This window comes from Barbus barbus, assembly GCF_936440315.1.
Source record: "Barbus barbus genome assembly, chromosome: 44".
Classification (NCBI taxonomy): Eukaryota; Metazoa; Chordata; class Actinopteri; order Cypriniformes; family Cyprinidae; genus Barbus; species Barbus barbus.
This window is the reverse complement of record NC_136722.1, coordinates 18,647,239-18,790,135: the sequence shown is the minus strand read 5'-3', so window position 1 is coordinate 18,790,135 and position 142,897 is coordinate 18,647,239. Positions and strand designations below refer to the sequence as shown.

Here is a 142,897-nt window from a genome sequence, read left to right as displayed (position 1 = left end):
ACTGCTATTGAAGCCATGTTTAGAACAATGCTAAAAATGCTTATGGGAAAAGAGTGAAGAATGGATCATATGTTCCGTCTGTCTCTCTCAGTCAGAATATGGAGATCAGTGCTGATTAAAATCAAGAGACTGGTGAGGAAAGTGTGACCCTTGCTGTATGTGTGTGTGTGTGTGTGTGTACGTTAATGTATACAAGTGTATACTGGATATATTTGAGATGTCTTGAGTTTGCTTCCCAACAATGTTCATTACTGTGAGTATTTCTGTTATTCAGGACACCTGGATCTTTAAAATTACCAATAAAAAGATATTCCCATTTTTAAAACACGGTCAGTTTGGTCATTTTTACTTAAATGTGCTGTTGTGTTAAATGTTTTTTTCTTTCCTCTAAAGTAGTTACTCCAGTCTTCAGTGTCACATGTTCCTTCTGAAATCATTTGCTGATTTGCTGCTTATAAAACTAATTCTAATAATAACAGTGTTTATTTTTTTGTGGAGACCTTGACCATTTTCCAGGTCCACGCCTTTTTTCAGGATTCTTTGATGAATAGAAAGTTCAAAAGACCAACATTGATTTGAAATAGAAATCTTTTGTCATTTTTGATCAGGTTAATGCATCCTTGCGGATTAAAATTTATTAAAAAAAAAAAAAAACATTACACCAAGTATTTGAATGGTAGTCTATTATACTGGTAGTGTAAATATAAGTAGTGTGCACACAAGGTTTATGAACCATGTTGTTCAGGTCATTTTTATTGCATTGTAGTATACCTTGATGTTTTGGGATTGTGTGGATAATATTGTGCTCTAATATTTACGGTAACATTTGAATTCTGGATGGTATAACATTATATAATTGCATTCACTTACGACTCTGTTTACAACCTGAACACACTCTGAAATTCAGCCTTTAAAACACTTTAATCTCAGGAAACCCAACAGCTCTGTGTGAAAGTGTTGGAACAATCACAGGTTTCCTCCCCATGTCTTACAGAACAGTGTTTCTGTTGTTTGAGTTAATCAGCAGCTCTCTCCTGAGTGTTAATTATCTTTTAGAGGGTGTGTGTGTGTGTGTGTGTTCAGTCTCCCAGGAACAGTCTCGATGTTATGACATTTCCTGTGGAGAACAATTGTCATTACTTTTTGCCTGACTCGACAGTTTTCAATGACAAAAAATAAGAATCTCAAAAGAGTTATTCAAAATATCTATATTCATTAAGTGTCATATTTCAATACAGCAGTCTTACCAGGTCAATAAGAATGTGTTGTGATTATATTACAATTGTACCTTTTTAAAAAATGGTCTTTTTCTCAGGTGGCCAAACCTGTGCGTCTTTCTTCACCTCTACGTCACAGTTTGTGTTCCCCTGAGAATGGAGCTGAAATCATCTGCTGTTCCTCTGAGAGCTTCATCTGAGACGCTGATGACACTGCTCTGTATGGAGGCAATTTAATGCCATATATATTTGCAAGAGAATTGAAGCATTGCAAAAGAAAAAGAAAATATTGAGAAAATATTGAGAAAAATAAATGTGCTTTTTTAAACAAAAATAATTGCAAAAGAAAATTAAGTATTGCGAGAAAAAAGTTTTGCAAACAAAAATAAAGAATAGCCAAATATAAATGAAACAGAGCAAAAGCAATGATTTTGCAATGCATATTTTCCATGGCCATATCTACTAATTTACTTTCTTTTCTTTTGCAATGCTTCAATTCTCTTGCAAATATATATATGGCATTAAATTGACTCCATAGCTCTGCTGTAACCACAGAGATCCAGCCCAGCAAAAGCTCAGGGATGGCCACTTATCTCACTTGTTTTTATTGTTCTTTGTGAGACCGGTGGGATTGGTTTTTGTGTTGTGTTCGAAACTAAAGGCCAACATGGACTTCAGAGGTTTACAAGGAACACAATGTTGCATCACACCATAAAGTTTCATCACTCTCTTGAATATGTCCAATAAAAGGGCAGTCAGTTTTGAATGCGAAATATGAAGAAAAATATACAATCAACATTTAGTATAGTAATATAAATGGTCACTTGGAAGAAGCTAGTCCACTCAGGCAGATGTTAACATGGATGTGACAACGTTTGTCTTCAAAAATCATGAACGAAACTATCCTACATATGCATGAATTAAAAAAGAAATACGATCCAGACTACATTAAATTATTAGAGGTTTGTTACTTAATTGGGTCACCACTTCAGAGCCAACATAACATTCTTGAATACTGACAAAAAACTACAGTGTGGTACCATTAAACAAACATCTTAATGACAGCAGATCTCAGGATATTAAAATAAATAAATGAATAATTGCTGGAGCTGTGGCACAGTGTTCACAACACACACTTTCCACTGTGCTCATGGGTACACAGGTGTGAATCTGGCCTACGTCACGTCCCAAAACCATTCCTCAACTGCCTGGACAAGAAAAAAACAAACAAACAAAAAAGGCTGAAGCTACAGCACCAATTAAAAGTCATGAAGCTTTTAATAATAATAATAAATACTTTTATTCAGCAAGAATGCATTAAATTGATCAAAGTGACTGTAGAGACTTTCACAATTTTAGAAAAATAAAACTTTCTTTTTCAAATGCATGCTGTTTTTTATTATTATTATTTTAGTTTACTGAATATTTTACTTTCATTTAAAGAATCTTTCAAATGATTTCTGAAGGATCATGTGACACTAACGGCTGGAGTAATATTCAGCTTTGCCATCATAGGAATACATTTTAAAATATATTAAAACAGAAAATAGTTATTGTACGTAGTAATTTTACAATATTCATATTTTATCATATAAAGGCAGCCATGGTGAGCATAAGAGAGACTTCTTTCAAAAAGATTAAATATTAAACCTTACCAGTCCCAAACATTCAAATGGTTGTGTGTTTGCTATTTCATATTACAATTACACTTGCTCTCCATTGTTCAAGCTCTAGCTTTCTGTCAATAGTGATCAGTCAGATAAAGCAATGGTGATCAGGGACTAGTAGTCAAGTGGAGCGCGGGGACTGATATTAAAGTGAATGTAAGGGTGTACAGTCTTCACACTGGAAGGAATATGGCAGCAGTGTGTATTTTAGCTCTTTAAATCACATTTGCCTTGTTTTCCTTATCATAAGTGTGTCAGCTGCACCCCACAAAAGATTGAATTTTCTCACACACAGCTTTTGATTCAGCTTGAAAACTACTACAGAACATAAGACTACAGATCATATCACTTCTCTCCATCCAACACAACCAACCAAAATCTGATTTAAGCCATTAGTTAAATTGAATCATATATTTAGGCTTGAGTGGTTCTGCATGTTCTGCACACCTACCTATAATCAATTCAAGTCAAGGAAATGTACTAAAGCTGAAAAGTGGACTGCTACATGGCCTAACCATCAGACCCACCAGCGATTATTCATTTCATTTCAAGCCAACCTGGAAAAAAGCCATGCTCTTCATGGACACCAGAGAGCACTAGAGGACTAATAATGCCATTGATCTAATGCAAGTTGGGTTGGTTGTAATTGTTTTTTCTATTTAATGTAACTATTTTATCTGTGCAGATATGTTTGTGTTCATACAACATCTGTATGTATCGGTTTATGTCAGTCTGTATATATATTTGAGTCTGAAAGCATCCAAACTCCCATGCTATCAGAGTATTTACTGAACTTACTTCTCGACTGTTGATTCTTCAGGTCTGCAGGTGTGTACTTTCCAATTGTTTTTCCATACTATATCCACCATCTTGGCATTGTCCACTGATCTGGATGTTCTTTGGCCTGTAACATACAACATAAAACCAAAGCACACTTATTCAAATGCAGGGGGGGTGTATGGATTTGTGTGATGTGAAAATGAAGACTGACTTTCTGGTGTGAAATTAATTTAGCCTTCATGGCCACAAGACTCTAAATGGACATTTACATCAGATGAGTTCAATTCCTGCTCAAATAATGACAATTATCTGTGCTTGTAAGTGCTGAATGTCCATAAGATGGAGCTGTGGGTTTAGTTTTGTCACATGCTGCTTGTCCTTTTGTTTGTGATTCATTTTCAGCAGTGGAGGGTGTTTAACAGGATGGCAACCATCACAGAGATACACAATGAGACAAGAAATTATTAAAAATTTATTTTTTCATTTTATTTATTTATTTTCTTTGTGTCACAGTTCATCATTGACCTTGGTTACCAAGAACAGTAACTTTTGATTAAAAACATATTTAAAACTTTAAAAGTCAATATTTCAAATACTTTTTTTTTTTTGGCCTTAAAAATATTTCAGATTTAATAAATAAATAAATAAAGCAATCTTGGAACATAAAAGTGTCCAAACATTGGTGTCAGATGCCACTTTCAAAGAATGCCCTTGAATGACGAAATGCTTTTTGTCTGCTTTGAGTTTTCACGTGCTGAAACATCTGCCATTTTAAAGCAAAGGCATTTAGTGAGGTATTAAAATGTGTCATGATGATCCATTCGAATGAATCGAAAGCGTCGTTTACGATTAAATGATTCACTGCAATGAATCGGACTTGCTACATAATAATAATAATAAGGTGAGGAAGCACACCGACTCACTAGAATCAATCACTTTCCAACAGGACATTAGCTAGAGTAGTGTTTGTTCAAAGTTGACTGAGATAAATATGTGGAAACTATCCAAAGTTCTGCTAATTTGAAAGCTATGAAAACTGTATCCCGTATTCATCCTTTGTGCCTTCCTAAGATGTAATTTTATTACCCTGATTTTTTATTTATTTATTTATTTTATTTTTTTGTGACTCTGGCAATAATTCTGTGTATTCTTGTATATATATTTTTTTCTTTTACTTTGTCTTTGTGTATAATTGTAATTGTATTGCCTTAAAGGGGTCATACATGCTCTTTTACAAAAGTCTTGATTTTGTTTTGGTGGTGTACTAGAACGTGCTCTAATGCTATTTTTCACATAATTCACATTATTACAACCTTTCTCCCCAGCCTGACACAAACGACTCGATTAGTTCAGGGTTTGATGAAGGCCCGCCTTCCGAAAAACGAAATGTGTTGTGATTGGTTAGCTGGTCCTCACTGCAGAACACAAGATCCAGGGGGTGGGGCTGGATCCACATCTAGGGGGTGGAGATTGGTAGGTTAATAAATGTCCGATCATTAAATCGTTATTTAAAACTACAAAAAGGAGACAACAACGGAACAGGAGAGGATGGCATTTTTTCAATCTCCACAAGGACGTGTACCACGACAGATCAATATTGTTTGTCGCGGACAACTACTGATTTGTAATGCTATGTACTATAATAAATGATAACACACTTGTTCTTTGCTTTGTTTTATTTTAAATAAGGTGTAACATTAAACTATATTACAGTGCTCATAAACGCACACAAAACTCAAATACATACGGAGGGAGGGGTTCTAGCAGACCAATCACAGCGCTTGCGTTCCGCGTAGGCTACGGCGTATACCTGTGCGTCTATACGTAGGCTACGGCGTATACCTGTGCGTCTATACGTAGGCTACGGCGTATACCTGTGCGTCTATACGTAGGCTACGGCGTAGGTTCGACACAGAAATATAAATTGGGCTTTAAGGCCTTTCCACACTGAGCACGAAAAAGCGAAACGAATTTGGGACACGATGTCACGCTGAAATAAAACAACAGATTCCTATGGATGCTTCCACACAGATGGCGAACATTCACGAATGTTTTTTTTTCGTCCAGTCCGACGAATCTTTTCAGTTTCACAAAGCGAAAACACGGGCCGTCCAATAAGATTTGAGCTAGGAGTATCCTGGATAAGAGAGTGGATGCTGAGTTCTTGTTATCGTTGGTATTTGAGAACAGATTTATTCTCACATGTTCTTCATACAGAATAATATTTCTAATAATTCTCCACCGAATCATATGATCTGTAGAGCACCGTCCGTTTTCTTCCACGTGCGCGAGTGTTATGAGTCAGAGCGCGTTCACTCTCTAGTCTAGATCTTCCGTATTTAAAAAAAAAAAAGAATAATAATCATCGAGTGAAACATTTTTTCTACACATGAAATATGAAAGCAAATAGACATGATTATGACAAAATATTTTCTGTATGTGGTTTGAAGGCAGCTCTTTTTTTATGGCAATAAAGGATGTTTATGACTAATATTAGCAGTGTAGCGTTTGCTTATTATTATAGAATAATAATCAACTATAAATCACAATCGGAAGTTATTACAAGCACTCAGTGATGGTTTAAAGTGGGTAAGCAAATATACATTAATAATTAAATACATTTTCAAGAGTAGCTTGATGCTAATTGTACTTTTAATTATATTTTAGGATGTAGCCTATTCTTGTAAGCATTATAGATAGCTTGTGTTTCTGGTGTAGAACCAAACTTTGTTTATCTTAGTTTAGATGTTAAATCCATATATATATGCGATACATATCTGAGGAAAAACATTGTTGTTCGGCGCCACCTAGCGTGCAGGCGTGAATTAGCAGAAGGCGAATATTCGTTTCGCGCTCGGTGTGAAAGCAACATTCGCGGACGATTCGCCTCGCTTTTTCGCATCGCGCTCAGTGTGGAAAGGCCTTTACGGCGTTTCAGTATTGCCCTGCCCCTTGCCAAAACAGCAAGTTCGTCAATATTTCTATTATCAATTTAGACCTCGAGAATTTTGAATAAGAGGATCGCGCAGAACCTTTGCACGCACAGATATTGCAAGACATATTAAAGTTGTAATGTTATTGTTGTTGTTGTTTTTTTGGCTAAATCACGTTTTAGATAGGATGTCAACAACAGCTTAAAAATAACTGCATTGTACAGATAAGTGCAACGGTAATATGTATAATGTTTATTGTTCTTTAATTCTAACATTATAACATGAATTGCACTGAAACTGTTATACAGTTGAATTTATTTATACCATAGTCCGGCATATTTGTGGCGGCATATATATGCAAATTAATTCTCTGCCAGCAGGAGGTGCTGTTGGAGCGGAAGAGAGCGAGGTTTCCCTGGTAACGCTGCACACAAAACAGAGCTCCGCTCACAAACGCTGCTTTGTCAGACATTATATGCAAGATGAAATGAAAATGACATCCAAAATTTTTTGAAAACAGTTGATTTCCATCAGAAATACAGTGATATATAAACACCCGCACTGGGTTTCGATTTTGAAATGTGCAGAGCTCAACCAAGCGTTCTCCCCACCCACCAACTATTCAGATTTCTGATGTCACAAATACAGGAAAACAACTTTGTAGTCCAAATGAGCCGTTCGCTGTAGTTCTTGAAAAGGGATTTTTAAAAAAACTAAATATCTCCTTTTGGAGTGGACTTTGAGATTTGTAACCTTGTAGATCGTTTTATGCCCAAACATACACACTACACACTGACTAAAATTCAAAAAATGAAAACGCATAATAGGACCCCTTTAAGATTTTAATGTTTGTACTGTTTAATAATAAAAAATAGCTAGAGTAGCGTTCAAGATGAAACGATACATTCTAGTTAATCATTTCATACTGAACTCTACTCTAGCTACTGTTTTTTTTTTTATCTTTTATTCTAAACACATGAGTGTAAACATTTATTCAAACAACAACCACATGAATTATGAATTCCTCAGTGGGCAGTGCCCATGAATACTATCACATTTCAGTGTGTAAATGTCTTCACACTTGCACACACAGACTGATTCCACTGACCTCATCTCCAAACACCATCTGGGTGAACGAGAGCTTCTCAAATCCCAAACTTTAATGGTTTTTCAGCCAGAACGACTGGGTTACTTCCAAGCCATGTAACACACACTTCTTGGATCTTCCCTGCGACTTAGGCATGACAGGGTGATCTTTCCTCGCTACACAGAATGTAGCTTTTGTTCATTAAACTGTGGCGATATATGCAAAAACATAATTTAAGTTACAGCATTAATTCCTATTAAAATATGTCTCTAATTATCATATATAGCCTAATTGTATGGTTATTTTTATTTTATAAATAGTGTCCCTTAAATAGCTTTCTGATGTCACATGTAGTGTAGCTAACTACTTTTTCAAATGAGTAAGTTGTTTTTTAAATGATGTAGCCTACCTGTATAAGCGATATAGCTTTCCCAAAACTATTATATACGGTGCTTGTTAATTGCTAAAACTTCATGAATATTACATAATGAAACATGAATAACATTTTATACACCTAAATTAGCAAGGCTGAAGATGATATTAGCAAGGCCGGTAGATGATCAGCAAACACCTGCCACTGTGCGTTTTCCCATGAGCAAATAAATACCCAGTCCAACAGCAAAAATGACTGCCGCTACCAAAAATCCACACTATTGTTGTACACCTGCAAATGAATGTTGATCTCACAGCTTATTCACAAATGAGACTCCAGGATTCAAGAGCTAGTGAAAGAGGATGACAGGAGAAAGATACTGATACACATACAGTATCTTTCCTCAACAACTCCACTATTTCTTGTCTCTGTATGTAAACCTGCTGTGCTAATGACTCCTGCTGAAACTAATGAAGAATAAGACACAGAAAGATTGATCAGCACTGATTGTGCTTATCAAACACTATTGGATTAATGTGGTCCATTCAGCTGCCCACATCTGCGATATGCAGGCCCACTTACTTACAAGGAATTTCAGGACATAATACATCCATTTTGACAAACCTTTCCATATGCACATTGGATAGTGATTTAAATATCATATTGCCACATCAGGTGACTGATAATGCTTTTATGTAAATGTTAACAAGCATGAAACATGCGGTCAGCATGAGTGCAATTAACATAAGAGTAAAAACATTTTATGAAGAAAATATGAGTGACATTTACATGCAAAAAGCTATTACCATGAAGCAAGAGTGTTACATGTGGTTTCCAAGGTGTTAGTTCATGGTTCAAGTGTTTTTAGCATTTGATATGAGGTTTCTGTGGTGTTACTTACTGGCAGAAGTCTGAAGTGAAATATTATGGCCCTTAGGCCCCATATACACAAAACCAAGAATACATAATTAAGCTGGAGCCCATGTTAACAATTCAAGTTCTATCATAGAATACTACCATAAACATGTGACAGGATAATAGTGCCAAAACATTGGAAAAATCCTTCTTTTGGCCTAGGCTGGCAGTGGCTGATATATTCTGGTCAAATGTGTAATAGTGCTATAAGAGCTCGCTTCAGCACTTACCTCTGAATTCAGACCTGCATTACTCACATTTCAATTACAGATCACATTACTCCCATCATACCTCTCTAGAATACCAATTCATGGGATGATTACCTTTCTTCCTCCCTATCATCTGGAGAAAAATGAGACTTTCAGACTGAACAGCTACTCGTGGAGTTTCTTGTCTCCTGAGTGTTGAATGGTTTAGCATTTAGATAGCAGCCATGAAAGAAATTAAATATGAGAGAGAGAGAGAATGTATGTGCTGAATTAGAACAAGAACTGAATTACAATGAAACCCACAAAATAAGATTAATGTAAAATTATGTAACTTTACAATATCAAGAACAGGATTATGGGTTTTTGTGCAGAGATAAAAACATACCTTTGAACTTGGTCAGTCTGTTGAAGGTAATTGGATCTATGGACCTATATATAAAAAATTATAAAAATGTCAATAAAAATTATATATATTTATTTATTTATGTGTTTGTGAGTTTGTGACCCTGGACCACAAAACCAGTCTTAAATCGCTGGGGTATATTTGTAGCAATAGCCAAAAATACATTGTATCGGTCAAAATTATAGATTTTTCTTTTATGCCAAAAATCATTAGGATATTAAGTAAAGATCATGTTCCATGAAGATATTTAGTGAATTTCCTACCATAAATTTATCAAAACTTAATTTGTGATCACTAAAAACTTAATTTAGACAACTGTAAAGGCAATTTTCTCAGTAATTAGTTTATTTTTGCACCCTCAGATTTCAGATTTTCAAATAGTTGCATCTCAGCCAAATATTGTCCTATCCTAACAAACCATACATCAATGGAAAGCTTATTTATTCAGCTTTCAGATGATGTGGAAATCTCAATTTCGAAAAATTTACACATGTTTTGGGGTCCATGGTCACACACACACACATATATATATAATGTATATTGAATATATATCTATTTTTGATCAAATATATGCAGCCTTGGTGAGCAAACTTTTCAAATTCCCAAATTTGTTCATTTTAAATATGCTTGCATAAAGTCAATCTTTAAGTCACCTTTATTTAATTATATAGCGTTATTAACGATACAGATTGTGTCAAAGCACCTTTACAATATCAAATAGGAAAATAGTGTGTCAATAATGCAAAAGGACATTAGTAAACACTCAATTTTCAGTTAAAGGCAGTTCATCACTGAAATCAGTGAGGTCATCATCCAGCTCATTTCACTTTAAATAGTAATCAAGTCGACAATATCCCTGGAAATTAAGTGTGCCCAACTAAGCAAGCCAGAGGCGACAGCGGCAAGGAACCAAAACTCCATCGGTGACAGAATGGAGAAAAAAACCTTGGGAGAAACCAGGCTCAGTCAGGGGACCAGTTCTCCTCTGGCCAAACGAACCAGCAGTTTGTTCCATGCTGCAGCAAAGTCAGATTGTGCAGAGGACTCATCTGTTTCCAGTGGAATTTAAGTTTTTTAAAGACATTCCTCTGCATCAAAAAATTCACAGCATTACAAGAGAAATATAAGTGAGTGACAACGAGAAACATGGCATTTCAAAGAGTTTCTCCTAGAAATTAAGGAACAAAATAACAGACGTTCCTGAAGATGACTGTTACTGAATAAAGGGTGAAGGAGGGTGTGCAGGGTGTCAGGAGTGTCGTCTATGCTGCATGCTGATGTTGGTGGTAGGTCAGAAAATGAGCGTTCATTGTGTGTGTGTGTGTGTGTGTGTGTGTGTGTGAAAACAGCAGGTGGGTTCATGTTGAGGTCAGGGTCAGCTCACTGTCTCTCAACGGAGAGCTTAAGTTTGCCTTTGGGGACTGAACAAATCTCTCCCGCACCCCCTTTACATTTTACATAACTCATTCATTCTGACGTGAAATGCCCTTCTGTGAGACACTGAAAGCATCTGACACTCTGCTACAGGTGTGGACTTTGTCCGTTTGTGACATGCATTATTATATTTCAGTAAGAATTACTAAGACATAGTTACTTAATCAGTAAATAATCATGAAATTCAGGAAAGGACAAAAATCTTTAAACAAATATGAACAAACTACATTTGTTTGGTTTCTTCAAAGCCAATGGAGTCCTGTTGAATCTGTGTTATCTGTGTCTTTGCATGTTTTCACAAGGTTTTAAAATTGTACTTTGGACCAGTGGGGAATATTTGACCGTCATATCACCTCTGTGGTGAATTATTTACTTAATCTCGCTTCACACCAAATTCTGCACTGCTTACAGATAGAGAAAGAACTTTTCTTCTTTTCAGTCTTTCTTTTTGCTGCATGTTGCTGTGTACGTTTCTCTCTCATTCTGACATTGATGGTGCTGTCTTTCTTTTGTTTTATGCACACGTGGTGTAGAATGTTATGGTAGGATTTGATCAATCTTAGTTCACATATCCATCCCATTTGCTTTTCTCCCTAAAGTATTTGTTTCTTATAGCTTGGTTGCTCTATTAGAAACAAAAAACAAGTAAATAACTCAGCACAACTGAAATTAGAAGAATAAAAAATCTAGTTCGTCTTAAATCCAATTACATCATAAAGAAGTCAGGTTTTCCTTTAGGATTGGTAATAATGTCAAGAATGTTAATAAATGTCTACCATTACATTTTTGAAAGTCAGAAAGGTTTTTTTTATTTTATTTTATTAATTGATTTATTTGGAGACTGGCACTTACAGAGCCCATGCAATATTTGATGGAAATGTTTTATTTATCACAACAAGTTAAGTTTTGAATAAAGTTTCCAAAAGTCGAGTTTTCACAACAACATTGAAGTACCATTTTTGGTTCCCCAAAGAACCTTTTAGTGAACATTTCTTAAAAGAAACATTATTGTCTTAGCGTGAAGGACATTTTAATAATCTGAAGGACCTATTTCCACTATAAATAACCTTTTGTGCAGTGGAAAGGTTCTGTGGACATTAAAGGTTCTTAATGGTGCCATTAATGCCAGTAAAGAACCTGTAGGTTGAGTGTAGGTTGTCAATATAACATTGCAATTCAGAATTACATGCAGTGATGTATGCCTTCATTGAATTAACCTACTAAATGTTCATTACAGAAAAATATGCACCCTGTAAGGCACAAAGTAGATGTTCACTTTCAAATAGAAATCGCCTCCAATCTCAAAACTACTCATTAGACACCCGCCTCCTCTCAAAAGGCATCTGTACATAACCACATCATCAAAACCCCCTGTAGATCAAATCAAAAAACCCTAAACATTTTCCACTACATCCAACATTTCGAACTCTTTAGTTGTTATTGTTGTCAATCCGTCCTTGCCTTTCACATGATGAATGTCAAAACTGTTCCCTGCAGCAGCAAATTCCATCTTATCTGTCTGTATTGCACATTGTGTATAAGAAAACTATGGGACTGGTTTGTAAGTACTATAATCCATGCAGGATGAAAGGTCAAAGCCCAATTTTCCATGGTGGACTATTACTGTTGTGTAGAATTACACTTCTTTGAATATAATATATAACTACTTTTCCATACCAGCAGAATCTGTCTGCAAGAGATAACAGCACCTACAATGAAATAAACTGACAGGGTGATGATGGAACAATGAATAAACACATGACTAGAAGGTGGACAGTTGCTGGGATTGCTGATTTAATGATTGTCTTGGACAATAATAATAGCATTCATAAAAATACATAATTTGAAAACTAAACCATCATCCCTTTTATAATCGTTCAGTGCACTCTTAAAAATAAAGGCATTGATGGTTCTACGGATCTATAGAACCTTTTCATTGTACAAGGTTCTTTATTGGGGGAAAAGGTTATTTAGATTATTGAAATATTCTTCACACTAAGAGAAAAAAAAAATTCTAAGAACTGTCTAAGAACTAATTTTTAAGAACTGTTAACAGAAATGTTCTACTGTATGCGGAACCCAAAATGGTTCTAATACATTGCTACAAAAAAAATCCTCAGACATTTTAATCATGTTAGTGATATAGATTATGAATTTATTCTGAAATGTTCTGAAAAGAAGTTGGAAGGAAATAAAGGATAAAATGGAAGATTTATAACCACATTATTGAAACAATGAACTGATACTCTAATGGTTATTTTAGAAAACCACATGTGCTGTTTTAAGGCATGGGCGTGTGCCAACTTTCCTACAAGATGGAATTTCAGCAGCAAGTGGCAATTGTCTTTGTTCAGTCATGATCTGACAAGCCCCCATGAAAATGGTTTTAAATTACAACATACACGAATAACCTGCGAAAAAGAGGTGAACTGGATGACAGCAATTTTATCAGCATGTTTCCTTCTCTGCGGTTCTTCACAGAGACCTTATTGCTCTGAAGAACATGTGGCAGAGAGAGTGGACTCGGCAGGCGGCCCCATCTGAGAGGAGGACGGGTGGCAGGGATGCCCATCCACTGAGATGAAAGCCACTGCTTTAGTAATTAAACTTTGCAGGTTCCAATTCGGTCTCAGTGACGCCACGTCAATTACCCACAGCTCTTCCAACCACCTGCCGTCTTCTATCCACAAATTGCTTATAATTAATGCAATTTTCTTCATCGGGCACAATAAGGGTTGAGCTGAGGAAGCCTCACATCATTATCTCATGCTCAGAGAATTCAGTGGATTTAGGTAACATGCCCTTTGTGACTTGATTTGCTATTCAGTCCTGCTGTGTTACCTACATGCTGAACAAAAGTAATTTAATCAGTCGAACACATATTTGTTTGATCGTTTTTTCAGCTCTTTGTTGTTAGACGCTGACCTAAAGCCTGTATTGATTTGGAAGCTGATGTTTATTATGCCACATTGTCTAATGGGCATCACAGCTGTTTCGCGTCTTGCGTTTAGAATTATATGTTAAACACACTGATCACAAGCTTATTGATCTTGTTTGATTAGTTTGCCCAACAAAGCACAACAAAAGGTACTTGCACGTGGCGTTATATTTAAATGAGCAGTATTGGAATTACAACACCAGGCGAACAGCTTGAGTTTTTCTGTGCTTAGGATGACCTATGACCCAGGCCTTGCGTTGCTGTGTTTCAATGGACTAACATTTGCATAAGTTACATATGTCCGTTACAGTCCATTGGTCTCATTGCTCATCAACCTTGGGTCAGTCAAACAGTAAAACAGAAGGAACAAATTTCTGTAGCTGGAAAGGTAGAGAGCATAGCACTAGCGAAACAAGGTCATGATTTGATTCCAAGGTAACGCATGACTTGATAAAATGAACTGAATGCATTGTAAGTCACTTTGGATAGAAGGCTTTGCCAAATACACTTAACACATTTACATTTAAAAGTTTGCAAGGATGCATCATTAAATTAATCAAAAGTGATATGTTTTTATATATATATATATATATATATATATATATATATATATATATATATATATATATATATATATATATATATATATATATAAAAATGCAATAAAATATTTTTATTTTAAAACAAATATTGTTCTTTTGAACTTTCCATTAATCAGAAAACCTTAAAACAATCTCGGGGTTTCCACTAAATTAAGTGGCACTACTGTTTTCAACCCTGATAATAATAATAAATATTTCTTGAGCAACAAAACCAACATATAAAAACAATTTCTGAAGGTTCATGTGACACAGAAGACTGGAGTAATAGATTCTGAAAATTCAGCTTTGCCATCACAGAAATTCATTACATTTTACAATATATTAAAATATAAAACAGTTCTTTTAATTTTGAATAATATTTCACAATATTAATGTTTTTACTGTATATTTAATCAAATAAATGCAGCCTTAGTGAGCACAAAAGACATAAAACACACTAAAACTTTTGAAAGGTAGCACATATAAATAAATAAATAACCAAAACAGCAAAACAAACATGGGGGTTACACAAGGCTCTGTTTTCGGGCCTTTGAAATTGCTGTTTAGCAGGGGCTTTTTTCTTATTCACAGCATAAACAAATGATTATGCTAATATGCTAACTGCAGAGACAGTATGAATTGAGACTTAATCAGTGAGGGTGTTTTCACAAACTGCCTCTCTTAGATCCGCAGAGACAATGGGCACAATTACCAGACTGAGTTGGAGGATTCCCTCTAAGTTGTCTCAGATGACAAATCAGGTTTAGACATACTCCACAGGGCCAGACATAAAGCACTTCATCATGCCAAGAATTAGAGAACATAACAAGAAGAAAAAACGGAGAGTGAGAGGATAATAACATATTCAAAATCAAACATGAAGAGAGCTGTTAAAATGTTTTAGTGCAGGCTACACTATCCGTATAATAATGTGTAAAAAAGTCACACAAAGCAACATTATTCTTCCAAGTTGTAAGCTCTCATTTTATACATCAAAAAAGAACAAATAGAGAATCTAATAGCTTGTAATACCCTTTCTAGACTTACTAATATCTTGGATTTAGACGTGAAAGTAGCACCGGTTGGTTATGAATGAGCAGACTAATGTTTAATATTGCTGTAATGGTGATTGAATAAAGTATTCCAGATACCCACGTAAATAAATAACATACATCTCTCCATCCACATTTATTTTTCTAATTTTCCCTTACCCCAAACATGTACCCACTTTTTCCTTTTAAACATATCCTCATTCACATTCATGGCGTTACAGCAACCGATAACTATCTGTAGCGATGTCGGATGGAAAAGTATTGCATTAACAGGTTTATAAATGCAGCCCTGAATTACATTTCTATGCTTATTTCTCAATGAGAGAAAATGATTACACACTTGATGAAATCATCAAGGTATCAAGGGATGAGAATGTAATTTCGGAAGGGGTAAATGTCTGGCATTATCCAAGCTTATCTAAAGTGTTCATCTACACAGAGGGAATAGAAGTGCTTCTAAAACAGAAAGCCAATATTGACATTTTCAAGGGAAAACACTGATGGTTGTCCAGGTGTTTGATTTATGCTTGACTTGCCTCTGATCAATGTGAGATGTCCCCTGTGTCTCGGTGCTTTGATTCCTCTCATACTCCATTGTGGCTTCCAGCACCACAAATACCGTTTTAGAGCCTCTGCATTTACTGTGTTTTCCGAAACAGAGCATTTTATATTTATGTTCTTGCCTGTTGTTTTGAATTCTGTTTACACAGAACACTTTCTTACATAAAAAAAACACAAGACGCCACACAGCAGAATGGACGAATCAATGCGTTTATTTAAATGAACAAACAAAAGAACACTGATATACTAGTGAGACACCAAACAATGATAAGTATTTTGCCAACCAGCATCCAGCATATTGTTCCAAATCTTTTCAAAAGGGAACCCTTAAGTGAATGAAATTCCATGCTCAAAGTGGGCAAATAATTATAAAGTATATATAATTGCTAATTTTTAAGTTTAACAATGGTCACTAAAATAAATAAACCTAAAGGTGAAACTAATCAAAACTATATACAGTTCCCTCCAAAAGTATTGGAACAGTAAAGACAAAATTGCTCTGTTGGCTGTGGAGTCAAGACATTTACAAATATGATTAAAAGATGAATATGAGACAAAAATACAGAACGTCACATTTTATTATTAGCCGTTTCAACACATACATGTTTTACCAAATCATTGATGTGAGCATGTATTGGGATGCATACAACTGTCCCAAGTATTGGGACAGTTGAACATAAGGCAGATATAAAAGATTAAAAGCTATTATTTAGTTGCAGATCCCTTGCGCACAATCACAGCAGTGAGTCTGTGTCCATATAGACATCACCAGACTCTTGGTCTCATCCTTTGAAATGCTTTTCCCAGCCTTTAATGCAGCCAATCCCAATTGTTGCTTGTTTTGGGGAGTTTCTGTCTTTACTCTCCTCTTCAGCTGGTGAAATTCATGTTCAATCGGACTTAAATCTGGAGATTGACTTGGGCAATCTAAGACTTTCCATTTCTTTGCCCTTATAAATTCCTTGACTGAACTGGCAGGGTGTTTTGGGTCATTGTCCTGATGCAATATGAAGCACTTCCCAATGAATCTGGTGGCATTTTCTTGAATATTAGTAGGCAAGATGGTGTTGTACCCTTCCAAATTCATTCTGCTACTGTCATCATACATTAAGTCATCAGTAAAGTTGAGAAGGCCTGTTCCAGAGGCAGCCATGCATGCTCATGTCATGACACCACCTCCACCATGCTTTACAGATGAGGCTGTATGCTTGGGATTATTTGCTGTTCCCTTTTTTTCTCCACATTTTTGCTTTCCCATCACTTAGATAAAGGTTCATCTTTGTCTCTTCGGTCCATAAACACAGTTTCAAAACTCTTCTGGCTCACCTTTGTTCTTTTTTGCAAACTCTAATCTTGCCTTTCTATTTTTGGTGCTGGTCAGAGGTTTGCATCTTGCTGTGTAGCATCTGTAATTCTGTGTCAAAGTCTCCTGAGGACAGTAGATTGTCAGAGCATCACCCCAGCTTTCTGGAAGTTGTTGGTGATTTTACAGACACGTCTTTTAGGGTTCATTTTCACAGCTTTTATGATTTGTCTGTCATCAACTACTGTTGTTTTCTCAGCCGATCAGGTCGTTGTTGGTTGCTGGTGTCGCTGGTGGTTTCCAAACTCTTGATTTCTCCATGCCCTTTGTTTTTGCTAGAGCTATAATTGACTTCCTCTTTTCTTTTAGCATCCAAATTGCTTGCTTTTCTCTCAAAGTCAGCTCCCTCGTCTTCATCCTGGTTTGTGTGTCATCATCGATTGCAGGATTCAGAATACAGAAATAATGGATATAACTGATACGACACATTTCCTGCTTTTAATATCTGAAGAATTAATGCAACAGGACACAGCTGATCACTTGGAAAGACCTGTGAGGCAACGGTTCCAATACTTATGCTCACATCAGATAGAGGGATAAAACTCTAAAAGTGCTGATCTTCTTAGCTGGTAAAACATGTATGTGTTGAATATCACACAATAATAAAATGTGACATTCTGTATTTTTGTCTCATATTCATCTTTTAATCATATTTGTAAATGTCTTGACTCCACAGCCAACAGAGCAATTTTGTCTTTACTGTTCCAATACTTTTGGAGGGAACTGTAAATATATATGTGTGTATATGTATATATATTGCTATTTTGTACGTTGCCTATTTGTATATTTGTGTATTATTCTTTTATTATCTGTTTCCTTTCCTGTTGCTGTCAGGATACACAAATTAAATAAAAGCATGAATAAAACTATTAAAAATGACAGCAACCCTATCCTGCATATCTTAGAAACATGCTAATAACAAGTACCCAAAAATGCATAGCACACATGCGCACACACACACACAAAATTGGTAAATTACTTACTGTATTGTATTATTTTTTTTATACTTTTCAGCTTTAAAATGACAGTAAGTTATGATTATATTTTACAACTTGACTCATTACAACATTTGATTAAAAAAACGCATCTGAAAATGCATACTTGATAGACATTTATTCATTAAGTGTACTAGCAACATAATATTGTGAAAAAAGCTTATTCAAAATTATTCTTTTTTTATTTTTAATTACATCTTTTCAAATTATACTGTTTTGTATTTTTATTTAATACTTTTTAGTTTTAAATAAAGTAATGTTTAACACTATATTTAAAACCTTGATTCAGTCGGATTCAGATTTTGACTGAAAATGCTTCTGTGAATTGTGAACATGATGAGGCAAACATTTGATTCGCATATACTTTCTAAATAATAAATGTCTCAAAGATATTTGCATGTTTCAGAGAAGTATTGCAGATGAACAATATAAAATGACATCTTACTAATAAAAACTCACATCACACATGGTCTATCAGACTGAGCAACATAAAATTTTTCTGTCAGTGTTTTAAGATTACCTGTTTATGAAAGGTGCATGTTGCTATACGATATGGCAAAATTGAGATGCATTATAAGGCAACATAATTTTGGACTGCCACTTTCATGTTGGAAGCGTGCTTGAATGCCTAAAAATGCAGTTTGGAACAAAAAGATTTTATTTTGTACAATGAACATTAGAATTCCCAAGCAAACAAAGGATCAATTTTAAAACAAATCCACAGCTTCTAAGCTTATAGCTGGAACATATTTTGGAGAATATTGTGTTCTGTCTACAGCCAAGGCTTGATGAAATAGCAGGACAACAGTCTGATGAGGTTCCTCCCACAGGTTTCCACCTGCTCCCTGAGAATGCTTTTATCCGCCCGTGCACCGGTGGTCTGACAGGGACAGAAAGCACTTCGGCAGTCCGCCTGGGAGGCTGATGAAAAGGTTTGTAAGATAAGGCAGCGGAATAATATTTGATGCGCTAGTGACAGCCCATGGTCTGTCCTTGTGAGATTTCAAGGTGATTTCTTCAAATGAGGACTGACCGAGGATTTCTCCATCTTGAAAAATCTTGGAGACCAAGCCCACATGGCTGTCGGTTAGCCAGTTAACCAAACGCCTGACACCTACTTGAAATGTATGAATACAAATTGTCCGTCCTTCCTGTTTTATTGCGTCATGTATACAAATAACATTTGCATACACATGACAAAGTTGCTGACTGACTCATGTATCTACAGGTGGTGATGGATCAGTCTGTCTGCAGTAATGCTGTGCATCCATCGAGGACAGATACAGCAGTCTGAGACAGCAGATGTAATCAGATACCTTCCATGTGCACTGACGGCCTGAATAAGCAGAATGGATCTGCTCCAAATGGAAAGCACAGCGATAGAATAAACCTGCATGGCCTGCGCCCATCAGATCCAGAGCAAGGACATTCGTTCGATAAGGCCTGGACATAGCCTGGCAAGGTCTACAAAATGTGTCCTTCGGAGATGGACCCGAGAGAGAGAGACAGAGAGAGACAGACAGAGACAGACAGAGAGAGAGAGACAGAGAGAGAGAGACAGAGAGAGAGAGACAGAGAGAGAGAGACAGAGAGAGAGAGACAGACAGACAGACAGACAGACAGACAGACAGACAGACAGACAGATAGAATAACAAAACGTCCATTTCATTTTCTGTGGTTTAGCATTAGTGCAAGGTCAAACAAGTGTGAAAAAAGTAAAATCACATTTGAACTTAAGATTTCGTCTCTAGCTAACGAGTTTAATATAAACAGATCTGTGTGTGAAGCCCTGAGCTCTGTGCTGGTCCAGGCCGAAAGCCTCCCGTATCGCCCCTCTAATTGTGGTCAGTTTTTTATAATCACATTTAATGGTCTGTAGAAAGAGTGTTGTCACTGATCCTTCTCAGACCGCCCTTTTCTCATTAAAGCAGACAGCGAAAGAATACCCAAGTCTCTCCTCTTCTCTAACACACTCTGCCAACAGCTAATTTTAGCAGAATGTTATTGAATCCTGTCATTCAAGTTCTGTGTTTGTTTTTAGAACTATATTGCCATCAATACTGCTGACACAATGATGTTATATTATCATTGAAGTAACAAAATTGCTCTAGACCTTATCATGTTTAGAATCTAAACAAGAGGACACATGTCTTGAGGATCAGACTAATTGTGAATAGCAGATGCTGAAACTGTGATTTATTGCCAACCGTGGACAAATGCAACCGCCATAACCATGGCTATTGCAGATTTTATGGAAGACACAAAACATGTTCTGTACGTTTATATGGATCTTGTAACAACACATTCACCTTATGAACATTTATTATTCACCCAGAAGCAATATTCTGATTTTACATGCTCACATTTGCCAGTTGAATAAAATAGACTGGGGCTAGTTGTCACATCTTTTTGACATTGAAATCTGTATGCACCTAGTTTTATACTCATAAGTTAATACTTATTAATACTTAATAAATTAATACTTTCCAAAACTATAACTACTTTTCAAGAAACAAATCATGTGACACTGAAGACTGGAGTAATGGCTATTGGATATTCAGCTTTGCCATTGCAGGAACAAATTTACATTTTAAAATATATTAAAACTAAAAACAGTTATTTTCAATAATAATAATAATATATTATAATATTAATATTATAGTTTTAGTTCATTATAACCCTGATTTTAGGCTTTCCAGTGTCCAGTGATATATATAACAAAATATATAAAAATATGAAAGCTAAATTAATAACAATTAAAATTATAAGGAATTTGAGACTTTTATCCATTATTATTATATTTTTTAGAGTATACATAAAAAAAAAAAAATCATTTTAAAGTTTAAGCAATCACTGACAATCAAACCCATGACCTTGTTTTATTTTTATTTTTTTATTTATTTCTCTCTCTCTCTCTATATATATATATATATATATATATATATATAAAAAACTCTGACATGCCTCCATTACAATTTAAAAAGACATGCAATTGCATAACTGGACATTTGACTTGAAACAACTCAGAATTACTGAAAAAAAGCCCTTAACAATGCAACAACTAGCCCCAGTTATCATCTTTTAGCTCAATATCTTTAGCATCAAGGTCATGGGTTTAACATATAATGAATCAAACTCATTTCACCCTGTGCAACTAATTGAGGGATGTCTGCCAACTTGCTGTGGTGTCTAACTAATACTCAGACCATCATGTTCGTTTTTAAAGACACATTAGCTCAAATGGACCTTTTTTTATGGGTAATTGCTTTCTGGAGATCTCCGCAGGCCGATCCTCTAAATACCCTCACACTTTCATCCATCACATATCGCAGTCAAGATCCTAGTTTATTATTCCCCATTTTCTAATTTTCCCTGCACCTGAGGGGTTAATCTCTTTCCGTATCCTAATGGAATCCTAACAATTACACACCCGGACCCCCCACCAGCACCCACCTCTGTGTTTAACACTTCATGGCTTCAAGGTGACTGTTGATTATTTTCTGTATTTTCCCCCTTCAAGCCTTTTCTTTTATGTGTGCGTCAAGGCGAGGAGAGAAAAGTGTCTATCACGCGAAATCAGTTTTCCTCCTCCCAGCTCGCGGGTCAGCAGTCCCACCGGAGTGGGCATATTACATAAATTAAGTTTAAGCTCAATTTTCTTTGCCCTACAAAGAATAGGTCACCTTGAACAAATTCAGCTCAAACTAGCATGCAAGCTAATAATCGGCGTGTCTTACCAAGAAAAATGGAACGGCAGTAAACTCGACTTTATCTATTTCGCCACCGGCCATAATTCCTCAGCCAGGGTTTACCACCCGAGGTCCTGTCTGACATTATCTTCGTTTTATGATGACTGAGTATTCAGCTGGTGAGCTACACCAATGTAGGAAGGATGAGATTTCCAGATGTGTCATATATTTGTGCTGTTTTCTCATGGGTCTTGGAAACCTGAGACCGTCTCATTAATTTTGGAAATACTAAATAAATCAGCTGGGCAGCCTGGAAGATGCAGAAGGGGACAGAGAAATCCAACTGACCTTTATAGTCACCATGCTTCACTGCAGTGAATGACTTGTGACATTAATCTGCCGAAAGTCTGCTAGGAAAAAATTGGATGAGGTAAATCATTAAAAGCTTATGGTGATTGATTTCTGAAGGGGCTTAACTCTGACTCGTCACACTAGTAGAGCATCATTGCCTTGGTAAACACGTTAAAAAGAGAGAGAGAAAAGAGAGAGAGAGAGAGTGAGATGGACGACAGGAAGAGATGACAGCTTGTGTATGCATCCCTCTCAAATCAAATCAACGTGCTAGAACTTAATAAAATGTATTATATATACTGTGTATATACACTGCTATTCAAAAATTTGAGTCACTAAGTTTTTTTCTATTTAAAAAGTAGTAGTTAATACTTTTTACAACAAGGATGCATTAAATTGATCAAAAGTAACATTTAATGTTACAAAAGATTTCTATTACAAATAAATACTGTTTTTTTTTTTCATCAAAAATCCTGAAATCTGTTTTCTACATTGTTGATAATAAATGTTTCTTAAATATAAAATCAGCATATTAGAATGATTTCTGAAGGATCATGTGACACTGAAGACTGGAGTAATGGCATGCTGATAATTTAGCTTTGCCGTCATAGAAATATATAACATTTTAAAATAGATTAAAAACAGAAAACAGCTATTTTACATTTTAATAATATTTAACATTAAGTAAATGCAGATTTGCTCAGCAATACATGTACACACACACACACACACACATATTTGTGCACTTTTGTCTTTGCGTGTCCCATAATTCTTGCAGCACAGGTAAGATTACTCTCTCTCAATAAAGTGAACATCCCTACTTTATTACATTCACCCTCAAAAGGCAAACGGTCTGCCATACACCTGAAGCGAGACTGAAAATTTATGAGAAAAATATTATTTATTTGTTTTGATAGATAACTATAATTGAAGGACGAGTACAATAAACCTGATACGGCCACAAACAAACACAAACAAAACCAAGACAATAATATCACAAAGCAGCGACTAAATCCCCGCTGCCGTTCAGAATGCTCAGACAATGACATTTCAGAAGTGCTGTCAGTGGATTCAGAAGAACAGATATTGGATTTTACGGCACTTACAAGAGGACGGTTATGTTTATGATTTCCATAAATATTTCTCAAAGGGGTCGCTGTCATATCAAATAAGGTGAAATTTTCCTCTCATGCCTTAAAACTGGACCTGCCTCTGGCCAGCGCATATGGAACTCCACAAGCTTTCATCGACAAGTTATTTGTCCGTACTGACAGTGAAAATGCTTCAGGGCGCATCACAGTCGCAGCTAATCAGAGCATAGTTGATTGATTAATTTGAGCCAATGAGATTTCATTGTGAGTGGGGCTAACGCTATAAATAGAAACCAAGTGACAGTCAACAAACTGAACTTTGTTCTGTACATGATGTGTTCTTTTGAGAATTACTCCAGTCTTCAGTGTCACATAATCCTTCAGAATTCATTCTAATATGCTGATTTGATATTCAAGAAACATTTCTTATTATCAACGTGTCTTGGTATACTGTTGTGAATGCGTGTCAAAGACTGACACGGAGGAGAAGAAATTGTTGAATAAAATAGTTATTTTTGTTTTCTTTGCGCACAAAAATATTCTTGTAGCTTCATAAAACGGTTGGTGGTACGGTTGAACCACTGATGTCACATGGACTGTCTATGCAGGCTCAGAAAGCTCTCGGATTTCATCAAAAATATCTTAATTTGTGTTCCGAAGATGAACAAAGGTCTTACGGGTTCTATTTTATCCTCCAACTGTTGCTCTACCAAGACAGTTGTTGACACGCAAGAAAAAAAATGACTGTGGAAAAAGACTATGCAAATGCTCGTTAAAGTGGCCCATACAACACTGAGAAAGCGAGCCTTTCTCTCTCCCTTACATAATGGGGTTTTGTTTTCAAATGAATTAGTATATTTGAATGAATCTTTTTAGGTTAATGAACTGTTTGAAAAAAAATGAACTGTTAACTGTTTTTGTGCACTTCAATGCACTATGAGCCATATAATTAATTCAGTGAACCGATCTGAACAAAACTCCAACATCTCATTTATGAACAAACTGGGAAATACTGAATCTCATTCATTAATAATTGCATGGATTATTACTTGTCATGAAAAAAATCTGCCTAATTTACAACACATATGCACATGAATTTGATCTTAACCTCGTAACCACTGTTTATGATAAAACAGATGGAATATACGTATAAAATATCATCTTAAATATTATCAGGAGTATGTGATTTTTGCATGTGTTTGGTTTCAGTTTTTCATTCATTTAGAACTGGTTTTTGTATGAAAGTTATTGACGAACCATGATTTGCTTATGATCATATTCATATGCAGATCTCACTCACAAATTCATGCGTACACACACTTAGTGAATGAGACGCGTTGTTTGTGAGCAAACGGAATTAAGGATATCTAGGATATCTAATTTGTGAATGAATCAGACGAATCAGGCATCTTGTTCATGAACGAACATCTGCACAAATCTTATGCAGCCTCAGAGCATTCACACAGAAAAACACCAGTTCTAGTGCACCGAACATCCATAGTACATCTGTATCGACCTGTAAAGATCTGATATTTGACGGACAGGTAAAGCTGTAAACAAGCTTGATATTTACTCATGATTTATTCTCCAGTGCCGATACCAACAGCTTGTGATTTTTAGCAAGCCACCAGTCGACTTTGACACAATCGTTGCCTTGCACCTAGACAGACCCCAGATCATGAAAGCACTGTGCCATGTCATATCTGCAGCAAAGGCAGCCACACACGCACAGCCGCATGCATCAGTGGCGTATGAGAGGGGTGTTTAAAATGCAAACTTTAAAAAGGGCAGCACAGTAAATATCCTCTGCGGAGCGCTGATAAGGTCAACTGTCAGTCTTCAGGCACCATGAGGCAGAGAATGTGAAAATGGGACAATTCATATCCCCTCTTTAAGCTGTCATAGCAGGGCTTGTCATGCATGCCATTACATGGGGCCGGACTGTAACAAGCTCCCTGGGATGTAAAAAGATATGCACATAATAAAAGCGCCCTTGCCAGTCTGCCAGTGATTGACTGTGAGTGCAGCCGTGGGCGACACCGGGCTGTGCCCACCTATGGCTTGTGAATAGTTTTTCTATTTATAAAGATATGGAGCCTGCTGTTTTATGGGTGTGTAGTCTAGGAGAGATGAGATTTAGGGCAGGATAGCACACAAACACTCTTAAGAATGTCTTGCAGGAGCCGTGAGAGAGGGTTTGATCCGCAGAGGGAGAAGGGTCAAGTTCTCTCTTGAAAAGTTTCCCTTCTTTTGCCCTTTTAAACCAACACTCTCTGGATGTGCTGTAAACATGCATTGTTAGAGAGCATTTGAGCTCTGGAAAGTGAAGATGCTTGTGTGATTTAGCAGCTAGATTTCCTCCAAGTTCTTCCTTAAAAAGTATCTGCTGTTTTGCCCCTTTTGTCCTTCCCTGACGCGGGGCCCGGTGCGAGGTTAGGCATATTGTTTAACAAATTGATATCCTAGCAGCTAACCCTTTTGAAAATTAACCATGGTTTTACTAATAAGACAAAAAGGGGGAGGAGTCGTGGCCGTAATCCAAAGGTTGCGGGTTCGAGTCTCGGGCCGGCAGGGATTGTAGGTGGGGGGAGTGAATAACCAGCACTCTCTCCACCCTCAATACCCCAACTGAGGTGCCCTTGAGCAAAGCACCGAACCCCCAACTGCTCCCTGGGTGCCGAAGCATAAATGGCTGCCCACTGCTCTGGGTGTGTGTTCATGGTGTGTGTGTTCACTGCTGTGTGTGTGCACTTGGATGGGTTAAATACAGAGCACGAATTATGGTTATACAAATGGTAATCAATCTGCCAAAAAACAACATAAACATAGTTACTATGCTTTTACTCAAATAAAACCATGGTTAATTTTTGTAATGGGATCTTCATGTTTGCTGTCAAATATTCATTTTGGATTGACCTATTTTTAGAGTTTACATTAAAAAAAAAAAAGTTTATAGGAAAAGTCACAGACAATTTTGCAACAGTTGGATTCATACTTCTCATTTATTATGTGGTATCCGCAAACAGAGATTAACTGTCGCACCGAAATTCAATGACATCAAGGCTGTGATTTGATTGGTTATACGTACAAGGCACATGTGATTAATTTTGGCGTTTACACTTTTTCTAGTCTCGCGTAGCCAGACCTTCAGACTGACGGCTGAATTTCTGGAATGTATGGTAGCTTTCATTAGCCAAGGCCCGCCCATGAGGCCGTTTGACTGACATGTCAAACAACCAATCACAGTTCGTTTCGTTCAGCATCATGTTTCGGGGCGTGGAAATATCGAACCAAATAACAGACTCTTGGATGTATTTTAAAGATTCTATACAACAAACTAAATATTTCACATCCTTTTGAAAATCCAGCGTTTATTCGATCCTGATAAGCGTTTGTCGTCACAGTTGTAAACACAACGGATTTCTTCTTTGGTGAGGGGGTTTGGCGTCACGGAATCTTTGTTTCCCGGCGGAACGTTAAAGAACGCGACACACACGTCTCCCTGGAAATCCTGTATAATTCAACCAATCCGACGACGACTTCGACACTCCTGAAGTGTTTCCAGATAAGTGTGCCATATGCATCAAACGTTTAGCCAACGTCCCGTGGGCGTGACGTCTAAGGCTGAGACTACACTTTTTCCAGTGGTAGATTTTCGGGCTCTGGTGTCTCCCAATAATAAGACCATCTCTGGTTCAAGCTCTGAAAAGTGAAAATGCTAGTCTGATTTAGCTGCTAGGTTTCCTCAGTTTCCCTAGTTCGTCCTTGAAAAGTTCAATTTCATTGCCCTTTTACACACCCGCTCTTGATGTGTGCTGTAAACATGTATTGTTAGAGAGTGTTCGACCTCTGAAAATTTATCCTAGTCTGATTTAGCTGCTACGTTTCCTCAGACCATGCCTGCTGAAGCTAATCTGTCCACCGGTGTAGTCTCAGAAAAAAAGCTGTCACTGGGGTGGTACCAAAAGCTAAAAAGTGCTTTTGTCTTTGTACCTTATTTACCCCTAAATGGTGCATTTAGGTACCACTTAAAGGTACATATTAGTAGACCTACCAGTATATTAGTATCAGCCTTTCTTCTTTCAAATTTCAAGTTTAATTCAACATGCTACTTGCTGTTTCTTTGTAATTATTTTTAAATTTGCTATCAAAATCTGAGTGAAAATTGTTTCCTTTTTAATGGTCACAGAGTGATTACTTCTTGAAAGAAGTAACTATACAGACAGTATGCAATTTAGGACACATCCCTTGCCTTTTTTCAGTGCAGTATGCATTGGAAGATCATTGAATGGTTGAAAAGTTCAAAAGTTTAGCTGGTTATGGTCTCTGTAACTCACCCTTTTGGTAAATTCTGGAAGTACAGACTCTAAAAAACATCATTCATTTTACATCTTGATGGGTATAAACTAGGGCTGGACCAGAATATTCGTTTGGAGGGATGGCATTCGATTTTTCATTTTGAGATTCGAATATTCGAAAAAAATAAAAATAATAATTAACACGTGACATCGATCCCTGCGAAACGGTTCTCATTCGCGCTTTAATGACTAGCCCTTGCAGCAACGCCAACATCGTGATTAAAGAGAAGAAGGACCTGGTCTACATTGAGGTTAGACTAATATTTTATATTAAATTATTAGTAAATAATTTAAATGTAATTTAATATGATGATTTTGCTACACTACTTCATCTCGTGCACAATGCATAATTTGACTAAGAAAATGCTAATTAATAGGTTGTCCGCCTGGCTGAACATCTGCACCAGCAACAGACCGATCGGAATGTGGAAGAGCTGTCTGCAAGCCATAGAGAAGAGGAGACTGCGGCGCCACCACCAAAAAAAACAAAAAAAAAACATCAGGAGATTTTAATGCTGATGGAGTCCGATGACGAAGAGGAAGGAGAACATGGAGACGGCGCAAAAAAAAGAGATGGAGCAATATTTAAAAGACGCTACAAAAGTAGGCTACAGTCGGGCCCGCTTGCATGGTGGAAGCAAAATAGTGACCGCTACCCTAAACTGGCATTTGCAGCCAAACACCTCCTTTGCGTTCCGGCCACTTCAACTCCGTCAGAGTGCATTTTTTCAAAAGCTGGCTACATCGTTAACAAGACCCGAAGTTCGCTTTTGCCCGAAAATGTAGACAAGCTCATCTTTCTTGCACACAACTTGAAAAGAGTGTAGCTAAATAGGTAGCTTTTCTAGCTTCAGCTTGCTACCTGATTTTATTTATTTGAAAGTTTGATTTGTAAAATTGTTCGTTTATTGAAATGTGAACTAACGTTAGCTTATTTTATTTAGCCCATTACATTTTGTTTTATTGTATAAGGGATTTTTTTATTTTATTTAAACACTAAATAATGCTACCTTGTCATTTATTTATTACAGTTTGTTGAACTTTGTTAATTTATTTGTTGTTCTTTTATTTAACTAGCATACCTTTTATGGTGTCGGTGTTACTCTGCTGCTAATTTCTGATTTAAGAGTGATTTTGTTGGAAAAATGTTAGGCTACCTTATTTTAAAAAATGTGCTGCTAATATCCGATTTGGGAGTGATTTATTTAAGAGTTTTACTTTGTAAAGACTATTTTGTTTATTTTATTTAGACTATTAAAATGTTTTTATTCTATAAGGGAATTCATTTAATTTTATTTAAACTGTTTGTTAATTAAAATGTGTGATTTTATTGAAAGTATGCTGCTGCCGTGTCTTTATTTATTACAATTCGTTGAACTTTGTTAATTCATTTTTCGTTCTTTTATTTAAATAGCCTACCCTTTACGGCGCCTTACTGTGCTGCTAATTTGGGAGTTATTTGTTTGTTTGATAAATGTTGGGCTATACCTTATTTAAAGTATTGCTCTAACAGACCTGTTATTGTTTTGTATTATAGTGCAGTGTTCGTTCTTAAATAATATAAACCCTGCCCGGGCCGCATGTAGCGACCGGCTTTCGGCTTGTGCTGTTCTGTCATTTATTAAAGTTTTATTCATTCTGAAAGTGTCGCGACTTGCCTGTATCCATATTACACAAAAATGCGACTTTGCACTCCCTTGCGTCCCCAGCTGTTGGATGAACGGTTCTCGACATAAAAATGCAACAGACAGACACACACAGAGAGATTCCTGCCTTTATTAGAGATAAGAATATATTCAGCCCCCTCCCACCGAAGCTTCGAATATTCGATGTTGATCACTACCGAATACTCGAAGCTCAAAAAATGGTATTCGGACCAGCCCTAGTATAAACAGAATATTCTGAATATGCTTTATTGTTTGGAATAGCATGGACTGATGAACTGTGCACAATAAGACGAGGGACATTAGTTAAAGTAAATAGGGTCAATTTTGATTTGACAGTGTCTTTAACTCTGAACTTTTATCCAAGGGTACAGTATCAGATTCTCAATTATTATGCAGAGGCACAGTCTGTTAATTCCTCTGTAATGTGAAAACAGCTCCTGTGTGGCATCAGACCCCATATATTTCATTAAACTCTCATCAGACTTTAAACACAAGCTTGAATCGCAAGGCGCCGCAGTCTAATTCTGCCCCCCTCCTGTCTCCACTGTCTACACTCACTGTCACTGATATTAAACAAATATTTTCACTCTGGTGGGGGGAAATCTAGCAGCAGCAGGCAGAATTCAATGAGGCTGTGTGTTGGAACAATGAAAGCTGAAAGAAGGGAAATTTGTTTTTAAGGGGTAAAAACAAGGCAGAGTGAATTGGCTTCCAAGGATGTACACTGTAAAAATGACTTTTGTAAGATTATTGGAATATGTTTTAAAAGAAAATACTATTTCAGTCTTTACACTTCAAAATTTCACATTTTGGCAATGGCAATGTGTTAACTGACGTTTCTTTGTAATCATTTATGAAATTTACTTTTTTTCAGTTTAACCCAGTGAACCTTAATTGGATCAGTTGTAAATGTGCTTACTCTTTTTTTTTTTTTTTTTTTTTTTTTTTGCAAGCAGATATACTGTGTATTAGTGCTGCCAATCAATATAAATTTAAGTAATAACATGATATGCAAATTAATTAATCAAATTAATAATGCATAAATCAATATTTGCTTAAAAAAGCCACGAAGTGAAGATTATTCAAAGACATTTTATTAATGTGGCAGATAAAAGCATTGAATAGAAAATGCAGTTTTGCAGTATTAGTTTTGTAATATATATTTGAATAATTATAAGTTATTTGAAAAGAAATTATTTACAGACAATGTAATTTTACAGTATTATTAATACTGGTTATAATTATTTAAATTAAAATATATTTTAAAATAAATTTATTGTAAACACATTATAATTTTACAAATTACCACATTAAATTGGCAACTCTAAATATGTATCTGCAACTTTGTTGATGCCAAAGACTGTAATTGAATCCAGCAAGGATTCAGTCCCCTCAGACCTTCCCTCCAGCAGTCTTCCTCACGCTGTGCATCACAAGCAGATGATTGCGGCCCATCTTTGTCATTTGTTTAAGCCTCATAATGAATTCTCGGATGGAAGAGACACAAATGATGATAAATTCCTGCCTCTGACTTTGTGGTAATGCCGTATTTACCAGAAGTCAATCAATTTGCCATAGCAGCGCGTCGCGAAGGGAATGCATTGTGGAAGAGGGAGCAGAAATGGAGATTGATTCTTACAGGGTGACGCTCTCTCAATCACCCAGCTTTTGCAGATACTGACTAAAGGATGATGGATGATGGCTGGCCAGTGTGTCCAGTTAAGGCTAAAGAAGCACACCTGTTCTAGTTTTAATCCCTCCTATCCAAGGAAATTGATTGTGAGGTTTTCCGTTTATCCTAGTAGAGGCCATGAGCACAAATGGGCTGAACCTCAAAAACGTGGTTAGCCTCCGTCCTCAATATGTCCTATAACTAGGATTTCTGACCTTTTGTCGTAGAGAAATGAAACGGCAATTCTAGCATTTGTATGGCAGGTTTATCATTAGATAATTTGTTTTCTACAATTGCCTTGCAAATGTTTGATAAACAGATTTTTTATATATCATGCAATTGCAACTTGGCTTATTGATGCATTTTATTTACTTAATAAAATCCAATGTTTCTCATTATATAATTAAAATTCACTGTGGATGTCGTGATAAATCAAAGTTGTAGATTTTTGCACAAGATTCCAATTCCGACTTCCTGAGTTTAATACAACGCATCACAATAACACATCTAAATGAAGCCGTTTTAGCATGACCTTTAACTCCTTATTAAAGCCTACTATTAACTTATAATAACTTAAATATCCTATAAATTATCTGCATGTGGGAGTCCTTTCAAATCAACTTAAGACTATTATGTCTACACAAAAGATATTTTGAAGAAAAATGGGGTACAAACAACAATGAAAGGCATATGGGTTTGGAAAGACATGGACATGAAGGTGAAAAAAAAGATGACAATTTTCTTAATTTTTTTGGGGAACTATCCCTTTAAGTCAAAATTAATCTGAAATATCACATGGCAGAGAAAGGCAGACTCTAATGAGGGAAAATATGATCAATATTTCCGACCTCGTGGCCTGGCGTCAAATCTGAAAGGTCAGAGATCAAGTTGGCTTGAGTTCTCTCGTTAAGATCTCATTAACACTTTAAGTGGAGCATCATTGTCTTGTGTCTCTCTATTTCTTTAAGGTTAATTGAGTGAGGGCATGTCCTGTCACTGAGCTCAACATTAATATATTCTTTTCTTAACACCGCAAATCTCTTGAGGGAACATGCTGGCGCCTCCAGCACACATTTTAATTATATTAGAAAAACTGTGATTGATGCTTCTTTTTTTTAATCGAGACCCACGTCGAGACTCAGTGTCAACATTCATTAAGTAGGCTTGCATTTCAGTGAGCAAATATTTAACCTGGGCTACATTTTCATTATTAACTGATTCTGCCAGATCTTATTAGACATACCGTCTTGTTATTTCTCTTTTCCATTCTCCTCTTCCTTAAATTTGAATGTTTTCAGGAGACTGAAGCATCTACCTCTCCAAGTTCTTTAGTTACACAGGCTGGATTTGTGGTCTAGTCCTGCCATTAACTCCAGCAGAAACAGAGGAAGCCTAAGGCGTCGCAGATGCGTTATAAGCGACTGCAGAGCGGCAGAGCACTGTCAGAGTCCACCCAGCCCGCAGGTGCATATCCACATCCACAGACATTCAGCTGCCAGAGAGTGCTGTCATTATGAGAGAGAAAAAGAAAGCAAGAGAAACAGACAAAGAGACAGATGGAGAGAAGCAGAATGAAGAAAGAGGAGATGCGTAAAAAAAGAGACAGAGAGAAAGAGTTCTACTGTATGTTGAGAATGGAACTGCATACTACACTTGTGAAACAGTAAGCAATACGGAATGATAATTCTCAAATGCATAATTCTCAGAAATCATATATATATATATTTTTTTTTTGTTACACCACCAATTGAGCTATTTTAACAAATATACACGGACATTTAGAAATAATTTAAAATAAAAAAAGAATGTGTGCATTTCTTAAGATGAAAAATGTATATGTATTTATTATATTAACAAATGTTACAATATTAAAAACTTGTTTTTTTTCCCCTCTCAATTTATTTTTCTTTCTTTTCTTTTTTTTTTAGTGGACCCCAGTAAGAGTTGCAAAGCTGTACATTAAAACAGCTGGTATTTATGTATTTATTTATAGGCATATTCTTGTATATATGTGGATATGAGAGCATATTGAGATTATTGGTATATGCATTAAAAATAATAAACACTGTTTGCATTATAAATTCAAGTTTGTGTAAAAATATAATTTAATTTAATTTAATTAAATACTATGTCAAGTTAGAGATACAGAGCGAACAGAAACAGTATTGCGAGCAATGTGTTATGTAGTATAATGCACATTTTGGCTATTTACTTTATGCATACAAAATAAAAAATAAAAAAGGCATACTGTGCTCCGGAAACATATTATGTTCTGCAGAAATGGTAAGAGTAGCATGTTATTTCCAGTATAGCCAAGACAGGTTTTTATTATTCTATGAACAGACTTTGCTCACTCCATTTCTAAATTAAACATAGGATATTGTGTTTTCTCACAGACTTGACAAATGAAATACAAATCGTTACCAGATATGTCAGTCTGATGCAATTTTATGCAATGTGTGTAAGGATGTGTGTGTACTCAGCAGACGTGGAGAGCTTTTTATGTCACCTGTGAGGACAACGAGTTCGAAGCGCACGGTTTGAAGAAAAAAATATTGGTTTTAATCCCCACGATTTGACGGACACTGCAAGAGAAAGGCAAAGAACACCACTGTATACAAAACACACTATCATAAATCACAAAGTCTCAGGGTGCTTTTTCAGCTAATCCTAGCTTATTCTCACATTTGTATTCCCCAGCAGTCAAGCAAACTGAATTTATTCGATTGCTTCTCGCCATACATGGACTTGTTACGGATTGAAAAATGAGAGACTTGGGTGTCTTTGTTGTAACCATGGTAACATATCCACATCTATGCTGTTAATGTTTAGACGCTCTTCTTGTGCTTGTTACAGTAAAATACAGATAACCATGTTCATCTCTTCACACTAATACTGTATTTCTTCATTTTCGACTCACAAAATGGTATTTGCTGATTTTATTCTACTAACAAAAGATTATAATATCTTTTATCATGACTGCTACTTCAACTCTAATGCTTGAATACAAAATCATTTATCCCCAAATCACATTTTCAGAGTCATCTTACGTTTGTAGGTAACAAAGTACATTTTTAGTCCACAACATAATAAATATTAGTACTCACCTTTCCAAAACCAATGAGCTGGTTAACTAGATATCATTTCAAGTCATCGCAGGCATAATCCTAATGTGAAGACTGTTCCAAGCATATATTTGATCCATCCATTGAGGGTAAAGCAATCCCAGAATGCTCTGCAACAAGGTGGAAAAGTAACATTTTAAATATAGGCTCAAAAATATATTTGTATTTCAAGAGAACAAAGTATCTGTAAATTAGCTGAATCAGACACGGAAAGATTCCAGCAACAAACAATATTTGGCTGTCCACACCTCACACGACACAACAACGCAATGCGACAAAATCACTCAAATATCACAGCCATTCAGAAGCACACTGCACTCCCATCGAAGTCGATAAGTTTATAATCGAATTCATAAATATTAAACCTTTTTAACTTTATTAAAAGTACCTACTGAAGGACTGATACCACCTTATTATGGAATACACTTGTTGGTTCGCATTGAGTTCACAGTTTTAATGTAGCCTATATGTTTGCTTTAATTTATTTTAAGATCTAAAGCAAACTATCTTTTTCACATTTCTAGGTTTTTCAGCAGAAGTCGTCATAGTTGGGTTAATTTTGAGAGCAGTGAATGGGAGAGTAACAAAAATATTTTTTGTATTCCCATTTGCTCAAATAGCAAAAGAAAAACTCTATGATAGTGTGTTTATGACTTTCAAAAAAAAAGGGAAAAATTTGAGAGAAACTGCTAACGGCAGTCAGAAGAGAGATTGATGTCAAATGTACCGTCCTCATAGACGCTGCATTAGAAACACCCTTGCATTAGCATTAAATGGTTTTATTTTTTTACCAATTATAGTGTTATAAATGTACCTACATTTAAAAAAAAAAATAAAAATAAAAAAATCTAAATATAAAAGACTTTTGAGGATTTACAATGCTGATAACCGTTGAAACGCCTCATCACAGTCTTGTGAAAAGGGTCCATTGTTATTTTAAGTATGGCTATAAAGGTCACACAAAATGATATTTAAACTCATATTAGACACTTTTGACTTTGCATAAAGCACATAATCCGTACCAAAGATTATCATTGTCATAGCTTGTGTACTGTTTTTCCTGCCGCAACGTCACAGAAAAATAGAAACGCTTTTTAAAATAGAAACTTTGCGTGTCGCTATCTCAGCTGGTTAGGACAAAACCTTCGATTAACGTGGAAAATGTGTGGTTAGGACACGGTGTTACACAAAAAAATACTATTTTTCTCATTGGTTATGTGTAGTATGTATTTTTTGTGTTTGTATTGTTGTTAGCTTAGCAACATATAAAGTCGTGACGTATTGTCAAGTATGGTGACCCATACTCGAAATTGGTGCTCTGCCTTTAACCCATCCAAGTGCACACACACAGCAGTGAGTAGTGAACAAATCCACACACACACACACACACACACCGTGAACACACACCCGGAGCAGTGGGCAGCCATGCTGCGGCGCCCGGGGAGCAGTTGGGGGTTCGGTGCCTTGCTCAAGGGCACCTCAGTCGTGGTATTGAGGGTGGAGAGAACGCTGGACGTTCCCTCCCCCCACCTACAATTCCTGCCGGCCGGGGGCTCGAACTCGCAACCTTTCGATTACGAGTCCGACTCTCTAACCATTAGGCCACGACTTCCCCGCTAACATTGCTAACATGCTAACATTGCTCTGGATTTCAGCCTCTGGGCGATCAGATTAGTTTTTGATTTATTAATGTTAGCATACTACGCATAGTTATACATCATACATTAATTTTGAAGCATCTGCATTTTGTTAAAAATGCTAACAAGTTGGTCTACAACTACAACAAGGATAAGTTTACATGCTTGGCCAATTAGCAGGTTGCTAAGCTAACGACAAGTCATAGATATGCCTATACTGTTTCTGTGGGTGCTATATGTAAACCGTCCGCCATATTGCAATGGTCAAAGCCGGTCTGTTCCCAATTGAGAGTAAGTGGACTATGTGCCTGTAACAATAGTTATGTATGAATATAGGCTAGGCTATATCTGCAATAGACTTCAGCAGATGATTTTGTGAAACTAACACACAACAACATGGTGTTAGCTAACATGGCATTAATAAGTTAGCATAGTTTACCTGTAATATTAAGTTAATATAAAAACACAAACCAACACATTCTCACCTGTGAAAGGTTATCCCTTTTCTTTTGATTCTTTAAATGTGTTACTTGTTGATCATTCCAAGATGTCAGATATGTCAACATGTCTGGACTGAAGTAATCTAATGTGGGAGCTATACATATACTATGGTTATAAGGGATTAGGATGCTATCTTACAAGATTGATAACTATACTCTAGGTTTTGGATCAGAGATATTGACTCTAGCTTCTGGTTTCATTCGGCAGCATTAATTAAACACTGTGCTGTAATCAAATGAAAGGTAGATTCATTGGCTGCAGAACAGCATGACACTGTTGGCTGGTCTCCATAACTGTCTGCCCTTGAAGCAACTTCAAAGAGGATAAATAGCCCAAAAAACTTTAATTACATTCAACTAAACTAGGTTAGAAACAGATGCTTGGATTTCTAAAGGCTGGCCATGAGAGTAATAAAAATAATGCAATATTCTCCAAGAAAAAAACCTGGCTATACTTTGACATTTGAAAACATTAGTGCTTTTATGCTGATGTCATTACACTGTTGATTAAGATGTTTCATATGTTTGATGTCTTTCAAACATACAGTACACACACCCACACACACATTATTTCTATTCCATTCACAACTACAACAAAACCTGAATGAATCTTTGCTTGAGTTGCTTGGTCTCTAAATTCAGCTATTTATTCATTCCAAGCCAGGAAGGAAAAATAGCTGAATTTGGAGATCAAGCTGTAATGAAACAGCTGCGAGAAGCTTAAACCCGAAGCGGTTTTTAAGGTGCCGAAACCCTTGCTGCCATTCAGCGAAGCCCCTCCAGATGGTGGCCCACTGTTTGAGCAGGACATGATGGGAATAGCAAAGACCTCTGCTCTGTTTGTTTTCAGTTAGTATGGATCTCACGAGCATCTCCTGGAAGAGGTAGAAGGGAAGGGAGAGAGACAAGCGTCTGACAGTTTGTTTACCCGTGTGTTTATTCACTATCGCTCTGGGGAGTCTAGGTTTAGAAACCGTTTTCTGGTGGCAGATGTTCAATGTTTTTCATGGAACTGACCTTTCGTTCCTGCAATTTCTGAATTCGTAATGCTTTAAATGAAACTTAAAGCATTTTATTGCATGAAAGTAATGTCCAACCTTTTCTGTACCCCTTAAACATTAAATGCTTTATGTATACATGTGGTTTAATATTTTGCAATTAAATTCATGTGGCTTCTGCAGAAAAATAGTAAACTGTTTATATTAAAATTTATATATAGTAGCCAACATTTGAAGTGGATCAAACAAGAACGCATTTTGGTTTTAGGACAACTTTGATGAAAGGTTTTGATCCACTTCATATTTTTGAATAGTATTTATATGTATATGTGTGTGTACGTGTGTGTGTATATATTTCAGACCTGCAAACTCATCAGAGAAAAAAAGGTGACAGTGTTGGGGGGGGGGGGGGGGGGGGGGGGGGGGGGGGGGGATCTTGCACGTTCGCCAGATTCTAAATAGACATTGTTTACAAGTAATGCGGCGCATCCAATGCAACAGGACGTCAAATTGCTTTGTTACACTGTATTACTCTCGCATCAGCTGTTGTCTAAATAGTCACATCTACCCACATTAACACATCAAAAACGCTTTAAAAGTAGGGCTACATCCAGCTGACTTGAATGACTGCTAGGCACACGACAACCTCCATAACGTGTCGTTAATCAGGGTAGCTCAGAATTGGAGTAGTAGCCAGAACTCAGGGCAGAGCACCTGGCTTAAGTTAGGGGCTAATGATAAGGTTGCAACCTAAGTTGGCTATCTGAAATACTATATACTTACGTAGCAAGCTAAATGGTTAACTTTAGTTAGCAAGACGGTCAGACAATGCAGGAATTAACATTACAACTAGCTAACAATGTTAGATGGCTAGAAAATTTGCTATCTTGCTAACGGAAATTCCAGCATTGGATCCGCTTGTATTGCTTGCTATTAAGCATTTTGCTCGAAGCATAGACTAACGTTAACTGTATGAAAAAAAAAAACGCTAACTTTGCTGACTTATTTGACTTAAGCAAACAAATATCTGTTGTTTAGCTCCAAAAAGACTGATTTACCTTGAATTCAATTTCCATCAGAGTTTCCACATTAGGTCAGGTGTCTCTTGACAGGCGCGAACACAGATGGCAGTGTGTTTCAAGATCCTGAACCAAGCGCTGAGATTCCGATTGGTCCAGAAAAAATGTCATTTATAAGAATTGTCCAATAATGGCCTACATGGCACGCAAGCCCACCCCCACCTCCCTCTCTTGACAGGCGCGAGCTCAGTAGAGATTCCGATCGGCCCAGATGTCAATTAACGCAAGACCCCCCCCTCTCCCTAAAAAAACCTCTCCGGTTCTACACGATTCACGCGAATGACCCAATTGACAATAAAAGCGACAAGTTTGCAGGTATGATATTTACATATTTTATACACACATACACACACAATTTTAAGTAAAACAATTCTTAATATTTTAAGAAATTCTGATGTTTCAATACTTTTTACTTGAAAAAGACAAAACATGCTTATATACAGTATATGGTTTTATATTTTGCAATTAAATTCATGTGGCATTTGCAAAAAAACTTCTCAAAATTAACTTTTCTGAGCTTTTTTGGTAACCAATAATTTGACACCGAAAAATGATCAAAGAATGTCAATTTTATACAGAGTGAAATGTGTAAAGCAAGTCTGCAGTGAATTATAATAGATTATTTTGCATTTTCTTATTTGACATTATTTGCTATATTTTAAATCTTAAAGGTGTGATGTAATCAGCAGTTAAGTTAATAACTTTCAGTTTGCTTCATGTCATTTTTTTATAATTTTTCTAAAAAATAAAATGTGTGTTAAGTGTGTAGATAGATAGACAGATAGATAGATGAGATATGATAAAAGATGACAACAAAGGGTTAAAAATATTAACATATTTACTGGACGCAATGTTTAAAATGCATACAATTCAACAAGAGTTTTATGAAATAATAACCAAACCGGTACACAAATGATCACATTGTTGAAAAATTCGAAACAAAAGATACACAGAAAATTAGAGGTAACATCTTCAGGTACTGACTGAGGACATGGTTTGCTAAAGTCAATGACTAAGTGACCCTTCATGGCCTTATCCGATCATGTATCCATTACTGACCTCCTACAAGCCAGAGAGGCTTTTTACACTCAGGGCTGAAATACTCCAGTTTAGAAGTGGGTGGCAAAGTGCATCACATGTGTACACTTCAACGCAAGTACACCAGATATGATTGAATTATGTAATGCACAGTGCGGTGACCCGTACAACAAAACAACAGTCCTGATTGGTACCGTGAGTTACAGAGGCCGACTGCAAAACCATCCAACAATTTTGTAATACTGAATCTTTTGGCCACAAGAGAGTGGCCTCCTACAGTTTAATTCATGACATCTAGACACATCATTAATATTTTTCAAACAGCGCTACACGTCTCGACCGCTGAGTGACATTTATTTATTCTCCTGTCTCACTGCTCATCCTGGCTGATATTCAAACCTGGCAATCAAACTTTAAGTTGTGTGTTCACTATCTTTGCTAAAAATGTCTATCTCAGGTCCTGATGCAATGTGCAGGTAACCCAGTAACAGGTAGTGTGGACTGTGTAAACTGCCAGACCAAAGTATGCATGATATGTCTGTGTATAATAACAGTGCTTCAACAAAATGAAACACAAACAACTGCATTTATTATTTCTAAAAAGCAAAAGGAATGTCAAAAATGCTTCAAGATCATTTTTACTGCATTGAACAGAGTTTGTGTGCATGTTTGTATCAATAGTGGGCTATAAGCTAAAAAATATGAAAAATTAGAACTTTGAAATCACTCCAAGAATTCAAAGTTTATTGTTTTGTGTTGGAAGATGCTTTTTGCAATGCCTCATTAAATTATTTGCTGTTATTGTTGCCGCATGGGAAATTACAAATCAGAATAGGCACATATGTTTCAGTAATTTGACAATTAGGAATTGCTCCTAATTAAGAATTACTAAAAGGAGAGAGCAGATGTGCCCATTATTACAATTATAACCTTGACTTTCATCAATAAATATGCAGAAGAAATAAACATTCTTCATTATGGTTTCAATTAAATGCAACTCAGTGAGTCGAAGGAACACTTTCCCACAAGAGGTCACAGAATGAGAGGATAACACTGTTTTTGTTTCTTCTGCATCACTTAGAAAATGTCTGCCAACATTATAAATAACGTACATAATTGTGCTTATTAAATCAATACTGTTTCACCTACATGGTTTGCATCTGCACTGCAAAAAAAAAAAAAAAAAAAAAACACATACTTGGTGGAGTCTTGTTTTCCAATAAAATGTTTTTATAAGCATCATTAATGCAAGATAAACTGATATACTATTGTTCAAAAGTTTGGGGTCGATCATATTTTTTTGTGTTTTTAAAAAAAAAAAAACTTTTGCTCACCAAGGCTACATTTATTGGATCAAAAATACAGTAAAAATTGAAAATATTGTGAAATATTATTAGAATTTATTATAACCATTTCTTTTTGCGTATATTTTAAAATGTCATTTATTCCTGTGATGGCAAAGCTGAATTTTCAACATTTCTCCAGTGCCACATGAACCTTCAGAAATCAGTCTAATATGCTGATTTGTGCTTAAATAACAATTCTTTATATTATCAGTGCTGGAAACAGTTGTGCTGCTTAATATTTTTGTGGAAACGGTGATTTCTTCCATTAATAAAAATGTCAAAAGAACAGCATTTTTCAGAGGAAAAAAGATAAAAAATTAAAAGTCTTTATGGTCACTTTTGACTAATTTTATACATCCTTGCTGAATAAAAGTATACATTTGGTCTCAAACTTTTGAACAGTAGTGTAAATATTGTTTTTCAGAGAATTCCAATTTTTGTCCTAAATTGACAACCTTATTTTTTTATAAAACCCACTAAATTTTCTTCAGAGCAGAAAAATAATTTTAAGGAAAACAATTCTTAAAATCTTAAGCAATTCGGATGTTTAGATATTTTTACTGGAAAACAAGACAAAACATAGAAAGTGTTTTATACTGTATAATGACAAAACATAAATAAGAACGATGAAACCAAAAAAGTCATCGAACAGGAAGTGTATCCATAAATGACAGAACCGAGTTGGCAGTTCTGTCTGATCTGCAACCATCTCGACTAGTGTATCAGTGACTAACAACAATCCTGAGAATGCTTAGCTTTCCCCAACACCTTAAAGCTAAACTATCCATTACATTCTACAGCCTCACAATCCTCATCTGTCCAAAGCTAAAGCTGAAGGTTAAAATAAGAGTTACCACCTTGCCTTAATTTACAACTGACAAAAACCTTCAAAACAGTCATTACTGTACAAATACAATAACCAACACTGTACAATGTCTCAAGTTCTACTGCAATACAATCGTTTCTTCATCAATCACACATTTCCAAGCGCAGAACAAAGCACTGCCAAGAAACATGGGGCGAGAAAGCAGAAAATGGAGGATGAAGCTATTTTTAAAGCACCAGCATCTGTTGCGGACACCTTTTTACATGGGATTGTGAACATGTTGCATCAAATAACATGGAAATTGTATGCTAAAATGTTTAAGCTCATCCATTTTGTTATCATATGGAAATGTAATCTGAAGGCACCAAGCACTTGGTAACCATAAGACATCTATGCTAAATGGGGTCCAACACAAACACAGGTTCAACAGTCCACCCTAGTGCAGCTCCATCAACACCAGCATGATTTAGGAATAAAGTCTCGCTCATAAAATGCTCAACACATATCCTTCCTCCTTCCAAAAAAGATGCACACGTTTGTGATGAAACGCACGTAATGAGGCGAAATACTTTAAATACGCAAATAAACGCTGCGGCTCCACATCAACGTGTTGAAAAAGACGACCGAAAGTTGCTGCCAGTGTGAAGGAAGGACGACATCTGCCCTCTTCGTGACATCGTCACGATGTCCAGTCTCTATTTGTGAAGCAACAATTACTTTTCATTCCTTAAATGTCTCTCGTTTCTCTGTTGCTGCACATCGGATGTCAGAACTTGTCAAAAGTGACAAGCGTGGGCTCTCCGAACTCTAGAATCTCCACGGTGGAACTGACATATTCCAAAGACGCTGCCGAGGGATTTGACGGGAGCAGTCCGGAGTGGCATTTGGGGTCAAGGGGCGGCCCTATGTAGCGTTTAAATGTGTGCGTATATGCGAAAGAGAGATCAGTGCTTCATTGCTTTCTAAAGGCGAGTCTGAAGGTTTCTAAACTATTTCCACATACACAAGTTTGCAAGGTCATCTCGCTGAAGGCTTCCTCACCCTCACAGTTCACATTAAGCATCTTATTGAAGAAAATCATACTAGTATCGCTCGCAAAACAGTTTCACAAAGATTCACAAGACACAATCGGTGTTTCTTCTCAAGGTCTTTCTTCTGTTCAATGAGGAGTGAAGCGTGATGTTCACAGTGCTGTGATGTCACATGGTGTTGATTCTTGTCCTTCCTTCACTTGGATGTATAGATATCCAAGTTCACAATCTCGGACATCCGCAGCAATCTACTGCCTTTCTGGATGCTGATCACAAAGGGGAAGGTACCGGCCCGTTCTCCTGTAGGGCTGATGAACTTCAGTGCTGGTAGTGAGATAAAACAGAGTCATTTTGCAGCAAGACGCTTCCATGTGGCAAGAACGCTCCCAATCTCCTCATCAGGGGAAGCGGAACAGGTTTGAGGGCGTTGAGGTGAGGCGCTATACCTGAACCTGAGTCCCATGGTGTGCCTGAAGACACTGGATACTAGACAAGATCTTTTTCTGATGGCCTGCGAGTGCTACACCCATCTTATCCAGTTCACTGTGAGAGAAGCGAAAGAGATGGAAGAAAATGCTTTAGCAAAGTGTTATGTTTGCAATGGCATACTACTCATACTGTTTTTGCAGTATTCAGTGTGTTAACCATGTACATTGTCCAGATTTTTAGAGCACACGTTATCAAAGAATGCAATGCATTCCATTATTAGACACTATCTGTGACCATGGACCGCAAAACCAATCATAAGGGTCCATTTTCTGAAATTGAGATTTATACATCATCTGAAAGCTGTATAAATAAGCTTTCCATTGATGTATGGTTTGTTAGGATAGGACAATATTTGGCTCAGGTCATGTGACATTTAAGCATACTGTTGCATACTAATGCCTGTGGAATATTGTACTCCCATAATGCAATGAGAAATGCATATGAAACCTTGCAAAATAATCTTTGCACACATTTGGATGAAAATGCAGAACAATCATGTTTATTAGGATAACTGGATGCTATTTTCTGCCAAGTAATGAGGTCACGTTGTTTACACCATTTAACACTGTATATTATATATGGCTTTGCATACTTAAAAAAAAAAATACTACGCAGTAAACACTTCAAGTATTCAGTTTCCAACATATATGATATGATATGTTTGGAATGCCACTACTTTTGCAGCTTTATACAGTGCACAATTTGTAAATTCTCAATTTGATTCTTAGTATGCAGTGAGAGAATATCCCATTGAGAACACAGTCAAGTGTCTCTTGAAATGCAACAAAAGATTTTATACTAACATAAATTAGTGTAGCTTTTATTTACCTGGCGCTGACATACAGAACTGAGTCCAGGGTGACGTAGCCAGCACTGGAGAAGTGTTCCTTGTACTGACCCATTTTAATCAAGTCCAGCCAGTCTTCCACCGTACTGACCCCTGCCTCAGGAGTCACTGGGTCCTCCCTATGGTTGGAGGAGGAAGTGCAGTCAGAATAATGGTCTTATATTACCATGTAATTTCAGAATTTCCATGAAGAAAGCATTCGGCATTGGTCTGTGAGGATGTCAAATGTATGTATCCATTTAAAGTTGTGTTTTTGGTCAAATTCCATTTAGATTTATGCTGTTTTCTCAAATACACTTTCAACGTAAGTGTTTCATTGATGTGAGCATTTATGAACACAGTTTATAAGGGTAAGAAACTATTTTTCATGCAATCGTGTGTTTGTGTCATTTTATCAAAGCTTAATTGTCCATTGTCTGGACATGTTAGGCTTTCCAGATCCAGAAGGGAGGCAGATTGCACCAAATCGTGTCTCTGTCACTCTCTCCTTCTCTGTAGCATAGCCTCCACTATAACACACAATCCTGAGCAATTTAGATCTAAACCTATTTTATTTAACAGCAAGAGCACGAGGCAGAGTTTTCCCAGTGGTTTGTGAGAAAATTCAGTTTGCACATTCTGCTTTAATTGTGACAAGCACTGGCTAAACAATCCAGTGCCCATCTGCCTTTTATTTGGCAACCTTCAAAATGCAGCAGAGGGATAGACAGGCAATCAGATTTCAGCCAAGACCACCACAAACCCCCCTCCTGATCGAGAGAAACATGCACTGGAAGTAAGAAGTTCGTACTGACGTACATCTGGCTTCAATCTAGATTAGCCGGATATCTGTTTCATTTATTTTGAATTTATTGGATTACTGCGAAAAACACCTCAGATTTTGTCACACATCTGAGAAACATCATAACGCTCTTCATGAGCTATATATTGCAAACCGCCACACACATCCCAGCGGATCACCTCTATTGAATTCAGATCTAATCCGCAGAGGGCATTTGGCTCACCAGAATGCAGTGTTGGCCAGCTGCTTCAGGCTGCTTGGATTCCGGATCAGCTTGTCCAGAGTGTTGACAATCTGCCCAAATTTCGGCCGATCGCTGCGGTTCTTTTCCCAGCAGTCTAACATGAGCTGGTGAAGCACCACCGGACAGTCCATTGGAGCCGGTAGCCTGTAGCCTTCATCTACAGCTTTTATCACCTGGAGGGATAAGGATTCCAGATAAAAAATCATACATTAGCAGCGTATACGCTTCATGAATATTGAGCAGATTTATTCCTTGCTTAATGCATTTAGCTTTTGTTTGGCGTTGACAATGAGAATGAGATTTCGGGTGAGACTGTCTTTGTTAGCGCAAGTGGAGAGCTGTTTAATTTAGTCCCTTTTATGAAATGATACCGCCGTAAGGGAAAGAATAAACTAGCTTGATGCAAACATTCGTATTATCTTAACTCTTGCCTGGAAAACTGTAACCGTTGAAACGCTCCATTGCCTGTTACCATGGCAAAGAAAAGAAGACAGATGGATTTTGTGGTTTACGCCTTGAATGGAACTTTCGAATTCCGCTCCCTCAACACAATAAAAGTGCATCCGCTAACAAGCATGCAAGCGTTTTTCATGCTCCACTTTAACATGTCGAGTATACAGGCTCGAATCATTCCCAAATGTCTCAATCTCTTTCCCGAGCAGCCTCTTTCCAAATCCCGAGCAAAGATCTCTTCCCAAGGTGAAAATAAATAAATGAAAATGGTTTCTGGTGTGGAAAGTCTGCCAAGAACTCACTGACACAGATTCAAATTCCCTCTTTTAAAGTAGCCTGTGAATTGAAATCTGGAAATGTTCAGCCTCCAGATACATTTAATCTTTTTACCTTTATAATCCTGGGAGTTTTATTTTTTTTTTTAATTCCAGTCCCACTGAAGTGTTCTGGCAGAGGACTTTTATTACAAAATCGATAGGGATTCTCAAGTTTAAAAAAAATGAAGAGGCGCAATTAACAGAGTTGTTACAGTTAACTAAAACTATTAATTGAAAATAAATCACTAAATAGTCTTGCAACAGTTTATCTCACCGAGTTGTTGCTTTCACACAAACCAGTGAGATCACTGAGGTCGGAGCATCAAAAAATGCTATCCATTCCTATGTCCAGACTGAAACATCGTGGTGATCGAGCTTTTGCTGTTGCCGGGCCAACTCTCTGGAGCAATCTCCCTGTAGCTATCCGAACAGCACCTTATTTATATACTTTTAAATCTATGCTTAACTCTTTTTTTATTTGAAAACTGTATGATGGGTTAAAAAACTTTTTATTGTGCCGTGGTTTTTGTATAGTGTTTATATTTTGATTGCTGTTGTGTTTTCAATTTCCTGAACAGCACTTTGGTCAACCTTTTGGTTGTTTTAAAATGTGCTTTATAAATAAAGAAAAGAAGAAAGAAAATAAAGCCTAAATAAAAGAAAATCTAAATATTAGATGAAAACATCTAAAAATATGTAAACGAAATAAAATAAAGCTGACATAAAAATAAAGCTAAATAGAGCTATTATTTTAAAAAACAAATAAACTTAAAAAAACCACAAAAAAAACAAATGAAAACTGAAGCTACTCAAATAAAAAATAATACTATAATAATATATACACATTAAAATAACACTAATGGTTATAGCTCACAAAATTAATTCTTAAAACTTCCAGCTATTTCTATTTACTGTGAGAGATTTTTCCAGTGCATCTATGGTCTCATTTAATTTCAGAATTTACTCACGTCCTGATTGGACATTTCCCAGTACGGTCGTTCCCCATAGGATATCACCTCCCACATGACAATGCCGTAGCTCCACACATCACTGGCTGATGTGAACTTCCTGTAGGTGATGGCTTCAGGGGCTGTCCATCGAATGGGAATCTTACCCCCCTGAAAAACAGCACAAAATCAGTGGTTACAGGAATTAAGCTACTTTATTATCACAAGTTGTGGAATAGTTTAATAGAAAGCTATTTTTGAAATGTAGGCTGTAGCTACTTACACTAAAGGGGAGCTTTTAGCTTAGCTTAGCTAACTGGGAGCTTAGCTAGCTACATTTTTTTGAGTACCCTGTCCAAAAATGGTGATTAGCGGTAAGCGGTTTTTATCAAAATGTCACAAAGGGCATCAGAGAATACATATGGAACATTAATGTTTGGACAACTAAGGAGGAGACAAGCCACTTGTTGAAACATAACTAGGCATAACTGAAACACTCAACATGGCGGCTGTGGTAAAGGAAGTCCTTCCTTTCAATTAAAAAAGTAATTGCCTGGTATTTTTTGCTCTAGAATGCTGCTCCAACCTTATTTTTAATTTTTTAATACTCATCTTCCAGCAAAACTATGTACAAATGCATTCACAGGCAGAGAAAGGCACACACCCACACTGAGTTGATGTTAAGCCATCCATTAGTCTGGATAGTTGTTATGACAGTCCTGCGTGACCTCATTTCCAGACTACAGGTCAGAAAGAATATATCTCGCTGTGTCTGATTTTATTTCTTCGCAATCAAATCATATTTCTTTTAAACAAAGAGCTGAACCAGTTTAACATACCTCAACAAAACTGTTGCATAGTAAATCTAGTTAAAATGAGACTGGAGAGCAGAAGCATGATCTCTCACCCGTGTAGTGTATGCCGCCTCGGGATCGTCCTCTAACACACGCGACAGCCCGAAGTCGGACACTTTACACACAAGGTTTCCATTCACCAGAATGTTCCGTGCCGCCAAATCCCGGTGCACATAGTTCATCTCTGAGAGGTACTGCATCCCCGCAGCTATCCCACGCATCATTCCCACCAGCTGAATCACTGTGAACTGCCCATCGTGTTTCTGCACAAAATGAAGAGTTCTCATGTCAAATTCTCATCCCTGTGGTCTTATTTCCAACCTTGTTCAACCTCTTTGGATTCTGGCACAGTCGGTCATGTTTGAATGTGTCTCATGAGTAATTCATAATTCATTGGCTCCCTAATTAATAGTGTTGCTCATATGTTACAGGGCATGAGCCATTAACTGCAAATCACTGCATAATCATTCAGTCTTTTATGCAAGCAATGGCAACTAAGTATGGCAACTAACCAAATTATGATGTTTCATTATAGCCTCTGGCAAGAAAACATAAATGTTTTGATTGTTAACTACGGTTGCATGGTAATATTGGAATAATAATGGGATGATGGTTTGTTAGTGCAGGGGTTTTCAATTAATACGTCTGTATGTATGTATGTGTATGTACAGTATGTGTATGTATGTATGTATGTATGTATGAATGAATGAAATATATATGTACAGTCATGGACAAAAATATCAGCACCCTTGGTAAATATGATCAAAGGAGGCTGTGAAAATTTATCTGCATTGTTAATCCTTTTGATCTTTTATAAAAAAAAAAAAAAAAAAAAAATCACAATTTTAATCTTTCATTGGATAATAAGAATTTAAAATGGGGGAAAATATCATTATGAAATAAATGTTTTGTATATAATATTTATAACACCACTCTTACAATTTTTCTCACTCAGTACAATATCCTCTATGCAGTATTTGTCATCAAAAAGCTAGTGTCTCCATAAAGTTTCTAAACTAGCTTGACCAGCAAGTCAACCAACGTTATCAGAAAGACCATGCTGCATGTCGACTATCTCCACCAGATATGATTTGCTCGAGAACATAATGATTCAAACCAGCATAAACCATGGTGGTCTAAGCTGGGAAACAAAACACAAGCTGAGGGACACAAAGAAAAACCAAGCAGAGAGAGGTGTGAACACGCGAGTTGTCAAACCCAATCTGGAAGAGCCGGACGACTGCTTTGTGTTCCTGTGATATTTCACAGCATTCCCTTTGGTGCAAATTGGCCTCCATCATTTGCAGCAAAATAGATCACGCTCACCTTCAAATAAGTATCCAGAGATCCATTTTCCATGTACTCTGTCACTATCATCACAGGCTTACCTAAGGGACAGAGAAAGAGGAGACAAAACGGAAAGTGTGAAATATTGTGGAAAATAGAGAAAGAGAGAGAGCAGAAGCAAGAGAAAGATGTTACATTTTTTTTCACAGGCGAATAAGAAAAGATGCAGCGGAGAGGCAGGAAGAGGCTGGCGCTTTTGTGTCCTATATTTAATTCATTTCCAAGATGACAAGAGAAAAACATGCAGATAAAGAGAGCGGACACCTCCCCCACTCCCAGTGACTTCACAGCCCCTCGTTCCTGCTTTCGTTCGCCTCTACCTGCTGCCTGTTACTCATAGTGACAGCCCCTAATCAAAGCTCTCAATAACAGTCAGGCAGATAATTAGAGCGAGCTGTCCACTGAGAATATCTCTGTCCAGAAATACCTAAAATGGTAATGAGTTCCTTTTGGAGGGAGGATGATGAAGGGGGATACAAGTGAGGGGGGAGGTTTTTAGGAGGTGTGGTGATTAATTGCCCTGTGGGTGGTGGTGGGGGGGTTGAGGGGTTTGAAGATGAAGGGGTGTAAAGATCTGCTAATGGGAAAAGTGTTCACCTCTTCGCTGTGTTGCAGACACAGCTGCAAGAGACTCATATGGGGAGATTGCACCTGCGTTGCTGAAAGTGATTAAAAATTCTCCCTTGATTCCACCCAAATAACACGCTGTCAGTCAGAGAGACCCCCCTTCTCACAGGGAAGAGTACATGCTAATCCATCCTGATTATCAGAGATGCTTGATGGATGTAACGCACGGCAGAAACTTTCACCTCGGGACACCAGACGCACGTCAGCATGAGATGCCGTTTAGCCCTAGAGATGTTTTCTATTTTTGTGAGCAGCCCTTTATGTTGTGCCTAGCCTTACAGGTTTTAGGTTTGAACCCTGCAAGGTGATCCTTGAGGTATCACCATTGTGACACTGAAGAAACAACATAACCACAGTTTGATAGGGACTGTTTATGTAAATTATTAGTGTCATTTTTATTTATTTACATATTTTTCCATTTTTTAAATAAAATAAAGTAAAATTGAAAAATTGAAAAAACAAGGCTGGCCCAGGTTTATCAGAGAAAACAAACAAATAAACAAAAAATTATAATATGAACATTTATTTCCATTTGACTATTTGATTAGTGAGGTCAAACAGTGATGTTTTATTATTTATTTTATTATTATTATTATTATTATATTGTTCCTGTAAATGAATTGTTTTTTTATTTTTAGATTAATATCATAGGAATTAAATTAAATGAAAAAAATAAAAATAAATAAATAAATACAAAATAACAGAAAATAGACTGGTCCAGTTAATGTGCATTTAAAATAGAAAAACTGAAAAAGTGATGTTTTTTTCGTATTTACTGTATGTTATATATGCAATATATATGAATAAATAATATATTTTCCCTGTAAATTAAGAGTTTTTTGTTTTCATTCATTTCATTTTTAGATTAAAATAATTAAACTAAATGGAATGAAAATCTATGAAAAAAAATCAAGAAAATAAACGCATGCATTTTATAGAAATAAACAAACAAATAAAGCATGAACAATGTTTCCAATTTACTAATTGATTAGTCAGACCATGTGATTTTTTTCTTTTTGTTATTTATTTTATATATTATAATAAACATGTTGATACTTTGTTACATTGTGCTTTAGCTGTTAAATAGTTTGCATGGTAAAACCTTGAAAATGCCTCTGCATTGTGACTTTTGCACACCTCTCGCTGCAATACAAGTAAAAGAAAATGTGAGCAGAAGACCTTGAGGACAAAGATAAAAAGACATCTGCCCTGTCAATTTCAACACACAATTTAAGCCTGCAGACTGGAGATTTGCAGGTGAGGCTACAAGCGAAGAGTCAATGGTTTCATTATGGTTTTGTAATCTCTACTTACGCAAAGCACAAAGAAATAGAAACCAATTGAATCCAACAAAACCCCATTCAGCCCTAACAAGCTATTTATAGCACCAAGCCCTAAGATGTTGCCAATTGTGGTTTCAGATGAATGGGGGTTGCACTATGTCCTAGCTGTCACTGTAAGTAAAATCACAAATGTATCGGTCACACTCTTTATATAATCGAAACCACACGACAAGCGTGGCGAAGGATATCTGAAAGGATCGCGCATGAGCTTATCAACATGGGACAAATTACTTTGACAATGAGCTAGCTGGATAATGTGGCCTCCTTGCCTCAACCTACAAACCTCTGGCCACCAGAACTGAAATATAAAGCGCATTCAAACATAAAGCGCAACATCTTCCTGACATTAACGTTGTTTGCATTATCAGATCAAACTGACATGCATTTCCCTACTCTAGCTCATGGCTGATGGTTCTACTGATAGGTACGTTAATGCAATTACCTAGCTACTTCTCCACGCATGCACATTTAAGGGTGATTGATGCTGCAGCAGTTTTAGAAGTGCTTCAAATAGACAGTATTCACACACACACGCTCAAACATCCACTGTGTCCCGTGGTGAGCCAATATACTCTAAATGTCTAAGCATTGTGGAAAGGTCGTAATTATGGTTATCACAGGAGCAAGGAATTTGTACATGTATTTAAGGGAACCTGAAAAAGGTTATATACATTAAAAGACCTGCAAATTCAGTATGTAGTCTATACATCATCTGTAATCACATGCTTAGAAGGCATTTGATAAGAGGAACGCTTAAAATAAAATAAAATACTGACTGGTTCAAGCATGCAGTTTTTTTTTTAAAGAAAACCATTCAGGATAAAATAACATTTTCAAAAATAAAATATATTTTAAAAAGTAAGATTTTAAAAATAATTTAAAAAAATAAATAAAATATATATTTTTTAATAAAATAAAATAAAATTTTTAAAATAAAATTTAAAATAAAATAAAATATAAAATAAAATATTGGCTTGTCCAGTTAATATGCATGCATTTTCAAGAGAAAAGTGTTCCGAAAAAGATAATTTGCCATGAAAGACCTGTAACTTCAGTATGTACTCCATAAATCATCTGTAATCAGTAAAAAAAAACAAAAAATAAATAAAAAAAATAAATGAATAAATAAAAGGTCTGTTGTGCTGCTGAGAGGTTTGCGTTTGTAGCTCCGCTTTTTTATTGAATCTTTACCTTACTTTCACTCTCTGTTGTTTAAAGTGATAATGTATAACTTAATTCCCACCATATTTCTGTTATTATCTATCAAACTAATCTAACTAATTTGATTGTTCGCTTTTTAAAGCTGGTTAGCTTGTTACTCGCGGTTCCATTCACGTTTCTATTCGCGCCTATTATTGTTTTCTTTTTTCTCGCTCCGTTTTCATTTCTCTCTCGCTCCGTTTTTCACGAGTTCATCAAATAACAGTGGTAAGTTAAGTTGGTATCATTCATCAGTCACGGTGAGTAATGGCTTCTTCTCCTGCTATTGTTGTTTGCACTTCATGTCACATGTATAGTTTATCTCTCTCTGTCGGCGATGAGGGATTCACATGTGATAAATGCAGGGAAATAGTTAGGCTGACAGAGAAGGTTTCAGAATTAAAGAAACGTATCCAAACTTTAGTTCAGGACAGTAAGAATGTGAGGGCTGTAGGTACTGCTTTGGATGCGACTAGCTCAGGGAGTCCTGTACATTGTTCGGCTCCGGTTGAGCCCGTGCAGCAGGGCAGCTGGGTGACCCTAGTCGCGGGTCAAAACACCGCTCTTCCATTCCAATCAGAACATCAAACAGGTTCTCCCCACACAGACGCACCCGCTGAGAAACCTGATGAAAGTGCTCTAGATATTGGCGATTCTATTGTACGGAACGCAAAAATAGAGACACCAGCCACCATAGTCCAATGTTTACCGGGAGCCAGAGCGCCTGACATCTTGGCAAATTTAAAAGTGCTGGCTAATGCTAAACATAAATTCAGTAAGATTGTTATCCACGTCGGCGCTAATGATGTTCGACTTCGCCAGTCGGAGATCACTAAAAATAATGTTAAAAAGGTGTGTGAACTTGCAAGTACGATGTCAGACACTGTAATATGCTCTGGCCCCCTCCCTGCTTACCGTGGCGATGAGATTCATAGCAGACTGTCGTCACTCAATGGCTGGATGTCTAAGTGGTACCCGCAGAATTGCATAGACTTTATAGACAATTGGACGAGTTTTTGGGGCAGACCTGACCTGTTGAAAAGAGATGGTCTTCATCCCTCTTGGGTGGTGCCGCTCTTCTCTCTAGAAATATGGCACATAGTCTTAGAGTTCGTACTTGACTAACTGGGGCCCAGGTCAGGAAGCAGATAGACTGGCTAAACTGACCGTCTGCTAGCCGCCTCACGTCACAGAAGTCAGTTAATTCTCAGCACATAGAGACTCCTTCACCCAGATATCACACCATAGAGACTGTGTCTGTTCCCCGAACTAGAAAATACAGAAAACGTCCAAACCAAATTAAGAGCAACAATTTAATTGCTGTTCAACAAATAAAAAATGTTTACAATACAGAGAAACAATTGATAAAGCTTTGCTTACTGAATATCAGGTCCCTTTCTACAAAAGCACTTTTTGTAAATTATTTAATCAATGATGATAATCTAGATTTGCTCTGTTTGACAGAAACATGGCTAAAACCAGATTAATACATTACTTTAAATGACTCTACCCCCCCAAGATTACTGCTATAAAAATGAGCCACTTCCGAAAGGTAAAGGGGGAGGTGTTGCTACAATTTATAGCAATATTCTCAGTATTTCTCGGAGGGCAGGCTTTAAGTATAACTCGTTTGAAGTTTTGGTGCTGCGTATAACATTATCTAGAGAAACGTGTTAGTGATAAATGTCCTGTGATGTTTGTACTGGCTATACAGGCCACCAGTGCACCATACAGACTTTATTAAAGAATTTGCTGATTTTCTATCTGAGTTAGTACTGGCTGCAGATAAAGTCTTAATTGTTGGCGATTTTAATATCCATGTCGATAATGAAAAAGATGCATTAGGATCAGCATTCATAGACATTCTGAACTCTATTGGAGTTAGACAACACGTTTCCGGACCTACTCATTGTCGAAATCATACTCTAGATTTAATACTGTCACATGGAATTGATGTTAGTGGTGTTGAAATTCTGCAGCAAAGTGATGATATCTCAGATCATTATCTAGTCTTGTGTAAATCCCATATAGCTAAAACTGTAAATTCTACTCCTTGTTACAAGTATGGTAGAACCATCACCTCTACCACAAAAGACTGCTTTGTAAGTAATCTTCCTGATTTATCTCAATTCCTCAACATATCCAACAGCACAGAAAAACTTGATGATGTAACAGAAACCATGGACTCTCTCTTTTCTAGCACTTTAGATACAGTTGCTCCTTTACGCTTAAGGAAGATCAAAGAAAACAGTCCGACTCCGTGGTATATTGAGCACACTCGCACCTTAAAGAGAGCAGCCCGGAAAATGGAGCGCAGATGGAGGAAAACAAAACTAGAGGTATTTCGTATAGCCTGGCGGGAAAATACCCTATCCTACAGAAAAGCATTAAAACTGCTAGATCTGATTACTTTTCATCTCTTCTAGAAGAAAACAAACATAACCCCCGGTATTTATTCAATAGTCACTAAATTAACGAAAAAAAGCATCAACAGGTGTTGGCATTTCCCAAAAGCACAGCAGTAATGACTTTATGAACTACTTTACTTCCAAGATCGATTCTATCAGAGATAAAATTGTAACCATGCAGCCGTCAGCTACAATATCGCATCATATAGTGCACTATAGATCCCCTGAGGAACAATTTCACTCATTCTCTACTATAGGAGAGGAAGAATTGTATAAATTTGTTAAATCATCTAAACCAACAACATGTATGTTAGACCTTATTCCATCTAAACTACTAAAAGAGCTGCTTCCAGAAGTCATAGATCCTCATTTGGCTATTATTAATTCCTCACTGTCATTAGGATATGTCCCCAAAACCTTCAAATTGGTTGTTATTAAGCCTCTCATTAAAAAACCACAACTTGACCCCAAAGATTTAGTTAATTACAGACCGATCTCAAATCTCCCTTTTCTGTCAAAGATACTAGAAAAGGTAGTATCCTCACAATTATATTCCTTCTTAGAGAAAAATAGTATTTGTGAGGAATTCCAGTCAGGATCCAGACCGTATCATAGTACTGAGACTGCTCTCATTAGAGTTACAAATGACCTGCTTCTATCATCTGATTGTGGTTGTATCTCTTTATTAGTTCTACTTGGTCTTAGCACTGCGTTCGACCACAACATTCTTTTAAATAGACTAGAACACTTTGTTGGCATTAGTGGAAGTGCATTAGCATGGTACAAATCGTGCTTATCTGAACGCCATCAGTTCGTAGCAGTGAATGAAGAGGTATCATATTGATCACAAGTGCAGTACGGAGTACCTCAGGGCTCAGTACTAGGGCCGTTACTTTTCCCGCTTTACATGTTACCCTAGGGAGATATTATCAGGAGACATGGTGTTAGCTTTCACTGTTATGCTGATGAAACTCAGCTCTATATTTCTTCGCGGCCCAGTGAAACACACCAAATTGAGAAACTAACGGAATGCATAGTCGATATAAAAAAACTGGATGACGAGTAACTACTTACTGCTAAATTCTGAAAAAATAGAGGTGTTAATTATCAGACCTAAAAAGCCCACATGTAATAACCTAGAACACCATCTAACACTTGACAGCTGCTCTGTCAATTCTTCTTCATTAGTTAGGAACCTAGGCGTGCTGTTTGATAGCAATCTTTAATTTGAAAGCCATGTTTCTAGCATCTGTAAAACTGCGTTTTTCCATCTCAAAAACATATCTAAATTGCGACCTATGCTCTCAACGACAAATGCAGAAATACTAATTCATGCGTTTATGACCTCAAGGTTAGACTATTGCTTTAATACGCTTGATCAACAAATGACAGTTGTTCCAAAATGCAGCAGCTAGAGTCCTTACTAGAACCAGGAAGTACGACCATATTAGCCCGGTTCTGTCAACAGTGCATTGGCTCCCCATCAAACATCGTATAGATTTTAAAATCTTGTTAATTACTTATTAATGAATGGCCTAGCGCTTCAGTACTTGAGTGAGCTCTTATCATATTATAGTCCTCCACATCTGCTGCGTTCTCAAAACTCTGGTCATTTGATAATACCTAGAATATCAAAATCGACTACGGGCGGCAGATCCTTTTCCTATTTAGCACCCAAACTCTGGAACAATCTACCTAATACTGTTCGGGAGGCAGACACACTCTGTCAGTTTAAATCTAGATTAAAGAACTGATAAAATGTAAAAACTAACTTGAATGCAATGTAAGTCGCTTTGGATAAAAGCATCTGCTAAATGCATAAATGTAAATGTAAAGACACATTTCTTTAACCTGGTTTACACATAACACACTAATACACTTCTATTATTCAAATCCGTTAAAGGATTGTTAGGCTGCATTAATTATATCAACCGGAACCGGGAACACTCCCCCATAACACATGATGTACTCATTACATCATAAGAAGAATGGCATCTACGCTAATATTTGTCTGTTTCTATTCGGTTTCTCAGTCCGTGTCTGGATCAGATGGTGGATCGGCGCCGGGAGATGATGTATGTGGCCCTGATCGTCGGCGGAGGCCGATCACCTGGATGAGCCCCGGGGACATATCCACAGTCACCGTAGCCACCCGAACCAGTCCGTATCCAGCCCAGATGGTCACATCCAGTCCATATCCAGATCAGATGGCGGATCAGCACCCAGAGATGACCTCTACAGCCCTGAACGTCAGCGGAGACCAGGACACCCAGATGAGAGCCAGAGACAGATCCCCAGTGAGGACTCCGCCACTTAGACAGCTATCGGGAAAGACCACTGCAACCAGTTGAGCTGCAGTTGGAATTGAACTGCTGGTTCGTTTGGCCAGAGGAGAACTGGCCCCCCGACTGAGCCTGGTTTCTCCCAAGGTTTTTTTCTCCATTCTGTCACTGATGGAGTTTTGGTTCCTTGCCACTGTCGCCTCTGGCTTGCTTAGTTGGGGACACTTCATTTCCAGCGATATCGTCGACCTGATTGCAAAGACACTATTTAAACTGAACTAAGCTGGATGATGACATCACTGAATTCAATAATGAAATGCCTTTAACTGAAAATCTTTTTTTTTTTATCTTTTCATTTTACATTATTGACACACTATTTTCCTTTTTTGATATTGTGCAGTTGCTTTGACACAATTTACATTGTTAAAAGCGCTATATAAATAAAGGTGACTTGACTTGACTAATCACATGCTTTGGTGGCATTTAATGAAATTACAGCAATTTAACATAATACAAAATAAAATACAATTTAAAAAATAAAATAAAAAAATATTTGCTGGTACAATTTATATGCATGTATTTTTAGAGAAAAGTATTCTGAAAAAGGTAATTTGCCATTAAAGACCTGCAACTCCAGTATGTACTCTCTATGTACATCATCTGTAATCACATGCTTTGGAGGCATTTGATGAAAATGACAGCAATTTATCATGAAATATCAGAGGACAAAGGAATTTTTAGGGCTCAAAATAAGTTAAGCTCTAGTTTAAAAGCACACATTACTCTGAACAAAGCAATACTTTCAATGATTTAGAAATTACATCCTCTTATCTATTGTTCCTGCTGTTGATGACACAAAGAATTTTTTTTCTTGAGGACTCTGGAATGAATGAGCTGGAATGAACCTGAAAATACAGCCACGGATGGCAAATGTTATCAGATAGCAGACTGGAGTCCGCTAATCTGATGGTTAGACGCACAATGGGTTTATAATAGAGACGATGACAGCTCTGTGTTTTTGCAAAGATGGGGGATAAAGAACTGAATAGGGCATTAAGGTCTATTCTGATTCCATTCTCTGAGCTGCTGACACATTTGCATTACAAAAAGCTCAATCACGGTCTAATTTTTTCCGTCTGAGGTGGTAATGATAGAGCGCCTCTTTCAAAGCTGTGTTATGTGACAGATGCTTTTCATATTACAGCGCAAAAATCTTTGTCTTTCTCGCCGGCGCTCCATCAGGCAGCATAAACACTCTTCAGCCTTTTTAATGCATCTCTACTCGGCTACATCAGTGCTGTGATTAGTCTGTGCGTACGAGGAGGGGGCTGGATTGACAGCTGCTTCTGTAATGCAGTGCAAGGGGTCGCTGACCTCTCCTATCCCTATCCCCTGCACCATCAGGCTGATCTGTGACCTGTGAAATTACTCAGGCTATCACATCTCACCCAATCAGCGGCGGATGAGGACACGTTTGCAAACCGACACACACACACACACGCGTGTTATATTACCTGCCAGAAAGAGCAGTATGGAAGATACGTATTATGATAGTTTCACTGAGTCTTATTCACAAATAATTACATACAGTTGTTACGTACAGATATTTCTTCAAAATATAATCTTTTATGTCCCGCAAAAGATTGAAACGACGTGAGGGTGCGTAAATGAAAACAGAATGTTCATTTTAGAGTGAACTATTCCTTTAATGTTTTTATTATTATTATTATTATTATTACATATTTATTTTTTATTAATATTATATTTTTTTAATTAAATAATACTTTAAATAAGAAACCAAAACTGCCAGCAGGTGGCGGTAAATGTCTTTATGAGTAAGGCATTGAGTCATTCATTCATTCGATTCCTACAAACAGCTGATTCATTCAGTAATTAAGTATATGGCTCTCTTTTAGGGCTGAACGATTAATTACATTTGCGATAATATCGCAATATGAAAAAACTTGATTTTTCAACCGCAGAGGCTGCGATTACACGTGACACACGAGAGTAAAGAGGTGTGTTCGACTTGAAGATCGATCGGTGTATGACATCAAAGTACGGCGAGAGAAAGCATAAGGAGACGTCCGCTCTCTTATAGCTCTCGCGGTACTTTGACGACACACACCGATCGGTCTAGCAGTGCTGCTTCAAGTCGAACACATCTAAGCAGTCTTCAGAGGAAGCATCAAGTTGGCAAGCTACAGTGTTGCCATATTAAATCGCAATTGCAATATATATAAAAAAAAAATAAAAAAAATCGCATTAGATTATTTTCCAAAATCGTTCAACTCTACTCTTTTTATGAATGGGCCATTGAATCACTGGTTCACACGATTTGTTCAAAACGCAGATTCATTCAGAAACGAAACCACTATGATGCTCGGAGACACACAGCGGTTCTGCTATTACTTTATAGAAAATATTTTCGTTGGCAAAATTAAGCAAAAACAGACAATATTATATTAAGTTATTCTGAACTGTTGTATAAAAATCACATTTTTATTTCATTAGGGCCGTCAACGTTAACGCATGCGATTAATCAAAAAATTTTAATGCGCTAATATTTTTTTTACGCAAATCAATTGTTTGATAAGTTTTGAACCCAACTTCTTGCAGTCATCGCAGCGCGGAAGGTTATCTATCATTGTGTGATAAGGGTACAGCGAACCAGTGTTGCCAGGGTCTCGGTTTTCCCGCACAGTTGTTGGGCTATTTTGAAAATGCAGTTGCGGGAAAAATTACAGAGCTGTGGGTTGCGTTTTTTTGGGCTACTTTTATAATGTACTGTGGCCGCCCAAAGTATATATAGACAAATAAAAATGAAAATAGATCCTTTTACTAATGTGAATTATACTTGGATTGCATACCTGGAAACTTAAGAATGGAAAGGTGGTTGTAACATCACAAACAACCTGAGTTTCAGCCAGAGCATACAACACAGCAGAAATAAACATGACAACAGCCACTATAGATTATATAAGATAGTAAACACACAATTACGATAGGATATGGTTTGAATGTGATTTTCTTGAGATTTGGATATGTTCATAATAACGAATGTGTACATCTGAAATGCTAATTTGTACAGCAATAAAAAAGCCTATAATTTGCATATTTTGACAACAGTAAACAACCAAATTCCACATGTGATCGCAAAAGGAAGTTATTACAAACACTCGATGGTGGTTTAAAGTGAGTTTTGAGTAAAAGTGCACTATTAATCTCATAAATTGTCTTATGTAGCATGATGCTAATGTTAGCTCTAATGCACCTGCAGAACAGGTCCAATTCTTCTTCATAATGCCTTTTGTCATAATACTTCACGTAAGGTCGCAAGAAAATGTTTTGTTGTATTTATTTAAAAATACTTTTGATAATAGTTGGGTAAATGTATAGGCCTACTGGGACTGAAGCGATGTGGCTTGGTAAACGTTTTATTGCCAGTATAAAGACTGATAATGGCTGAATTAAAACAAAAGAATAATGATAAAAGAATAATAAGGATTATGTCTCATTCTAGGCGGAGGTGTGAAAGGTTCTGTTTCCTTAAACTCGTTTGTCATGCATTTCTTTATTTTAACACATTTACAGGTAAATCCTAGCATTTTAAATTTGCAATTAATCATGATTAATCACAGTCCATGTTTTTTTTTTAATAAATTCATGTTGCCATAAGGGCACACAGGAAGTATTTGCACATTTGGACAATCCAAGCCTATAATAATGAAAGCCTTTCACTGACATATTTGTTGAATCAAGCCTTTCATAACCTCATAATTATGTTGTAACAGCACAGAATTAAAAAAGCTAAATTACTCTACTTTTATTTAATAAGAGAGGAAAAGCTGTACCGCCAACATTAATAATAACTATTTGAACTGAATCAAACTGAAGGCCACATTAGCATTTTGCAAAAGTAAGAGGAACTGGGAGGAAATGTTGAGAGGATTCATGTTAATAATTCTGACACTAAATATTCATGATCCCTCCCAAAACTCACATCCAATTATATGTTTGTATTATCGATATTCATGCAGCTGGCATGAATATGGATGGTCCTTTTGTTATAGAGCCTGTCAGTCTAATCCACAGAGACTTGAAGGAGGAAAAAATCATAAAGAGAGATCAGTAGAGGGAATTACCACCCAATAGTGACCAAAACACCTGTTGCAAGATACTGCTTTTTATAAACGCAGACAATGGAAATTGAAACGCACACAATAAATTGGCAAATTCAGGTTCAGAAACTCTATTCTAAATCACAGCCAATATTAACATCCTCATCAGCGAGCAGGCAGCGCACATCAATTTCAGATTCTCAGGAGTGGCAGTACAAGCAATCAGAAGTAATATAGACCTAATATGCATTTATATAATGCAAAGTCAAACAAAACAGTGGTTTCTTAAATTAATTTTTTATACAAACAATTTAAGTTAATTCTTGCCATGATGATGTGTTATCTTTCTGAAGACATTATCTTATCAGCTAGAGTGATAAGTCAAAGTGATAAAAACAAATTCAAACGCATACGGTCATAGCACATTTGTATTCTAAAGTAGAAGTAGGGCATAAAATCACTGATATAAATATTGTCATACATATTTATTCGAATGAATATTCATGAACCGTGCTACTTGGTATTTGTTGAAGATAAGATTGTAAGGTCAATTATCTCTGTGTGGAAAACACAGGGGGTACAAACTATTTCCAGCAATATACTTTATCTGCAAATGTGTTACGGATGTAAATGCTCACATCTGGTGACGACTCCCTCCAGTCGAATAATGTTGGGATGGTCAAACTGGCCCATAATGCTGGCCTCACTCAGAAAGTCACGTCTCTGCTGCTCTGAATATCCAGCTTTCAGACTCTTGATGGCCACCTGGATCTCCCTCTTACTGGGCAGCCTCAGACGGCCACTGCAGACCTCTCCAAACTCACCTGGTAGTCAAACAAGAGCCTGTCAACTAATTGAATTTATCTTCAATCCCTTATTTCATTGCATTACAATCCCCTGGTGAGCTGTTCATGTGGTTTACACAAGTAGGGCATGATTGAGTCAATTTATTTTGACTTACCAGCCCCAATAACTCTCTCAATCCGTATGTTGGAAACTTCGATCTCTTTGGCGAAGTCTCGCACCGCCTGGTTGGGGTCCTCATATGTGTGTGGGTGAATGTACGTGCGGGTTTCGGGAAGTTTGACTGCAATTCAAGAACACGGTAGGAGTGGGGATAATGATTGGGTTATTTTACCGTGACTTTAGTTACATAGACTGAACCATCCATTTTACTAAAAGAAGGGGAGTGCTGCATTTTCAGCCTCATTAAACATTGTCTTTGGCAGGCAGGAAAAGTGTCATTAGAGAAAACACACATTAGGCAACTAGAGCGATCAGAGACATCATTTATCAGCAAATGCATCAGAGGCTCTGTTCACAAACTGACAATTTGCTGGAAAAACATGCATTTTCTTTATTCATCCATCCAGCCAGGCCGAATTATGTTCACCGTCTGACTGGCCAGAAAAAATACAATCCTGATTTGATGGCATATATCAAACTATGTTCTTTGAAAGCACTATATTAGACATCTTAAAGTTTTGCTCAATATTTTGCTGATTACTCTTAAAAGATTTGAGTTATTTTCCGAGAACAAAAAACCTGTGTGCATTACCTCGTCCATGCTGAAACTGCATTTTCTCTTCCTCAGGGTCTTGCTTTGCTTTAATATATCCACAGCGCCTGAAACAATAGAATAAGCACAATTAAAAGACAGACACAATGAAATACATACTTTCTCTCACACTAAATCAACCAGCCAATCCCCCAAGACTAAGAAAATGTTGATGACCTGGTCACATATATAATATATAATTTACAGTGTAGTTAAACCATAATGTGTCTTTAGAGTCCAGTTTTCCCACCTGGTAAAGGATTTCACTGCTTTAATCCGCTCTTTAGCACCAGGAAAATGCAATCCTGTCACCTCTGACTTTATCATTAACTACATCATTCCTCTCACAGTGGGATCATGAATAAGGAAAAGCCCCAGATAATGAATATTCCAATACACTGGGGAGGAAAGGTGGCCAACGTAGGACTGATAATTATGTTCATTATTCATTTAATCCTCTTAGTGACACACACTCACACATTCCCTTTTCCTGTAATGTCTTTAACAAGAACGAATTGCCAAAAATGTAATGTCCCAGGCTGACAAGCCATAATAATTATAAAGCATGCTAAAATGTGGAGAATGGCTGCAGAATATCTACAGACTGGCACGTTTGATGGGGACCAGGTGGAAAAATCCATCCTGAATGGGTTTCTAGAGGACACTGGCTCAATAATATGGGTGAATATCCACTTATGAATAGAAACGCAGAATGGAGCCTCTATTGTGCTATAGCGGATGACAAAATGCAAGGCATTTCCTCTAACTGCAGGTAAAGAAAGCTAAGAGGTCCACAGTGGAGAGAGAGTGTTATGAGTCAAAAACCTTTGGGGGAATTCACACTGGACTAATTTTTGCATTCAAAACCAGCTAGACTGCAAAAGAATGGAGCAGATTGCAGCGGTCATGAGGTACATTTTTTTTTTTTTAAAGATAATGTTTTTAAACTGACATACCTTTTAAAAAAATACGAGTAGAGAGATACCACGCAATATACAAAAAGGCCTGTTGGACGATGGTGTACACAGATAACCAAAATAAAAACTGTACATACTGGGTAAAAACTGTAGAAATCCTATAATTCATGGATGAGTGCCATACAGAACTGAAATAACTATGCTTCCTTAATTCCAGTTCAAATACTGAACTTGAAATGAGGGATGCAGAAATGCTATTTAAATTTTGCTTTTATGAAATGATAGACAGAATTGCAATTTAACTTGGATTTAAGAAAGCAGATATTTAGAATGACAGAGCGATAGCACAAGAGACAAAAGAATGATAGACAGACAGAACAATAGAATGGTAGAATGACACATTAAATGGTAAAACAGCAGATAAAACAACACAACAATAGATAGAAAGACAGAACGAAACAACGACAGATAGAACAATAGATAAAACATCAGACAGAATGTGAGAGAGAATGATAGTGACAAAAGGATGGAGCGACAGATACGATAGAATGATATTTAGATTGACAGAACAATATTTAGAACTATAGATACTGTATATTGAGCGATAGAACAATAGAATGGCAGGTAGAATTATAGAACACCAGAAATGTTAGAACAAAACGACAGAACAACAGACAGAAGGATAGAGCGACAGACAGAACGATAGAATGATCTCTAGATCGACAGAACTTTATCTAGATTGACAGCAATATCTAGACTGATTTCACTATATCTACATTGATAGATGTATCGAGTGATAGAATGAGAGATAGAATTATAGAACGATAGATAGATTGACAATGACATACAATCATAGATAGAATGACAGATTGAATGATGGAATGACAGAAAGAAGGTTAGAGCGACAGACAGAATGAAATCTAAATTAACAGAATGATATCTAGATTGATAGAACAATATCTAGAACACTAGATATATCAAGCAATAGAACAATTTATAGAACCTATCGAGCAACTGCTAGAACGACAAATGGATAGATGGACAGATTCAATTCAAAATGACACTCAAGAACTCTGAATTATGCACTGCAATCAGTCCACGATGACAGAGAAATTGCCAAAACTCTGCAATCAAACCACTCCTGTAGCAGCTGTGGAAACGATCATGCATAAGGGTTACCAGTATTTTGATTCTGGTATTGATTTTATACACAGTTAACAATGCTAATCAATACAGGATACAGAGTCCCCTTCATTCAAGAGCCAGAGCATGCTCAGCTGCTCCAGAGCAGTCGAAGCATCAGGGCCCGAGGCCGGGGTTGGGGCGAGAGCAGACCTAGGGGTCTATTACATAATGGGAAGACTGCTGGGTTCATTCATACCCCCTCTAATCTGGTCTGTTGCATCTCCCTACGGAGCAGCGGGGGGTAAATCTTTCCCTTTCAGCTGTTGTACAGCCCCGTCTGGTGGGGGGTTCAGAGGTACATGCGTGTCGTTTCCTTTCTGCTGCTTTTAATGAGCCTGGGGGTCTCAAGAGAGACCCCACCTGTTCATCAGCCACACATACACATGCACCCCCCTAAATAAATGCTCGGGGGCCTAGTGTGCATCTGTGTGCAGGTGCAACCCCCCAACTCCTCCGATCTTCAACCATCCCATGTGTGAAACACAGTCTATTAAGTGGAACATGCATGCACAGGGGGCGCAGGGCTGGAGGGGTTCACAGAGGTGGGCCGCCCAATTGAAGCATGTGGTAATCAGGGAGAGTAAATCGACTCCTAAACCGACCCCGCTTGCTCTCTAACCTGCCCTGTCGTCCCTCGAGGTCCCGCAGACGGATCCCTCCCCCTTGCACCTGCCTCAGCGCCACTCAACACGCTGATGAAACACTTCCCGTGCCGCAGCAGGAGATCTGGGAGCTTCTAAAGTGAAGCGTGATCCCACCCTTCAACCTTCCTGTCACTCATTTGAATGCAATACGCACACTGCGGAGCTATTTGCATGTTCTGTTATAACGGCTGATAAAACAAAAAAACATGACAGACTATCGTCTAGGACTCTGCAATGAACACATTTTTCAACTCAGACGCATTCCTCAAATCCCTTTTGTGCGGTGATAAAGACGTTTCTCAGCCCTACACCGCTGGAAGCCCTTTTGTCTTTGACCCAGTTTCTTTTTCCCTTCTTCTTCCTCTCTTTTGTCTTTCTCCCGCTCTCACAGTGTGAAGCTTGTATTTGCAGGTGACAGTGCAGTGGTGCAGCTTTGTATCTGCTGACAGGGCTCATATCTTTCTCTGTGCCTTTGAGAAAGGGACATCGAGTGTCATGGTGCAAAAGCAGAGACACTCTTAAACTGTCTGGCCGGCTTGAGGGAACGGCTTGAGTGAGAGCTGACTCAGAGTTTGCCATAAGCATTTAGAGAAAGATATAATGGAGGATTGAGGAAACAGACTTATTTAGTGCTTGTCAAGACATTATGATTGCTCACACAAACCTTAAGTATTAAATGTTGGCATGTTACTCATCCTATAGTGTCTATTAATGATAACTCAAATTGCGCAGTCTGTTAAGTGGTGTGCTAGTACTTTTCTAAGTGATCAGCATATAATAAAAAGGTGAATAATAAAACAGGTAAAAACTATAACATTAGGTTAATTCTGAGTAAACTACTCAAAATAACCACATACCTGTAGCAATGCCCCAGAAACCACCCCAAAATCACCCTAGAAACTGCTTTTTTTTTTAAAAAAAAAACAGTAACATGTTACAAGCCACTGAGAACACTTAAGCAGTAATTGTACTTGTTTACATTCTGAAATGTACGCAAATACATATTCTACAGGATTTGGATATATAATTTAGGTTTAGTCAGACTGTTTTTCTTTTTTATTAAGAGTATGAGTAAAGAAGAGTATCATAAAATATCTGAATGAAATAGAGGTTCACCCAAAAATGAAATATTCACCCTCCACTTGTTCCAAACCTCTATGAGTTTCTTTCTTCTGCTGAACACTAAAGAAGATATTATGAAGAATGTTGGTAACCACTGATGGTAGCCATTGACTTTCATAGCAGTCTTCCTACAGTCAACTGAATGGATACCATCATTCTTCAAAATATCTTCTTTTGTGATCAGCTTGACAAATTGAGGGAGATTAAATTATGAACTATCCATTTGATAAATATATTTAAAAATATTTTTGAACATACTTTTGATTACTTATTTTCTATGGATGCACTCTCAGGAAAAAAAGGCAAAAAAATCCATGTTTAGGAGAACAATTGCACGTTTAGTGGTGCAAAGCTGTGAAAAGGCGTAAATACTCTCAACAGGACATATTTGTACCTTATTTACCCCTAAAAAATTTTAGGCCAAAAATTTACCCCGAATTCCGGAAATGTTGGGACGTTTTTTTTTTTTATTTATTATTTGACAAAAAAGGAAAACTAAAAGACTTTCAAATCACATGAGCCAATATTTTATTTACAATAGAACATAGAGAGCATAACAAATGTTTAAACGGATAAATTTTACACTTTTATCCACCAAATGAGCTCATTTCAAATTTGATGCCTGCTACTAGGTCTAAAAAAAAAAGCTGGCACCATTGTCGCCAATTGAGCTATTTTGTAGCTAGATTTAGCGACTTCCCCACCACCCCTTTTGAGACTTTTTTCAAAAGTTTAGGGATAAATATAGCAACTTCTTGGACAAACCTTATCCAAGTTCTTATCTTGCCCACTGATCTCTATTCATCTTTATATAAATCAGTGAATTTGGCATTATGATGTCATCTAGTGACATTTAGCTACCAGTTTTAGCTACTTTCAATTGAAAGCAGTTGGGAACACTGGTTGGCACGGGGGCAACAAAAAAAAAAGCAAGACATTTTTAAAAGATTCAGCTGGGAGAACGTCTAGCAACTAATTAAGTTAATTGACATCAGGTCTGTAACATAAAAGGGATGTCTTAGAGAGGAAGAGTCTCTCAGAAGTAAAGATGGGCTGAGACTCTCCAATCTAAAAAGAGTGTGTAAAAAGAATGTGGAATACTTTAAAAACAACGTTCCTCAAAGTCAAATTGCAAAGGCTTTGAAAATCTCATCATTTACAGTGCATGACATCATCAAAAGTTTCAGAGAAACTGGAGAAATCTCTGTGCATAAGGGACAAGGCCGAAGACGTTTGTTGGATGCCCGTGGTCTTCGGGCCCTCAGACAACACTGCATCACTCATCTGCATGATTCTGTCATTAACGTTACTAAATGGGCCCAGGAATACTTCAAGAAACCACTATCGGTAAACACAATCCGCCGTGCAGATGTCAACTAAATCTCTATCGTGCAAAAGGAATCCATATGTGAACATGGTCAGAAGCGCCGTTGTGTCCTGTGGGCCAAGGCTCATTTAAAATGGACTGTTTCAAAGTGGAAAAGTGTTCTATGGTCAGACGAGTCCAAATTTGACATTCTTGTTGGAAATCACGGACGCCATGTCCTCCGGGCTAAAGAGGATGGAGACCTTCCAGCGTGTCATCAGCGTTCAGTTCCAAAGCCAGAATCTCTGATGGTATGGGAGTGCATACAGTATGGGCAGCTTGCACGTTTTGGAAGACACTATGAATGCTGAAAGGTATATAAAGGTTTTAGAGCAACATATGCTCCCCTCCAGACGACGTGTATTTCAGCAGGACAATGCAAAACCACATACTGCATCTATTACAACAGCATGGCTTTGTAGTAGAAGAGTCTGGGTACTGAATTGGCCTGCCTGTAGTCCAGATCTTTCACCTATAAAGAACATTTGGTGCATCATTAAATGAAAAAAAATATGTCAAAGCCCACCACAAACTCTTCGGCAGCTGGAAACCTTTATTAGGCAAGAATAGGGCCAAATTCCAACATCAAAACTCAAGAAACTCATAACCTCGATGCCCAGATGTCTCTAAACATGCCCCCGTCCCAACTATTTTGAGACCTGTAGCAGGCATCAAATTTGAAATGAGCTAATTTTGTGCATAAAATTGTAAAATTTCTGTTTTAACATTTGTAATGTTATCCATGTTCTATTGTGAATAAAATATTGGCTCATGGGATTTGAAAGTCTTTTAGTTTTAATTTTATTCAAATTTAAAAAAGGTCCCAACATTTCCAGAATTCGGGTTGTACTTTAAGAGTACATATTACTACTCTAAGGTACTATCAATGCACCTTTTAGGTGTAGATAAGATTCAATGTTGTCTCTTTAAGGATACTGCCCCAGTGACAAGCTGTTCCGACAGTGTATCACATGCAAGCTTTTTTTTTTGCTGTAATAGATTTTTGAGCCTATATGCACATAAATAATGTGGCTATATAAACTAGATCCCATCAGACAAAGAACCAAGTGGTTTCCTCGAACAGCCTCAGCATGAGATGATGTGCTACGAGCATAAAACACTGTCGTTTTAATGTGGTAACTCTGTCCTCTGACCCTCAAACTAGTTCATTACATAATGATACTCCAGTTCATTGAGCTAATGAGGTAAAGCAGCTTCCAGCTGGGTCTCGAGATCTGTTCAGCATGTAGCAGACGGCAGGCCAGCTCCGGCTTTCACCTGCTACAAGGACATGCCAAGCCACTGGAATGGTCAATACATCCCAGTAGGGTGGCATGAACAACAGAACAAAATTCAACTGATGTCCTTGCATGTTGCCACATGTCTGATCTCCTAAAGGACAGTGTTAATTTGGAATAGTTCACTGAAGCATGTATTTTATATGGAAAAATCTGTAAAGAAAGAGTCAACACATCCTTCAGCCATAACTTTTGCTGGTCAATATCATGGATTATTAATGATTTCTCTCCAGATGTTTGATGTTTTGCAAGCTTTTTCAGAGAAGCACAAGGACGTATTGACACATCTGATGAAAACAAACCGAACAGACCAAAATAAATCATTACATCTGCTATATTTTTATAAGCATATCTGAAAGGTCATAGTATACTCTTATGATTTAAAATGCAAATATTGCTATAGAAAACAGAACTAAAACCAATGATAAAACGTGGATAAATTACCTTTTATAATTGCTGTAAATAATAAATTTTGATTCAAACTTTATCCGAAAATACAGAAAGTAATTCCAAATTGTTTGTAATATTTTCTAAAATCAAACATAATTACCAGAGGAATATTGGCAAAATTATGGAAGCTCATTTCCACCACTAAAAAAAAAAAAAAAAAAAAGGCAAATTTTTCATCTCACAATTCTGACTTTTTTCTCAGAATTTATTAAATAGAATTATATCTTAAATAGATATAAACTCGCAATTGCCGGTTGTAAAGTCAGAATTGCGAGCTATAAAGTCAGAAGCCAGAATAAACGCGCAATTCTGACTTATCTTGCAATTTTGACTTCATCACTTGCAATTGCTAGTTTATATCTCACAATTCTGAGAAAAAGTCAGAATTGAAAAAGTCAGAAAAAAAAGAAAATTGTGAGACGCAAACTCAGAATTGCAAGAGATAAAAAGTCGCAATTACCTTTTTTTTTTTTTTTATTCAGTGGTGGAAACCAGCTTCCATACAAGATGGAATCAGATTTTTTTTTTGCAACTAGAAATTTACAATGTGGTCCCTAGAGACATTTCTGTAAACCTTTCCTCCTACCTTAGGATAAAAAATAGATTTACAATCAGGCTAATTACAATAAGAGGAAATGATTGTGTGTTTGGAGGAAATGGACACTCATAAATTCTAAGCTCCTCTGACAAGTGTTTTAAAAACACAGTTGAGAAGGGTTCATTACGCTAATTGAAATCGAGCTGATTAATGGTGCATCCTTGTCTCATCTCCAGCTATTGCACACGCATCCAACATATCATCCACTTATATATTCCGGAATGTTCTGCTGACGCATCCAGACACATCTACAGCTGGCCTGCAATCAAACGCATGGAAATGAAAAAACTAAGTAAAGCTGCGTGCTGAGAGTGAGCTAGTCATGATGTGCTCAGAGGCTACACAGCCAGCAATTTCTACTTGGAAAGGCACTGGAATAGCCAGACGGAAGTGTTTGAAAAAAGAAAAGAAAACAAAAAAAAAACCTGTTTAACAACTGAACACGCTCATGCAACCATTTCGGAATGGCATAGTAATTCCATTTTGTGTGGATACTTGAATGTGTTGTTATATTTCTATGTTAAACGCATACAAATGGACTGACTAAACAGTCATGGTACGGTATCAAACCCAAGGGCAAGATACAGGTAATGTCTGCACTAAATCAACCGAACAAGATCCAAAGCATGTTCTACACTAGAACTGAATAACAAAACACATTTACAAGCTACATTCACTCACGTTGGTAGATTGTGAAAAAAAATCTACTCCCCTTAAATGACATCAGTTACACAATACTGTGGGTTTTCACAACAAAGAGAGAAATGTGGCACTGAAATCTCTCAGTTTATGATTGTGTATGTCTGTTTTCAGCTGCTATATCACAATAGTTTTAAAATGATTTCAGACACCAAACTGTTTTTTTTACTCGTTGTTTATGTGCTGCTCTCAAGTAAAAACCAGCATAAACAGCAACTGGTGCACCATTTTTGTGTTTAAATGATGTTTGCAGTGTAAACTGGATAATTTTGTGTTTGTACAATCTGATTGAATTGAATCATTCACTAATTTTCAAAGAGTCTCACAGAAAATTCAACCATCAGAGAGCAGCTGTTATATGGCATGTACTTATTTTATTATGCAATGTATCATTTTTTTCCCCTCCTTGCATGATTTAGCACACTTCAAATCTGCCAAACCTTGATGTGATTGAGTAAGACAGGCATGGGGAAAAAGCAGAAAAGGTTACTCGCATAACACAAACACATAACCACTAATCAGAAATGCAATAACCCCAATAATGTAATATTAACCGACAATTCATTTATCACTCAGGCAGAAATCAGCCATGTGGCTTATATATTTCATCATTAAACTGTAATAATTCCATCCAACATGAGCATTAGCGAATGGTTTGGAGGCCGTCCAACTGGAGGTAAAGGGAATTGTTTTAATATCAGAAGCTTGAAGTCTTCAACTCGTTTTCATGGCTGGCAAACAATGCTCCTCAGACTTGATAATGTACACGTCTTTGGTTAGTAGGCACCTGCTAGACGTACTGCGGCATCTGTCATTGTACTGAAATGTTCCAGACACATCACAAGGATCTTTAAAGTCTTTAAAGTGTGTCCTTCATTTTTAATTGCTTTTCTGGATATAAGCAGAAAATAGGGGGGAAGTGAAAGACAAACGAAGACCATCTGCCAGCATCATCACAGCCAATCAAAGCAGTTTTTTCCTCATCAAGTACCAGAATGGTGGCCAACTCCAAATCACTGGGAGCCCAAATCAGTGCAAAAACAAAGTTGAACACACTAAACATGCCTGAACTCTTCATATTTCTCTGACCAACCTCAACTCTGGTGTGCAAACAGAAGACACACATGGCCCATTGCTATTGACCAATGCATTTCCATAATTTGTTCCAGTTCTTCGTTATTACTATTAGGGATGCTCTGATCGATCGGCCGGAGATAGTCACACTTTATTACTCGATCGGTACTCATACATTTGGCCGATCTCACGAAACGATCACAATTTGATGACGTCAACGCGTGAGACGTATATGATGCATGGGGACATATGCTGCAGTCATCGCCGGTGTGGAAATGCTATGACGTTTCGACAAACAATGAAAAATTTGTTCTATGTTGTGTATGTTTTGCATGATGATATGATGAATGGTTGGTTCATTTTTTAACAGTGACCTTAGAGCTGATCTGCGCATGCACACATCTGCGGAGCACGGCTCCACGGGCACAGAAATTTTATTTCTTTTGAGAACTTTTAGGTATTCATATCACAAATCATATCACATTTAAAATTCCTTGACATTTCCAGGTTTTCCAAGAAACCCTGACTGATCACAAATCTTAAATTCTGCTGTATAAATTATTAAAAAAAAAAAAAAAAATCTCTTCAGATCTCCCATGACCTTGCTCAAGTTAAGCAATCGAAAGCCTAACATCTTGCTTATGATTCCCACTTGAGTTAAACTTTGCAAAAAAACTAATGTATGTTTTCAACTCAGCGAGAGAATCAGAAATCAATGACCTCAAACTGTCAATAATGGAAAGGCCTTGCTCTCTCAAAGCTCAGCTGAGGTTCTGAAAGCAGTAAAAGAACCGAGGGTACTGTGAACTGAATACCTTGTTAAGTCCAGTATATATAGCTCAGTATAATCAATGCCAAGGGACTGAATGCAATTACAGAGTTTAGCTTCACTCACCATTACGATTCATTGGCCTCCACACCACACTAGAAACACGTCATTCGAGATCAGCATCAAAACTGTTTTTATTGCTTCCATGAGGGTCTTCCCACAAGCAGTCACACATGCATGGGGATGGGGGTGGTGGAAACCATGAATAAGAGGTGGCAGCACCAAGGTTTTGGCTTGCAGGCTTAAACTTGGCCGACATAACACATCCTACGGGACCTTTCTGTCACAGTGCATTATGGGCTACAAATTGCAAAGCAGACGGAAATCTCATTCTGTGTTACAACATACTGGATCATATAGCATCCAACAGTCGAAAAATCCCTAGTAAATCAGCCTTTGAAATAGGAATGCGAGTGCTGGTCAATACTAAAATAAAAAGCTGTAACGATTACTTTCTGTAATATTGCTAGGAGAAATTAAATTGGGTAGCTGCACATTGCTTTACACGTAGCTGCACATTGGTAGCTGCACATTGTTTTATTAGATTTTTTTATATGAGAAATGTACACACACACACACACACACACACACATGTATATATGTATATGTATACACATACATATATAAAATTTATAATTTATATTTTTAGATATAAATTTAGATTTATAATTACATTTTTATATATTTATTTATAATAAAATTACAGTTTACTGAAACCCAATTTTGAATATAACAATCTAAGGAAGACCAAAAGGGCACACAGCTACACAAAGATCAGCTCGTGACTCATTCTGGCCATTTCAAGTCATTGAGAGCGGTTTATTTTTTGCTTTCTGTTCCTCGTCTCTTCAGATCCCCCTCTCCTTTCATTTCCATTTCATTAGCTCCCTCATTCTCAGCCGTACAGCGCGTCTACTCTTGCTTTTCTCCCTTATGTCGGTCTCTTCAATTGTTCTCTCAAGTGTTTGCTTTCATCTCTACAGATCACACTATGCAATCAGAGGGCTAAACAATTTTGTGTCCTTTTGATTTTGTGTAAATGCACACATGCACACAATCAAAGGCATACACACACTGACAGATGCACAACAACATCTCATTTGCTCAATTCTGTCTATTTATATTTACCCTTCTTCGCTGATTAAATGAAACATGGTTTCTTTATGCTTCGTATGGATTTGTTGACGGTTAAACAACCCAGATTAGCACTGATTCATCAAAGTCTGTCAGTGTAGAAGTTGCCAATTAACTGCTTTTACATCATACAGAAGGATGCATGGTTGGGGTCAGGATATGTTTAAAGAATAAGGCATGGTCTGAAGCTATAAGATGAGAGAGCGTAGAGAAGAATAGTAAATTACTCTTACCGTCCACTCACAACAAAACAGGCCACTAGCAAGACCAGAAGCACTGCACCGCCTGCCACAGAGATGGCCAGTATGGTTTGCTGATTGGGATCTCCAACCGCAAGCATATCTAATAGAAAGAGAGAGAAACCAACATTAAAGCAGCTTCAGTGGTTCCTGCATTTGTGAAAATTTACCACAGTTCTGGCATATTCAATAGTTTAGATTCATTATTTTTGGTTAAATTTCTATGAATGCATAAAAAATAAAAAAACTTAATGACTATAATTCATGATTATAATTTGACTATATTTTTAGTAAACAAACAAAGGGATGTATAATAAGCTGAATTTTTCCAGATAATATTTCAATAAAAAGATTTAAGAAAGCGGCTCTCTAATTATGCGCACAGAATGGTGGCATGTACCATATGGTACACAAACTATGAGACAAACACAGCAGGGCATCTGCCTACTCTCGGCTGAAGCTACTCACACTTCAGAGGAACACTGACAGAAAATCTACATGTTCAGACTTCAAACACCGCAGCAAGAGAGCAAACTGCAGCGCGTGAGGAGCTTCCTCTATCTCAGGGGACTAATTGAACGTGTTCACATGTATGAATATTTCACAGCCTCTTTCAATGCGTGCAGCGGATCGGAAATTCAATCAGAGCCGTGTGATGGAGAAATACACGCGTGTGACAGGTTACAGTTTGGCCGAAACTAATGTCCTTGAAAATATGAAGATATTCAGCTGTGAATAAGAAATCAGGGCTTTGGTGGCACTTACACAGTCAGAAATTATAGAGGGATCTACAAAATATAGGACATCGTAAATGAGTTTCAAATAAAGAATAAAACTTAACCATGTTAAAATTGTAATGCATGCCTTATTACAATTTTCTGTAATTTTAGAGTCTTATTACACTAATGAAGCATCAGCAATATAATAAAAAAGCAAATATTCAATAAATAATTATATTTTTGATAATAATCACAATATACAAATCATACATGATGTGGCTCATTAGCCTAACCGTGAGCTGGCAATATAGCACAATAGAGTTCAATTGAAGTGCCTTATTGAGAATTCTTAAGCACACAAAATTTCATTAGAATGTTATTTTGAAGCAAATTCATTAAACAATATCTTTTTGCTATTGGATATAGTCTGACATGTAAGCAATTTCAGCAGTGATATGATGAACAAGTGTTTTATGTAATGAAATTATATTGTGCAATTGGCACATAAGGTATCGACCAATCAACATCCAGGAGCAGAACCATTAATTTTAAAGTGGCAAATTTAGGGTCAGATTTCATAGTCTGAGAACACTGTGGCCAATCACTATGAAAGTAAAGGAGGTCTGCTCTGCTGGAAGCAAGGAATCCTACACAGGTAGAACATTTCTGGACGCTTTATGAAGGTGCATGAAGGATGGTTTTCCGCGCACCTTCATGGCTCGTTTCCAACTCAATTTCTCCCCTGTAGTTTCCATAGCCTCCATCTGTACGGGCTCGAATCCGGAAGATGTATGTGGTCCCCGGCTTGAGTCCATCCACCGTCATACTGTTGGATTTGGTCTTCAGCACAGTGTAGTTCTGATCCTGCTGGTTCTATAGTAGAAAAGAATGGAATAATAAGTGAACAAGGCTGCTTTCAATGAAGACGGATGTCTCGATCCCTCACAATGATACCTGAATCCCTTCCTGTCCTGCAAACCCCAGGAGTCTAGATGAACTTTGTCAAATCATCCATAATGCATTGACTCGCATTCACAGAAAAAACGAAATACAAGAAAAAGCATGCAGATTGGATTCAAATCAGTCGATTGCCAATTAGAAATTAGCTCAAATGGAATTTAGAGCTCATTCAAGCACCTCCTGCCAATGACTAACACAATGCTTTTCACATAGATGGATTGGACTGAAAAGAAACAGCAGATTTCTGCTTTTTTTTTTTAAGGGCCTAACAGCTTTTCGGCTTCCAGTAACTGGAATTTATCCAGATAAATGACATCAATCCTATTGACTTGGATCTGTCGCCTCATTGTCCAATTCTAATTGTCTAATCCTAAGGAGAATTCCGTACAGTGTGCTTGTGTTAATATTTCACAGCTTATCGATATCCATTCATCTTCTTTCATGTAAGCCCTTCGCTAAAGTGGCACGTGGCAGCTCGCTTAGGGAAATCTAACGTTCCAGACAGGAACGCCACGCCCTGCGAGAGAGGGATGGCCATATTTCCTGTGGTGCTATTAAATCTAAGATGGGCCAAACAGGCGGCATCAAACGGATCGCGGACACAGTGGCAGCCAAGCCTGTCCATCTGTGCGCTCCATCTAAAAGCCACATAGCCAATAATCACCTGAATAAATCATAATAATTACCCATCACCCTGTTTTCATGCCACACAGCCAAGTACAGTGGTACAGGAGGGATCTAAACAACTGACTGCATGAAATCACTTACCCTGTGTATAGAAATGTCACTGCAGAAAGCAGTTCACACCAGATATACATCTGTACCATATCAGTAATTGAATTATATTGGAGATATATTTAATTGTGCATGCTTATTTCTGCTATTATTAAAATTACATTACATTTGTGTTCATCTAACGATCAAGTTTGAGTTAATCTTAACAGTGTTATACATTATCTCGTAATTAATATGTATTTTTTCATATGGCACATTATAACATTGTGATGCCTTACCTGTAGTATATAGATTTTTTATTTTATTTTTAATTACTTCGACACAATTGTACAGAATAGTATTTTAATAGAATACATTTTTTAATATATATTTAATATTAAAATGGAATTCTAATATATATTTATTGGTTATAAGGCATAAAATGAGTATGTGCCAGTGAAGAAAAAAAAGGGGGAGGAAAACACTATTTTAATGAAGTAGAATTTTAATATATATTTATTTTTTCATTTAATATTGTAATGGAATTTTAATTAATATTTATTGGTTATATGAATGAGTATCTACCAGTGAAGAAAAAATAGGGAAAATCTGGAATACCAAATTTTCCAAATACAATTTTAATATACAGTTCATGTGTTTAATATTAAAATTCTATTGTAACATGTATTTATCAGTTACAGGCCATAAAAAATTACTAAAGTATGTCACATTATTTACTATTCAGACTCAATTCCCAACAATACTGCACACTTTATATGACATTACATTCTTAATATGTCTCAGATGAAGACGCAGGCCTGGAGCCAGACATCCCTGTGCCCCCCCCCCTCCAGACAGAGGGGGATGGCCGGACATTAGTTTAGCATGTATAGTCTAACTCATAGTGTAAAATAGTCAAACTGATTGCATTTAGTTGGAAAAATTGCCCATAACTCCTGGTCTAGGATCTGTTTTCTTCGTAATAATAGCATAACAAAATTGATTTGGCAAACAATCCAGTGTCTCTGTCCTTCTGCTTTGGAAAGCATCAAATGATTTTACAATGCATTTTCGCAAGGGTGAGCAAAGTAGCCAATCACAGACATGATTGTTGATATCTACAACGCAATGGCCAATCAGAGGTGTTTAGGTTGGAATCCACGCACTCACCGCTTTTTGTCCAGTGTTGAGTTCAATCATGCTCGTAACATAAAAAAAAAAACGTTTCATTGTGTGGTCTCATTGTGTGGTTAAAACGGAACTTTGTGAGATTGTGATGAATGAGTGACTTTAGTAAGTAATGAATGAGTAAATTTAAAGGGAGCGCTCTCTGCATGCTGCATACGATAATATATTCAGAATTTAAATAAAACTTGTGTTTTTCATGCTTGACAAGTGGCCACGTACGACACAGAGATAGCTACTACACTATATAGAAAAAGATAATAAAAAGATAATAGCCTAATTTCAGAAGTACCAAGTGATGCGATTCTGCAACCGAGCCTCCAAACGCAGAATAAGGAAAGGAAACGGTTATTAATTATTTGCATTGGCTGCCATGCCCATGCCAAATCATGCACCTGCTTGCTTTTCTGTTAAGTGTTTTTGTGAACGTATACAGTATTCTTTAATAACAAATAATTGTAACATTTTACAATAAGGTTCCAATAGTTAATGTTAGTTAAAGGAGACATATTATGCCCCTTTTTGCAATATGCAATATAAGTCTCTGGTGTCCCCAGAATGTGTCTGTGAAGTTTCAGCTCAAAATACCCCACAGCTTATTATATCATTTTGAAAATGCCAGTTTTAAGTGGAAGCAGAAACACTCAGATTTTCGTGCCTGTTTCTTTAAATCCAAATGAGCTGCTGCTCCCGCCCCCTTTCCAGAATAGAGCTGCGCCATTTCAGCTCGTACCTGCTAAAAACATCTGTTTTGGTTCTGATTATCATGTTTATCGCGCTGAAATCATGCGTTTTAAACCATATTAGTTTAAACTTCGGATATACGGTTTTCTGAGCGCACACATCCCAAGCACATGGACAGAAATGGCATGTGAGTAAACTAAGTTCTCATTCACACACAAGTTTACGTTAAATACACACACGAGTTTCAAAAACTGTCAGTTATGTCTGTGAAGGTAAACAGCTGGGAAATAAATCGCATTATTTTAGATCTGTGTGGCAGCAGCATACAGTAAATAAATCAATAAATCCACTGCTCTGTTGTCTCCTCTGAGGCTGGGACTAAATAGTGTTCTGTGCTGGTCTGTGCAGCCAAAGGCAGAACAGTTAGCATGTTTTGCTCAAACTTTCACCATGGCATTAGAACTGGTACACCGTGACCGCTGTCGCTTGTGAAATCAAAATGATGGCGCCGTGGGTGGAAACTTACAGATTTAGGGGCGGTAATATTATAATGAAATCCCTTTGCCACGTCACCAAGGGAGCAAAATCAGACGTTTGCAGAAAAAGGCTTACTAAACCAAAGTTACTTTTTCACGTTTCCTTGGTTGGTAGATGCACTGGGGACCTGATTATAGCACTTAAAACCTGGAAAAGTCAGGTTTTCATGATATGTCACCTTTAATGTATTACAGTGTTTGTAAAGTGTTACATAAATAATGTATTTTAAGTGTTCACTTAAAACTAACCGCACCCCACCCCAAGTGCGTCCTGGAGCCGGGCCTGTGAAGACGTCAGAAAAACTACTTGAAATCCGATTTGATAATTTAGAATGAGAATCTTATTTTAATCAGATTTCAAACCACACATGGACAAGGTTTTAATCGGATTTCAAACATAATCTGGATTTGTAAATATATCAGATTTCATGTGTTTTTCTCTGTTCAGCCTAAAAAACGAAACGGGTTTGAGTTGGATGAAGTAAAAATTGGATTTTTACTGTCCTTCTGAACAAAGCCTCTGTAATTTGTTTCTGGACAATAATGTCATCAAGTCTAAAATGTGACAACCTCAAAGGTTCTGGCAGACAGGAGATCCATGAATTGGGACCGAATGAAGCATGTCTGTGTTAACATTACAGTCTCTCCCCAGGGTACGATACAAGTGAGATGCCATATGTCCAATCAGTGCAAGGAGGACTCACACAGGGCCAAAAGGTCACGAAGATCAGCGTAAGCCAAAGAAAAGACCAAAGCGTCTAACCTTTTCATAATAGGTGACTTCATATTCCACCACGGTCCCGTCAGAAGGTTCTGGACCCTGCCATGCCAGCGTTACACTGTCGGTGCCCTTCCTTTCCTTTAAGATGACGCTCACTGAAAAAGAAAGAGAGAGAGATGAACTGAGATTGATTACCATGTAAAAGAGGAAGATTAATTACACTTCTAATTAAAGAGTATTAGAGGGCTGGCGGAGCGCGTCTTGTCTTTTTCGGGAGTGATAAATTATTCTGTGTGTGTAGGGAGTCATTTTCACCCCGTACTACATTGCTGGCACACAGCCAGAGCACCTCAGCCCTTCTATTCATACAACAGCAGAGTTCACGAGCCGCCCTGAGCAGAAAGAGAGAGAGACAGAGGTGCTAATGATGGTGTCAGATTGTGAGTACAAACGAGGGCCTCCGTTTTGGGCCCCGGCAGCTAGTGATGAATGAAGGAGCTGACGTTTCGATCTTTAATGAGCTGTGCAAGCCTTAACTCTGTGTACTCTGATCTGCTGTGCGGCTCTGACACAGTGACACCGCTAACTGCCGTACGCACACAAACACTCTTAAAGTGATAAACAAACAGCTACGCTGATATCTCAGCATGTGTTCAGTTCACAGATAAGGAACAGACATGCTGCAGTTCAGAGTAATGAAAAGAGAAGGGTCTCAAAATATCACAGGAAAAGATGTAGGAGGTGAGTTAAACACTTAAACACAGTACAATAATGAATTTATATATAGCCAACATGATCTGACCATTATGTGAACATTGCAATCTAAATACAAATATGGTCAGTAATAATAATAATAATAAATTGATAAAGCTTTTTGCCTTTTACCCTCATACCATAACTTTTGGGGTCATTTTCATGTTTTTTAAAGAAATCCCTTCAAGACTGCATTTATTTGATCAAAACAGTAATATTGTAAAATATTACTACAAATTAAAACAATAGTTTTCAATTTTAATATATTTTAAAATGTAATTCATTCCTGTGATGACAAAGCGGAATTTTTAGTAGTCTTCAATGTCACATGATCCATCAGAAATCATTCTAATATGCTAATTTGGTCCTCAAGATTTCTTTTAATTATCATTGTGAAAAACAGCTGTGCTGCTTAATATTTTTGTGGAAACCGATGCATTTTCAGCATTGTTTAATGAAAAGACAGTTCAAAAGAACAGGATTTATTTTCAACAGATTTTTTTGTCTTTGCTGTAATTTTTGAACTATTTATTGAATATCTGCTGAATAAAATAATTTTTAAAATGTAAAAAATATCAAACTGATCCCAAAATCTAAAACATTAAAGGGATAGTTCACCCAAAAATGAAAATTGTGTCATCATTTACTCACCCTCAAGTAGTTCCAAACCTGTATGTCTTTGTTCTGATGAACACAAAGGAAGATATTCTGAAGAATGTGGGAAACAGAGCAGTTCTGGGGGCACCATTGACTTCCATAGTATTTTTTTTCCTACTAATGAAGTCAGCCTGGCTATAAAGTTTCTTCAAAATATCTTCCTTTGTGTTCGGCAGAACAAAGACATTCATACAGGTTAAGAACTACTTGAGGGTGAGTAAATGATGACATTTTTGGGTGAACTATCCCTTTAAATGTAAATAGAGCAAATTTCATATATTTTTTTAATTAATCCTCTCCATTTCGATTTCATGTTGTCTTTAACACAAAGGATCAATGTAAATACTTTCTGTGTCATCTAACTTGCATTATACATTCATATGTTGCATTAAAACGCTTTGCATTCAGTTCTTATGAAGTAATCAATCTGTCAGGTTTATTTGATGTATTCATCACTTTGTCACCTCAGAATTTGCATTTATAAATATTCTGTTTGCCATCTCTCGCACACCTGCCGATGAAAGACGTGCGCCGAAACATCAGTCAATATCCGAATCATGCAAAACATGCAAATACAAGCACTACATCATCCCAGAAGTCTCCTCTCGGATTGTCTCTTGAATATTTCAAGCAGTGTGGACCAGAGGCCAAGCACTCGAAATATAAGCCAATCGGAGTTACATATACCTCGATCAGTCCCCGCCCACTAGTGGCGTTTCCACGGTTACAGGCATGTCAGCTCTCATAAGAGCAAAGGGCTGTTGATCTGGGCATCCTGGGTAACTCTCCTCTCAGGCTTCTCATTACGCTGCCTCTCGCTCCTGCCTGTCTCACTCTCGCTCTTGTTCTCTGACGGGCTGAATCATACTTAACCACAGGATCAGGAGAGCTTGTCCCTCTTCTCGACCAATGACAGGCTTCGAGGTACTCACAGAGTGTGGGTTTAAAGGTCAGGAGAGACATAAGAGGACCCACTGAAGCACAGCGCACCCGTGTAAAATTCAAAAGCAGGAGACAGAAATTGTGACTAAAGCTTCAAAGATTTAAGAGCACAAGCAGAAATATGTGTAATTGAGGATGTTTAAAGCTTTCAAAGGATAACAAATACTACATATCCCTGACCCTCCTGACAGCCAATTACAAAATATACCTGCGTCACCTATCATGCCTATTTTTTTTGTATGAATCAAATGAAAAGGCCCAAAAAAAGGAAAAAATATATACTGTATGTTCTTGTAAAATGTTCATAATATTTAGAACAAAGGGTTTCAGACTTTTGATGCCAAGGTCCTTCATATATAACCATCACCTTACAAGATACCCCTTCATAGGAAATGAAGACAGCTTTATATTTTCATGTATAAAGGGCTCAATTATACTGTATATGAAAATATTAAATGTGATATTGCCATATAAATAATTATATTTCTAATTACATTTACATTTAATGATTTATTAAAATATTACTTTATATATTTATAAACAATTACATTATTATATGTATATCGTACAGTTTATTATATATTATATTGTTGATATTATATACCAATTTTAAATGTAATATAATATATTTAGAGAAATATTTATATATTTATATATAAATAAGTGTATTAGTTAAAATGTATTTATTAATGCAAGATTAGTTTCGAGATTTGGCTTTTATTTTTAATCTTAAAACTCAGTGGTCAACGTTATAAAATAATTGCAATAATTTCTAAAAAAAATAAATAATAGTAATTCAACTGAAAGTGTCTGCTATTGCATAAATGTAATAAAAATAAATAAATGTTAGTTGAAGAAATTTATTTATTCAAACAAAAAGAGATTTGGTTAATATTTCTTAATTTCTTGAAACTCAATGGTCAACAACAGAATAAAATGAATCTGCAATTAACCTGATTTCTAAAATTAAAGGTGGGGTATGTATTTTTTCAAAAATGCTTTAGAAAACGAGTCGGGCCGAGTACCAAAACAAACTTGTAGCCAATAAGCAGTAAGGGGTGTGTCTACTCATGATGCAGAGGAGAGAGTGCTCATCAGTGCACATGACGGACATTAGCCGAGCCGAACGACGACAGAAAGATAGAGATGGAGAATAAAAAACAAATGAGGAAAACGTCTGCGGAACAAAAGAAGGCTTACACCGTGTTTACACCGGACGCGACAGTTGTCTTGTTGCGGTCTGTCTACACTGGATGCAACAAAGTGATCATTGAAAATCATTTGAAATGTGTGTCAATATGTCATAAATAGAACACAGCAGCAGTTTTCTGTCAGGGATTTGTCGTGTTGCGGCATGGCATCCAGTGTGGACAGCATCACTGATTATAATGAGTTCTATAGTACTTTGTCACGCCTAATAAGTCTTGTCTACTAATAAGCAGAAAAATCATTTAATGGAGAAACACATCTCACATCTCTGTGTGACATCTCACCTGTCTGACTGGTGGTGACGTTGACGGACACTAGTTGACGTGGACTGGGGCTGAGATCTGACACTCCGTTCAGGGCTTCAATGTTGAAGGTGTAATTGGTGTGAGGCTGCAGTTCTGTGACCAGAACTCTGGGGTGTGTCAAGCCAAACTGCCTGGGGTTGAAATGTGGACCACTGCCACAGGGAACGCACTTTTCACTGTCTCCTGCAGCCCCTGCTTCTCCAGAGCACTTCCTGCAGTGGACACTGTAGGTGACATCTCCACGTCCGCCACTTTCACGAGGAGGACTCCACTCTAGAGTGACTGCAGTCTCGTTCACCATGGAAATAGGATTACCGGGTGCCGACGGTGGTCCTGATGAGCATACACATAAGTAAAGCACATCAGTTGTGCACTTAACCAAATAAAATCATCAAAACACAATAATGAACTGGATGTTTCAATGCTTTATTTTTATTAATATTTAGGAAGCCACAGCTTACTTGTGCATGCCATAGAGCGAGGGTCCGATTCGGCTCTGTAGAAGCCTCTCTCACACACACACTCAGAGGCCTTGTCCTGGTGGGAGTAGCTGTGTGGGGGGCACTTCACGCAGTACGCATCCATAGCAGAGGCCTTGTAGAAGCCTGACCGACATGCTATCGAATAAGAAGGGGAAAAAATTTGATTGTATTCATATTCAGAAATATTACTATTACAATAAATTACATAAATTATATATAATATTTAATAGTATAGATAATAAATTTAAAATATTAAAAGATAGATACATCTTCATTCTGTTTCAAAAGTTTTCACCCCCTGGCTCTTAATGCATGGTTTTTCCTTCTGGAGCATCAATGAGTGTTTGAACATTCTGTGATAGTTGCATATGTGTCCCTCAGTTGTCCTCAGTGTGAAAAGATGGATCTCAAAACAATACAGTCATTGTTGGAAAGGGTTCAAATACACAAAAATTATGGAAAACCAAAGAATTTCTGGGACCTCAAGGATTTTTCTGAAGAACAGCAGGCAGTTTAACTATTCAGGACAAACAAGGGACTCATAAACAACGATCACTAAACAAAAAAACACAGCTGTGGATCATTCAGGTAAGAATACGGTATTAAGAATCAAGGGGATGTAAACTTTTGAACGGGGTCATTTTTTATAAATTCAACTATTATTTTCTCTTGTGGACTATATGTAAACATCTTTTATGTGATATATCTTATTCAGGTTAGTACTAAAACAATAACATCCCTCTTATTTTGGTAAAATAATTAACTACTGTATTTGCAGATTCTGCAAGGTGTATGTAAACTTTTGACTTCAACTGTATATACACTTATACATAAAAACATATACACACACACACACGTAATTGTTTTACTATTTCTTATAATAAGAAATGTATTGTAATTATATTTCTGATATATTTTTATATAAACTAAAAAAATCCTTCAAATAAATCACTTAAATTATTACTTGAGAAAAAATATAAAAAAACACATCAAATTAGATATATATATGTATAATAACTATCCTTCCATCCAACCATTTCCTAGTCTTTATCAATTAAAATTGAGGTAATACATACAGAGATTCTTAAAGTCACAGTAGCAAACACAGCCTGTTGTGTGCTAATAATACAAGCAAGTGAAAAAAGTAAATCTACATTATGACTGATCTTGAAGCAAGAAGCCTTACGCTTGACTTCCATTAGTCAGCAAGTGTAGGTTAGAAGTTATTTATTTTTATATATAAATGGGGAAAAAATAAAGAAGCAATGTGAAAAGAGGAGTTTTGTGATTTTTTCTGAGGGAGGTTTCCTCCCAGCTCTCGTCACCTTCTCCAGCGGGGCATAACTAACACCTGCAGCATTAGCCTGACTGGAGGCACGTGGCAGCTGTGTTTTCTGTATGTGTATGGGGCCTGGGTTAAGTTGGAGCTGAGTGAGTGTGATCGGTGTGTGTGCATGCATTAGAGCACTTTCCCTCAGGGACGCCGTGCCAGACTCCCATGATGCCCCTGAACTAAAAGCAAACCCTATATTTCTGCAAACACATCCCAAACATGTCAGTTCTTATCAGCCACAGCACAATGCCTCCAACATATTTCCCTTTTCAGGAGAAGGTTTTCAAAGCGACTAATACTGAACTTTGGACCGTGCTAATGGAGTGTAGAGTGACGACAGCTTTGAGAAGCAGTTAGAGGTGGATATAGTTTTGAGAGGTGTTGCTTGTAAATTTAACAACGTTGAGTCAGGGCCGGCTCCAGGCATGGGCAGGGGTGGGCTAAGCCCACCCAAATGACTGTCTTGCCCACCCAAATGACTGTCTTGCCCACCCAATCAGAATTAGATAAGATTGCGTCAATTTTTTTATGCAGAGATTAAAACCAATCTGAAGTGGACTGACGCCGTAGGCTGGTGCCTCCATGTCCTGCAGAGCGTGCTTTAGCTTCCACTCTCCGCACAAACTTAGGTATAGGCTAGCGCACATTATTATTATAGCGCAGGTTTAACGTTTAAACATTGTTATATACTTGAACTGTTTTAGTATATCTATAGATTTTATTTTAGGCAAGTCATGATGATATGAGAAGGCTAAAATGATCAAACATAGGTTATGATCAGCTCATGCAGCTGGCCGCTTGGTCGTTACTTAAAAAAAACTAAAACTTATAGGCTATTTAATGAATAAAAATGCTCCAAACATTTTTCTAAATTAACTTAAAACAAAATATAATAATTTTGCCATTACACACAAAACTGAACTATTTTAATAGCCGAAACAGTAGTATAAACTAAACTGTTTTAGCAGAAGGGGGGAAAAAAGACGGGCTCAGGTCGGAAATTCTGATAAGCTGTCGGATGTGGGCCGGGCTAGGGCCTGAGCGTCTCGGGCCAGGGCCGGGCTAGGGCCTAAATTTTAGGCCCGTGCAGGACTCTAGTCTAGTAGCCGTTTCAACACGTGTTTTACCAAATAAAATGAACAGCACTTTTAGAGTTCATCCCACTCATTGATGTGAGCATAAGTATTGGGACAGTTGAACATAAGGCAGATATAAAAGATTAAAAGCTATTATTTAGTTGCAGATCCCTTGTGCACAATCACAGCAGTGAGTCTGTGACCCATAGACATCACCAGACTCTTGGTCTCATCCTTTGAAATGCTTTTCCCAGCCTTTAATGCAGCCAATTCCAATTGTTGCTTGTTTTGGGGAGTTTCTGCCTTTACTCTCCTCTTCAGCTGGTGAAATTCATGTCCAATCAGATTTAAATCTGGAGATTGACTTGGGCAATCTAAGACTTTCCAATTCTTTGCCTTATAAATTCCTTGACTGAACTGGCAGGGTGTTTTGGGTCATTGTCCTGATGCAATATGAAGCACTTCCCAATGAATCTGGTGGCATTTTCTTGAACATTGGTAGGCAAGATGGTTTTGTACCCTTCCAAATTCATTCTGCTACTGTCATCATATTTTAAGTCATCAGTAAAGTTGAGAGGGCCTGTTCCAGAGACAGCCATGCATGCTCATGCCATGACACCACCTCCACCATGCTTTACAGATGAGGCTGTATGCTTGGGATCATTGCGGTTCCCTTTTTTTTTGTTTCACATTTTTGCTTTCCCATCACTTAGATAAAGGTTCATCTTTGTCTCATTGGTCCATAAACACAGTTTCAAAACTCTTCTGGCTCACCTTTGTGCTTTTTTGCAAACTCTAATCTTGCCTTTCTATTTTTGGTGCTGGTCAGAGGTTTGCATCTTGCTGTGTAGCATCTGTAATTCTGTGTCAAAGTCTCCTGAGGACAGTAGATTGTCAGAGCATCACCCCAGCTTTCTGGAAGTTGTTGGTGATTTTACAGACACGTCTTTTAGGGTTCATTTTCACAGCTTTTATGATTTGTCTGTCATCAACTACTGTTGTTTTCTCAGCCGATCAGGTCGTTGTTGGTTGCTGGTGTCGCTGGTGGTTTCCAAACTCTTGATTTCTCCATGCCCTTTGTTTTTGCTATAGCTCTAATTGACTTCCTCTCTTCTTTTAGCATCCAAATTGCTTGCTTTTCTCTCAAAGTCAGCTCCCTCATCTTCATCCTGGTTTATGTGTGTCATCATTGAATGCAAGATTCAGAATACAGAAATAATGGATATAACTGATACGACACATCCCCTGCTGTTAATATCTGAAGAATTAATGCAACAGGACACAGCTGATCACTTAGAAAGACCTGTGAGGCAACTGTTTCAATACTTATGCTCACATCAGATAGAGGGATGAAACTCTAAAAGTGCTGAACTTCTTAGCTGGTAAAACATATACGTGTTGAATCACCCAATAATAAAATGACATTCTGTAGTTTTGTCTCATATTCATCTTTTAATCATATTTGTAAATGTCTTGACTCCACAATGCTGTTCAATACAGGGGCCAGAAAAATCCCATTAATAATCAGTAGCAGTTGAATAAGAATTACATTGCACACTGTAGAATTTGCACTCACATTCTTGACCTCAATCCATTAACTGACACTCTAATTTACCAACATATTACCATTAATTAACAGCCGGAGATGTTTCATAATTAATAAGACAGCTGTCCCTCTTAATTAATTAATCAACATCTTTCAGTTCCTCACCAACCAATCAACAGCAGTTTATTGCTGGTATGAAGCGTGAAAAGGTCAAGTCAGTCAAAACATGAGCAGATGTGTCTTTTAATGGGAGATTAAAAATCATGTAAAATGCCATATTCTTACTGGCCAGTCCAGTTTATTTTTATTTAATATTAAGTAGTTTATTTTTTGGCCTAAAAATTATTTAAGGTAGACTTTCTTCATGAATGACAAAGATTTCTCCATCTATCTCAATCTAAAGCCACTGACACAACCACACACACTCGGCAACATACACACACACACACAGAGTGAGAAAACATGAAACCGATAATGCTTTAGTAAAGATAAGACCCTCTCAGCGGGAGATCTTTCTGAGAGATTAAAGGAACAAGAATTTGCTCTAAATGCCTTTACTTCAATCTGCCGAGAGGCAATCAGGACCAGCAGAATTAATACTGCTGTTAACAGGAAAACCGCCTATTTTTTCATTCTACCACACAGTGTGAAATTACTAAATCTATCCTTTCTCAGTGTCACGCTGACTGTATTTTGTTATCTAGCCATGCTCTCCTTATATTTACGGAAATGTCATAATCCACATGACCACAAATATACAAAAAAACATTGTTTTTTAAAGCCAGAGCTCAATGTGCTACATTTTCTGTATACACAGATGTGGAAATACTCAAAAAAGCCCTTTTCCCAAATGTCTACACTGCTGTGCTAACTAAAGCTTTATGCTAACAGGCTTACTGAATTCTGGCACAAATCCGGGAGTATTCACTGACCTAAATAATTCTGAGTTAAAACATAGTTTTCAGGCTTATGAGGTGAGATTCTGCTGCATGGGGTGTAAAAACAAAGCTAAGACCTGAAGAACATGTGATTGTTTCTTCATCACCTCTGGTGGTCAGCGTGAGGTAAGAGGTGTAAAGTCTCCATGGTGGTTTGGAACGAGGCCTGAAACAAAACAGCATGTGTATATTATGGTTTGGCACCCTCTCTGTGTTTAGTTCCAAACCAGAAAGCCCTTGGAAAGCCCAGCCTTTTGTGGAACCCAACCGGTCTAGTGTGTCAAAGCCAGCGCAATAGCAACAAGGCAGATTTCCACTACGCCAATTAAACTTTGTTAAAGGATATGGAAAGCTGTGAAGGACAGATCCAGGAGAAGCAATTTGCCCCTAAGTAGAGAGCAGCAAAGCTCTAGATTAATTGGTCTGTCTAAGATCATCAGAGCTTGAAAACATCCTCCAGCAAGGTGAGTCCACCATAATGAAATCTTAATTTAGGCAAACAAAATGAGCATGAACATGGTTTATGCGGGTTTGGTGCTGGTATAGCCCAAGCTATTAATCAATTACACTCATTTTCTATAAATTTATTCAAAGCATTAAAAATGCAGTTCATGCCCTGAATACAGCTCTTTTATGATAAACATGTTTCTAATATATAAAAAAAAATTAGAAAAATTTCTTCACTTTTTATTAATATTTTAAAAACTTTTATCCACCAAAATCAAAAAGTTACGAATTTTACATTGAGCAACAAAATGTCAACACTAATTATTGATAGGAGAGGAAAATAATCGATGTAAAACAGAAAATACTGAGATTGTACTTCTGCTCATGAGCAGAAGACAGAAAATTGGAACATCTCAGAGAGATTTCAGATGGCTTCCTTATCAAATATTTACATTGGTGTGATTGGTGTCCCCTTGGCTCAAGATAATCAATAGCTTTTATATATGATACCTTCAGACAAAAAGACAGAAAGAGCAGCACCATCATGGGAATTAAGTAAGAGAAAGAAAGCAAGAGAAAAATGAACAGTGGAGCACTTGTGTTTTTTTTCTTCCTATGAGGATGAGAGACATGTTTGGAGAGTGTGTTTAATGCCTGGACCATGGGGACGAATAGTTGCTATTAGTGTATTTCTCATTCTGTCTGCAGCCTCTGGTTCATATTGAATGAAGCAGATCAATAGACATCTCCATCACATGGATCAGGGCACCACATTGCTTTTGTTAAAAAAAAAAAACTGAATAAAAATAAACTGAAATAAATACTAAAACAGATGGAAAAACTAAATTAAAGCTTAAAAAACATTTATTTAAAGACTACCTAAAATAAAGTAAATTTGGTTGCCCTAAAATATTAAAAATAAAAAAATAAAATGGGGGGGGGGGGTTGAATCTGAGACCAAATTTAGGCTAAATCAAACTTAATCTATTAATGTGTTCAAAATACCATGATATTACAATCTAATAACATGGCATCACCACAGTACTTTTTGTAAGGATAGACAATACAGTTTTACAAATAAAATAAAATAAAGTAAAAAAAAATATTGAAAAAAAGAACATGACATCCATTCCTAGTCAATCCAGTTAGGCGACTATTTACACCAGTCTTCAATGAAGATGAAGGGAGTTTTACTCAGATATGACAGACAGATGGGGGGGAGAGTGAGACGGTAAGAGTGACATCCCTGCTTCCAGCGCTTCAGGTGCCCTTTTCAATTTAACAGCATTGTGGACCTACTCAGAAAAGCAGAACAGCGTAGCAAAGGTAGGGTCAGTGGAAAGGTGACCGCAGGGTCCCGTACCCACAGAAACCGCACATTTATTACTTAGGGAGAGAGGCTTACGTACTAGTTTCCATGGCAACATAATTCCAAAACGTTCCCTTCATTGAGTGTGAATCAAGACTTAAATAGTAGAACTCCAGGGCGATTGAAGAGTGAAATTTTATCCACACGTAGCAAAGGATTCGTACAAACTAAAGCAAAGACAAGTGCTTGGAAACGTTAGCATCTCAAACACTTTCAAAGGACTTTAAATAGCCAACCTTCAGAGGCATGTTTCATGTGCTTGGCCTTCAAACGGACAAACATGGGCTCCTCTAGACTAGCTCACATTAGTATTTAAGTATAATCATACGGCATTCTCTTTTATGCATCCAACATGAAATTTGATGGCTGACCAAAAAGGCGCTAAGAAAGCGTTGGCGTTAGTGATCAGTGAAGCTCCGTTTCTTACATCTAGACTTTGATGTTTGCTCACCTTGACTCACTGATGCCAAACAGCCAAAATGCATCAATATCAAAGCGCCACTTTCCATGCTAATCGAGGCTAACAGTTAGCCTCTAGGGTATTTCAGCATATTTGTCTATGGATATCCATGTTTGCATTTCTGTTGGTAAGCAAATGACCTGCTGAGCCCTTTGACATACAAGACTAAACAAGGTTCTTCACATTAGCAGAACTTGATCTCACCTACAGGAATGGAAGTGTTCTGGTGATTATAGTGCTGTATTGATTTAGCGTCCGGTTGCACAGCAGAGAATTTTTAAAGTCTTTTCAGCCATTTTTACCCTGGCCATTAGGCAATGTAGCATTGATTTTTGGAGAAGGAAAAAAATCCAACCTATCCAGGCTGATGACTGGAGAATGGTAGAGCCAGACTTTCCTCAAAGCTCACCCGCTAGGAACACAGCTAAAAGGTAATTCGCAATATTCACACAGAACCAGCCTGTTCTGAGCCAAAACCACATCTTTAACCCTTTAAACAGGAAGATTATGGAGGGAGTTGATCCCAGAAGCAACTGAGGATATCAGACCTTCTCAGAGATCAAACTCTTTAGCTTCTCCAATAACCATGGTTGCACAAATGGCTTAAAGTCACATAACACGGCTTCTATCTGGCCTTCAACAACCAAAATACCTGTCCAATTACCTCAGAGGTGTCAAGAGAGGGTTTAAGCATCTCCACTGCTGGATTTCTCCTTTGTCTCAATCAGCTCTCAATCTCCCTGAAGTGCCCTTTCTTTCCAAAGGCTATTTCCCGCTTTCCATCCATCATGCACAGCGTGACAGAGCCAATCTCCCAGGCTTTGCTGGTACGCCTAGCTGGAACATCCTATCAACCTAGTGGCATATAATGTTCACTTGAGCCAAAGACAAAACGTCTACTTAATCCCGTGAAATAACTGGTAGAAGCAAGGTGGACAACTTTATCATGATCCAGAAGCAGAGTTCAATTTTCCATTAACCATCAATTCCACCTACAGCAGATTTTCCAACTATAAGAAGAATCACACACACACAATAAAACCACTTGCGAATGATATAATTGCCAAGATTATGAATAAACGTCCAATAAACACTTACAAAACAACTAGATTTTTGAGAATGTGAGAGGTACTTCTTCGCATTACTGTAGCTATATATAGTTGCTAGGGTGCTTTGGTTGGTTGCTAGGTGGCTGCTTACTTACCCAAGTCAAATCTGCTCTATTTGGCCCCCAGAAATGGCTTCTTCATCGGCACATATAGCTACGCAATGCTCAACAGGAGTCCCGAGTTCAAATCCCGACTCAAGGACTTTTACCGATTTCACCCCCCCTTCTCTCTCCCACTTCGCTTCCTGTCAGCTCTGATCTGTCCTATCATAATAAAGCTTAAAAAAAAAAAAAAAAAAAAAAAAAAAAAAAAGATATGGTTTCTTCAGTGTAAGTCTATGGGATTTTTGTTCACTTGTTTTAATAAATAATAAATAAAATATAATAAATAAACATTATTATAATAATAAACATTATTATAATAAAATGCTAAGATAAATAAATAAAAATAAATGTAAAAAAAAAATCTAAATATATGAAAAGAAAATATAAAATAAAAAAAATTATCAAAACAACAATAACTGTAGTGCTTTCTAAGGAGCTAATGCACAACTTTTTTTAATCTTAGAAATGAATCAGTACTTGGGGAACAACATATTGGAGGTGGTTTGCATCCAGTCCGTTCCACTCAATCTTACAGCATGCTCAATACTTCAGTTTTACAGACTTTGTAATCAGTGGGGCTGAAATGAAAAGCAAGTGTATTTGGAGACCGGCGGTCTTGCTGTTATTTCAGTGGGGTGAGCTACAGAGCGGGTGCAGGGGGAGCCTCTGACCGCAGCTCTTGGGTGGAGAGCTATAAAAAATTGATTATCCATACATGTGAGAAAAGTAGCAATAAAAACAAATTCTTCTCCGCTTACCCGTGCCTTTTTTCTTGCTGTCTGTGCAAGCGTACAAAGCTACAGCCTCACTATATCAATTTAAAATCACAGGAATATAAAACAAAACTACTTCAAGCTGAGTTTCCAAAGCAATGCATTATTTCTGAACACAGAACAGCCATTAAAATAGCTGCTGAAGTCTCCCTCGTACTACTGTTTTCTTTTAACATTCTGTGTCATGAAAATCAAAAAGAATTATTCATATTGATCCATTTAATAACCCTCCCACTGTCTAGAATTTTGCTTGAGAAAATTCTTGTCCTCTATAATCGTAGAGATTTGCATGGGAGAATGCGAGGTTGTACAGGTCTGTAATCACAAAACATAGACCAGGTCTTTAAACCAGTCAGTGCCAGACTCCGAATCAGCGCTGGAAACTGGCTCCTCTTAAAAGACAGTCTCTCGTTTTATTGATAGTGGCTCCATTTCATTACACATGTGCAAATGCTATTGGATATTTAATTCCAGTCTCTCCTGTGGCTCCGCCTGTTTCATAAATGTAGGAACTTTTAATGATCAAGACATGAGTGGCTAACAGAGTGGCTTACGGTGAAGTTTTTGTCTCTTAAAATGAAAGTACAACCCCTCTTAACTCCAAAATTGAATGCATTTTTGGGTGAAAAGGAATGGTCCACAAGGGGGGAAAATGTAGAAAAGCCATTTAATGTCCTTCAATAGCTTGTGTGGCCTAAGGCAGAAAATTGTAAAAAAAAAAAAAAAGGGATATTTGAATAAAGATTACAAAGATAATTTTTTTAATTTGGATTAATGTGCACTGATGAATCATGGACAATAAGACTTGGAAAAAGCAATCAAGTAAATAGGGTCCATACGGATTCATGTTGACTTTAAATAAAGGAGCCTGTGCCAACCAGCAGACTGTTTCTCCTGGTCGTAAGGCCCTCTTGTCATCTGCAGCCCACCAGATGAATTATTAAAAGAGTTTGGAAAAAATAATACAAGATGACTGCTGGTTGCACGTGTCGGTGCCTCCACGTGTCGCCTTCCTCCCCAACACACACTGAAAAAATATATCTGAGTGCCATTAAGAGACAGAACAGAACAGGTGTAGAAACAAATCCCAACGCCACTGTGAGGCAACATTAGAAAAGAACATAACACTGGTAAACCCTGTAGTGAGAAGTGTAAACTGTCCATGCTCAACATAAACAGCAACTAAGATGTCCATTTCCCCATTATGGGTTTTTTAATGGTTAATTTGACTAAACTTTGTGAAAATCGCAATCCTAAATTAGTGTCATAGTGTGAATTTCTCTATAAAAATCATTACAAAGTTAATATTTTAAATAGGAATAATAGGCCTATTGTGACTTTTAAACTGCGGGTGATTGGGAGGTATGAGGAAGAAATGTCTAGTTTCCTTTTCAGTAAAGAAAAACTGTGAAGCCAGACTGTCAGTTTTACAGACTGTGAAATACAACTTCTACTAAACGCATGCAAAAACATTCATAAATTTATCCTGTAGACAGAAAAGGAACATTCAACGATGTGCTAAACTCCCTAGATGAAATTTTAGAGTTCTGTAAGCTGTCAATGTCCCTGTATAATTGATGGCGCTCCAAGTCTTTGATGCTTTGGCTGTGGAGACTCTACTCTGCGTTTGTCTTTCCTACAGGGGTCCACACCCAAGACCCAGCAGCCAGACGAAAAAACCCACCAGCTACATCTGGTAGCCATCCTGACATTCTCCAGCAGAGCTCACAACGGTCTCGGTTTAACTGCTTTCTGAGAAAGAAATGCACAAATCTCAAAGCTCCACAGCCCTTAAACCTATGAAGACACCATCACTTCTTTTCCCAACAGCGTTTGATTTGGGCATCATTTATATTTTACTCTGCCCAGATCTCAGCATGCCAGCAATCTGAAACTTGAACATGTTCTACAGTTTCCTTAGAGACAACTGCACGCGAAAGAAAACAAGTATCATGAATCATCTGTGTTATGACAGTTGGACCATGAGCCTAAATTACAGATTGGCACTTTGCCATCCACTGACAGGTTATTCCATGTTGTTTACTATCGGCTACTAAAGTGCTATTGATCTGAACAGCAGCTGGAGGTACGGAAATGGGTAGATGACATGTAGTTGACAGTATGATAGAGGGCTGAGACAGCTAGACATTTTAGTCGGCAACAGATTAACTAGATGCCACTAATAAAAACAGCATAAATATTTATTATTTTTACACAGTTCAAAGTAATGGTTAAACTAAAATGAAATATGGTTCTGCATAGTCATTAAAATAAATTAATTAATAATACAAATTATTATAAATAAATATTTTTACATTAAAAAAATATTTTGTGAAGGTTTAATTTTATATGCAGGCACAGTTTAGATTTGTCCACAAAACTAATTTCAAGCATTTAAGCATTTGGTTTTAAAGATCATGAGAAATATCAATTCAGTCGAGTGCATCCAAACTGGCTGGCAATGTAGCTACACATGAGCATCTTTTTCTTCTTTAAAAATTAGTTCCAGAAATAATATTATTATCAAGGGTAAATGAAATGGCTATTGCAGATGTCTTAAGCTGTCTTCGCCAATAAAAGCTTCTCCGTTGGAAGAAAAACGTGCACTCGATGCAGCTCATACACACACTTCCAAATGAGCAGCTAGCAATATGCTATGCAGAGAGCTCAAAAGCATATGGGGGAAGAAAACAGCTTAGGTCACTGAGTTGGGCTAAAGGAGGGACCCAAGCTACTTCTAGAACATTGTAAAAGTCAAATAAAAAATATTTTTCTTCATATAGCCTAATTTTAAAAATGTAATTTCTGGACCCAGAAAAATCATGAAAATTACTAAAATCTTATTTTAAATTTTAAAAAGAATATTTTGTGTTTAAAAAATATTTTTTAAGTTATGCTAAGTTCTAAAATATATCATTAGGTAGAAATTATGAGTGAAAAAATATTTTAAAAAATCCTTGAACTGTCATGGGGCTTGCAAATATTACTGTGGATAGCCAAAAAGGTAGAGAACCACTGCTCTATACGGTCCTGTCCATAAAAGGCAAAACGACTCAAATTTCCCCATTTCCTAATACCCATTCACCCTTTAGCCAACAAAAGCTGCAGAGAAGGTTTATGCGGGTGAGCTGAATGACGACTGTGTCCGTGGTACAAAATAACTAGCCGAAGATAAACTCCTGTAATTCCAGCGTCATGATGTCACCCAGCTGGCGAGCATCACGTGGTGAGGATTACAGATGTGGAAATCGAACTAAACGTCTAAGTACGTGATTACTAGAGCCCCTATAAAAAGACGAACAGCAGCAGTGTGAGGAAATCTCAGGTCTCTTAACAGTGTTAACCTTTCCAATCTACACTCCAAAATTTGGTCTTGGAGCACACACACACGCTCATCTCCTAAAGCCGCCTGCACTGTGAATCTCCATTGGTGTGCTGACAATCCCATGACCCAGTTTCTCAGCTCAAATCCTATGGAGGAAGACACTCCAGAGCTCCTCACAGCAAGATTACGGTCACAAAGAGCTCATTTCTGCCGCTCCTGCCCTGATGAAAAACACTCCATTCAGCCACAACCGTGTGAACTTAGCGTTGTAGAAAATACCCCTCGGGAGACAGAAGAGAGTGCCCATCTCCAGCTGGCATGCTAACAGTTGGGGGGCCATCGGGTCAGACCTCATGCCAGACCCAAACTCAGAAGCTGGTGTGCACCACCAATCCACTCAAAGACCATTTACATCCAACAAAAGAGCTTGATTGTACACCGAAGTGCTCTATGCTGAGAGATACGGTAAGAATGAACAGCCCCGGTGAAAGCACTTACAAGTGGGTTTTTTTTTTTTTTTTTTTTTTAAATCAGAGTTTACAACATACTTTCACAAACTAAAAGGTTAAGAGAGGATATGAAGAATGAAACGAAAGAGAGGGAAAAAAAAAAAAAGGATGAATCTACGGAAGGCAGGAGAAAGTGTTAAACCAGAATGGATGGGAAGGGGTTTCTATTGGAGAGCGTTCGAGAGCAGCCACAATAAGACGAAAAGAAAAGAATGGAAGAGATAAATATAAGAGGCAGTTCACTGAGCCGAGGTTGTGGGAGAAGACGTATCTAAACAGTAGCCGTCTCCCTCTATTTTTCACTGTCTTTCTATACGGCCATGTGGGTCGACATTGAGTGGTAAGTGGGCTAGACTGAGGCGCTATTGGAAAATTTAGAAAGAATCCGCGAGACAAAAAGAACCAACAAAGAGAGAAAGGTAGGGGGGGGAAAAAAATGAAGAAAAGGTAGAAAGAATGGGAAAGAGAAATGTTTGTTAAACACCAGCCCAAATTTAGATGTAATACTGTCCTTCTACTAATGCTGTTTTCAGTGAATATAAAAGCCCTCGCAGCATGAAAAGTGGAGAAAGCCAGCGTCAGCAAGCACTTCCAGAATCCACAGCGAGAGCACAAGGTGAAAACAGACCACAAGCTCTTTCACTTTCAGTCATTTCGCATGACATTGCCCTGTTTCTGAAGGAGATGTTGGAGCCAGAAAGAAATGAATGTTTTGTCAGCTGACCGGACTTGTATGAATTAACCAATTACTTATTGCAGTTGGAGTAGATCTTTTATTTTGAGGTTATTTTTGAGTTACAGCCCAGTCTCGATCACTCACGGTAATGAATGGTTGCAAAATTCTCCCCTTTTTCCATTGGTGCTGAATGTTTTTTGCGGCACTGAGCTGAATCTACTGTGCCACAGCAAATGATATTACTGAGGGAGTTTAAAAAGATGAAGTTATCTGAATAGAAAGTATCGAGTTAAACTGAGTACTATGACAATATAAAGAAACTGCATGTATTTTTCTAATGTGATGTCTTCACAGGCTGCATGCAAAAACCAAAAATACAATTATCTGATTAAGACAGTTTATAGACTCTCAAAACTGTAGTTTTGCGTATTTTAGTCCAGTAGCTTTGAGATAATCTGTATGCCAGTATAAATTATCTTTTTGCATGTATACACTTTTAAAATGTTTTTCTCTGCTTGGAAAACTATCACACGTGATGTAAGCTAAACATTATTAGCTAATTTTGAAAAAAGGCCCTTGGATATATCAAGCCCTTACTTTCTGTTTCTCTCTTTCCCACCACTATCTCAACCACACACAGTCAAGAAGGGTTTTCAAACCTGACCTGCGCCTATCGCTAACAGCCCAATTAACAGATACAATCATTGACATGAGCTGTAAGACTCTATCAGCCGTGATGCAAACCAAAGACCACTGAACTGGTTGTGATGAATATCCCACTCCCATCTCTCCAGTCTACTTCCTAGTCATGCCACTCAAATGTTCCCTGTACAAACCCCCTCCTTCCTGATCTACACTTCCACCCACAAGAAAACAGTCCAGAATGGCTGAATGAATATTTAAAAGCTGCAGCCTTCTCAGTCCTGGGGTGGCATATGAGCAAATTCCACGAACAGAGGCTGAGGGGCGACAGGGCTTTGAAAAAGCAAAGGCGGAGAGAGAAACAAAAACAAAGTAATAATAATAATTACAGTGCAACCCTCATCTTGGCAAAAAAGCAAGCTACATTAATGAAGCCATTAGCACCTTCTGAGATGAAAAGAACAGTGAAGACCTGAGTTTAAACCCTTTACCATGCACATGCGATAAAGTTTGCGGTCTACCTTTCTCAGGGGGATAACTTAATTTGTGAGGTTTTACCTAGCATTTTCTCTTTTTAATGGATCTTTTATTTGGAAGTATAAAAGATGCCAAAGTGCAAAACACTCCCTGCTTCATTAAACAATAATTGTAGCAAAAAAATAACTACAGAGCAATAAGATGTGAATCAAATGCCACTTCTGGACTGTTCTATATTGATCTATCCATATAGGCTACATATCTATTCATCTACCTGCTTGTCTATATCTATAGCTGAACTATATCTACCCATCTATCTATCTATCTATCTAGCCATGTCATGTCTATCTATCTCACTCTATCCATCATTATAGATCTATCCATCCAATCATTAGATTGTTTTATGGGGGAGTCATGGCCTAATGGTTAGAGAGTCGGACTCGTAACCTAAAGGTTGCGAGTTAGAGTCTCAGGTCCAGCAGGAGTTGTAGGAGGGGGGAGTGAATGTAGAGCGCTCTCTCCACCCTCAATACCACGATTTGAGCAAGGCACCGAACCCCCAACTGCTCCCCGGGCGCCGCAGCATAAATGGCTGCCCACTGCTCTGAGTGTGTGTGTGTTCACTGCTGTGTGTGTGCACTTTGGATGGGTTAAATGCATAGCACAAATTCCAAGTATGGGTCACCATACTTGGCCACATGTCACGTCACTTTCACTTACCCATCTATCTAGCCATCTACCCATCAATCTACCTGTCTGCCAACCCATCCATTTTCTTCCCATCTACCTATCTAGCCACCTACTCATCCACTTACCTACCCATCCACTTACCTACCCATCCTTATCTATTGTTCAACTATAGAATCTGGTGATGCATTTACATTTTAATAATCTAACAATAATCCATCTTAATCTCTTCCATCCAATCATTAGATTGTTTTTAAGAAATCTTGAACTTTGTCTTTGAGTCAAAACCTTTAACCCTATTTGCTACAGTTTCTAACTGCGTAACCTCAAGTTTCTGTTACGCAACAAATAGTGTAATGCTAACACAAGTGGAAAGAACCTATAAAGAAGCTGTGGATTTGGACACTTTTGCCATGTAAAACCACTATTTTGGTCGCACTATTAATGTCAAAGAGTAATACTAATAATACTTACGTTGGCAGTGTCCATCTACCTCCTCAAAGCCTGGCCGGCACACACAGCGACCGATGGGCACAAGCCAACCTCCATCAGCACTGCAAAACATCCGTGGTGCCTCGAGCTCTTCCGCATCCTCCACACAAGTGCCGCGCACTTCCACCAGCGCTGAATCGCCACCCGTCACCGTATCCGGGAACCGGGCCAGATTGAGCACCGCCAGAGGACAGCGCTTATAAAAGACTCTCACCGACACCAGAGCAATGCAAGCACCCAGGTCTTGAAACGCCAGGTACAAACCCCTCTTACTGAGACCACTGATGTCTCGCACTTCTGTATTCAACTTCATGACACGATCCCCAACGTCCGTCTGCGTAAAGCTCTCATCGGCCGCTATAGTGTCAATCTTGACATATTGGCTTTCTCGAATGTGGCGCAAAGGTGCAGCGACAGCGTTGTTGGATTCATGGTAGTACACGTTAAACGTCTCCTTACAGGTTCCAGGGACTCCCGGAAGGCTGTTGCAGTCACGCAGAGTGAATTTGATCTCCATGTAGACGCGTTGAGCACCTTCTCGCTGGATCAGTCCAGTGCGCAACCAGTTGTTCTGATTGGCTTCCATTACATTGCACACCTGGTACGTCCTCATAGGAATGTTCCTCTCGTCCATAACACTGATCTCCTCCCACTGACAAACAAACAAAAAGTCGATCAGTACAATGAGAAATACATCCCTCGATGCTTTGGTAATTGCTCTCTGTACTTTGGTTCTGAACTTTCTAAGCTCTTACAGTGGTTTCTAAAAGATTTTGACAGACGCATGATGGGCACTTTACGAGAAAAGGCTTCATTTAACTGTCATCAAGAGGAAAGTGCATCTGACAGGCAATCAGCTCAAAGTTATGAACTGAAAAGTCTCAGTTGTTTTGCTCACGCATAAATCAGCTCATTGTTGATGCAAAGAAAATTGTATAATTGTGCTCTGGAAACTTCAATTGTTAAAACGTAAAAGGCAAAAACCATGAAAAATAATTTGGTTTGTTGGTTTGGCATTGACGTCAGTAAGTCTGTGGGTTAAAAATAAAGTACAAAAAGTAGCAACATAAATCTTTCAAATCTTTAATTTCAGAAGTGTAGTACGCATACTGCCGAACATGCCAAACCTTGAATGTTTCCCCTGCTTTATAAACACTACACAAAAACATGAGATTTTTCTTTACAGGCACTAGTGAATCTAAGCGTAACTACTTGTGCCAAGACCACTATTACAATCCATCATCATCTTGTGAAAATGGATTTGAATGAATGAAACGTAAGCGTGGGATGAGAACCAACTCCCACAGAGACAGAGAATCGTTACTCAGCGGGTTGGCAAGGTTGTTCGAAATGAGACTTTCCTACGACCCCCCACAGGAAACCCTGAAGACTCGCAGCCTGTATGTTCACAGAGGGGAGCTGTGAGCATTATTAGGGTTAGAAAGATCAAGTAAAGATCAAGCACTACACTTTAAATCTCGGTTGTAACAGCACTGGCTGGGGATGAAGTAACAGTTAAATATCTGGCCTAGTAATTATAGAGAATTGAGAATCAGAATTGACAATGCTTTTTAAATTCCAATTCAATTAATTCATTTAAATTTGAATGTACAGAAAGTAAAATTAAAATATAACTGAACTTTCAAGGAAACTGTGAATTAAAAAATATATATTTGCAAAGGCCTTACAGATAACTAGATACACATCCAAAACGCTAGAAAACACTATTTAGTTTCCCAGAGTGCATTGTCTAGGTTGAATTAATGTGAACTGTTATTCTGTAAATTCCTCTTATTGGATGTTGAAACTTTAAAAATGCTTAAATATCCTTTTGTAAGGAAAGAATTTGCACTTATCCCAAAACCTGTGACAGTGGCTTCCATATCGAACTGCTTTCTGATAAAATCTTTGGCAAAGGTACTGTGAGAAATGCCCAGGGCAACTTTCACAAGCACAGAGATCTTAATCATTGTTTTTTTGAGTTGATTGATGTATTTCGGCTGTGCAGACTTTCACAGGTACTTACCCCCTCTGGTGGATACGCTTCCCAACCCAGATCACCTGGGGCGGACATAGAGTCGAGTAGAGTAACTGTAAAAGAATGAAAAGGACAGAGATATAGAGTTAATCAAAGCCACAGTGCTAGCAGAGAACATCCTATTTTTATCGTTCGTTCAAATTTTTCATAAACAACAATGGTGTTTTTACACAGCATGATGTCATGTAAAGCATGAATCATTCAAGGCTACAGTCTTTCTGAATAAAATAGACAACAGAGCTCTAGAAATGTCAGAATCACTTGTAACAGCCTAATCAACACTTTGCATTCGAGGTTATTCATTCCAGTTTTATTTAAAAGGTACATGACATATACAGTGGATTTATTTTATCATTCTAAACCTCAACAACCTCTACAACCAGGCACAATAATCTAAAGCCAGATGGGGTTAGATTCAGTCGTGACCATTACAAAACATGTGATTCGCAACTACTCATGCAGTCTTTTTGAAATCTGTTCTCACATCAATATTTTCAGAGGTTGATGGTGCTATTTATAACAGTCTTTCAATCTCCCAATGGTCGGAGCCCTGAACTTCCCACTTTGAGCCCCGTTCCAAACCAATTACATCCCTGGCAACCAGGATGATTAATTCTTAATCACATCCAAACCTCAGATGTTCCTCCTCTTTCACGCTGAACATCAACCTCTCCCTCTCCTGGCACATGTGCGTGCCCTTTTGTGACGATTTCAAAAAAAAGGAAAATGGGAAAATCAAAGAGCATCTGGGTCCAAATTCTAATTAAAACTGACTGCCAATGGGTTTGTGTGACATGCAAACAGTGTGCATTTTTAAATCGCGCTTTGATGATTGGTTGATGTGGAAACATGGATTATGTTTGGTTTTATGGGTCATATACAGAGCAATTGGGTAAATTTGATGACTTGACACTCAAAGAGAAAACCATATGTAGAGTCAAAGCAGGATATTGCTTCTTAACCGAATACAGATTACGATGCCATTAACCACTGGTGCTCGTGTGGCTGTTTTTTGATGAGGGGGTAAAACCAGACATGCCAATATATCAGTCCAAACGATCTGGAAATCATTCTGCTCAGGCTTTCAAAGACCCATTTAATAAAACAAACAAATGAATACAGCCAAAGGCCTCGCACAGGCCATTAATACAAACAGCAGGTAACATTTAACTCGCAGCAAGGCAAAATTTGTTCCACCTGAGACATCAGTTGTGGCTCAGCAAGCATTTTTTAAACAACTGCTATACAGTCCCTGATGAAAAGACTGGCGTGTTTTAAGAAGGTTACTTAAATCACAAACAACTAACGTGCTCAAACTTCTTAACAAGCAAGACTAGCAAGCAAGTCTATGTTGACACTCTGAACAATACTATTTCAACCAGTAAGACCACATGGTCAACCAGTTGCACCTGCAAGATCAGGTGCAACCAACATTACTGACAATGTTTTACAAGTAAACATAATTGCTAAGCTGGTCTTTCAGCAAGACAAGTACCAAACAGGGACTAAACCAGCATGAACATTATCAGATCTTAGCAGTAAGGAGGCCAGGCTAGATCAATGTTTACTTGCTCTGTTGGGAAAGCAGCTCAGATTTTCAATGGCACAAAAATTAAACCTTGATTTCTAAATTTAAAATGTATAATTTATATTTGCATGTATACTTTTAAATAAAAATTGTAAATTTACTATTTAATGTAAAATTGTTTTAAAATATTATTTTACCATTTTCACATAATTTTCTTATTTTTCTGATAAATAACTGTTGCTGGAAATTATATTACTATAATTATCATAGGAAATTCCAAGAAAGCCACAAATTCACAAACACTTTTGCTAGAAAAATAATGGCATACATGGCAAAACATGATTGGTTTGTAATTTTTGAACCATTCTTTAAGACATTGCAATTTCAACAAAACCCATCTATGTTAATATTACCTAACTAGCCTTAACAAGCTGACAAGCTTATGCAACCAAATGTCACAGAAACTCAAATGTTTAAGAAGTCTAGTTCTCTCTCCAAATTCCTAGTTCAAACACATAGAAAGCCTTTCAATTTTTTGCCATCCAAACGGTGAAAGATCCCTTTATTCTACCTGTCAAAGAAAAAGAGAAGTGAGTTTTCACAAAGCTGATGTTTCTACGGTCTTTAAGGAAGAATATAATCAGGCTCAACAAAAGACATGACAAGATTTCTTAACTAAAATCCATTTAGGTAACATAGAATTCAAAGAAAATCTACAGAAATCACTGTAAATTCACTTTTCTGTCACTATTACAAGGCCAGGGTCATAACCTTTATAGACAATGCAGGTGAAGCATCCACTCTAATAGTGGTTGTATATAGCCAATTAAATTTAACCCCCATTATCCCAAATATGGTTACAGTCTTGTACAGGACCAGGTCAATACATGTGATGTTTACTAAAACAGCTGGTTAGAGTAGAGGATGGGGGCTTTTCTTCATCATTAGCTCCCAGTCGTGCAACTGTGGATGTGGCAAATGCTGGAATCCCTCGGGGCAGCTGAAAGATCTCGCCACCTAAGGCCAATAGATGAGATTAACCATAAAACACTGGGAAGAGTGCAGTGGTCAGCAATCACCTCCAATGTAAACCGGGGAGCAAAACATTAAAAATGGAAAAAGGAGAAGGGTAGGTCAAGAAAGAGAGAGGGAAAGGATAGATAAGCAGCTGGATATATATCCTCAGGGAACCAAAAAGGACAATAGGGTCACACTCGCTCATGCATAGCCACTGTCAGGTTCTTCTCAAGTATCCTTCACTTACGAGGTAGATCAATCTACGAGGAAACTATTCTTAACTCTGAACATGTATTCTGACAAGATTCGGGACTATTCGGCATTAAAAAAAAGTTTTAAATCTACTTGATTTGCATACATAAAACATGGTATTTATAACTAAGAAGAGTATTCTCGTTAGTTTAATCTATTTCGAGGTGAAGTGTGTAATCTCTTTTCTCATCATATAATGATAACATTTTACTAAAAGTTTTTTTCCCCTTCTATCATTGGTCAGACAAATACATACCCCATACATACCCCACACCATTGTTGAATCTGTTGCTATGCCAGGCTGATCAGGATTCTTAAACAAACAAAACAATGTTCTCGACAGAGCTGTCAAAAGGAACACGGAAGTAAGCCTATGGATGAGACTTCCGGTTCATTAGCCGCTATAGGTAAATAGCGAGGAGAATAACAACACTCAGTAAACGGTAAAACTGTTTGCACTACAAACCAGAATGATTATAATTAAGATAATACATTAAAATAATATGATGACACACAAATTTTTCAATAACAAGCAGCAAAAACACTGTTTTGTCCAGCTAAAATTAGCTGGATGAAGTTGAGACTGGAAGCTAGACGCATGGAATTTACAAATGGCCACACCCATTTTTACAGCAATAAAAAGGTGGATATGAAAAGAGTAGTATGTCCAAAATCTCAGAATTCACAAAACATGTATGTGGAAAAAAAAAACCCGGGTGAACTACTACTTCTGCTGAGATTCCTTAGTGTGCATCTGATGGACACTTTAATATCCCACGAGAATATGGGAGAGGAACTGTGAATGTCATTATAGTGACACGACTGATGCCGTAAGTCACATTACAATGAAAACATGGAGAATGTAGTCAAATTTCAGTTATACAACATACAGTACTTTATGACCATGAAGTAGGTTCTACATCAAATGTAGACAGCACGTGATTTCCGACACAGCTATAGTGGTTTCTCTATATACTAGTTTTCTCTGAATATTAAGACAGAAAAGTATTTTAACACCAGCAAAAAAACTACGCATTTCACCTTTAAGTCTCATAAGTCTTCCACATTTGTAAAAATTCTTGTATGGTTTGAAAAAAAGTCCTCTGGGGTTACTGAAGCACAAAACACAAAGCCTGCAAAGACTGATATGTCGGTTTCCAGAGCATCCACTCCAAGCACGGGAAGCATATCTATTGTAAGAGATTGCTATCGTACAGCCGTCTCGGCAGAAGTGGTGGGGTGTATTTGAAATGCAGTCAGCAGTTCCTGTCAGTCACTGCTGGTGGGGAGTCAGAGGTCTGCTCTACTGGGAGGTGGTAAAAGAGCCTCTATTCTGCCTCAACAGACTGATGAGACCTGCCACAGAGATCCAGCCTGTCCGGCAGAACCATCACACTCATCTGACTCAATGGCCAAAAGAACAGCCATCCAGTTACAGCTTGACACCCATGACAAACCTGTTTAACACGTATGAATGAAGATGTTCTTGTATTTTTGAAGCAGACACATTTATGTGCATACAAACACTTATTTGGATGGGTCCAAATACGACAGAGTTTTTTTTTATGCTACCTTCACGTGCTATCAGAATTATCGTAAATTCGAGTTTCCTAGTTGGAAATTGAATGCAAATGGCCTCTCAAGTTATATTTACAACTGGGAAACTGTAAGATCATTTTGATACCAGTGTTTCTAAGTTGGACAGGCCATAACTTCAAACACGGCAGAGGAAGAAATACTGCTGTAGTGACTTTAGTATAGTGAATTTTTTTTTTCTCCACCAAATCTACACTGGTTTCTCACCTTTTTTTATATTTACCTATATAAACAACCATTTGATGCACATTGTGTGTAGGCAGCAAAAGCAGCATTTATTTGACAGAAACTACAGAATCATCAGCAAGCTGACTAACTAGCACAGTGAATTTATATAACGGTTAATGTTTACTTAATAGTTAATGTTGTAGTGCAATAGTTAATGTTAATTTGTCTAACAAATAGGACACTACTTTTTATTTAAAATCCATTGGATATTTACTACAAATTTTCAATACATTTTGGCTTTAATAAGATTTCCTCAACAAAATAGCAAGAATGAACCTGATGTCCTTCATGATTCCTTTTATTTCCACACTTGAACATGACAAACTTGTAATTGAGAAGAGCAAAGTCGAATATTTTCAATAGCACAGAAAGGCAGCATTAATTTTGTCTTTACTGGGAAATATTCAATTACAACAAATAGAAGATACGTCGTCAAACTCCTGTCACATTTGGTCTCATTTTTTTTATTTTAACCTCATTTCCCTTCTTGATGGTTTTTGTTTTTGTACATTTCCTGATTAGAATAAACATTTTGCTGACAGAATGTCATAATCTACAGATCATGATCTTCACACTGAAGCCATAGGAACCGTGCCAAGCTCCAGACCACAGCATGAGATAGATAAGACTCAACCAAGACAGAAATCACCACACAATCACCGTTATCACTCAGACAAATACCAGACAACTACAGAATCATATTGCCAAACAGGCTTTGCCGAGATAAAGTGTGCTCCACCCACTCAATGAAGGAAGAATGGACACTCACAGTAGGAAGCATCAAGTAAAAAGGAAGGAAATATCCATGTACTGATAAATTATTATCTAAATGCATCACATGAAGTGCCTAAGAGCTACTAAGAGTATACATTTATATTTTAGCTTTTTTCGACAGGAAGCACATCAGCATGTGAATTACAATGAACACAAGGGGTATTTCACAACCTAATAACGTGTGTAATGTGTGTCAGGCACGACTGACTGGCCATGCCAAGGTCTGTTTAATGATGAGAGGTGTAAACAGGCTGCTGCCAGACATGGCATGAAATGGTGACCTGTGTGTTAGTTAGTGGAAGACAGCAGGGAAGACACTCTTGGGATGCCTCATTAGAAGCAGACACAGCTCGGACCACACCTGCCGCATCGATGAGTCTGGGTGTGTGTGTGGAGATGCACAACAGCGATAAAACTGCACCCGTGCTGGACATGACATCCCGAGAGGGCATGAAATAGGTTACGACAACACAACAGCACAAGTCATAATTAGAGAGATTAAACTGGGCTGCACCAGAAGACGATGACATCATCTTTGAGCTTGTGGTTCATAAAGGCTCTTTATAATTAAGGCTGATTAGTTTCTCAGCACACCACATATGAGTAAGATGCTCGCTGGAGCTGAAACATACAGTTTGTCTATCAAAATTTTTTTTTTAAATAAACAGCGGTTCAAGTTATATGCACCAAAGTTTAATACTAGGGTTTAGTTTTTGGTTCAATTCCCAAATGAGCAAATTTCATAAAACAAATGTAATCTATTTTAACATACTTATTTAACTTCAATCAAAAGAAAAAAGCATGTTGTAATACGCATGAAACAGCCATTTTCAAATTCGGAATGAGTCTCTAAGCAATTAAGCCTTGCATTAACAAAATGCAGGGGTCCAATCCAATAAAACCTCCCAGGAATCATAGCGCACGAGCTTCAAATCCCCAGGAGAGCAGGCCATCAGTAATAAGCGTAGTGCTGTTAATGAGATACGCACAACAGAATTCACACCGTCTCAGACATTAGAAAACATTAATGTTGAGTATTAGGTACAGAGAGTAGAGAGCATGTTATTGAAGGTGAAGGAGTGGGCCTCACAATAACTACAGATCAAAGCTGTTGGTGGCTAAAAGGGTTTCATCCACGTGAGCATACATGAACACATAAAGGATCTGTTTTAATCAAGTCTCGTTACCTTACCAGAACCGAAATATCATTAATGCAAAAACGCTAAGCCCTCAGACAAAAGTTCAGCTGATAAAACACAATGGCCTTTGACCCTTGATGGAAAGGTGGGATGTAAATTGATCTTCTCCCTCTGAGTGACAAGGGAAAGGTACAAATCTGATTGAAATTTAACATGGAATCAGATTCTAGAGAATCTGATCAATGACTCAGTTCTTTTAATGAAAGTCAGTAGGGTCCAGTTGGGGGTTTTGGGCTCCTATGACTTTCATTGCAAAGGGAAGCAGTTAAAACATTTTTCAAAACATCCTCTTTTATGTTCCACAAAGGAAAAAGATATACAGGTTTGGAACGACATAAAAAGGAGTAAATAATGACAGGATTTTGTACATAACTAAACTGAGGAAGATTATATTAAGATCACATTTCTACTTTCCATCAGCTCAGCTATGAACACAGTGAGATGTAATGAGACACTGATATGCTCAAGTAAAGGTAACTAGGGCAATAATGAATTGTCTCATTCAGGGGATTCACATGGTGTTTCACCCAATGGAACGCAGCCAGCTTTCCGGCCACGATCCAAAGCACTCATGTGCCTCTATCCTGAAATGCCACAGGCATCGAGACTCATTCTACTGCATGAGCTGTCTGATCCGCAGGAGTCTGGATGCAGCCTGGAGCGATAAGGTCTAAAGTGTGCCATTCAGAGCAGCAGGAGAGAGAAAAAGTAATAGCTCTCATGTTAATGATTTTGACTCATAGTTATATATATAAAATCAACTCTGGGAATTTGAGTTGACTCATTCAACTGAAATCAATCAACCTAGGCTCACTGGAAATAACTCTACTATACAATTCACTGCCGTTTCGAGCTGAAATGAACACTGGAGACAGTGAAACAGCAACCATTTTGGTTGAAACATCCTTTTCACCTGGGCAGATTATTGAATAATAGAATAGAATTCTTTTCAGGCAGTTGTGGTCGCACCGCGACAGCGTTCGTGTCCGTTGTAGACATTACTATCCATCACAGTGCTGCCAAGTCCGCAGTTTTCCCGTGGAATTGTGCAACTTTACCACTCCTGCTGTGGGTTGTTTTTCATGTCCGCGGGTTGAAGCAACTCCAATAACATGCATTTTAGCCCCCAGAACGCGGCTTTTACTGGGGGACCCCCTCGAAACACAGTTAGTTTTGGGCTATTTTTGAGTAGCAACTGGGCGGGATTTGTGAAAACCTGGCAACCCTTTCCATCAAGCAGGTAACGTTATTATTGCTAGCATAATGACTCGTCGAAAAAATACATTGGCATAATCTGAATTAAAGAGAAGATAATCACTTCATTCGATGTTTAAGTGAATAAAATAGCCTTGACAGCCTTACTTACTGGAATTCTACAACTATTGAGTATTGACTTTGTTCTCTCTCACCAGACTTGTGTGTGTAGGTGATGTATAAGAGGAAAATCACACATTTGGACCAAAGCACTGTGAGCCAAGGGAGTGGGAGACTCCAAATGTTTCTAAACTTAAAATGTATTTTGCCCCGTTTGTGTTGTTTTACTACTTACACAATTATTTGAAGTATAAAACAATGTTATTTATAATACACAGCGTGGTTTTTAATAATATTTTTAGGGGGGGTCAACCCTCAGTTGGAATCAATATCGCTTGTCTCTGAGCTTAATATCAGTAAATACATCTGTTGGACATCAGACTGGTCCATTAAAAGTCATATGACCATGCAAAATTTGATTTTGTAATGCTAGATCCAAGTTTCCAACCCAGTTTCTTAAACCAAAATGTTCAATAATGAACTGCATGGCAGTTACAGAACAGCAGCACTGTCACGACTAATTAAGATCTGTAAATGTATCTTAAGTAAAGTAAAAAAACAGTCGAGCACTTGAACTATTCATGTATAAAACCTTCTTTCTACCAACTAGAAGGGGGAAAATAACCAATACCATCAGAAAACAAAAAGAAGGCCACAGGTTAGACTAATCAACAGACTTCCTCAGACAACCTGCAAACAAGAGAGATGCAAATTCAGGCTTCTCTCTAAGTCAGTAGTTAAGAGATGGTGAGAGGGAAAGTGAAAGAACGAGAGCAAAACAGAGCCTCAGAGCACAGCTGAATTGAACATAAAAAGTGTGTTTTCTCATGCTAATTTCCCTGCCAGAGTGCCGGGGAGGTAAACAAAAGCAGAAGAGAAACCGTCACTAAATGCAGTAAGAACGTGCACAAAGGACGAGCTAATGAGGGGGACCTTAGCGCTAACTAGAAAAACAAGAGGGCAACAGAAGGCACAGGTAACTATGCTTTAAATTTATAGTTAAACAACCCTAGATCACTGGTTCTCAACTGGTTTGGAGATCCAGATTAAGTGGCCCAACAATGCATCAAAATTGTTTCCTGTGAATGTAATAATGTCTTTTATGTTGAAATAATAATGTAATTTGGGTTGAAAATGCCTATTTTTATGGTTTCATGCTGCTGTTACCAATAATTCAGATGTTTCTAATCTGTCTAATTTGGCTAGCACCAAGTGACGGTTTATTTTTATATCCAAACTATGCTCAGTTATATATATATATAATTAGGTTACAGGCAGCATATAATTAATTTATTTATCAGAACAGATTAACGACTCATTTTTTGGTCTTTAAACAGCTAGTCAAGAACCACTGTTATAGATTAGTTGTTTTTTGTTTTGTTTTTATTTACCACATGGTTCAAGTTGAGCTTGTGTGAATTAAGCTTTTTTTAGTGACTTTAAAAATGTTTCTGCAACATCTTGGTCTTTATTATCTCCAGAGGGGTGTAAATATCCAAGCACTGCAGTAATGGCTTCCAAAAACAGAAAATGTGCTGAGGAATCAGTCATTTTGGACCCTGAATGGAAAACCAATGTAGTCATTAACATTAAATATGTGCTGATGTGTTTTAGTTTGGCCAGAAGACAGATATCAAGCATATGTCATATGGGACATGTCTTCCATCCTTAATATAGAAAATGCTTACTAGACAAAAACTCTAGTACAAAAGGTTAATGAACAGTTCGTTGAAATGAACACAGAAGTGCATCTCCTCACAACAAACTTTCACAGAACCACATTGTAAAATCACCTCAGGAATACCATCAGCTGGCGGTTAGAGGAAGTGCACACCTCTAAAACAACTGCAATTTACACCAGCACAAATTAATCCCAATGTAAATCTCAAATACATACTTAAATGTAATGATTATTGAGATGTGCTAATGTCAATAAAGCACCACAACTCCCAGTGTCAAAGCCCTACAAAGTGTTTTTTAATTTCCCCAAAGCCTCCAGTCTGCCAAAGACATCATGTCTAAATGCTCTGCACAAAATCCTATCTGATAGATTCCACCTAAATGTGTATTAAACCCACCATTGAACCGTCCTTCTGACAACAGCACAATGGGTGGCTTAATCCTAATCTCATAACAATGCAAAGTAAACCAATTTTAATCCAGTGAGGTTAATTTATTGTCTGATTTTTGAAGGCTCGGAGTGAAATAAGTCAGTGTGGACTGTGTTTTCAACTGACATCCTGCATCTTTGAACATATAGTCTGAAAATTCCTGATACCTACCTGTTTAAGATGAAAACATGGCATTTTAAATCGCAAATGTCTATAAGTATCACTGGTTCACTTGAAAATTGAAGAAACCTATTTCTTATTCACTCAAAAAGCAACTTGTCTCGTGGCAGTTTCAAAGATGTTAGATTGCTCTCAAGGGTCAAAGTATGTGATATATAGGTCTGGATGGTATAGAATACTAGTCTCTGTGGGAGCAGCTCTCTCTGATCTCTCCTAATTAATTGTTTAATTAAGCAAATAAGTGTCTTACATCCATATGTCATTGTTCACGGCATTGCCAGTCCAAACCATCCCTGGCACTGCTAAACACATAAAACCACAACATATGCACTGCTTTATTTAATCTGAATTGTCTTAAAAATACTGACACTTTTCTTTTCTATTAAACATTATATGTGCATATCCATTTATATAAACCATACGGCTACATCACCTGTGACAACCGCTCAGGGTAGTTTTTCAAAACAAACTAACTAGTCCTAAATCCTAAAAATGAACTTTTGGGCGACATTATATTATATTTGGATCATAAACAAATCCTTGTTTTTAATCCTTCCAACACAGAAATGTGAAGTCAAATTATTAGATCATTCATCAAATGTTGCTCTGCTAGCATTCCTGTTTTTGTTACTCAAAAGGGATCATGAGAATCCTGAATTGTAACGACTGCTCATATTAATGTTTTCTAACTCCAAGTCATATCCTATCTTTTACGCATTCGATTTTAATACGATAGCCCCGGGAGAGAAACGAATGTACACGAATTCGCCTTGATTCATTTAGTTTTCATTAACAAAGTCCAACGAAATCTAAGAACATCCAAAGCGCACAAACATGACAGCGATTGTATGCCTTACCTTCATTATCCGGATAATTCCTCAAGGCTTGACACAACACCAATAAATGAAAAGGAGCAAGGAAAGAGTAAATCCTAAAGAGAGCCATTTTCAGGCGGCTCCACGCGCCCGCATCCCTGTGAGCAAACTTGGGCTGGTGAGCCGGTGGCTGCGCTGGAGAACTGAACTGAGCTGAGCTGAAGAGGAAACAGCGCGCCTGCTTCCAGGAGGATCCCACACTGGCGTGAACTGCACAGCCTGGCCACAGCGAGCTGAGCTGGATGAAGGGGGCGTCACGCGTGTGTGCGTGGCGTCAAAAGTAAGCGTGCGTGAGTGCAACAATTTAGTTGTAAATTGTGTAAAACGTGCTAGTTGTTGTCGGCATTCAGTTTGGACAGACAGACAGACAGACAGACAAGACAGATAAATAGATGGATGGATGGATAGATAGATAGATAGAATCTGTAGCAAATTCTGTTTTCCATTATTTCTGGATTCCAAAGGCCTGCAGGGGGCGCCGACGGCCACATTACTGTTTAATATTGACCAAGCACCATTTAATTCTACGGAAGCGTATTGCATTCACTTGAGGAAAAAAAATCTACTCTGTTTTTCTGAATTAACGACTTAATTATCTCAGAATTACGAGATAATTTTTCATGAAAAAAAAGTTTTTGCTCTGTTTTTCTGAATTAATGAGTTAATTATCTCAGGATTACGAGATAATTTTTTATTTTAAAAAAAGTTTTTGCTCTGTTTTTCTGAATTAATGACTTAATTATCTCGTAATTCTGAGATAAGTAACTCGTTAATTCAGAAAAGCAGAGTAGATTTTTTTTCCTCAAGTGAATGCAATGCGCTTCCGTATAATTCAAACGTACACTTAATCTTTAATATTTGTCCATTTCTTTAGGACAGAAATGCTACAGCCGCTGTAATTACATGAATATGTGGGACATCAAAACGTGTAAACTCAGAGTGAGGGGGTTGAGATTTTATTTTGAAATCGCGATGTATTCTCTTGTGTTTGTGTAGATTTATAAATTATTTACCTCACAAATCTGATGAAATGGCGCGCGTTGCGTTCCCAGATGAACTTTATAATAAACACAAACTCACAACAGCATGCAGAGATGAGTATGAGACGCTCCACACATGTAAATGATAACAGTTTCTGTGGAGCTACTGTGAACAGAGCCGTTGTGAGACGCACGTGCTTAACTACACGCATGGAAATAATTAAAGAGCATATACTGTGTGAACTGCGTCGCATATAATTGTTTAATTAAATCATAGCGTTTGCGAATTCTTAATTATGATTTTTAAATGGGTTTAATATATCATGCAGCCTTGGAAAATAGTCTAAAAATGTGTTTTATGGATTCTTGTCCGTGAAATGCGCCACTATCGGTATTTTGCCGGTTAGTCGACGCGAGCAAAATGAAGTCGACGATTTTTAAAAACCGACTAGTCGCGACGAATCGCGACAGCCCTAATAGATAGATAGCCCATTAGACCAAAACCTCAATGTTTGGTATTTAAAGATGAAGGTCAAATCAATACTCTTACTGCTCTTGGAAAAAGGCCACTGTTTCCCCCCTCTGCCAGCTGGTTCCTCCCACACAGGAGCCCTCATAAGCTCTGTCACCTACCAAAAAAAAATGACATCACATTTCATGTGGCTAAATGTGATGGCAGGGAGTGTAAATGAGATGTCTCTACTGTGTAAGCCCTCTCCAACATTGGCTGACAGACAATCAGGCACACTGCCCGGGGTGTGTGGAGGAGTGCCGGGGGTGTTTGTGATGGCTCAGACAAGCCTGTACACACCACAGCAGAAAAATAAATGCAGTGAGTATTCTTAGTGCCACTGTCTTTTTATCTGCATTTCTCTGTCTTTCTCTTGCTGTCTATCACACTATTGGTGACAGGCAGGACACTCTGGAAAAAACATGCATGCAGCAACCAAGAAGCTACATTTTAAAGTTTCCACAAAAACAAACCTCCATTGCATGCTTTTTTCTTTTACATGTAAACTAAAGGAATAGTTTTCTATTCACCCTCATGTTGTTTCAGACATGTATGACTCTTTTTCTTTTGTGAAAAACAAAAAAAGATATTTTAAGCTAGTTACTCTGTTGAATGCATGTACAATGAACGGGGAATAAAGCTTGTAATCCTCGTAAAGCATGTAAAACCACCATGAAAATGTAATAAATGTGTTCCAAACAACCTGAGCGCTAAGTATTTTGATGCCATACTGTTGTGTGTTAAGTGAGAAAAAGATCAAATTAATCACTCATAATTTTCACTCATTAACTTTTCCATGTAATCAAGAACCACTGTGACTGGATCAAATCATGAGTTGAACACAAGAACCACTTGAGACTCACAACAACAGGTCATTCACAAATTAAACATTGCCGATTTTGTCAAAAATTTACTTACAGTTCACTTTTAGTACTTTTATGAAAATTTTATAAATGTTTTATATACCTATAAGCTTGAAAGCATCAAAACAATGCATAAAGGTGAGTAAATGTTGACAGAATTTAACTTTTTTAATGTAAACTATTAATGACTTATAGATTCCTTTTTGAAACTCTTTAAATATTGTATCTCCCTACTGTAAAATTATTAAGGTTTTAATTTTCCATGAATCACTGAGACTAGATTGAATCAATGAATCAATTGAATCAATTTTCTATTTCGCATTAACTATCTCTTTAAAGTATTGTATATCCCTAATCTAAAATTCATACATTTTCAAGTATACAAGAACCACTGTGACTGGAAATCAGTGAGCTGAACCCAAGATTTGTGAATTAAAGTAAAAAAAAAAAGTCGTGACGTATTGTCAAGTATGGTGACCCATACTCGAAATTGGTGCTCTGCGTTTAACCCATCCAAGTGCACACACACAGCAGTGAGTAGTGAACAAATCCACACACACACACACACACACACACACACCGTGAACACACACCCGGAGCAGTGGGCAGCCATGCTGCAGCGCCCGGGGAGCAATTGGGGGTTCGATGCCTTGCTCAAGGGCACCTCAGTCGTGGTATTGAGGGTGGAGAGAGCGCTGGACACTCACTCCCCCCACCTACAATTCCTGCCGGCCGGGGGCTCGAACTCGCAACCTTTCGATTACTAGTCCGACTCTCTAACCATTAGGCCACGACTTCCCCCTTGAATTAATCTTTCATACTGTTTTTTTTAACCACATCAAAAGATTAATTGCCAGTCTCTGACTTATAAGACTGTTCATTAACAAATCTAACATTGCAATTCCTGTCATATATTAACCAGAAAACAGGGACATTATATTGAGGTTTTGCATAATATTAAGCCGAAAAGCTTAATAAATGATGACAGTTTTTTTTTCTTTTATTCTTTCATTTATTTTTAAATGTCATATTTCTTTACTTTAAAATAACTAAGGGCCTGCTGAATTTTTAAAATTACCCCCCTGCATGCTTCAGTGACCTGTCAGATGAACCTTCCTGTTTGGGGAAGATGTGGTCACGACGTGTCTTCCACAATGTCTCCTGCTGCACCACATCCCAACATAAACCTGTTTCATTATTTAGCACAGAGGAGTGAGAATCTGTACCCATCAGCCTGAGAATCCAAAAGCTGTGGCAGATCCGAGATCTTCATGCCCGCTCTTATTAATGAAGTGGGAGGGACTTTGACAGGTGTAACAGGGCTGACAAATACATAACAACCTTCAACCTAAGACCTCCTGTTGGTTAGCACAGATAGCTTGAGCCTAATGAGGCTTGCTGGCAAGCTCCAGAGGCCAGACAGAGCACGAATGATCATGTCAGCTGCAGCCGAGAGCCACATGTCTATTTCATATTTGTCTATCATGGATGTGTAACCATGGTGGATGGGCATAAGAAGAGGGGGAGTTTGCAGTGGAGCTCTTGAACTTTGAGCAGGGGCCCCTCTGGATCTCCAGAACCCTGCTGCTGCTGCATATGGGAAGAGCATTTAATATGAAGAAAAATACCTCTGAATGGGTTTCAGAGGCCTAACTCTGATGAATACATTCTTAGAAAAAGCCTTTATCCTTCTCTAGGCACCCCATATACTTGGACTATGAGCTGGTTTCAGTAATCAGTAACCAGTAATCTGTTACTGATTCCAAATTACATGACAATCATTGTAGTTAGTAACGTAATCCATTACATTACATATTTTAGATAATCAAAGTACTTTCTGATTACTTTTAGATTACTTTTGAACTAACTTGTTTATCACATTGATTTAAATAGGACAGGATCTTGATTCATACCATTAGTGCTGGGTAGTAACTGATTACATGTAATCTGTACTACATAATTTTATATTATAAATTTACATATAAATCTACTTCCACATTACTTTCATGAACTTATTCTTTGAACTTGGTAACTCCTATACTGAACTTCCTGACTGCTGTGACTCTCTTGTGTAGTGCCCACAGAACAGAGCCATCTGGGACAGGTTAAACGAGGGCCGTGCCACTCCACACAGATCTGCTTCTATGGGCCCCATATACTGACCCTAGGGCTCCGTCTGCTGAAAGAGAACCTTGCCCTGTCTGCCATGGAGCGGGGGCCAGGTCTTAGGTCCCTCCCGCCCTCTGTAGAGCGAGCATTGTGCACTTGCCTCTTCCCACACTCCTGCTCACCTCTAGTGGGTGGAGCCTGGACCCCCGTCAATCAGCCAGCATGCGGTCCCTGATGCACCGCAAGCCAGCACAAAAGAGCTTTTTTGTTTTCGTTTGGTTTTGTGCAGCTCTACAAAAGTGTCTGGTGCAGAGAAAGGGAAAGGGCTTCTTACATGTCTGTTGCAGGTTTCTGGAAGTTGTTAAGGTTTCTCTTATGTGTTAAGGTTACATTGAACATGCACTAAGCTACTTCTAGTAAAATAAAAAAAATAAAAAACTCTTGTTGACAGCCAGTTTAGATTCTTTTGCAACAGAAAACCTGGCCAAAACACATTGAGAGTTCAGTGAATGCAGGCAATGTAAGTCCACATGCCTGAGTAAAGTTCAGTGCTCTGTTTATTTAAGGCCTTGGCGCTATCTGAAGGATCGTAGATGTTGTATAGCTGTGTGAATGAGTGGCTTACTATCTGTCACACTGTGACATCTGAATGGGAAAGAAACAGGAAACGAAAGTGCCACCTAATGATGAAGGATTTTCACCTCTGTTTTTTATTGTCGCTCCTAAATAGGGCCAATCTTCAAAGCTACACTAGCCCAGAAGTTAACTTTAATGTTTTTATTAATTGCGAATTCATTGAAATTAATTTCATTGCGCAAAAGCCATCGCCATGATGCTTAGGTGTTGTGGGTTATTGGCAGAGTGTTGCTATATGGTTTATAAGGTATTTAGAATAGTTTTAGCATGTTTCCATGTGGTTGTTAGGGTGTTTTGTGTGGTTGTTAAGTCCTAGGTGAAGTTTCAAAGATTTTTATATGATATATTGTTTTAATAAGAGTTAAACAATACAGACCAGGAATAATTGAAAAATTTAAATGATTGAAAAATTAAATTAATAATTAAATTCAAAACAACAACAACACTTAAACCAGTACAGTATATACTGTGTTTGTATGTATATTTATATAGGGGTCATAACAGAACAGTTTTAAAAAGTGATTTTTCATTATTATTTACTACAGGATCTGCATTTTCATGGGTTTAAATAAAAGATTTTTGTTAGAAGAGGCAATAAAAAACAACTTTGTGTATCAAAAGCACAAAATGAACTCGACTGCAACAAATTTGCGACAGCTGAATGTAACATTTTTTCTGTAAAAATAGCATGCACAATACACGGCAGTATTTACAAGAAGCCTGCAGAGGTCCAGGGAATACATCCATTTCCTGGAAAATGTTACCGGATGTTTTGACTATGTCATCGCTCTCAGAGAGGGAGAAAATGGCAGCTTGAGCGATTTCAACATGTGTCTGTCAGAGACTGTAACATCTGAATGGGAAAGAAACAGAAAACGAAAGTGCCACCTAATGATGAAGGATTTTCACCTCGGTTTTTTTTATTGTCGCTCCTAAATAGGGCCAATCTTCAAAGCTACTCTAGCCCAGAAGTTAACTTTAATGTTTTTATTCGTTCTCTTAAGAAATTATGAATTGTGTTTGCTTGCGCAAAAGCCATCGCCATGATGCTTAGGTGTTGTGGGTTATTGGCAGAGTGTTGCTATGTGGTTTATAAGGTATTTAGAATAGTTTTATGTGGTGTATAATATGTGGTTGTTAGGATGTTTTGTGTGGTTGCTAGGTCCTAGGTGAAGTTTCAATGATTTTTATATGATATATTGTTTTAATAAGAGTTAAACAATACAGACAAGGAACAATTGAAAAATTGAAATGATTGAATAATTAAATTAATAATTAAATTAAATTAAAAACAACAACAACACTTAAACCAGTATGTACTGTGTTTGAATGTATATAGGGGTCATAACGGAACAGTTTTAAAAAGTGATTTTTCATTATTATTTACTACAGGATCTGCATTTTCATGGGTTTAAATAAAAGATTTTTGTTAGAAGAGGCAATAAAAAACAACTTTGTGTATCAAAAGCACAAAATGAACTCGACTGCAACAAATTTGCCACAGCTGAATATAAACATTTTTCTGTAAAAATAGCATGCACAATACACGGCAGTATTTACAAGAAGCCTGCAGAGGTCCAGGGAATACATGCATTTCCTGGAAAATGTTACCGGATGTTTTGACTATGTCATCGCTCTCAGAGAGGGAGAAAATGGCAGCTTGAGCGATTTCAACATGTGTCTGTCAGAGACTGTAACATCTGAATGGAAAAGAAACAGGAAACGAAAGTGCAACCTAATGATAAAGGATTTTCACTTCCGTTTTTTTATTGTCGCTCCTAAATAGGGCCAATCTTCAAAGCTACACTAGCCCAGAAGTTAACTTTAATGTTTTTATTCATTCACTATATTCTTCTCTTCTTCTTAGCGTTTGCATTGCGTGCCCAGCCACAGAACAGCATCTTGTTCAGCCAGATGGAGAGCCTTGAGTCCGCCGTTGAAATGAATCAGCGGACACTCGTTGACAATGTGCTGCATGGTTTCTGGTTCCCCACAGCTGCAGATCGGATTGGTGGCTCGGCCCCACCGGACAAGGTTGACTGCACATAGACCTTGTCCTGTCCGGAATCGGTTCAGCATTAACCAGTGTCGTCGAGGAAGGTCGAAGCCAGGAGGATAGACCGATGGCTCAGCTACGAGGGAGTGGTTCACAACATCAGTTGCTGCCCACTCATCACTCTATGCCGAATTGGTTGTCATATCCTCTGGTGGCAAGTCCAGCCAGACATGTTTTCTCGATGACAAACGGGCTGCTGGATGCAGTGTGATGTCCAAGTTGAGTGGCAACTTGTCATTCGCATAGACTTTAGTCAACAGCATGGCAGTGGCCTCCTCTCGTCGGAGATGTGGTGGTGGTATGTTACTGAGAACTGGCAGCCATGGTAGAGGAGTAGAACGTAGGGTTCCAGTGATTATACGCATAGACGTATTTAACTGGACATCTGCTAGCTTGGTGTGGGACGATCTAGACCAGACTGGTGCACAGTACTCTGCTGCTGAGTAACACAGAGCAAGTGCAGTGGTCTTGAGTGTCTGGGCCCTTGCACCCCAACTTGTGCCGGCCAGTTTGCTGAGTAGATTATTTCGAGAGCTGACTTTGGCTGCTCTCGACTTTGTCTGCTGTCTTCTTCAGATGATCATGATATGTTAATGATCGGTCCAGGGTAACACCAAGGTACGTTGGATTTGGGTCATGTTCAATCCGCTGGCCCTTGAGGAAGATATTGAGCTCCCGTTTGGCTTGTGCATTGTGGAGGTGGAAAATACTAGATACAGTCTTAGTTGCACTGGGTTGGAGTTGCCACCTACTGAGGAAGTCCACCATCAAATCCATGTCCATGTTCAGTACATTCTCGACCTCGTCAAATGTCCGATGTTGGGTCCCAATGCCATCGGTGTAGATTAATTTGCGGGACTGTGTTACTGGAAGATCATTTATATAGATGTTGAAGAGACTTGGAGTCAGGACAGACCCCTGCAGGAGTCCGTTTGCTTGTTTTCTCCAAGAGCTACTTTTGTCTGCCATGTGTACTCGAAAACGTCTGTCATGGAGGAAGAGTTGTATGGCCTCTACTCCCCAACGTGGCAAAACTTTAGATAGTTTCAACAGGAGACCAGCATGTAAGGTCAAGTAAGACGGTCCCAGTTTTCTGATTTTGCTGGAATCCATTTTCAATGTATGTTGTCAGGGCAAGAACTTGGTCATTTGGTGCTACATCCTTGTCTGAACCCTGCCTGCTCAACTATGATGGTTGTCTCCAAGACTGGGCTGATTCGGTAAAGGATCAAGCATTCGAGTAGCTTGCAACATACAGATAGCAAAGATATTGGGTGGTAGCTGGCCGCAAGATTTAAGTCCTTGCAGGTTTCGAGATGGCGATGACTTTTGCCTGACGCCAGGCTCGTGGCATCTTTTTTTCTCGAATTGTCCGCGTGTAGAACGAAGCGAGCCATGTTTTAGCCTTGAGTCCAAAATGTTTAAGAAATTCTGGCAGGATGTTATCATATCCTGCAGCAGAGCCATCCTTCACTGTACGGATCACTGCATCCAGTTCTAACTCTGTGAATTCTTCGGGGCAGTCACCCTCCTGTCCGACTGTCTTTAAGCGACAATACTGCCGCCACTCGTTGCACACTGTTGGTCGGTGCGATTTCGACAGTGGAGCTTTCTGGACTGTCATGGTGGTCGTTGGGAGGCACCCAATCGACGATACAGGCTCCAACTCTTCAGACTGGAGTGGGTGAAGTTGAGTTTTTCCACTGATTCTTCCCATCGCCTTTGTCTAGCAGCATCCAGGGATTCAATTAGGTGGTCAGCAATGTCAAGGTTTCCAGACCCTTCGTACTCCTCAAGGAGAGCTTGACATTCGACATCCAAGCACGGTGTGTAGACTGGCCTACAGCCACTTGGAATGGCAGTTGTAGCAGCACTCAAAATTGCTCCTTGGAAGCGTTGGTGAGCTTCCTCGATTGGGATGCAGCGAGAAGGAATGGTTACAACACTTCTCTCCAGCTTGCTACTGAACAAGCCCCAGTCGGTTTTACGGAAGTTCCAGCGATTCTTGGGTGAGCTGTAGATAATCGGCAGTTGGAGTCCTATGTGGATGAGCAATGGTCTGTGCTGACTATGAGGGAAGTCTCCCAACACCGTCTGGCTAGCTGGCTGGGGGTGGTCACCGATCGATGTTACCCAACACAAGTCCGGTGAGTAGTCCTTTTGCCATCTTGCCGAATAGAATGTACCACGTTGCTTAGTATCATGGGTCAGAGTGAGATCACTGTTGGATGCCCATTGCACCAAAGCCTCTCCATCCTTGTCGGGTTCTGAGTAGAGTGTGATGGCTATTGAAGTCGCCCACGTATGCTGCGGCATGCTCAAGAGCTGGAAGCACACGTGCTGACTGGGAGGTTTATAAACATTGGCAACTCTGAATCCTCCAACCTGAACGATGTTACAGAAGTGTGATGAGGAGACTGGGGAGGCATCAGCGACATCACAACGGACATATGTTGCACGGCCGAATCTGGTATTGACGAGATAAGGTCAAATCCTCCAATGGTGTAGCGCCCCGCTGACTGGTCTGCTACATGTGTCTCCTGCAGACAGATGACATCAGCACTATGACGGTGGGCTATGGTGCTGATTAGTGTTCGTTTGGCTGCAGACAGACCCTCAACGTTAAGTTGTAGAACTCTAAGTGATGGTCCAATGGCTTGAAAGGGATCTGCTGATGGCTGTGGCACGTGACCGGGATTCAATGCTAGAATTCGGTCTGCTGGTTGGATCATTGCAACTTCGGATCCTGGCTAGAAACCAGGTCGGAGTTGACAGGGAGTGCGACGAGAACGCTGATCCAGTGCTCCCCCAATATATTCTCAGTTGTTTATAAGATTAAGGCTATTATCAAAGTTTTATCAATTTTTTACATTTTCAATAGAAGAGAATACATTTTTACCTGATTCGTTACATTTAATTAGGGCGTTTTGACTCGTATACATATTGCATATTCATATAGATAGATTTTTCTCATTATATTCATGCACATTTACTATATTACCTTTCATAAAAATGTTTGCGTTCATATTTAAATCTCTCCTTTTTACTTGTGTACTGTTGCATCCGGACGAATGTGAGAACAATTGACAGACATTGTTGAAAGAGCATATTGCTGGGAAGTATTACCAATATGCACTGAACTATTCAAAAAGAAAACAATTCAACTCTGTATTAAGATCCTCTTTAAAACCACCTAACACATTACCAAAACCATTTCCCAGTATCTCCATCACTTTTTCTTTCTGTTGTGCTTCCTCAGACACTTACAAAACACAGCCCTGGAAGAACAAAACCTTGTCAGAGTTGTTTATTTTGTAATGTCTCTGAATATGTCTTCTTCTCTATTGCTTTAGAGGGCACTGGATCTCTTTTAGATCACAAAGAAGAGAAAAGACTCCCATTCCTCTGGCGTGGTTATATAATAACCAAGAGAGAATGTTTTTTCAGTGCCGGCTCTGTGATGTTGCACATCACTTGGGTTCATTGGGTTTCTGCTTCCATCGTCCCTGTCAAAGACTCTCCGAAAAAGAATCTCGCTTCTCTCCATTTCAAGGCAGAGAAACAGATCAATCCGTAATGCTCCGGTGCAGATTAGTCTTTGTAATTATTTGAGATCTCATTATCAAACAGCTGCTCTACCTAATTTAATCAATATTTAGTGATAAGACATCCAGCATGCATTCAGCTGCAGAGCGGGACGACATTAAACAGGCTACAGCCAATTCTTATAGTCTCTTTAAGTAGGTCAAGATGCAGGGTTTTACTTCAGAGTTATGCAACTTCAGGCTTCAGGACTACAGTGATTCAAAATACTCAAGAGAACGGGGGATATTTTTAAGAATGCATACGCCTGAATTGTGAACATCACATTTTTATTGCTACAGCAATATTGTTAGATATATTGCCTTGCATAGCAGATATTTCTGTATTGCATTCACACAGCCAGCTTTTATTGGATCTAGTAAAATGAACTCTTATCTATAACACACATTATTTGACCTCTCTCTCTCAGGATGACAATATTTTTAGACAAATGTTGACTTTATTAACGCCATCTCTTCCTAAACACACCGGGTCCCTTGACAGAACCTCAAATCCTCAACATATAGACTGTTTCCTAATCAGAAGCACACAGCTGGGCTTTCTGCCCCAAAACGGCACTGGTCTGCCATGACCCTAGTTAACCTCCCTATTTAAAACACCGAAAATCCCTTAAGCAAACTCCAGACTCCTATCTCTTCCAAGCAGTCTCTTAACACCAGCCTCGGGAAAAGGAATCAAGAGAAAGCAAGGAGCAAAAAGACACCAGGATGTAAATCAAACCCTGAAGTTAGATTATATTTTGTAGCCTTTTGTACGGTAATCACACCAAAACGTTGTCTAAAGAGACCTTTCAGGCAATGAGACTGATAATCTGCTACTGTTTTGGCATTAAACCTGTGCTGTGTTTTATTAAAGATGTCTAAATTTAGCTCCAGGACGTTTATGAGACAAGGATGTCCAGTCGAACAGAGTGCAGACGCCTCTAAGTCTCCGCGTTCTACCTGAGTGACCCGAGAGAAAATGATGGAGCAGCCTCATCTGTGCTGTATTATAGCTGTGGTCTATGTGAAAGGTCTCTGTATTGATCTATAGGACATAGTCGATATTCATAACCTGCAATGATAACACTGTCTCTCCAGAGTCTGAGATGTCGGAAGGGATAAGGTCAGTCTGTGTTTCGTCTAGTGGTGTAATGAACAGCAAAAAATATTATATATATATATACAGTGTTGGGAGTAACGCGTTACAAAAGTAATGCATTACAGTAACGTACTACTTTTTGATGTAAGGCAGTAGTGTAAGGCATTACTAATCAATTTTGCGTTACAACACACTTTTAGCCACCAATTTATTTTTATTTTTTTCTATTTAATTTAAAGTCGGGCTCCAACTTTTTTATGTCCCTAGGCCCGGGCTTCGGGCCAATATTCACGTCATAGTTCAGACGCGGGCCGGTCCTCGGGCCTGTTTTAGGCTTCTCCTTATCTTTATATTTTAGACATCCATTAATTATTGATGAAAAGAAATTGGTGGAAACAACACGAGTCCGACGGTGTCCGACGGTGTTTAGTGTCCCGCAGCAGCAGCGAGTCGTCAGCACAGCTGAAGAGTTCTGCTTCAAATACACACAATAAAGCAAAAGTCCCAGCAAAAGTAATTACCATGAATGTGTCCGGGGGAAATAGTAAGGATTCGCCATCTCCTCGTTAGAAGCGTCTTTAGAGCGAAGTGCATCCTCACAGATAACGATTGTATTAAGTAGTTTTTTTTTTTGTTTTTATTTATTTCGTTTAGTAATTTAAAGCTTTCTATAGATATATTTATCATGTCTGTGAGGCATGTATTCGCTGTCTTTAGGTTCATTTTTGTGTAGCGCTCCTGTTGAAGATAAAAGTTTTGTTGACATTGTGAGTGCACACAAATAAAAGTAGACCCTTTACAGTTCAGAATGATGTATTACTCTTACCTTTATGAGCAAAAATTATGGCATATGTTGTTTTCATTGAAAAAAAATTGTAATTGATTGCGCCGGTGCCTCCATGTCCTGCGCTTTAGCTTCCACTCTCCACACAAACTACTGGATGCAGCGCACATTTATCTAGGTTTAACGTTTAAACATTGTTATATGCTTGAACTGTTTTAGTATATCTATAGATTTTATTTTAGGCAAGTCATGATGATTTGAGAAGACTAAATTGATCAAACATAAGCTATGATCAGCCTGTCGGTCTGCCGCTGGCCGCTTGGTCGTTACTTTAAGAAAGAAAAAACTGATTTAATGAACAAAAAAAAATGCTCCAAACGTTTTTCTAAATGAACTTAATAAAAAGCCGGAACGAAATATAAACACTTTGCCATTAGGGCAGGGCTCTAGTACATTTTGTCATTTTAGAATGTTAAGTTCTACTTCTGTAGTTATTTTGGTGAAAGTAACTCAAAAGTAATATAGGAGTCGTAATGTAATGTAGGCATTACAATTCTGAGACAGTAATATTGTAAGGTAAGGAATTACTTTTAAATAACCGTAACAGTAAGTAATCTGTAATGTATTACAGTTTGGAAGTAACTTGCACAAAACTGTATATATATGAGACCTTTCAAAATCATAAAAAACTAACTTTTGACCAGTAATATATATATATATATATATATATATATATATATATATATATATATAAATTTAAAATAATTTTTCTATTTAGATATATTTTAAAACGTAATTTATTCCTTTGATGACAAAGCTGAATTTTCATCAGCCATTATTTCAGTCTTCAGTGTCACGTGATCCTTCAGAAATAATTATAAAATGCTGATTAAGAATCATTTATTATTATTATCATTATTTTCATTGTTGAAAACATTTAGGGGAAAGGGGAGTGGTGTGTGGCCAAGTATGGTGACCCATACTCAGAATTTGTGCTCTGCATTTAACCATCCAAGTGTACACACAGTTGTGAACATACACCCAGAGCAGTGGGCAGCCAATGCTGTGGCGTTCAGGGAGCAGTTGGGGGTTCGGTGCCTTGCTCAAGGGTCTCACCTCAGTCGTAGTGTTGAGGGTGGAGAGAGTGTTGGATATTCACTCCCACCACCGACAATCCCTGCCGGACCTGAGACTCGAACCCACAACCTTCAGGTTACAAGTCCAACTCTCTATCCATTAGACCACGACTGCCTAAATTTATGCTGCTTACTCTCTCTTTCTCTCTCATGATTCTTGATCAATAGAATCTATTAAAAAGCAAATATTTTTTTTTATTTTTTATTTTTCCACTTTTGATTGATGTATGCATCTTTGCTGATTAAAAGTATTAATTTCTTAAAAAATAATAATAATAATAAATACTACAATATAAAAGAATTTATGGCATGTGATACTAATACCATTACTGTATTCACTCATGGTATTTATGGTACTTCAAATAAGTACAACTGGATCCAAAAACCATGGTGTTACTGTGGTACCATGTTCAAAAATCCATGGTGATATCATAGTACATTTTTAAATGAAGCCATACATTTCAGCTCTTTATTTATTTGAGCATTCTCTCATTCTGTCCATGCTTTCTGGATACATTTTACCTTCTGGTAAATCTTTTGTAACGCCATGTGTATCTTTTTTTCCAGTGGTGTCTATCACCAATCTGCCGCCTTGTGAGTGTGGCGTCCATGTTACCCCTCTGACAGGGAGCAGGTGTGTTTTCCACCGCATTACACACACTCTGATGAGAGCACAGTGAAGCAGCAGGTGTCTAATTTCACCCGGCCTTCCTCCTACGCTCAAATCCACACATCCTTCACATGCTACACACATTACTTCCATAACAAACCCACAATTTCACAGGACTGAAGGACATTTAAAGACAAGGAGACGGACAGAAAAACAGAGTTAAGTGCAAAGCTGAGAAGTTCTCACAGTCATAAAGAAACTCACCACAAAACAAAAGCAGAAACCATGAGAAGCTTCAAGTTCCTGTCCAGAAAGACATTCTTCTCAGAAGCCTGTCTCAGGAGGATGTTATATAAAAGCCTCTATTTTTAGCGATTAAAACGGCATAAGGTAAATATTAGGTGTTGCTACAATTATCAATGCATGAAAATACACATATCAAAACACTGTAATCGTTTCATAGCATGTCTATAGTTTATACTCCTCGGTTTTATAAAAGGCATTTCACACAAGGGAAGTGAAACCATTTACAACCAGGCATACAACTGGACAAACTTTCACTACACAGCATTATTATTAACTGTGATCTGTAAATGATCATTGAGACTTCACTTGCTGCCAACAGAAGAGAAGGGTTTTTAACATTTAAAACCAATGCTACATTTATAGGGGATTTTTGTATCTTCTGTCATATAACTCCACCTGGTGGTCAATATTAAAACAACATTTCGTAAAAGTAAGCACCAAGGCCAATATTTACAATGAACCTGACAATTAACTAAATGTCTGAACACATACTGTATTCTGCGTATTTGTGTTTAAAGCTTAGGTCTATATCTGTCTACTTCTTCTGAATCTTTCTTAAGAGGATTTGATTCCTGCTTGTTGAAAAAGAGACTATCTGGTGTTCCTGAAACCTTGTGGCTTTGTGGTTAAAGCATTCACTCTTTCATATTGTGATACTTCATATATTATTTGAAGTATTGTAAATATACATACATACATATTTATTTATTTATTTATTTATTTATTCATTCAGCTAGTTAGTTAGTCAGTTTACTTTTTCTTTGCCCATTCATACCAAAACAAAACTAGAGAAATTACGTTCCTGGTCATTATATATTTTTTCTGAATTTATTTAATAATAATTCCAAAATCAAATCTGCACAGCTTATTCATTTGGCTATATGACATGTTTTTAAACTATAAAAATATTGAATACAAAAATACATTCTTGAGAAGAGATTATACAATAGGTGAATTTTTGACATCTACAAATTAAGGTTTATGTCAGTTGGCACAGGTCAAACAATACATTACATAAGTAAACAAACAACTCAACATTTATTTTGATTCTTTTGTCTGCGTCTCTTTCCTTTGTTATTTTTTCTCTGTCTTTTGACATTTTGACTTGGCAAGGATTTTGGATCAGAGTTTTGTTGTGTCTGTTTTTTCTGGTCCACCGTTCTCATAATTTCTTTGATCCATTTTGAGTCTGAATCAAAACACTTCATTTTCCGACATCTGGTCATCAAGCTAGAAAGATAAACAATGAAAATAATGGTGAAAAAAATGATAAATTACCATTTAAAGCACTGCACTGTCAACTTTGGTTTTACAACAACTTGTTTATAACTACTTTGTAACTTAATAAAAAATAAAAGAAACTGACTAAATGTCATTTAGTTTGAGAATTTCTTCACTTACACAATGGCGTTGATAGGGCAGACTCCTGCTTTCTGGACTGTGTAACTCAACACTCTATTTTTGTGTATTCTGCCTTTGTTTGTCTTCAAACAGCAGGTTGAAGAACGATTACTTGCTTCTGTATGACAAAAAGAAACTGCATTTATTTTTTAAATATTAAACTTTCTCTGAACTTTAACTTCTGATTTATTTAAGCGTTCAAATTGAAAACACACTGACCCTTTCTAGGAATCATGTATGAGTAACAAAATATAAACTTGAACTCACCGGCAGTGAGGCAGAGCAGAAACAGCACCAGGCAGAAAGGAAGACAGACAAGGGACCTCATGACGGCTGTGCAGACAGACACTGACTGAAACTACTCCTTACACAACCTTAATATTTCACACTTTCACTTCCTCCACTCTTTTGTGCACACATACACACACACACACACACACACAAACCTCAACCTCCAAAATGGGTGCTGTGTATCTGTGTGAGAGAATGTGTTCGAATAAGCTTCCATCTGATGAGCGGAAAAAGGTGCTAGTGATGAGATCTCGGTTTGGTCCTTCACCCACACAGCTCGCCACAGTGTGGGTAGCTACTGTAGATGAATGGAGTTGCATTGCGAGAATGCATGAACAACTATAGAGCAGAACTGCACACTTTTATGACATGTGAGAATGCATACAACTTGTGTTACAGATGCAATGCTTCATCATGTTGCCTCATGATAACCGTAATCATCTCATAACTCATAATCTTTGTAGCCATTGAGGGGGACAAGTATCCCCCAAAACATAGAAATGGAAAATTACATCAAGTTACATTTTCAGGCTGGTCTGCCTCAGCTGTCTATAGACGCTCAACAGTGTCAAAATGATTGAGCTGGCCAATCAAAGAAAAGTAGATGGGGTTTACACAGAAGAAGAGTGCAAATTATAGCGTTAGTTTAATGCTGAAAGAGAGCGAGGTAAGATAGAAGTAGCAAAACTTTTAATATTTAACAACTGTTTGATGATAACGTTAAACGACAGACAGTAATATCCAGAAATGAAAACTACTCACATTTTTTCTTCAAATTTCAGCATTGTAAATTGAAAATATGGTAATTGCAAATTGTCATTTTAGAGTTTGTAATGGAGGCTTGAGTCATTGACAAGCAGTTATGAAGGAGAGAGTTTAAGCGTGTATGAATTACCCGAGTAAGTTTAACTGCTTAAAAAAGAGCAAACGTCACTACTGAGGAATGTTGTTTGATTTTTCAGTTGCAAATTATTTGAATAAAAAAGGTCTATCATGTGTCTGTACTGTGGGAGAAAGGAACCATGCTTTCCATAGATAATAAAAGGTAATTTGGCAAGACAGACATTGTTTTTGTTTTGATCATTATGATATGGCCAGTGACAATGAACAATGCCATTGTATTGTTGCATACTAGTATAAATATGCAACCATCATTCCACACCACAAAAACCTGACCTAGCTTTCATTTACCTCATTTACCTGCTTTTATTTAAAAAATGCTCAGAAGCACCACTCACTGTAGAACCTGACAGATATAGACATCTCTGTGGATTCATGCATTAAATGGCTAACAAAATTTGTCTCTATGCTTTACATTTAAATCCTTGCTCTACTGAAAACCTGAGACATGAGCCTGACTTCGTATGGAAAACACATTGTCAACTAATCTCTTCTTTAATCACCCACATTTTCTCACAAAACCCACCTTGTGACCTACTCCACCTCTTCTCAAACCAAGTTGTGGGGAGTTCCATGCATTATGCAAGGGGACGGGGCCTTCAGTACAGACAATACACACATGCACTGCCATGTGCTGGTATCATTTGAAAAGTGAAAAAAAAAAGTATTAAAATGTTTTATAATGTAATAAGTATCATTCTGTCAGGATTCTGCCCTGACACTCCATTTGTCTGGTCTTTGTATCTCATGTCTGTTGTCTTGAATGTCAGCACATGGCTTTGTTGCTGTTTTTGTCAGTCATATCCCCCTCTAGTCCCTCCTCCTTGTTTCCACTTTACCACACCCTTGTTAGCCCTTGTCTAGTTCTTGTTTGTCTAATTGTGCTCACCTGTTCCTTGTGTGCTTTCCTCCCTATTTATAGTTCCCTTTGCCCGTTTATGGTCACTCTCACCGCCGTGCTATCTGTGGCTATGGTATGCTAAGTATGTGTTCCTTACCCCTTGCCTGGTTTGTCTTTTTTCCTTAGTCTTGTCAAGTCCCTTGCAATCCTATATTCTAGTCTTGGTCTTTGTTTTTTGGATTTTGTCTTTTTTGACTTTTTGGTTTTATGTATTCATATGTGTTGGTTAAATTAGAAATTATTTCCTTTTATATCTTGTACTGTCCTGACCTGTTTCTTGTGAGTTCCTGCCCACTGGTTCCCCCTGCCTCGCACCTGGTCCACTTTAGTCTGCGGTCAACAAGTACCTGAGCTCAGCTTTGTGGTGCTTTGCTCTGTCCTCCCCATCTTGCTGCTTCCTATGCAGTTCTTCTGCCAGTTGATGTCCGAGGCCATTCCAGCAGCCTTCCCTAGTTGTCTCATCCATTACCTGTGTTCCGCCTATTGAATCACCAGTAAAGCTAGTTTCAGACACCCCTGAGTAGACTGAGATCGCTGCGTCCATCCCTGGGTTTATCAAATCAGTTCCAGACACCCCTGAGTTGACAGAGACTGCTGTGGCTATCCTTGCCATAGTCAAGACTGTTCCAGTTATTCCAGATTCGACTGAGACCGCTGCGGCCATCACTGTGTCAGTCAAACTAGTTTCAGACACTCCTGAGTTGACAGATCGCTGCAGCCATCCTTGCCTCAGTCAAGTTTGTTCCAATCATTCCCGAGATGACCAGTCTGCTGTGGCCTTCCTTGCTTCAGTTAAACCAGTTCTCTGAGTCACCTCTGAGTTGGCTAAGACCACTGCAGCTATCCGTGTCAGTCAAGTCAGTTCAAGACACTCTTGAGTTGATCCAAACTGCTGTGGCCATCCCAATAGCAGTCTAGTCACTTCCGGTCATTGCTGTGTCGACCCGGACCATTGTAGCCACCTCTGTATCCAAGACGGCTTCACTAAACCCTGTGTTGGCTGATCAATATTTGGTCACCCCCCTCAGATGTGGAGGAGAAGGAGGGGACATGCACCTCAACTTATTGGCCTTCCTTCTGAAGTCTCAACCCATATTGTAGGTCCAGGAGGACCTGAGTCAAGAGGTGTCTAGTTTGGTGGCCTTGGTCTCAGAGCCTCTAGTTGCAGTTGCAAAGCATTTTCCTGAGCCACCCAGTCTATATGATTTGTCTATGGAAGTTATGCCAGAGACTGTTTCAGCTTGTCATTTCACGCCTACAGAAGTTGTTCTGCCAGTCATGTACATTGTGATTGCTCCCACCTATCATGGAACATCCACATAAGTTGTTCCTGTCTTGCCTGTTATGTCAAATCCACAGAAATGGTTCCTGCAGTCATGTCACATCATGTTTGAGACTATTCCTGTCTGTCAAGTCACACCTTAAAGTTCTCCTATTATGGGTAATGAAAGGTTCATATTTTGGTTTTGGGAGTCCCCAACAACAGGTTGACATGCATGCAAGGTCAAAAAAACACTTTCATCGTCTTACATGCATTTATTTTTACCTTACTTGCTCAACGACTCCCAAACGATATTTTTTTCCAAACCCCTCCTTTGCTTGACGCTAATCTGCGGTGATTGGTCCGATTGGTCTCATTTCCATTTCATCTTGTCTGTAAAGCCTGATAAAGCAGCATTTGGGAGTGCAGTGCTGCTTTGTGTACAGCTGTTTCCCCGGCAACGCTATTTTATGCTCCAAAAGCGGCACATAGTGGCAAAGAATGAAGTTGCATTTTCATTCAGACCAACGCAAAAAGGCCAACAAGTGGGTGAGCAATATGCTAAAGTTTCATGTTGGCGTCTCGTTTCAATGATTCAGAGTCGACTCTTTCTTTTGAGAGACTATAACTTTATACATGGTGCACTTTCAGATTTAAAACTTTGCAGGATATTTTCACTCACTTAGAGCTGTGTTACACACTGCATGAAAGGTAATTTTCAAAAATCCATAATAGGGGCACTTTAAGAGGTTATTCCTACATTTCATGTTTTGGCTATACAAAGTTTTCCTGCCTGTCCTGTCACGCCTACAGAGATTATTCCCACCAGTTAGGTCATGGCCATAGACAGTGTTCTTGTCTGTCCAGTTATGCCCTCGGAGAAAGTTTTCCACATAGAGATTGTTCCCGTCTTGTCAAGCCCAAAGAGGTGGTTCCTGTTAGTCAATTTGTGCCCACTGACATCATACCAGACCAGCTCTCGGCTGTTTTTAATGAGTCTTTGAGAATGTTCCTACTAGTTGTGTCCCACCCGAAGAAGCTGTTCCTTTCGGTTTTGTTCTTGAAGGTTGATCCTCTCTGTTTTTCTAAGCCCACAGAGGTTGTTCCTGCTAGTCAAGTTGCATCCACAGAGATCATACCAGATCTGCTCTCTGCTGTTTCTGACGAGTCACTCAGAGTATGCTCCTGCTAGTTACGTTCCACCTGTAGAGGCTTTCCCTGAGCATCTTGCTCTCTCTGTCATGACCACTGAAGACGTTCCTGTGCAGTCTGCTCCAGCCCCAGTGCTGTCTGCTTATTACCCTGACTTCATTTGTGCCCTCTCCCTGCTTTCTGCACTCTGGCAGCAACCTTTCGCACCTATGATCTGGTCTGTTGGGAGGGTGTAGTGTCAGGATCAGTGCTCTGGCACTCCATTTGTCTCGTCTTGTCTTTCTCGTGTCAGTTGTCTTGTGTTAGCACATGGCTTTGCTGTGGTTTTTGTCAGACATGTGCCCCTCTAGTCTCATTTTATGTTTCTAAATGAAACATGGTTAGAAGGCAGCTGCAGTGCAACAGTCCTTAATGAAACAGTCCCTCCTAACTTTAATTTTATAAGTGTCTGCAGGACTGTTAGGAGAGGTGGAGGTGTAGCTGCTCTGTTTAAAGATGTTGATCAGTGCAAGCAAATGTCATTTGGTCAGTATTTGTCATTTGAACACCTAGGTATTGTGCTGAAAGGTGCTCCACGCACCCTGTTTATCATTATTTACAGGCCTCCAAAATATTCCCCAGCCTTTGTTGATGAGTTCACTGAACTGTTATCAATGATTTCCTTAGAGTTTGACTGTTTTGCTATTGCAGGGGATTTTAATATTCACATAGATAATGCAGAAATCAAAACTACAAAAGAAATTATAACTATTTTAAACACTTTTGACCTGAGTCAGCATGTGCACGGACCCACACACAATCGTGGACACACTCTAGATTTACTCATCAGTAGAGGTCTAAACATTTCATCCATTGTTATTAAGGATGTATCACTATCTGATCACTTCTGTATTTTCTTTGATATATTGATCTCAGTCACCACTGAATCTAGATCTGTCTCTATCAGTAAGAGATGCATTAACGAGAACACAAGTGCGCTATTTATGAAGGCAATGTCATTAACACCAAGCATTTCTGCAGACCCTGTTGATCTTCTCCTGGAGTCATTTAACTCAAAAATTAAGAATGTTATTGATGATATTGCCCCGATAAAGGTCAGCAAGAAGACGGGGAAACAGAAATCAATTTGGAGAAAATCAACAGCAGTTCAGAGCATGAAAAGACAATGCAGAAAAGCTGAGCGGATGTGGCGGAAGACGAAACTCGAAATTCACTATAGCATCTATAAAGACAGCCTTCATGCTTTCAATGTGGAACTAGCCACAGCTAGACAGACTTTCTTTTCTAACCTTATAAACAGTAACACTCGCACTCTTTTTGCGACTGTTGAGAGACTGACAAACCCCCCAAGTCAGATTCCCAGTGAAATGCTCTCCGACAGCAAATGCAATGAGTTTGCTTCCTTCTTTTCTGAGAAGATCAATAATATCAGAAAGGAGATTGGCACATCCTCAAGTTATGCAGAGGTCACACAGATTCGACCGCAATTTCAAAAAGAAGTGACTATGTGTGTTTTTAAAAAAATTGATAACAAAATTTTGGAAGAAATAGTACAGCACCTTAAATCTTCAACCTGCTATCTTGACACACTTCCCACATCCTTTTTCAAAAATGTGCTGAACTGTTTAGAAGCTGATCTCTTGGAAGTGGTGAACGTCTCACTTCTTTCTGGGACATTTCCAAACTCCCTCAAAACTGCAGTTGTTAAGCCCTTTCTGAAAAAGCGCAATCTTGATAACACCATGTTGAGCAACTATAGACCCATATCAAATCTTCCTTTCATAGGTAAGATTATTGAAAAGGTAGTTTTGAATCAGCTGAACAACTACTTAAAGTCAAATGGATATCTGGACAATTTTCAATCTGGTTTCCGAGCACATCACAGCACAGAGACAGAAAAGCGGAATATAGATTATTTGAATTTGGCGCTCCCTCCTGCCGGCAGTGACGCTTCTGTGACGCACGCTGTCATCTGAGCGGGGCATAACTTAGCGATCTGCTTTATCCATAAAAAACTGTTTTTTTTTTCTTCTACATTTTTTATATGTGTGTGTGTGTGTATTGTGTGGGGAATGTGGCCGTGTCTGCATGATTATAATCTGTATGGACGCACATCAGCGTGTTTATTACCGCCTCTATGATGGCTATCATTGTGATTCATTGATCAGCTATTATTGATTATATGGCCCATCTGTTTGATTATAATCTGAATGGAAGCACATCAGCGTGTGTTTACTGACTCTATGACCATGTCTGGCAATATCACTTCACGTCTGGCAGTGATATTTATCATTGTAATAACGAATAACGAAGAATACTTCAGTATACATACTATATACAAAGCATTTTTTTCTATTTTTTTTCCTTTTTTATTACTCAAATAATTATTTTTGTATTTTTTAGTGCTCAAATAAATCTGTCTATTATTTTATAATTGAAAAACTATGCAGGAACATGTATAATGACTAAAATAGCTTGTATAATTCTGCAATCCATTTGGTGGTTATTTTTCCTCAAACAGGGGGGTGGGGGGACTATAAATAGTTTCAGAAAAAATATTGCAGGAATCTCATTTTTCATGGTATCTTCTTCAAATTTGAAATATGAACTGATGAGACACATGGCTTTCGATCCATTACTTTTCTGGATTGCTCCAGGACTTATTTAATGTATTTGTATATGAAATAAAAAAACATTCAGTGTGGAAAAATATTTTTCAAGGCACGTCAGTGTCTATAACTTTTTATCTTTTTGAGCATTATCAACTCTGGATGATAGATAGTAAAGCCCAGAGTCTCTTCTTTCCAAAGATACCTAATTTGTTTGTGTAAGCACACTTTGTCACAAACTGTTACCATTTTAATTCAGGTAGGTTATTTTCACCTGCGAGGCCCTAAATGGGGTTGAAGGTTAAAGTGTTAAGATAATAAATGATATTCGCCTCAATTCTGATTCTGGCAAAATATCAGTGCTGGTACTACTAGATCTTAGTGCTGCGTTTGACACTGTCGATCATAACATACTCTTAGAGAGACTGGAAAACTGGGTCGGGCTTTCTGGGATGGCACTCAAATGGTTCAGATCATACTTAGAAGGGAGAGGTTATTATGTGAGTATAGGAGAGCATAAGTCTAAGTGGACGGCCATGACATGTGGAGTCCCACAGGGCTCAATTCTTGCACCGCTCTTGTTTAGCCTGTATATGCTCCCACTAAGTCAGATAATGATGAAGAACCAAATTGCCTATCACAGCTATACTGATGATACCCAGATTTACCTAGCCTTATCTCCAAATGACTATAGCCCCATTGGATCCCTCTGCCAATGCACTGATGAAATTAACACTTGGATGTGCCAGAACTTTCTTCAGTTAAACAAGGAGAAAACTGAAGTCATTGCATTTGGAAACAAAGATGAAGTTCTCAAGGTGAATCATACCTAGGGGTCAAACAACTAAAAATCAAGTCAGAAATCTTGGGGTGATTCTGGAGACAGACCTTAGTTTCAGTAGTCATGTCAAATCAGTAACTAAATCAGCATACTATCATCTCAAAAACATTGCAAGAATTAGATGTTTTGTTTCCAGTCAAGACTTGTAGAAACTTGTTCATGCCTTTATCACCAGCAGGGTGGATTACTGTAATGGTCTCGTCACCGGCCTTCCCAAGAAGACCATTAGACAACTGCAGCTCATCCAGAACGCTGCTGCCAGGATTCTGACTAGAACCAGAAAATCTGAGCATATCACACCAGTCCTCAGGTCCTTACACTGGCTTCCAGTTACATTTAGGATTGATTTTGAAGTACTTTTACTTGTTTATAAATCACTCAATGGCCCAGGACCTAAATATATTGCTGATATGCTCACTGAATATAAACCGAACAGACCACTCAGATCATTAGGATCGAGTCAGTTAGAAATACCAAGGGTTCACACAAAACAAGGGGAGTCTGCTTTTAGCTATTATGCGGCCTGCAGTTGGAACCAGCTTCCAGAAGAGATCAGATGTGCTAAAACATTAGCCACATTTAAATCAAGACTCAAAATTAATCTGTTTAACTGTGCATTTGAATAAGCACTGTGCTATTTGTCCGAACTGACTGCAATGAATTTTAAGTATAATCATTTTCTTTAAATTCATTTTAAATCAATTTCTATATCATTTTAAAATTCCTTGTTTTTATTATTTTTATTTCCATGTTTTTATTGATTTTTAATGTCTATTTCACTTTCTTTTATGTAAAGCACTTTGAATTACCACTGTGTATGAAATGTGCTATATAAATAAACTTGCCTTGCCTTGCCTAGTCCCTCCTCGTTGTTTCCTCTTTACCACACCCCCTTATTAGCCCTTCAGGCATGTGATCAGCTAGAGACAAAAAAGGAATATCTGACCACGCCCCAAGTCACACCCACAAGCCACATCCCCAGCACTTATTAAAAATGTATATTTGTAAGTTAGGCTTCTAATCATAACACTTTCATTGTAGCTACAGAAAGAGAGCAAAGAACATTCACATTATCAAAGAAAATTTTTACTGACAGTCTAGAGTTTAAGCACTCTCAAAAACTCCCATTAAAATCACTGAAGCTGTTTACACTATGAAATGAATACGTACACATTTGCACTTTCTGACGAGAGAATTTTCCAGAAAGAGGAATTCAGTCAGCGAGCAAGTGAAGAATACACCGGCATTTTAGCGATGACTCATCTGAACGCCTCTGATTGGTCGTTGCATTCATAATCTCAACAGAATTTTGTGTGATATGACACGCTGAACGATTTAATCATGCCGGTGTGATTGTATTAAAGGGAAAGGAAGGGGAAAGGGAAGTGGTGTGTGGCCAAGTATGGTATGCATACTCTGAATTTGTGCTCTGCATTTAACCCATCCAAGTGTACACACAGTAGTGAACATACACCCGGAGCAGTGGGCAGCCAATGCTGCGGCGCCCAGGGAGCAGTTGGGGGTTCGGTGCCTTGCTCAAGGGTCTCCCCTCAGTCGTGGTATTGAGGGTGGAGAGAGTGTTGGTTATTCACTCCCACCACCTACAATCTCTGCCGGACCTGAGACTCAAACCCACGACCTTCAGGTTACAAGTCCAACTCGTTATCCATTAGGCCACGACTGCCCATAAATGGGTCATTCTACAGAAACGTCCACTTTTCTGTCCCTAAACTTTACAGAAATATTACAATTTAATAACACGTTAGGGTTACAATTTATTTTATATTTTAAAATGAAACAATAGGTTATTTGAACAATTACACCTTCCTGAGCCATCAATGTGCCATTATTATTTTTTATTATTATTATTAATTATATAGAATTCCAAGTACCACAAAACTGCTTGTCCCCACAGCCACGTACAGAAGGAAAGTGCTTTATTTTGAGGTCACAAACAGGATTTTCTACCATTTAAAGTACAAAAGTCTATTCATAGCTATCAAATATATGATGTAAATGGCATACAAAATGCCAAATAAATATGATAAAATATATAATGAAAACAGTGGTCCCCTGGAGTTGTGTCACTAGTGTTACCGCTTGACAAAAGTCTTTTATTTATTACAAGTTCTTTGAAATGTTATTTTTACATATGCAAATAAGGCATTGACTAATTAAATATATACTTATTTGCATACATTTCTATAACAAACAATCTAAACACTGAAGCCAGGTTCAAAATGGTTTTGTTTTGTTGACATTAGAGTTAAAGATTTTTACAGAGGGGATTTTGGATTTCTTTTTATCACTCCATAAAGCACTCTGAGAAAATATGTCAATAGCCATTTTTTCTTTTTTAAATAAAATGTTTTATGAAATCAGGCATATACTGTAAAAATGATGCAAAAAAAAAAAACTATAAAAAAACCTTCTAAATATATAGGAATAAAACTGTAAACTTTGGTGTATGTAAATGCTGAAGTGAAGATTTTTTCCTCAGGACATTTTGAGAAAACCGCCTTTAAAGATATGTAATGAAATTGAAATCTATAAAGAGAAAGACATTTTGGAAAGCCTGAAATGTCAAAACTGACAGTTGTATGTCTGTTTCTGCCAGTGGCACAAATTATAGGTATATGTAAAAATATTCATATAGCTCAGGTGAATCACTTCTTAGTTCATCCTGTCCGTTCCAGTGTGATGTTGTATTTTGCGCTGATGCTGTTTTAAATGTTGATGTAGAGGTCATGGGATGCACTGTCGTTTCATTTGCTTTCTTGTCCACAAATTGCATGGCTCTTTTCACACACAACTTTTGTGGATTACAGCAAAAAGTTAAACTGTTGACTGTTTTAAATCTGTAAATATATAACAGTAACGACTTAGCATGACAACACACAAAAAAATACAAATGTACAGATGTTCATTTATAATTAAAACTGTATATAAGAATCATGTGATTTGGTATCAAAATGTTCTGTCAATCAAAAAATTGTCAAGGCATTAAATTAAGGCCTGGCAAAAAGAAATAGCCTTCTGACATATTAGCTCAGATTTATCATGAAATATCAATCTTCTATAATAGTGTATATAATTTTAAAAGAAAGACTCACTCAATGGCATCAATATGGCAGATGCCTGCTTTATGTATCTTGTAACTTGCAACTTTTGATATTGCAGTAACTTCCTTGCAGAGAACAGTTTCTGATGTTTTCAGACCAGGACTAAATGAACAGCCAGTCTCTACAAACACCCAAAGGAAACAAAAACATCTGCAGAGGACTCAACGCTGGAGAAAACTAGATAATGACACAAGGCTGGGGACTAATAAACTAATGAACCTAAACGGGGACAGGAACTATCCAAATATGGGCACAAGAGGAGGGGAAACACAAGACACAGGAAATGACAACAGACTTGTGTTAACAAATTGAAATAGTTTAGGTGAAGTAGTTCTTAATTCATCCTCACCGTTCCAGTTTGATGTTTTATTCAGTACTGGTCCTGTTTTAAATGTTGATGTGGAGTTCATGAGACATGCTGTCTTTTCAAAAGCCTCCTCATTCACATATTGCATGACATCTATTGCCGAAGAGCTTTGTGGATTGGAGCAAATGAAACAACATAAAAGTAACAATTTAGCATTACAATACAACAAAATATACAAATGTACATAAAGTATTTTGCTGTCAAAATGTATGGGAAAAATTGTCATCGTACTAAAATATTTAATTTACTAAAATATTTTATTCTTATGAATAAAATAAGACATATTAGCTAAGATTTATCATGAAATATATTGTTGAAAGGCTGAGATCTTTCACAACATAAATGTCTCCATAAGAAAAAAGAACTCACAAAACAGCATCAATATGGCAGACATGTAATTTTTCATATTTTCCTTGCGGGAGAAACCGATTTGATGTCTTGAGACAAATGCAGTTTGACAGGCCAACTACAAACATCCAAAGGAAACAAAAGCATTATAAAACAGACATTCATTTACACAACACAATTTAAAAATAAAAAGTTTTTTTTACAAATACACAGTTTCTTACTTTTTCAGGTGACTTGAGCAAGTAGTATTATAACTAGGCACAGCAGAAGGGGTTTCAACACACAGCTCATCTTCTCTTGCAAGTCTGATGTGCATTCATTTGCCTCACCGCAACATGTAACAGGCGAATGCCCTGGGTTAGATTCATAGATATACTTACAGATGTGCTGTGTTTCACCTATTTTACTTGTGGGTAAAATAGCCACATCCCCATCATCACGCCACACAGAAATTAATGGTAGGGAAATGGCACCAAAATTATTAAAAACGACCTTAAAATTCAAGAAAAGTGATCAACATGACAATGTATGAGTTTTTGTTATCTTTATTTATAACATACTTTATAGTTACACAATATCACATAAGCAAGGGTGCTGTTTTTTTCCAGAATATCAGCATGATTGTAAGTGTAATATCAATTTTGTACAATTTAAAAAAAATAAGAAGTTGATATTAGTTGACTTTTAGATTTAAATTCAATGTTGTTGTTGTTGTTGTTGTTTGTTTGTTTTTTGCAAACAAAAATAGTTAATTGGCATACAAAGAAGGCTTTGCATTGACAAAGCATTGTAACGTTATACTATATTTAGCCACAATTTCATGTTTTGGAAGCAGGAAAAATGGGTAAACACACACAATAAACAGTGAAAAAATATATACATTTATACAATATACTGCAAATTGACGAGAGGCAAATAAATAATTACAAATGCAGACACATTTTAACAAGTAAATCACTTCTTAGTTCATCCTGTCCATTCCAGTCTGATGTTGTATTCAGTGTTGATCCTGTTTTAAATGTTGATGTGGCGTTTATGCTGGCTTTTCAAATGCTGCCATCTCATCCACAAAATGCATGGCTTTTTTCCCCCAAAGCTTTTGTGGATTTGAGCAAAAGGAATGACCCCTGACTGGTATAAATCTTAACTTAACATGACAATACAACAAAATACACAAATGTGCTAAGGCCAGAAGAACTGCCATTCTGACACAGTTCAGATTTATCATTAAATATAGTACTTAATAGTCTGAGGTCTATCACAGTATACTTCCATAAGAAAAAAGAGAACTCACTGAATAGGGCAGAGGCCTACTTTTTGTATCCTGTAAATTTAGATTGTTTCTATGTGTACAACAGTTTGTGATGTTGTGAGACAAGAGCAGATTGAATTATGAGGTACTATGAAAAAAACCTAAAGGAAACAAATAAATAAATAAACAAACAATTGGCATTATTTTAGCCAAGATCATTTAAATCAAACAAGAATCATTTATTTGAATGCATGTGAAGCATAAATATGGAAAAAAAATACATAAAGCTTCTTACTTTAGCAGGTGACTTGATAAAGTAGCATTGTAGCCAGCAGAAGGGTTATCGACACACACCTCATCCTCACTCTTGTGAGTCTGATGCACTTTAATTTGGGTCACCACAACTTGCACTTTCATGAACACTCGCAAGCAGGAAAACGAACATCAGAACTTCCTTCCACAGAGATATGTCAACTTACAAAACCTTTCTGTAAACTCAGAAACATTCTAGAGACCTGGCAATAAACAACAAATGAACATTTATGCA

The 142,897-nt window shown here is 37.7% G+C and overlaps 1 protein-coding gene and 1 long non-coding RNA gene across 2 annotated transcripts; both read right to left on the bottom strand.

The window, feature by feature from the left end:
- Positions 1–43,356: 43,356 nt before the first annotated feature.
- ek1 (eph-like kinase 1) lies at positions 43,357–113,301 on the bottom strand (the record flags this gene model as incomplete). The annotated part of the gene is made up of 17 exons (XM_079406482.1): positions 43,357–43,459; positions 44,234–44,371; positions 45,257–45,450; positions 47,016–47,165; positions 47,902–48,111; positions 49,175–49,236; positions 61,815–62,000; positions 62,138–62,263; positions 62,735–62,802; positions 74,284–74,392; positions 75,719–75,881; positions 79,851–79,963; positions 83,654–84,007; positions 84,136–84,291; positions 100,102–100,771; positions 102,146–102,210; positions 113,214–113,301. 17 exons carry the CDS (start codon positions 113,299–113,301, stop codon positions 43,357–43,359), a joined length of 2,955 nt encoding a protein of 984 aa, XP_079262608.1.
- A 15,330-nt stretch (positions 113,302–128,631) lies between these two features.
- LOC306863612 lies at positions 128,632–129,780 on the bottom strand. The gene is made up of 3 exons (XR_013783704.1): positions 129,574–129,780; positions 129,307–129,424; positions 128,632–129,135 (listed from the first exon to the last, which is right to left on the bottom strand). It is a non-coding gene; the product is annotated as an uncharacterized lncRNA (long non-coding RNA).
- Between the last annotated feature and the right edge of the window lie 13,117 nt (positions 129,781–142,897).